The following is a 144,179-nucleotide window of genomic DNA, read 5'->3' as shown; positions in this document are numbered from 1 at the left end:
TACCGGCGCAGGGCTTCGCCTAAACTCCACGATGATATGATCGAGGTGGAATATGGTGGAGGGGGGCACCGCACACGGCTAAGGAACGATCACGTAGATCAACTTGTGTGTCCTAGGGTGCCCCCTGCCCCCATATATAAAGGAGGGAGGGGGAGGTGCGGCCGGCCCCCAAGGGGTGCGCCTGGAGGAGTCCTACTCCCACCGGGAGTAGGACTCCCCCCTCTTGCCTTGGTGGAGAAGGAAAGGAGGGAGGGGAAAGAGGAAAGGGGGGTGCCGCCCCCCCTCCTTGTCCTATTCAGACTAGGGGGGGAGGGGGCACGCGGCCTGCCCTGGCCGGCCCTCCTCTTCTCCCTCATGGCCCATGTAGGCCCAATAACCCCTCGGGGGGGGGGGGGGTTCCGGTAACCCCCCGGTACTCCGGAAAAATCCCGGTTTCTCCCGGAACAATTCCGATATCCAAATATAGGCTTCCAATATATCAATATTTATGTCTCGACCATTTCGAGACTCCTCGTCATGTCCTGGATCACATGCGGGACTCCGAACAACCTTAGGTACATCAAAATATATAAACTCAAAATAAAACTGTCATCGTAACGTTAAGCGTGCGGACCCTACTGGTTCGAGAACTATGTAGACATGACCTAGAACTATTCTCGGTCAATAACCAATAGCGGAACCTGGATGCTCATATTGGCTCCTACATATTCTACGAAGATCTTTATCGGTCAAACCGCATAACAACATACGTTGTTCCCTTTGTCATCGGTATGTTACTTGCCCGAGATTTGATCGTCAGTATATAATACCTAGTTCAATCTCGTTACCGGCAAGTCTCTTTACTCGTTACGTAATGCATCATTCCGTAACTAACTCATTAGCTACATTGCTTGCAAGGCTTATAGTGATGTGCATCACCGAGAGGGTCCAGAGATACCTCTCCGACAATCGGAGTGACAAAACCTAATCTCGAAATACGCCAACCCAACATGTACCTTTGGAGACACCTGTAGTACTCCTTTGTAATCACCTAGTTACGTTGTGACGTTTGGTAGTACCCAAAGTGTTGCTCCGGCAAACGGGAGTTGCATAATCTCATAGTAACAGGAACATGTATAAGTCATGAAGAAAGCAATAGCAATATACTAAGCGATCAAGTGCTAGGCTAACGGAATGGGTCATGTCAATCACATCATTCTCCTAATGATGTGATCCCGTTAATCAAATGACAACACATGTCTATGGTTAGGAAACATAACCATCTTTGATTAATGAGCTAGTCAAGTAGAGGCATACTAGTGACTATATGTTTGTCTATGTATTCACACATGTATCATGTTTCCGGTTAATACAATTCTAGCATGAATAATAAACATTTATCATGATATGAGGAAATAAATAATAACTTTATTATTGCCTCTAGGGCATATTTCCTTCAGATGGATTTTCGGAATCACTTGGTTATGAATCATTTGATGCTTGCGAACCGTGTCTTTTGGGCAAGATGACTAAAACTCCGTTCTCCGGAACAATGGAACGAGCTACTGACTTATTGGAAATAATACATACCGATGTATGCGATCCGGTGAGTGTTAAGGCTCGCGGCGTGTATCGTTATTTTCTGACCTTCACAGATGATTTGAGCAGATATGGGTATATCTAGCTGATGAAACATAAGTCTGAAACATTTGAAAAGTTCAAAGAATTTCAGAGTGAAGTGGAAAATCATCGTAACAAGAAAAAGAAAATTTCTACGATCTGATCGTGGAGATGAATATTTGAGTTACGAGTTTGGTCTTCATTTGAAACAATGTGAAATAGTTTCGCAACTCACGCCACCTGGAACACCACAATGTAATGGTGTGTCCGAACGTCGTAATCGTACTTTACTAGATATGGTGCGATCTATGATGTTTCTTATTGATTTACCACTATCGTTTTGGGGTTATGCATTAGAGACACCTGCATTCACGTTTAAATAGGGCACCATCTAAATCCGTTGAGACGACACCGTATGAACTATGGTTTAACAGTAAACCTAAGCTGTCGTTTCTTAAAGTTTGGAGTTGCGATGCTTATATGAAAAAGGTTTTCAACCTGATAAGCTCGAACCCAACTCGGAAAGTGCGTCTTCATAGAATACCCAAAGGAAACTGTTGGGCACACCTTCTATCAATGATCCGAAGGCAAAACATTCGTTGCTAAGAATGGATCCTTTCTAGAGAAGGATTTTCTCTCGAAAGAAGTGAGTGGGAGGAAAGTAGAACTTGATGAGGTAATTGTAACTTCTCCCAAATTGGAAAGTTGTTCATCACAGAAATTAGTTCCAGTGATTGCTACACTGATTAGCGAGGAAGCTAATGATGATGATCATGAAACTTCAAATCAAGTTGCTACAGAACCTCGTAGGTATTCCAGAGTACGATCCGCACCTGTGTGGTACGGTAATCCTATTCTAGAAGTCATGTTACTAGACCATGATAAACCTACGAACTATGAGGAAGCGATGATGAGCCCAGATTCCACGAAATGGCTTGAAGGCCATGAAATCTGAGATGGGATCCATATATGAGAACAAAGTGTGGACTTTGATTGACTTGCCCGATGATCGACAAGCCATAGAAAATAAATGGATCTTCAAGAGGAAGACGAACGTTGATAGTAGTGTTACTATCTACAAAGCTAGATTTGTTGAAAAAGGTTTTTGACAAAGTTCAAGATGTTGACTACGATGAGTTTTTTCTCACTCGTATCGATGCTTAAAGTCTGTCCGAATCATGTTAGCAATTGCCACATTTTATGAAAACTGGCAAATGGATATCGAAAACTGTATTCCTGAATGGATTTCTGGAAGAAGAGTTGTATGATGCAACCAGAAGGTTTTGTCGATCCGAAAGGTGCTAACAAAATGTGCAAGCTCCAGCGATCCATCAATGGACTGGTGCAAGTATCTCAGAGTTAGAATATATGCTTTTATGAGTTGATCAAAGCATATAGTTTTATACAGACTTGCGATGAAGCCTGTATTTACAATAAAGTGAGTGGGAGCACTACCGCCTTTCTAATAAATATATGTGAGTAACATATTGTTGATCAGAAATGATGTAGAATTTTTCTGGAAAGCATAAAGGAGTATTTGAAAGGAGTTCTTTAAAAAGAAAGACCTCAGTAAAGCTACTTACATATTGAGCATCAAGATCTATTGAGATAGATCAAGACGCTTGATAAGTTATTCAGTAAGTACATACCTTGTCAAGATTTTGAAATAGTTCAAAATGGAACAGTCAAAGAAAGAGTTCTTGCCTATGTTGCAAAGGTGTGAAATTGAGTAAGACTCAAATCCCGATCACGGTAGAAAATAGAAAAGAAGAATGAAAGTCATTCCCTATGCCTCAGTCATAGGTTCTATAAAGTATGCTATGCTGTATACCAGACCTATTGTATACCTTGCTCTGAGTTTGGCAAAGGAATACAATTTTGATCTAATAGTAGATCACTGGACAACGGTCAAGAATATCCTTAGTGAGGACTAAGGAGATGTTTCTTGATTATGGAGGTGATAAAAGAGTTCGTCGTAAAAGTTAGATCGATGCAAACTTTTACACTGATCCAGATGACTCTAAGTCTCAATCTGGATACATATTGAAAGTGGGAGCAATTAGCTAGAGTAGCTCCGTGCAGAGCATTGAAGACATAGAATATTTGCAAAATACATACGGCTCTGAATGTGACAGACCCGTTGACTAAACTTCTCTCATGAGCAAAACATGATCATACCTTAGTACTCTTTGGGTGCTAATCACATAGCGATGTGAACTAGATTATTGACTCTAGTAAACCGTTTGGGTGTTGGTCACATGATGATGTGAACTATGGGTGTTAATCACATACAGATGTGAATATTGGTGTTTAATCACATGATGATGTGAACTAGATTATTGACTCTAGTGCAAGTGGGAGACTGAAGGAAATATGCCCTAGAGGCAATAATAAAGTTATTATTTATTTCCTTATATCACGATGAATGTTTATTATTCATGCTAGAATTGTATTAACCGGAAACATGATACATGTGTGAATACATAGACAAACTGAGTGTCACTAGTATGCCTCTCCTTGACTAGCTCATTTATCAAAGATGGTTATGTTTCCTAGCCATGGACAAAGAATTTTCATTTGATTAACGGGATCACATCATTAGGAGAATGATGTGATTGACTTGACCCATTTCGTTAGCTTAGCACTTGAGCATTTAGTATGTTGCTATTGCTTTCTTCATGACTTATACATGTTCCTATGACTATGAGATTATGCAACTCCCGATTACCGGAGGAACACTTTGTGTGCTACCAAATGTCACAACGTAACTGGGTGATTATAAAGGAGCTCTATAGGTGTCTCCGAAGGTACATGTTGGGTTGGCGTATTTCGAGATTAGGATTTGTCACTCTGATTGTCGGAGAGGTATCTCTGGGCCCACTCGGTAATGCACATCACTATAAGCCTTGCAAGCATTGCAACTAATGAGTTAGTTGTGGGATGGTGTATTAAGTAACGAGTAAAAAGACTTGCCGATAACGAGATTGAACTAGGTATTAAGATACCGACGATCAAACCTCGGGCAAGTAACATACCGATGACAAAGGGAACAACGTATGTTGTTATGCGGTTTGACCGATAAAGATCTTCGTAGAATATGTAGGAGCCAATATGAGCACCAGGTTCCGCTATTGGTTATTGACCGGAAACGTGTCTCGGTCATGTCTACATAGTTCTCGAACCCGTAGGGTCCGCACGCTTAAGGTTTCGATGACAATTATATTATGAGTTTATGAGTTTTTATGTACCGAAGGAGTTTGGAGTCCCGGATGAGATCGGGGACATGACGAGGAGTCTCGAAATGGTCGAGACGTAAAGATCGATATATTGGACGACTATATTCGGAGTTCGGAAAGGTTCCGAGTTATTCGGGTATTTTTCGGAGTACCGGAGAGTTACGGGAATTCGCCGGGGAGTATATGGGCCTTATTGGGCCATACGGGAATAGAGGAGAGAGGCCGAAAGGAAGGAGGCGCGCAGCCCCCCTCTGGTCTGAATTGGACAAGGGGTGCAGCCCCCCTTTCCTTCCTCCTCTCCCCCCTCTTTCCTTCTCTCCTACTCCAACAAGGAAGAGGGGGAGTCCTACTCCCGGTGGGAGGAGGACTCCTCCTGGCGCGCCCCTCCTGGCCGGCCGACCCCCTCCCCCTGGCTCCTTTATATACGAGGGCAGGGGGCACATCTAGGCACAACAACAACAATTGATCCCTTGGGTCTCTTAGCCGTGTGTGGTGCCCCTCTCCACCATAGTCCACCTCGATAATATCGTAACGGTGCTTAGGTGAAGCCCTGCGACGGTAGAACATCAAGATCGTCACCACGCCGTCGTGCTGACAGAACTCTCCCTCGACACTCGGCTGGATCGGAGTTCGAGGGACGTCATCGAGCTGAACGTGTGCTAGAACTCGAAGGTGCCGTAGTTTCGTTGCTTGATCGGTCGGGCCGTGAAGACGTACGACTACATCAACCGCGTTGTTCTAACGCTTCCGCTTTCGGTCTACGAGGGTATGTGGACACACTCTCCCCTCTCGTTGCTATGCATCACCATGATCTTGCGTGTGCGTAGGATTTTTTTTGAAATTACTACGTTCCCCAACAAGTGTGTCTACGTACCCTCGTAGACCATAGGCGGAAGCGTTTCACAACGCGGTTGATGTAGTGGAACTTTCTTCGCGATCCACCGATCGAGTACCAAACGTACGATACCTTCGAGTTCTGCACACGTTCAGCTCGGTGACGTTCCTCGCCTTCTTGATCCAGCAAGACATTGAGGTAGTAGATGAGTTCCGTCAGCACAACTAGATGGTGACGGTGATGGTGAAGTGATCCGCGCAGGGCTTCGCCTAAGCACTACGAAGATATGACCGTGGGAGTAAACGGCGGAGGGGGGTGCCGCACACGACTAACAATTGATTCAGGGTGTGCTAAGGGTGCCCCCCCACATATATATAGGTCGAAGGGAGAGGGGAGGCAGCCAGGGGCGCCCCAAGTAGGCCAAATCCTACTTGGGTTCCTCCCCAATTCGGCCCCCTTTCTCTATTTACCGGAGAGGAAGGAAAGAGGAGGAAGGAGGGAAGGAAGGGGGAGGCCGAATCCCCCCTTTCCTTTTCCCTTACCCTCTTTCCTTCTCCTCCTGGTTCGGCCCATATGGGGGGCGCACCAGCCCCTGGTGGTTGGTGCGTTTCCCCTCTGGGCCCAAAAGGTCCATATCTTTTGTCGGGGGTACCTGGAATCCCTTCCGGTGACCCGATATGTACCCGGTACCCTCTGAAACACTTCCGGTGTCCGAATACTATCGTCCTATATATCAATCTTTACCTGTCGACCATTTCGAGACTCCTCATCATGTCCGTGATCTCATCTGGGACTCTGAACAGTATTCGGTCACCAAATCAGATAACTCATATAATACAATATCGTCATCGAACGTTAAGCGTGCGGGCCCTACGGGTTCGAGAACTATGTAGACATGATCGAGACACCTCTCTGGTCAATAACCAATATCGGAACCTGGATGCTCATATTGGCACCCACATATTCTACGAAGATCTTTATCGGTCAAACCATTATGACAACATACGTTATTACCTTTCTCATCGGTATGTTACTTGCTGATTCGATCGTTGGTATCTTCATACCTAGTTCAATCTCGTTATCGGCAAGTCTCTTTACTCGTTCCGTAATACATCATCTTGCAATTAACTCATTAGTCACTTTACTTGCAAGGCTTCTTATGATGTGTATTACCGAGAGGGCCCAGAGATACCTCTCCGGTACTCGGAGTGACAAATCCTAATCTTGATCTATGCCAACTCAACAATCACCTTCAGAGATACCTGTAGAGCATCTTTATAATCACCCAATTATGTTGTGAAGTTTGATAGCACACAAGGCATTCCTCCGGTATCTGGGAGTTGCATAATCTCATAGTCGAAGGAATATGTATTTGACATGAAGAAAGCAATAGCAATAAAACTAAACGATCATTATGCTAAGCTAACAGATGGGTGTTGTCCATCACATCATTCTCCTAATGATGTGATCCCGTTATCAAATGACAACTCATGTCCATGGTTAGGAAACCTTAACCATCTTTGATCAACGAGCTAGTCAAGTAGAGGCTCAGTAGGGACACAATGTTTGTCTATGTATTCACACATGTATTTAGGTTTCCGATCAATACAATTCTAGCATGAATAATATAAATTTATCATGAATAAGGAAATATAAAATAACAACTTTATTATTGCCTCTAGGGCATATTTCCTTCACTAACAGTTGAAAGAAGTGTTGAAATAGCGCGTCAACGGAGTCATCTCCACCTCGGTCTCCCTCAAATAGCTTGGTCACCGGATACCTTGTATAGGTTCGCTGGAGTAGCACAAGTGCACTACAACTAATGGTATCCGCACATACGAGAGGAACGCCAGGCGGCAGACTGCTAGGACTGATTGCGCACTTGAGCTAAGTGGAGGTGGCTAGATAGAACACATGCAAACCCTACCTGGTGCAATTATTTGAGATCACCCGTTACTGTAATTGGTAGCACTCCTTTCCACTTTTTCGATAAAGGGTGAATTTTATTGGATCTAAACGGAGCATCAAGAGGATACAAACACTATGAGCACACATTTGACCCCTGCATAGTTAGGATGCACACAACCAAAACCAACACACATAAAAGACATTGCAACTAGCAAAGTGATATAATACCAAAGCTATGAGTAGGTGAGGAAAACTATAAGTGTATGAAAGCTCAAAAAGAAAACTATAAGTGATATAATACATTGCAACGAATGCACTAGAGCTATAAGTGTATGAAAGCTCAAAAAGAAAACTAAGTGGGTGTGCATCCAACTCGCTTGCTTATGAAGACCTAGGGCAGTTTGAGGAAGCTCATCATTGGAATATACAAGACAAGTTCTATAATGAAAAATTCCCACTAATAATATATGAAAGTGACTAAATAGGAGAATCTCTATCATGAAGAACATGGTGCTACTTTGAAGCACAAGTGTGGAAAAGGATAGTAACATTGTCCCTTCTATCTTTTTCTCTCATTTTTTTATTTTCCTCTTTTTATTTTTTCTTTTGGGCTCTTTGGTCTCCTTTTTTTTACTTTTGGGCTCTTTGGCCTCTTTTTATTTTATTTTAAGTCCGGAGTCTCATCCAGACTTGTGGGGGAATCATACTCTCCATCATCCTTTCCTCACAGGGGACAATGCTCTAATAATGATGATCATCAAACTTTTATTTACTTACAACTCGATACTAGAACAAAAATATGACTCCATATGAATGCCTCATGCATGATCATGAAAAGAAATATGACAATGATGGTGTGTGTCATAATAAAACGGAACAGTGGAAGTTGCATGGCAATATATCTCGTAATGGCTATGGAAATGCCATAATAGGTGGGTATGGTGGCTGTTTTGAGGAAGATATAAGGTGGCTTATGCGTGAATGAGCGTATCATATCACAGGGTTTGGATGCACCGGAAAAGTTTGCACCAACTCTCAAGGTGAGAAAGGGCAATGCACGGTACCGAAGAGGCTAGCAATGATGGAAAGGTGAGAGTGTGTATAATCCATGTACGCAACATTAGTCAAAAAGAACTCACATACTTATTGCAAAAGTTTATTAGCCATCAAAACAAAGTACTAATACGCTTGCTCCTAGGGGGATATGTTGGTAGGAAAAGACCACCGCTCGTCACCGACTGCCACTCATAAGGAAGACAATAAAAAATAAATCATGCTCCAACTTCATCGCATAACGAGATACCATATGTGCATGCTTCAGGAATCACAAACCTTAACACAAATATTCTTAGTAATCCACAATTACTCACTAGCATGACTCTAATATCACCATCTTTATATCTCAAAACAAATGCAATGAATCAAACTTCTCATATATTCATTGATCTTCATGAAAGTTTTTATTATATCCCTCTTGAATACCCATCATATTAGGACTAAATTCATAACCTAAGAAAATTGCCATACTATTTTTAAGACTCTAAAAATAATATAAGTGAAGCATGATAGTTCATAAATTCTACAAAATAAAACCACCGCCGTGCTCTAAAAAGATATAAGTGAAGCACTAGAGCAACCGCCTAGCTCAAAAGATATAAGTGAAGCACATAGAGTATTCTAATAAATTCATGATTAATGTGTGTCCCTCTCAAAAGCTGTGTACAACAAGTATGATTGTGGAAAACTACAAAGCAAAGACTCATATACTACAAAAATGTCCAAGCAAAACACATATCATGTGGTGAATAAAAATATAGCCTCAAGTAATTTTACTGATGGATTGAAGACAAAAGAGGGGATGCCATCCGGGGCATCCCCAAGCTTAGATGCTTGGTTGTCCTTGAATATTACCTTGGGGTGCCTTGGGCATCCCCAAGCTTAGGCTCTTATCACTCCTTATTCCATAGTCCATCGAAACCTCACCCAAAACTTGAAAACTTCACAACACAGAACTCAACAGAAAACTCGTGAGCTCCGTTAGTATAATAAAAGCAAATCGCCACTTGGGTACTGTTGTGAACTCATTTAAATTTATATTGGTGTTATATCTACTGTATTCTAACTTTCCCATGGTTCATACCCCCCGATACTGCCCGTAGATTCATCAAAATAAGCAAACAACACAATGAAAACAAAATCTATCAAATAAGAACAGTCTGTAGTAATCCGGACATTAGCCAAACTTGTGTAACTCCAAAAATTCTGAAAAGTTAGGACAACGTAGGAAATTTGTATATCAATATTGTGTAAAAAAATTCAGATCAAAAGCATGTCTCTATGGATTTATAAAATTCCATAACTGAGCACAAAAGTTTCTGTTTTTCAGCAAAATCAAATCAACTATCACCCAAGTCATCCCAAAGGTCTTACTTGGCACAAGCACTAACTAAAACACTAAAACACAATCATAATAGAAGTATAATTGCGTATTTATTGCAAAACATGAGCAAAAACAAAAAACACATAATAAAATTGAGTTGCCTCCCAACAAGCGCTATTGTTTTATGCCCCTAGCTAGGCATAATGCATAGATCTAGGTATTGTCATCTCCCTTCTTATTTTCCATAGACGTGTTTTTGTTAGGAGATTTTTCAAATATAACTTGAAACAGATTATCAATAGAAATTCTAGCATTATCAAGTTGCCCATCTACATATCCTCTTTGATTCCCAGCTACAATCCAAGAATGTTGTTGATTAACATCATTGAAAACTTTTTGAATCACATCCAAAACAGGAATATCCTTTTAAGGTTCTCATGAAAGATTTGATTATTGCCAAGCAAATGTCTTAAGACATAATCACTATTGTAAATGATCTCATCTATCACTGGTTTTTCACGGTTCATACCATAAAAATCAAAGATTTCTCTAGCTTCCCGCACTATGTAATCAAACCCATTCATAAGGACAAGTGTAGCTATTTTCTTGCTCTAAGATCTTTTATAACGGGCAACTCATAAAACAATCTTTGCAAAGTAGGATGAGTACGAATAAATGTTTTCTCAAGTTTAAGAACAAGAGCTGAAATAGCTTCAACATAAGTTTTAGTTCTTTTAAGTATAGGAACATCATCACAAGTCAAAGTTCCAACACAATTAAAGAATTCTTGGATGGTTTCTTTTCCTATAACATTCCCTTGTCCCATAATGAAAGTTTTAGCATCCAAATTAGTAGAACGTCCACTTTTGGAGTTCTCCCATCATCTGTTTCTGCCATACCGAAATTACTCATGGTAATAGGTTTAAAGCAAGCAATCGAGCACACAAGCAAACAAAAGGCAAATGAAAAGATGAACGGAAAGAAGGCGAATAAAAAGGCAAATAATTTTGTGTTTTTCTGAAAACGTTTTAGAAGTGAGGGAGATGAAAATGAGAGGCCAATGGAGAATAATGTAAGTGCAAGAAATGAGAGTTTATGATGGGTACTTGGTAGGCTTGATGTAGATCCTCCCTGGCAACGGCGTCAGAAATTCTTCCTGCTACTTCTTGAGCTTGCGTTGGTTTTTCCCTTGAAGAGGAAAGGGTGGTGCAAAAAAGTAGAGATAAGTATTTCCCTCAGTTTGAGAACCAAGGTATCAATCCAGTAGGAGGAACACACAAGTCTCCAATACTTGTACCTACACAAACTAACAAATACTTGCACCCAACGCGAAAAAGGGGTTGTCAATCCCTTCACGGTTGATTGCAAGGATGAGATCTGATAGAGATAGGCATAAAAGATAAATAAAAGTGCAAAATAAAGTAAAGGTAAATAAATTGCAGCGAGGTATTTTTGTGTTTTTGGTTTTGTAGATCTGAAAATAATATGATGATAAATAAACCCAGGGGCCATAGTTTCCACTAGAGGCTTCTCTCCTTAAAGAAACATACGATGGGTAAACAAATTACTGTTGAGAAATTGATAGAAAAGCGCAAAGTTATGACGATATCTAAGGCAATGATCATGAATATAGGCATCATGTCCGTGACAAGTAGATCGACTCCTGCCTGCATCTACTACTATTACTCCACACATCGACCGCTATCCAGCATGCATCTAGTGTATTAAGTTAACAAGAACATTGTAACACCTTAAGAAAGATGACATGATGTAGAGGGATAGATCCAATCAATATGGTATAAACCCCATCTTGTTATCCTTAATGGCAACAATACAAATACGTGCCTCGCTACCCCTTCTGTCACTGGGTGAGGACACTGCAAGATTGAACCCATCACAAAGCACCTCTCCCATTGCAAGAAAAATCAATCTAGTTGGCCAAACCAAATCAATAGATCGGAGATAAATACAAAGCTATCTTAATCATGCATAAAAGAGTTCAGAGAAGACTCAAATATCATTCATAGATAATTTGATCATAAATCCACAATTCATCGGATCTCAACAAACGCACCGCAAAATAAGATTACATCAAATAGATCTCCAAGAACATCGAGGAGAACATTGTATTGAAGATCAAAGAGAGAGAAGAAGCCATCTAGTTATTAGCTATGGACCCGTAGGTCTGTGGTAAACTACTCACACATCATCGGAAGGGCAGCAAGGTTGATCTAGAAGCCCTCAATGATCGAATCCCCCTCCAGCGGAGTGCCAGAAAAGGCCCCAAGATGGGATCACACGAGGTCAGAAGCTTGCGGTGGTGGAAAAGTATTTTTAGTGTGCCCTCTGGTATACGGGGGATATTTGGGTATTTATGGAGCTGAGATTAAGGTTAGAGGAGCCACAAGGGGGCCACAAGCTCATAGGGTGTGTCTGGTTAGCTTGTGGCTCACCCGTGGGCCTTCTGGCCTCCTCCTGAAGCTTCCTAGGTGTCTTCTGGTCCAAGAAAAATTGTCAAAAAGTTTCATTCCATTTGGTATTGATTTTCTGTAAAAGAAAAAAAACAAGTCAAAAAATAACAATTGGCATCGGGCACTAGGTTAATAGGTTAGTCCCCCGAAAATGATATAAAATAGCATAATATTGCATATGAAACATCCGAGATGGCTAATATAATAGCATAGAACAATAAAAAGTTATAGATACTTTGGAGACGTATCAGCTAGCGCCGGCCTGGCTGAGGTTTTTGTAATTTGACAGAAAAGAAAACAAAGAAATAAATAAAAATAAAATAAATTTATATAGACAATATATATATATATATATCAAAAGGATCAGAAAACAAATCCTAATGCTGAACTATTTTGCAGACGCAAAATACAAATTTTATAATAATCATTTTTTTAGAAAATTTTAATAAACACATATTTGAATTCAAATACTTTTGGCATTATTTTCTTCTGACTTTTGAGGTGTCATGTTACCTCTTCTCATACTTTTGATTAAAGTATTGTGAGGGATTTTTGAAATGCCAGTTTGAAGTGAACTCAAATTCAAACTGATAAATTGAAATGCCTCTGAAATTTCCAATTTCCACCATAATTCAAACAAAATGAAATGGATGCTTAGCTATAATTGTAAAACATTCCAAATTGAAAATTTGGGATGTTACAGAGAGTAATAACACTTCAAAGTAAAGAACATAAATAAAACAAAAACTAAAGTGGTGTTTCCTGCAATGGAAAGGTTAGACGCGGAGAGAATTCAGTTGATGTTGTATATCAAGTGTTCCAGTTACCCTCTATCATGATTATATTATTTGATTTGTTTGTTCAATAGGCGAATCACCCTAAGGTCATGGAACTCCTCCTCGTGGCTAGGTGATACGTCTCCAAGGTATCTATAATTTTTTATTGTTCCATGTTGTTATATTATCATTCTTGGATGTTTTACAATCATTTTATAGCAACTTTATATCATTTCTGGGACTAACCTATTGACATAGTGCCCAGTGCCACTTGCTATTTTTTTGCTTGTTTTTTACTTCGCAGAATATCAGTACCAAACGGAGTCTAAACGTAGCAAAACTTTTTAGAGATTTTTTTGGACCAGAAGACACCACATGGGCCAAAGAAGTACTAGAGGGGAGCCCCGAGGGGGCACAACCCATCAGGGCGCTCCTGGAGGCCCAGGCGCGCCCAGATGGGTTGTGCCCACCTTGGTGGCCTTCCGCACCGCCTGTTCGTTCTATAGATACCCCAATATTCCAAAAACCCTTGGGGAGTTGACGAAACACAATTCCAGCCGCCGCAAGTTCCAGAATGACGAGATCCAATCTAGACACCATCACAGAGGGGTTCATCATCCTCATTGGTGCCTCTTCGATGATGCGTGAGTAGTCCATCAAAGACCTACAGGTCCGTAGTCAGTAGCTAGATGGCTTCTTCTCTCTTTTTGATTCTCAATATAATGGTCTCTTGGAGATCTATTTGATGTAACTCTTTTTGCGGTGTGTTTGTTGGGATCCGATGAGCTTTGAGTTTATGATCAGATCTATATATCCATGAATGTTATTTGAGTTTTCGATCTCTTATATGGATGATTACTTATAGCCTCTTATTTCTTCTTTGAATCTTTGGTTTAGTTAGACCGACTAGATGGTTTTTTCTTGCCATGGGAAGAGGTGCTTTGTGATGGGTTCGATCATGCAATGTTCTTTCCTAGTGACAGAAGGGACAACAAGACACACATGTATCGTTGCTATTAAGGATAACAAGATGGGGGCTATTCCTACATGAATAGATCTTGTCTACATCATGTCATCGTTCTTATTGCATTACTCTGTTTCTCCATGAACTTAATACACTAGGTGCATGCTAGATAGCGGTCAATGTGTGGAGTAATATATAGTAGTAGATGCAGGCAGGAGTCGGTCTACTAATCTTGGACGTGATGCCTATATAATGATCATTGCCTGGATATCGTCATAATTATTCGATGTTCTATCAATTGCCCAACAGTAATTTGTTTACCCACCATGTGCTATTTTTGAGAGAAGCCACTAGTGAAATCTATGGGCGCCGGGTTTATTTTCCCATCAAATATTTGCATATATATATTGGTATTTGGATTTTTATTTGCATCTTTTATTTTCAGATCTATATTATCAAAACCCCAAAAATACCTTGCTAAACTTCATTTGTCGTTATTTGCATCTATCAATCTAAAACAATTTTTATCCCGTCAACTTGACAATTTGTGGTACCGTCACCCGAGAGGGATTGACAACCCCTTTTTCACGTTGGGTTGCAAGTATTTGTTCTTTGTGTGCAGGTACCATTTACATAGTGTTGCTTGGTTATCGTACTGGTTCGATAACATTAGTTTCAGAACTGAGGGAAATACCTACCGTAGTTGTGCTGCATCATCCCTTCCTCTTTGGGGAAATACTGACATAGTTCAAGCGACATCAAAAGGAATTTTTGGCGCCTTTGTCAGGGAGGATCAAGTCAAGGTAGTCTCCCGTCAACGTGCCAATTTCTGGCGCCATTGCCAGGGAGACATCATCAGCATCTACCAGGTTCCTAATCACAAATCTCATCTCCTTGCAATTTACATTATTTGCCATTTGCCTCTCGTTTTCATCTCCCCCACTTCACAAAAATTTGCCATTTTATTTGCCCTCTTTGTCGTTCACGTTTTTCTTGTTAGATTTGTTTGCAATCTTGTTTGCGCTGCCATGATGACTCAAGAAAACACCAAGTTGTGTGGTTTTTCCAATACCAATAACAATGATTTTATTAGTACTCCGATTGCTCCTCCACTAGTGCGGAATCTTGTGATATTAATGCCGCTTTGTTGAATCTTGTCATTAAAGATCAAATTTCCAATACTCCTAATGAGGATGTCACGTCCCATCTAAACACATTCGTAGAATTGTGCAATATGCAAAATAAAAAATATGGACAATGATATTGTGAAGTTAAAATTACTTCCTTTCTCTTTGAGGGATCATGCAAAAATTTGGTTTTCTTCTTTGCCTTGCAATAGTATCGATTCATACGATAAGTGCAACTTTTATTAGTAAGTATTTCCCGCCCGCGAAAATTATTTCCCTTAGAACTCAGATCATGAATTTTAAGCAACTTGAGCATGAACATGTTGCACAATCTTGGGAAAGAATGAAGTTGATGCGAAGAAATTGTCCTACTCATGGTTTAAATCTTTGGATGATCATACAATTTTTTTATGTGGGATTGAATTTTGTTTCTAGAAATCTATTAGATTCCAATGCGGGTTGTACTTTTATGGAAATTACTTTGGGTGAAGCTACTAAATATCTAGATAATATAATGGCAAATTATTCACAATGGCATACCGAAAGAGCGCCTACTAGTAAAAAAATTAATTCGGTCGATGAAATTAATTCTTTGAGTGAAAAAGTTGATGCTCTTATGAAAATGGTTGCTAGTAAAAGTGCTCCTATTGATCTGAATGATGTGCCTTTGTCTACTTTGATTGAGCAAAATAGTGATCCCGTAGATGTGAATTTTATTTCGTGGAGTAGTTTCAATAACAATGCTTATAGAGGTAATTTTAATCCTAGACTTTTTCCCGAAATTTCCTCTAATAATTATGGTAATTCCTATGGTAATTCTTCTTACAATAATAATAGCAACCCCTCTGATCTTGAGAATAATATTAAAGAATTTATCAATACTCAAAAGGTTTTCAATACTATGATAGAGGAAAAGTTGAATAAGATTGATGATATGTCTAGAAGTATTGATAGAATTTCTCATGATGTAGAAAATCTCAAGTTGAATTTTTTAGTACCCAAGGTTGATGAATAAATTAAAGCTTTAGATGTTTCTATGGATGAAAGTAAGAAAATAACCACTATGCTAAGAGCTAAAAGAGAATTTTTAGAAAGAGTGTTTTCTAGTGATTGCTTTCATAAAAAGAATGAAGATCTTAAAGTAATTGGTGTTTCCTCTATTGATTCCTTGTTTAGTAAATTTAAATTGATGATAAAGGGACTGGAGAAGAGTCAACTTTAGCTAGAAGGCGTCCCGATAATTCGGAGGGTGAAAATCTTGATGAAAAAAATCGATAAAAGTGGGGTTGGAGAGGTCAAAACTTTAACTAGTGATGTGCCCACTCTTTTGGATTACAAAGATTTTAATTATGATAATTTCTCTTTGATTGAATTGTTGGGAATCGTTGCATGGAAAACAAAAAAAAATTCTACGCACACGCAATGATCTATCCATGGAGATGCATAGCAATGAGGGGGAGAGTATGTCTATGTACCCTTTTAGACCCTAAGCGGAAGCATTTCACAACGAGGTTGATGTAGTCGAACTTTCTTCGCGCTCCAACTAATCTAGTACCAAACGCACGACACCTCCGCATTCTGCACACGTTCAGCTCGGTGACGTCCTTCGCCTTCCTGATCCAGCGGCGGGAAGGTAGTAGATGAGTTCCAATAGCACGACGGCGTGGTGATAGTGATGGTGATGTGATCTCCACAGGGCATCACCTAAGCACTACGAAAATATGACTGGGGGTGTAAACCGTGGAGGAGGGCGCCACATATGGCTAAGCAATTGCCTGTTATGTGCTAGGCACCCCCTCCCACCCTCCCCACACACATATATATAGCCGGTCTATTCTGCTAATATTAACAGAATAACTATTCTGATAACACTTCCGCACTGCATGCTCAATGCAAGTGAACTTCATTGTTTGAACGAAGTGTGCTGCAGTACTCACACGAGTGAACTCCCCGTCGCAAAAAACTGCTCGCTGTATTTTTTTGATACTTTTTTTGCTCTAGTTTTTTAACCGTTTGTCGGAACGAGACATGTAATATATCGTTGAAAAGATATGGATTAGGCGCTCTTTCGCCATGTTGAACACTTTTCGAGATTCCTCACGGTTTAAGAGCAGTTTTGAAAATGGTGCGACCCATATCGAGTGGCAGCGAGAGTTTTTTTGCGATTTCTTCTAAACCACTCGTCGGAATGAAGTAAATGATACACCGTTGGAAAGATATCGTCAAGGCGCATCTTTTTCATATTTATTGTTTTCTCTAATTCGTTACGGTTTAAGAGCAGTTTTAAATTTACTAAATCACGGAATTCTGTTTTTCAATTTTTTTGAAATTTTTGGTATTGTTTTTGCTCTAGTTTTCTAACCGTTTGACGAAATGAGGCGTATGATACGCCGTTGGAAAGCTACGGATGAGGCACAACTTTCATATGTTGAAATGTTTTTGAGATTCCTTACGGTTTTTAGTTAATTTTGAAAACCATGCGGCTGACGACGAAAGGCAGCGGCCGTTTTTCATGAAATTTTTACAAACCGCTGATCGGGATGATTCAAATTATACGTCGTTGGAAAGATATCATTGAGACGCAACTTTTCATGTAGAATGCTCCCTCTAATTACTTACGGTTTAAGAGCAGCTTTAGAAATACCAAAACACGGACACTCTGTTTTTGCGACACTCAAATCGTCGCATGTACTGCATCAGACAGATGAACGCACTGCTTCAGACCAAAAAACCGCACTGCATCAAACAGTCAAGTGAACTTCATGGTTTCTTTTGTCGGATGTACATATTTCTCGGATGAGTTTTTGTGAGTTTTCATTATCTTCTTTTCAACTTTCCTTATGAAAGAGAGTGGCCCGCAGAGATGGGGACAAGTGTTTTTCGTGACACCCAAATCGACGTGTCCAATGCATCAGACAAAAAAACGCACTGCTTCAAACTGGAAACCGCGCTGCATCAGATAGTCAAGTGAACTTCCTGATTTTTGTTTTGTCGGATGTAAATTTTCTTAGCCGAGTTTTTGTTGTCTTTTTTTTTCAACATTTTTTATGAACGAGAGTGGACCGCAGAGATGAGGTCAAGTGAACCATGACATATATCAAAGTGAACCACATTACAATATTTGTTGTTTTCGCTAATTTTTTTTGCATTTTGATGTTGACCACAAGTGAACAACATCACTATAAAAACTGAACCACATTCGAGGACCAAACACACCGCACATGTTGATGTACTCGACTGAATTTTGGGACACACAAAAGAAATTGCACATCATTCAGAGGGGGAATGAGCTGCTACACAAATTGCAGTGAACTACTTCTTTTTTCTTCTTCATGTAATCAAAAACAAGATGAATGCCAACTTGGAAGAAAGAAGAAAATGAAGTTCTTCGTGTTCTTTTGTCCTGCTTTTTTGTTTTCGAGTAAATTGCAGATGTGTCTCTTGGGTACTGCACGTCACGTTAGTGATGAACACATGCATTTATGCCCAGCGGCAAGGCCCACATGGACCGCATCACAACCATTGTAGTGTATGCCTCCGGCATAGCCACCGTCTCCTGCAGCTCTGGCCTACGCCACATTTCCTTCCTGCCCAAATCAGCGCACTAATGTCTAAAAAAACAAATCAGTTCACTAAACCTTAGGAGAAAACAATAGTGGACTGCATCTGCATAAGAGGGGAGAAATTGGGCTCACCGAAGTGCACTGGTACGTGACGGGCAGGATGGAGAGGACCCAGAGGAGTCGTCGGAGTTGCACTGAACCGCTGCACACATGCGTCTGAGCTGCACGTCCATGGTTGTCGAGCTGCAAGTCCACGCCCAAGACTGAACAGTGGCAGCCAACCTGCATTGGGATAGCAAGTGAGCTGCACTCGGCCGACGCCCGAGTACTCAAGTGAGGTGGGAGGAACTGCTGCGCGTCACGGCTAGGGGGAGGTCGACGCCCATGGCGCTCGCGTGAATTATGGCATCGTGTTGGCCGGTGTTGATGGGGGCGGATCCGCTGCAGGTGGTGGCCAGATCCTGTACCTCGGGTGGCCTCCTCGGTCTAGACAAATGGGGAGGAAGAGTCTTGCTGGGAGGCGCTAGGACAGTTGGAGGAGCTCCGGCGGCAGAGATCCAGGGATCCCACCGGTCAGTGGAGGATTGTGCAGAGAGTAAAAGGGAGGGCAAGGAGCAGGGGGCAGAAGAAGGCGAAATTATCGGAGCTGGTCACCCGAGAGCCCCTGTCGATGCGGTGGTCGAAGGTGCAGGAGGTGGGGCTGCGCCATGGGCTCCTTGGATCCGGGAGGAAGAAGGTGGGAAGGAAGGAGCTCGGCTGGACGCGCGCGAGTCCATGTGGTGGGGGTCCACCCGCCGGCATGTAGTGATAGAGCTCGTCAGATCTGCCACGGGAGGGATGAGGAGGTTGGTGAGTTCATGGGATCCGCCGCGGGAGAGACAAGGAGGAAGCTTGCCTCGTCAGATCCGCCGCGAGCAGCAGGGGGCGAGGGCTGCTGGCGCATGCCTCCTGAACGTCCTCCCTGCCGGAGAGGGAGAGGCCCCGACGATGCTGCCATGGTGGAAGGCAGGGGGAGGGGGCGTTGGAGGTAGGTGGTGGGCCCGCCCGGTCTGCCAAATCCTTGCTGCCCGGCCGACGGCGGTTCAGGGGCGCGGTGGTGCAGTGGTGGGGGATCGGGAGGGGGGGAGGGGGTAGTTACTACAGGAGAAGGTGGGGGTGGCGTGGTGGTTTTTTTTCCAGGGCTGTGTGCGGTTCAATTCGGACGATGCAGTGGTACACTTGGTGTTAGCAGAATAAGGGTAAGTGTTATTAGAATAAGGTCTTAAGGGTGTTATTAGAATAGACTCACCCTATATATGCTTGGTCAAGGATTCCTTTCATCCTTCAATTGTTCTTCAAGATTTCTCTCGAAGTTATGATCCGCCAAGCTATACTCTAAAAATAAACATGGTGATAAACACATGTTTTGTTTTGATTCGTTCAAGCATTCTTCATCTTGCATTCCGAAGTGCAATCCTTTCTACCTTATCTTTTGAGATGGTGTTATGTCACTCTTGACAATTTCCCTTCATGATTCACAAGTTGTCAAGAATGAGATATTGTGAATCCATCATTTTCTCTTCGATCATGAATTGTTTCAACCCATATTAATCTCCTCGTTGGAGTTATCTTGTGTCATATTTCACCTAAAGCCTTCCCTAAGGGATGTTGCTATTGTGGTGCTTATCAATGATCCAAGCTTTCTCCATATCCTTCTCTGTGAAAGAGGTTTTTCATCTCTTCGTTGTTCTCAAGCAAGCAATTGTTTTCGTTAGTGGCAGAATGTCACCTCATAGTCTTGAGATGTTTTCCATAAGCCCACTACAAACTTGTCCTTCTCGTTGTTGATTTTCCAACAACCCTGTTGTAATCTTCTTTGCAAGGATGCTTTCCAAGCTCAATTGTGGCAGAAGTTGGCATTTTCTCCTCCATTCTGTTATTCCAATGATCTATCTTCTATTCTTTCTTCCGGAGGCATTGTGATGTTGCTCTTTTCACTCATCATCTTGTTTTGTCAAGATCATGTTCTTTTCCATGCTTATCCACTTAACCGGAGTGTTGTGTCTATCATTCCTCTTTTAACCGGAGTCTCATCCAAGTGCTTTCATTTTGCCAAGTTCAAATCATATTCCTTCCATGTTCAACCGGAGTGCTGCCCGAATTCTTCCTCTCTCATCTTGTTTTAACCGGAGTGGATTCGAATTCTATCTTGTCCATTAAACTCTTGATTCATGTCTTTGCAACCTTCAAGTTCTCGTAATGTTCCTTGTTCCTTTTTTCTAACAGATTGTTTGCAATCTTGTTCATCTTCGTTGTTTTCTTTCTTTCATAATTCTCAACCTCTCAAGGTTCGTGGTTTCACTCATTCGTCAAAGAAGCAACTTAGTTTTACCTCTTCTATTCCTCTTCCGTTTCCCTCCGGCGCCATCCTAGATCTCGGGACGAGATCCTCTCGTAGTGGTGGAGTGTTGTGACGCCCCGAGACCAATGCTCCAATTGCCTCACATTTATTTTAGTTGTTGCTATGTGTTTATTGAGTGTGGCACTGTCATAATTGTTTTGCATATTTCTTTTCCCTATGATTGTTGCCATGATCATGTTGAGTGCCTTGTCATTTTTGCTTCTTGCATCATGTTCATCTTATATTATATTGCATTGCACCATCCTTGCTTTGTTCTATGCTTCATGATGTGATTTTTCCTATGTCATTGTTGTTGCATTTGCATCATGAGCATCATGCCTTGGTTTGCATCTTGGAGTCTTGTTGTGTGATCCCGTGTGAAACCCCCTCTTCTTCTTATCTCCACCTCATTCATGCATCATACACATACCAGCAACCATTCATCAAGTTCACCCAAGTTTCTATTCCATCCAAACTTCTCCTTTCTTCTTTATCACATTTATTTTCATGTGACATTTCCCCTGTCCAAAAAATGTTCATTCTTTTCCTGATGCTAGCTCACCATGACTACACCCTCTCTGCCAATTATCAGCTCATTTGGAGTTGTTTTGGTAGGGTTCAAAAATGACTCAAGTTTGAATATAATTCAAACTTGAATTATTTTTATGTCCTTAAAAATTCCCAAAGCAATTTATCCAATTTCTGCACAAATTCTGGACTCCAGGGATATTACAATTTCTCTCACAGCACTCTCCAATTCCTCTGTGCTTTTGCTCTTTTATTTCTATTTGAAGAAATAGAAAAGAGAAAGAGCAGCACCAGCCTAGCGCAGCCCACCTGGGCTTCCCTCCCTAGCCGGCCCAGCCAGCCGCTAGCGGTCACCTGCTCCGTTCGCCTCATGCCGTCTCCCTCCTCTCTGGAGCGGTAGCCGCAACAGCAGCGCCGTGAGCACGCGCTCACGGACGCCGAGGTCGTGCCCTCCAGTCTCCCCCTTTATAAGAGAGCGCCTCCCTAGGGTTTCCCTTCTCCCCCTTTATAATAGAGTGCCTCCCTAGGGTTTCCCTTCTCCCCCTCGTTCCTCCCCGCATCGCCACCACCTGGAAGGTTCAAACCCAAGCCACCCATAGCTGTCGCCCGTGCCATGGCCGAGGAGAGCGCAAGCTCCTCCTCGGCTTGATCATCACTGTAGCCGTGTTCTTCGTCCATGGGAGCGTTGCAGACGTCTTCCACTTCTTCCATGGCTACACACACGACCACACGGACCCGAAGCTCCTTCCCCTTCGTCGTCTTCGCTCTCTGCTTCCCGGAACAACGGCGTGCCGGAGATCAGCAGCTCGCCGTCGTCCACGTCATCGTCTCCTTTGTTTTCACGCAAGTCCAGGAGCCAGGAGGTCCAAGGCCGACGCGGTCGTCCTCCTCTACGTCGCCTACCTCCCCTGTTTGTCTTCTTTGCGGAGCCGGAGCCGGAGCCGCACACCACCACGATCAGCGCCTCGCTTCGCCCTCGGCAGCGTGTCTCCACCCTTTGTGAGCAGCCGCGCCTCCCCATCTTCTTTCCCTGTTGTTACCATCGCTGTAATACCCGATCCATGCTGCCCAAGTTCGTTCGCCATGGACGGCCTCAAGTTTGTGCTGGTGTTCATGCCGTTGCTCTGCTCGTTGATCCACACATGCACACACGTACCGCGCCACCTGCAGCCCGCGCACGCGCACGCCCACGCCCGCAGCTCGCCTCGCTTCTCGCCCATTGACCGCCAAGCTGTCGCTGCTATCCGCCTTGCCGTGCCATGCCCAAGACGAGCATGAGCTTGTGCTCGAGCCTCTGTACGCGTGCGCCGTACAGTGCACTACCCTCCCTTTTCTGCACACCCGACACTGCTCAGCCGCCCTCGCCGTGGTCATGTTTGCTCGCCGACAGCCTCTCCAAGCTCCCTGTGCGCCAAGGGGAAGAAACCCCAGAGTTTCGCTAGTTCAAAATGAGCTGAACCCCTTTCAATGCAAAAGCACGGCTCTGGCTCAGCTGGTCAGCCCGCACGCACGTTTGCAGGGGGTCTTGGGATCAAATCCCAGGGTGCCCCCAATTCTTTTGCCCCTCTTTTGTTTATTTTTTCCTCAGCGTGCACATATGGCCTGTTGGGCCTGATCCACTCCTGGGCTGCTGCGGTGTGCTGCAATTCGGCCTGTGCATGTTTTTTTCCTGTTCCATGCGTTTTAGCATTTATTCTTTATCATGCATATTTACAAAAAATTGCCATCATTTTAAAATGCTCATGTTAAATTAATCGTGCATCATATGTAAATACTTTGTATATGTAAAATTCTTAGAATTTCATCTAGTTTGACAATTTTCAGCTGCCTTGCATGTTAAAATATTTTAAACTGGGTGTTTGCTTTATTTTGCGTAAATGTCTTGTTAAAATGGTTTATTTCATAACTAAATAACCATAGCTCGGTATTAAATAAACTCTATATGTAAATGGGGTGGAAAAATGCCTAGATTAACATGGTGCACTTTATGTTGCTATTTAACAACATTAAAATTGTGTTTAGGGCAGAACAGTACCGAATCTAAAATATGCACACGGGGATTTTCCGGAATTATTGTTTGTTGTTTCCGGCCTCATTTAAACTTGCCTAGATAGGTAGTTTCATTATGTTTCACCCCCTTGCCATGCTAATAACATTTAATATTGTTGGGTACATAACCGAGATCAAACTAAATAATTGCATGTGGTGTTTTGTCAATATGCAACTCATTGCATATTGAGCTCCACTTAATTTGTAGTATTGTGTGTTGCAGTTTGCCATGCCATGCCTCTTTAAACCGGACATGCATCAGACTTGATTGTGCATCATGCCATGTTTATGCTTGTGCATTTACCATGTTGTTTGTTTCTTTCTGGTGTTGTTTCTTAGTTCCGGTAATGTTGCGATTGTGAGGATTCGTTCGTCTATGCTTGGTTCGGTTTCATCCGTTCGTCTTCTTCATGGACTCGTTCTTCTTCCTTGCAGGATTTCAGGCAAGATGACCGCTACCCTGGATCTCACTACTATCATTGCTATGCTAGTTGCTTCGTTCTATCGCTATGCTGCGTTACCTATCTTTTGCTCATCAAGCCTCCCAAATTGCCATGAACCTCTAACCTTTGACACCTTTCCTATGCAAACCATTGCTTGGCTATGTTACCGCTTTGCTCAGCCCTCTTATAGCGTTGCTAGTTGCAGGTGAAGTTGAAGATTTCTCCATGGTGGACAGGATTTTGGTTGGGATATCACAATATCTCTTATATTATTAATGCATCTATATACTTGGTAAAGGGTGGAAGACTTGGCCTTTTGCCTAGTGTTTTGTTCCACTCTTGCCGCCCTAGTTTCTGTCATACCGGTGTTATGTTCCCGGATTTTGCGTTCCTTACGCGGTCGGGTGATTTATGGGACCCCCTTGACAGTTCGCTTTGAATAAAACTCCTCCAGCAAGGCCCAACATTGGTTTTACCATTTGCCTCACCTAGCCCTTTTTCCCTTGGGAGTCGCGCATCCCGAGGGTCATCTTTATTTTACCCCCCCAGGCCAGTGCTTGTCTATGTGTTGGTCCAAACCGAGCGATGTCCGGCGCCCCCTGGGCAACCAGGGTCTATGCCAACCCGACGTCTGGCTCATCCGGTGTGCCCTGAGAACGAGATATGTGCAGCTCCTATCGGGATTTGTCGGCACAGCGGGAGGCTTTGCTGGTCTTGTTTTACCATTATTGAAATGTCTTGTAAACTGGGATGCCGAGTCTGATCGGGTCTTCCTGGGAGAAGGTCTATTCCTTCGTTGATCACGAGAGCTTGTCATGGGCTAAGTTGGGACACCCCTGCAGGGTATAATCTTTCGAAAGCCGTGCCTGCGGTTATAGGCAGATGGGAATTTGTTAATGTCCGGTTGTAGATAACTTGACACCAGATCCGAATTAAAACGCATCAACCGTGTGTGTAGCCATGATGGTCTCTTCTCGGCGGAGTTCGGGAAGTGAACACGGTTTCTGGGTTATGTTTGACGTAAGTAGGAGTTTAGGATCACTTCTTGATCATTGCTAGCTTCACGACCGTTCCGCTTGCTCTCTTCTCGCTCTTGTTTGCGTATGTTAGCCACCATATATGCTCAGTCGCTGCTGCAGCCTCACCACTTTACCCCTTCCTTCCCCTTTAAGCTTTGCTAGTCTTGATACCCATGGTAATGGGATTTCTGAGTCCTCGTGGCTCACAGATTACTACAACAACAGTTGCAGGTACAGGTTATGCGATGATCATGACGCGAGAGCATTGTTTGCTTGTCTTGGAGTTCTTCTTCTGCTTCTTCTTTGATCAGGGGATAGGTTCCAGGTCGACAGCCTGGGCTAGCAGGGTGGATGTCGTTTGAGTTTCTGTTTGTGTTTCATCCGTAGTCGGATGATGATCTTATGTATGATGATGTTGTATTCATGTGGCATTGTATGCCTTATGTATGTATCCCCATCTATTATGTAATGATGATGTAATGATATCCACCTTGCAAAAGTGTCTCAATATGCAGGTCTATCCTTGGTGGGACCTTCGAGTTCCTTTTGGATAGGGTCGCATATTGGGCGTGACAAGTTGGTAATCAGAGCCTCAACCGACCATAGGATCCCCCTTGATTGTTGGCCGTTGTTGAGTCTAGAAAAAAAACTATTTTGAGTCTTAGGATTATATATATCGGAGAGTAGGATTCTTTTTACTCCTTAGTCCCCTTCGTCGCTCTGGTGAGGTCTCTTGACGTAGATGTTTTGTCTTTCCTCTCCTGAAATTTCACTAATTTTTTTTAGGATCACGCGGGTATCTTGGAATCGTTTCGATGGTTTTGTGACGAGAACATTGTTCTTGGTGCCTCCTGTCTATTATGTGGCACTGACCCGGGGAGTTGAGCTCCGAGGTGTTGTCGTCACAATTTTATCGTTGCAGTTCTGGAATACCTGTGTTTTGCCGACATTGAAAATCTCTTTTATGCAGTTGTTGGTGAGATAACCTCGACGTCACCCAGTACTAGGGAGTTCGGGAGTATTGCCATAACTCATATAACGGATGCTTTTTAAAGGTTGAGGTACATGATTTCCGGAGTTTTCTTGGTTATGTGTTGACGGATGGATATAGCTGGATGTTGGAATTGTTAGTTTGGGTGAGATATATTGCTTCCCCTGTAACCCCAACACCAGATTGCATAACCAGAAAGTTTCGGGAGTTTATAGGTGGGAATTCAAGTAGCTCGTAGGATATCTTTCCAAAAGACACATCATACGATATGGGATCTATCATATGTATTTGTTCCGGCTTATTCTACAAGCCAAATCCTTTGTTTTGTTTTATTTGTGGTATTCGAGTTGCTTCGAAGTCAAATGTTGAATCCATACATTTCCTAAACGGTGTTCTCATATTGCTATGTGAGTACTAATCCTTCTTGATCATCGAGGTCGTCATGTTAATTCTTCTCCAACCGGTGTTCTTCTCTTCAAGTGGAGCCAATCATTTTCAACATCCGCAAGATCAATTCTAAGTTTTCTGAACGGTGTTTGTTCCATTTCCCCAAGATGCCTTTGTTTTCCCACCCTCCCACCCTTTTTCTTCAAGGACTCAGATATGTTAATCAAGTATCCATTTATTCATGTGAACTCTCTTCATTCTTTTCAATCAATGTTCTTATCCGGTGATTCTCATGAAGATACTAACAGAGCTTCAAGTTCATTATTCTTCGTCTCTTTTCTTCTCCGGTGGATTAATTTCAAGTCTCGGTGTTATCATATCTCTTCCTGTTGTTTCACATATCTTCCCATGTGAATTTCTTATCCAAGGCTCTATTATTTATTCACCTCTCCCAGTTCTTATCCGGAGTGCTGAAGATATCTCGGAAGATTCGTGCTTCCATTCAAGTTATTTTGAGGTTGCTATCTCATTCAAGCTATTTAATTCTATTGGTGCAATCTCTCTTCAAAATTATTTCAATGGTGTTTCTTTTGAGTGGGCCCTAACCCACAGGTCTTTTCCCAGGATCTTACCTGACTCTTCTAATTTTCTCGGAGCCATTCTCAAATTCATTTCCAAGTTTGACGTAAGAATGAATTATCATCAGTCATATGTCTTTCTCCAAGATCTTTCAAATCATTTTTCATTGTTGGCTCAACCTCTTCGCTTGTCATTCTTCCGGAGTATCTCAACAATTTTTGTTGGTGTTTCTCGTCGTCAGTTGAAGATTGAAGAAGAGTTTTTCCTCTCAATCTTGCCCGTTCTCTCGAAGTTTCGTGGTTCTAGCTTCATGCTATCCTCTCGAATTATTCCAATCGTCAGATATTCTTTTTCTCATCCATCCGGAGTTTTTTTCCAGAAGTTGTTTTCCCGTTTCTTTTCACCGGAGGCCATCATTCTAGAAGAATTCTTTGTCCTCACATTTCAGCTACCGTTATCCAATTATTCCGGTGCTTCGTTCAAGTGTTCTTTAATCAGCTCATTATCTCTTCGTTCTTTTGCATCTGAATTCCCTCTTGCTCATTGGTTATTCTAATTCTTCCCGGTGATTCATCCTTTTTCGTCAGTCATTTTCAAATTCTTACGGTGGTTCATTCAGATTCTTTTTCCTTGATTATCATTTTAATCCATTCGTTCTTTCAATCCTACCGGTGGTTCATGAAGACCTTCTCAAGTTTTGTGCTATCCCTTCTCAATCCTTTTCAAGAAGAATAAGTAGTATGCAAAATCCATTGTTTCTCATCAATTTAATTGGTGGAGGATAAGCATACAATAAATCTTATTCTTATTGCATTCAAGTGTTTAATTCCTTCTTCCGGAGATTGTTCATGATGAAGTATTTCTCGGTTTCAAGTTATTCATCTTTCTTGTCCGGAGTTCCAAGTTCTCTCGGTTATATCATCGCAAAGCTCCATCTAAATCATTGCAAGGCTTCACCTTGTGTTTCCAACTTCTCTTTCTTTCTATCATCCTTTTATTACCGGAGTTCTCCATGGAGGCTCTACATGGTGGTTCGTCAAGGATTCCTTTCATCCTTCAATTGTTCTTCAAGATTTCTCTTGAAGTTATGATCCGCCAAGCTATACTCTAAAACTAAACATGGTGCTAAACACATGTTTTGTTTTGAGGCGTTCAAGCATTCTTCATCTTGCATTCCGAAGTGCAATCCTTTCTACCTTATCTTTTGAGATGGTGTTATGTCACTCTTGACAATTTCCCTTCGTGATTCACAAGTTGTCAAGAATGAGATATTGTGAATCCATCATTTTCTCTTTGATCATGAATTGTTTCAACCCATATTAATCTCTTCGTTGGAGTTATCTTGTGTCATATTTCACCTAAAGCCTTCCCTAAGGGATGTTGCTATTGTGGTGCTTATCAATGATCCAAGCTTTCTCCATATCCTTCTCTATGAAAGAGGTTTTTCATCTCTTCGTTGTTCTCAAGCAAGCAATTGTTTTCGTTAGTGGCAGAATGTCACCTCATAGTCTTGAGATGTTTTCCATAAGCCCACTACAAACTTGTCCTTCTCGTTGTTGATTTTCCGACAACCCCGTTGTAATCTTCTTTGCAAGGATGCTTTCCAAGCTCAATTGTGGCAGAAGTTGGCATTTTCTCCTCCATTCTGTTATTCCAATGATCTATCTTCTATTCTTTCTTCCGGAGGCATTGTGATGTTGCTCTTTTCACTCATCATCTTGTTTTGTCAAGATCATGTTCTTTTCCATGCTTATCCACTTAACCAGAGTGTTGTGTCTATAATTCCTATTTTAACCGGAGTCTCATCCAAGTGCTTTCATTTTGCCAAGTTCAAATCATATTCCTTCCATGTTCAACCGGAGTGCTGCCCGAATTCTTCCTCTCTCATCTTGTTTTAACCGGAGTGGATTCGAATTCTATCTTGTCCATTAAACTCTTGATTCATGTCTTTGCAACCTTCAAGTTCTCGTAATGTTCCTTGTTCCTTTTTTCTAATAGATTGTTTGCAATCTTGTTCATCTTTGTTGTTTTCTTTCTTTCATAATTCTCAACCTCTCAAGGTTCATGGTTTCACTCATTCGTCAAAGAAGCAACTTAGTTTTACCTCTTCTCTTCCTCTTCCGTTCCCCTCCGGCGCCATCCTAGATCTCGGGACGAGATCCTCTCGTAGTGGTGGAGTGTTGTGACGCCCCGAGACCAATGCTCCAATTGCCTCCCATTTATTTTAGTTGCTGCTGTGTGTTTATTGAGTGTGGCACTGTCATAATTGTTTTGCATATTTCTTTTCCCTATGATTGTTGCCATGATCATGTTGAGTGCCTTGTCATTTTTTCTTCTTGCATCATGTTCATCTTATATTATATTGCATTGCACCATCCTTGCTTTGTTCTATGCTTCATGATGTGATTTTTCCTATGTCATTGTTGTTGCATTTGCATCATGAGCATCATGCCTTGGTTTGCATCTTGGAGTCTTGTTGTGTGATCCCGTGTGAAACCCCCTCTTCTTCTTATCTCCACCTCATTCATGCATCATACACATACCAGCAACCATTCATCAAGTTCACCCAAGTTTCTATTCCATCCAAACTTCTCCTTTCTTCTTTATCACATTTATTTTCATGTGACATTTCCCCTGTCCAGAAAATGTTCATTCTTTTCCTGATGCTAGCTCACCATGACTACACCCTCTCTGCCAATTATCAGCTCATTTGGAGTTGTTTTGGTAGGGTTCAAAAATGACTCAAGTTTGAATATAATTAGAACTTGAATTATTTTTATGTCCTTAAAAATTCCCAAAGCAATTTATTCAATTTATGCACAAATTCTGGACTCCAGGGATATTATAATTTCTCTCACATCACTCTCCAATTCCTCTGTGCTTTTGCTCTTTTATTTCTATTTGAAGAAATAGAAAAGAGAAAGAGCAGCACCAGCCCAGCGCAGCCCACCCGGGCTTCCCTCCCTAGCCGGCCCAGCCAGCCGCTAGCGGCCACCTGCTCCGTTCGCCTCACGCCGTCTCCCTCCTCTCTGGAGCGGTAGCCGTAACAGCAGCGCCGTGAGCACGTGCTCACGGACGCCGAGGTCGTGCCCTCCAGTCTCCCCCTTTATAAGAGAGCACCTCCCTAGGGTTTCCCTTCTCCCCCTCATTCCTCCCCGCGCCGCCGCCACCTGGTAGGTTCAAACCCAAGCCACCCATAGCTGTCGCCCGTGCCATGGCCGAGGAGAGCGCAAGCTCCTCCCCGGCTTGATCATCACCGTAGCCGTGTTCTTCGTCCATGGGAGCGTTGCGGACGCCTTCCACTTCTTCCACGGCTACGCACACGACCGCACGGACCTGGAGCTCCTTCCCCTTCGTCGTCTTCGCTCTCTGCTTCCCGGAACAATGGCGCGCTGGAGATCGGCAGCTCGCCGTCGTCCACGTCATCGTATCCTTCGTTTTCACGCAAGTCCAGGAGCCAGGAGGTCCAAGGCCGACGCGGTCGTCCTCCTCTATGTCGCCTACCTCCCCTGTTTGTCTTCTTTGCGGAGCCGGAGCCGGAGCTGCACGCCACCACGATCAGCGCCTCGCCTCGCCCTCGGCAGCGTGTCTCCACCCTTTGTGAGCAGCCGCGCCTCCCCATCTTCTTTCCCTGTTGTTACCATCACTGTAATACCCGATCCATGCTGCCCAAGTTCGTTCGCCATGGACGGCCTCGAGTTTGTGCTGGTGTTCATGCCATTGCTCTGCTCGTTGATCCACACACGCACACACGTACCGCGCCACCTGCAGCCCGCGCACGCGCACGCCCACGCCGGCAGCTCGCCTCGCTTCTCGCCCCATGACCGCCAAACTATCGCTGCCATCCGCCTTGCCGTGACATGCCCGAGACGAGCATGAGCTTGTGCTCGAGCCTCTGTACGCGTGCGCCGTACAGTGCACCACCCTCCCTTTTCTGCACACCCGACACTGCTCAGCCGCCCTTGCCGCGGTCACGTTTGCTCGCCGGCAGCCTCTCCGAGCTCCCTGTGCGCCAAGGGTAAGAAACCCCGGAGTTTCGCTAGTTCAAAATGAGCCGAACCCCTTTCAATGCAAAAGCACGGCTCTGGCTCAGCTGGTCAGCCCGCACGCACGTTTGCAGGGGGTCTTGTGCACATATGGCCTGTTGGGCCTGATCCACTCCTGGGCTGCTGCGGTGTGCTGCAATTCGCCATGTGCATGTTTTTTTCCTGTTCCATGCGTTTTAGCATTTTTTCTTTATCATGCATATTTATAGAAAATTGCCATCATTTTAAAATGCTCATGTTAAATTAACCGTGCATCATATGTAAATACTTTGTATATGTAAAATTCTTAGAATTTTGTCTAGTTTGACAATTTTCAGCTGCCTTGCATGTTAAAATATTTTAAACTGGGTGTTTGCTTTATTTTGCGTAAATGTCTTGTTAAAATGGTTTATTTCATAACTAAATAACCGTAGCTCGGTTTTAAATAAACTCTATATGTAAATGGGGTGGAAAAATGCCTAGATTAACATGGTGCACTTTATGTTGCTGTTTAACAACATTAAAATTGTGTTTAGGGCAGAACAGTACCGAATCTAAAATATGCACATGGGGATTTTCCGGAATTATTGTTTGTTGTTTCCGGCCTCATTTAAACTTGCCTAGATAGGTAGTTTCATTATGTTTCACCCCCTTGCCATGCTAATAACATTTAATATTGTTGGGCACATAACCGAGATCAAACTAAATAATTGCATGTGGTGTTTTGTCAATATGCAACTCGTTGCATATTGAGCTCCATTTAATTTGTAGTATTGTGTGTTGCAGTTTGCCATGCAATGCCTCTTTAAACCGGACATGCATCATACTTGATTGTGCATCATGCCATGTTTATGCTTGTGCATTTACCATGTTGTTTGTTTCTTTCCGGTGTTGCTTCTTAGTTCCGGTAATGTTGCGATTGTGAGGATTCGTTCGTCTACGCTTGGTTCGGTTTCATCCGTTCGTTTTCTTCATGGACTCGTTCTTCTTCCTTGCGGGATTTCAGGCAAGATGACCGCTACCCTGGATCTCACTACTATCATTGCTATGCTAGTTGCTTCGTTCTATCGCTATGCTGCGTTACCTATCTTTTGCTCATCAAGCCTCCCAAATTGCCATGAACCTCTAACCTTTGACACCTTTCCTATGCAAACTGTTGCTTGGCTATGTTACCGCTTTGCTCAGCCCTCTTATAGCGTTGCTAGTTGCAGGTGAAGTTGAAGATTTTTCCATGGTGGACAGGATTTTGGTTGGGATATCACAATATCTCTTATATTATTAATGCATCTATATACTTGGTAAAGGGTGGAAGACTTGGCCTTTTGCCTAGTGTTTTGTTCCACTCTTGCCGCCCTAGTTTCCGTCATACCGGTGTTATGTTCCCGGATTTTGCGTTCCTTATGCGGTCGGGTGATTTATGGGACCCCCTTGACAGTTTGCTTTGAATAAAACTCCTCCAGCAAGGCCCAACATTGGTTTTACCATTTGCCTCACCTAGCCCTTTTTCTCTTGGGAGTCGCGCATCCCGAGGGTCATCTTTATTTTACACCCCGGGCCAGTGCTTGTCTAAGTGTTGGTCCAAACCGAGCGATGTCCGGCGCCCCCTGGGCAACCAGGGTCTATGCCAACTCGACGTCTGGCTCATCCGGTCTGCCCTGAGAACGAGATATGTGCAGCTCCTATCGGGATTTGTCGACACAGCGGGAGGCTTTGCTGGTCTTGTTTTACCATTGTCGAAATGTCTTGTAAATCGGGATTCCGAGTCTGATCGGGTCTTCCTGGGAGAAGGTCTATTCCTTCGTTGATCGCGAGAGCTTGTCATGGGCTAAGTTGGGACACCCCTGCAGGTTATAATCTTTCGAAAGCCGTGCCTGCGGTTATAGGCAGATGGGAATTTGTTAATGTCCAGTTGTAGATAACTTGACACCAGATCCGGATTAAAACGCATCAACCATGTGTGTAGCTGTGATGGTCTCTTCTCGGAGGAGTTCGGGAAGTGAACACGGTTTCTGGGTTATGTTTGACGTAAGTAGGAGTTCAGGATCACTTCTTGATCATTGCTAGCTTCACGACCGTTCCGCTTGCTCTCTTCTCGCTCTTGTTTGCGTATGTTAGCCACCATATATGCTTAGTCGCTGCTGCAGCCTCACCACTTTACCCCTTCCTTTCCCTTTAAGCTTTGCTAGTCTTGATACCCATGGTAATGGGATTGCTGAGTCCTCGTGGCTCACAGATTACTACAACAACAGTTGCAGGTACAGGTTATGCGATGATCATGACGCGAGAGCGTTGTTTGCTTGTCTTGGAGTTCTTCTTCTGCTTCTTCTTCGATCAGGGGATAGGTTCCAGGTCGGCAGCCTGGGCTAGCAGGGTGGATGTTGTTTGAGTTTCTGTTTGTGTTTCATCCGTAGTCGGATGATGATCTTATGTATGATGATGTTGTATTCATGTGGCATTGTATGCCTTATGTATGTATCCCCATCTATTATGTAATGTTGATGTAATGATATCCACCTTGCAAAAGCGTCTCAATATGCGGGTCTATCCTTGGTGGGACCTTCGAGTTCCTTTTGGATAGGGTCGCATATTGGGCGTGACATGTCTGGTGCACCGTGGCTTTCCATTACTGTCACGGATGTCTGACGTACCAGGGTTTCCAGGCGCGGTGTTGCTACGAGCCAGCCAACTGTCCTCACCCATGCAAAAGTGGGTCATTAGTGTCGTGAGGGCCGCCATGGTCTTCGGCTTTTCTTGGCCGAGGTGTCGGGCAAGCCACTCGTCGCGGATATTATGCTTAAAGGCCGCCAGGGCCTCAGCATCCGGACAGTCGACAATTTGGTTCTTTTTAGTGAGAAACCGAGTCCAGAATTTTCTGGCCGACTGTCCGGGCTGTTGGGTAATGTGACTTAAGTCATCAGCATCCGGTGGTTGCACATAGGTGCCCTGGAAGTTATCGAGTAATGTGTCCTCAAGATTTTCCCAACTGCCAATGGAGTTTGCGGGCAGGCTATTCAACCAGTGTCTAGCTGGCCCTTTAAGCTTTAGTGGGAGATACTTGATGTCATGTAGGTCATCACCGCGGGCCATGTGAATGTGGAGAAGAAAATCCTCGATCCACACCGCGGGGTCTGTTGTGCCATCGTATGACTCGATGTTGACGGGTTTAAACCCTTCTGGGAATTCATGTTCCATTATTTCATCAGTGAAGCAGAGGGGGTGTGCGGCGCCTCTGTGCCGGGCTATGTCGCGGCGTATTCCGATTGGGTCTGGTCGGTAGTGTCCGGCCTGGCCGGATTTATCAGCATTGTATCCGGCATGACAATCGGTGTCATGAGCTATGCCGCGCCCCCGTGATCCGTAGATCGATCTTGGTTGTCCTGCGTTGTTTTCTAATATGTCTCGCATGTCTTGCGTATTCCCCTGGGCCGTGGTGAACCGTCGTGGAGGTTCGAGCTGGTGTCCGGCCTGATAGCCTGTTTTATCCCGGCCACGAGGTGGCCGGTCAGCCTCATCTTGTGCTGGATGTTCAGGCTCCTCAGCCTCTTCCTCTAGCGGTTTATGCTTTGGGTATCCCCTGCTCGGGGGCTCGAGTCCGTATTCCTCGGCCGCCAGGACTTCGGTCCATCTGTTTGCGAGTAGGTCTTGGTCAGCTTGGAGCTGCTGCTGCTTCTTCTTTAGGCTTCGTGCGGTGACTATAAGCCTGCGCTTGAAGCGCTCATGCTCTATGGGATCCTCTGGTACGCCGAATTCGTCGTCACCGACGCTCACCTCGTCTTCGAAGGGAGGCATATAGTTATCGTCCTCCAAGTATCCATCCGTTGCCTGTTCATCTGGGCTAGCCAGCCCGTGTTCCTGTTCAGCTTGCTCGAAGGTGGGTTGATCTGGATCGTTTCCTCTTCGGCACCATCTGGATTTTCTTCTCTAGTGCCGGTAGTGTTGTGGCGAGGCTTGAAGCGGCGCCGATGACGCCCGTGTTTTGCTTTCTTCCCCGAGGGGTTATCTCCTGTTGCCTCATCACCATTGGTTTCTTTGGGAGTATCCACCATGTATATGCCATATGAAGAGGTGGTGGTCCAGTGCCCTGTGGGCGGTGGTTCCTGTTCTTCTCCTGCATCGTCGTCTATACCGTCGATGTCTTCGGAGTCGAAGTTAAGCACGTCGGTCAAGTCCTCGATTGTGGCTATTAAGTGGGTGGTGGGTGGGCAAGGAATTTCTTCGTTGCCAGCTCCCCACTCGAGCCGGACATAGTTCGGCCAAGAGTCTCCTGACAGAGAGAGAGACCTCAAAGAATCTAGCACGTCTCCGAAGGGTGAGTGCTGAAAGATATCCGCGGCGGTGAACTCCATGACTGGAGCCCAGTCAGATTCAACGGGCACGGGTGCGCGCGGCCCGGAACACACGGCCGGAGGTAAGTCCGGGGGTCCGGAGACACAGATCCCTTTAGGAGGGGAGTCTGTGTTCGGCTCCAACACCGAGGAGTATGCGGCCTCCGGGGCGGGGTCCATCCACCTGTCCTTGGAAGGCACAACCCGCTCTGGAGCAATGTCTAGAGCGATAGCAGGTGCAATGCTCCAAATACTATCCGACTGCCGATCTAGGTCGTGCACGTCGTGATTGTTCGGTGCTCCTGACACAGGCCTGAATCCGTCGAAGATCAAGTCTCCGCGGATGTCGGCGGTGTAGTTTAGGTTTCCAAACCTGACCTGATGGCCGGGGGCGTAGCTATCGATCTGCTCCAGATGGCCAAGCGAATTGGCCCGCGGTGCGAAGCCGCCGAACACGAAGATCTGTCCGGGGAGAAAAGTCTCACCTAGGACAACATTGTTGAAGGATGGAGAAGCCATCTAGCCTTGTAGCGACGACACAGAGGAACTCTCAATGAAAGCACCAATGTCGATGTCAAAACCGGCGGGCGGATCTCGGGTAGGGGGTCCCGAACTGTGCGTCTAAGGCTAATGGTAACAGGAGACTGGGGACACGATGTTTACCCAGGTTCGGGCCCTCTCGATGGAGGTAATACCCTATTTCCTGCTTGATTGATCTTGATGATATGAGTATTACAAGAGTTGCTCTACCACGAGATCAGAGAGGCTAAACCCTAGAAGCTAGCCTATGGTATGATTGTTGATCATGATTGTGAGTCCTACGGACTAAACCCTCCGGTTTATATAGACACCGGAGGGGGCTAGGGTTACACAAAGTCGATTTACAGAGAAGGAGATCTACATCCGAATCGCCAAGCTTGCCTTCCATGCCAAGGAGAGTCCCATCCGAACACGGGACGAAGTCTTTCATCTTGTATCTTCATAGTCCAACAGTCCGGCCAAAGTATATAGTCCGGCAGTCCGGATACCCCCTTATCCAGGACTCCCTTAGTCCCCATGCTTGAGCTGTTGCCTCTGCTCCTTCTCCTCATATCGAGACCTCCTCGATCTTTGATCACTTCATCCACACAAAACTCAACAGAAAGCTCGGTAAGATCCATTAGTATAATAAAGCAAATCACTACTATAAGTATTGTTGCAAACCAATTCATATTTTGCTTTTGCATTGTGGCTACTATAATATAATTTTTCCATGGCTTATACCACCGATAGAATCGATAGTTTCATCAAAACAAGCAAAACAATGCATCAAAAATAGAATCTGTCTTAAACATGACAGTCTGTAGTAATATGAACATTCACCATACTTCTGGTACTCCAAAAATTCTGAAAAGATTAGGAATAATAATCATTGTATAGAAAGACAGTGCAAAAAGTTTCAGAACCAGTTGACGTTCCAGTAAAAAATGTAAAATCGCGCACTACAGCCAAAGTTTCTGTTTTGCACCGCACAAACCAACAAGCAATGTAAACATCCTAAAGGCAAATCTTGGCACATTATTTTTTATAATACAATGGAATTGTACAAGGGGATAATTATTTTTGTTGAAAAGTTTCTGCATTGAGATTCACAAAGTTTCCATGGGCATGAACGAAGCTCAAGGCTAGCTCCCACTTTCACAATGCTCGTCCCTCTCACTTTCACTTTTCTTTTAGTGAAGTTTTAAGTTTTCCGTCTATTTTTTGTTTTTAAACTTTATAAAAGCACTCAACAGAAATAAATGACTCTCTAAAACTTCCGGGTTGTCTCCCTGACAACGCTTTCTTTAAAGCCATTAAGCTAGGCATAAAGTGCTCAAGTTATGAATCCACCCGGATCCCAAGGTATATCAAAGCCAATTTTAATTAACAATGATTTGGTATTAAGTAGTGAGCACAAAGCAACATATATCAAGCAATGACGAAGTCTAATTCTCTTCCTATGCATTGGCATGTCATAAAAGAACAATTCCCGAACATCAAGTAAAGGCCAATACATAGTATAAGTAGTTTCTTGCAATTTGATCGTGTTAGAAACATAAAGAGGCAGAGATGTAATTCCTATCTCATAATAATTGCAAGTAGGAGCAGCAAGCATAGGGATGTCAGTTTTGCCCATGGGTATGGGTACCCGTGGGTACCCTACCCGAAAACAATGGGCGTGGGTAAGACTTGGAGAGGTTTTGTACCCACGGGTAATGGGTACCCATACCCGCAAAATATATGGGTAGGTCATGGGTATGAAATTGCGCCTATGGGTCACCCAATGAATACCCACAAACAATGTTAAATAAAACTAACTCCTATTATATGTGGAGTTAACATCCAACTCTCATGGCCCACCCTAAATCTCTTATTCCCTAAACCGACCATAGCACATAGGGCCACAAGTACTTGCTCGCCACTGCTACATCATATGCGTCTCTTCGAAGTGATGAAATCTCAACTTATCTTCATCAAACACATGTCCATCTCTCGATCTAGCGATCCCCAATTCGCACTGCCGCCTCTCATAGCATCGGGGTACCACTAACCATTGCTCATACTCACTTGATTTCTCCAAGATGCCACTCACCAGAGGAGGCCAGATCGATGCTATACTGCTTGCCCATCGTCACTTGAATTTTAGACTCATTTCTCTACTTTTTAAAATTTTAAATGTCATAGATTGTACCCATTGGATACCCATTGGGTATAGGATACCCGATGGGTATGGGCATGGGTATCAATTTATGCCCATGGGTACTGAAACGGGTGGGTATAGAAGGTTTCTGTGGGTATGGGTTTGGGCAGAAGAAGGTCGTATCCGCCCATACCCTACTCATTCCCATCCCTAAGCAAGCACATGCATATTACATTCATCAAAATCATCATGTGCAACGGTAAAATGTAACCCATCAACATAATCCTTAATAAGAGCAAACTTCTCCAATATAGTGTAGTTTGGAGAATTCAAAAAGATAATAGGACTATCATGTGTGGGCGCAATAGCAACAATTTCATTCTTAACATAAGGAACTATAGCAAGTTCATCTCCATAAGCAAAATTTATATTGGCATCTTGGCCACAAGAATAACAAGCATCAAGTTCATCAAAAAGGGATATTTCAAATGAATCAACGAGATCATAGAAATTATCATAGCTTTCATCCTTCGGTAAGAACGAAGGGGCATTAAATAATGTATGAGTTGGAGGGTTACTCTCCTTATAAGGTAGGCACGGGTAGCTAATCCATTCTTCCTCCACTTGTTCTTCGCTCTCCTCATCATCTTTTTCATCCAATCAGCTCATAGTTTCATTAATTCCTTCTTCCATAGACTCCTGCAGAATATTAGTCTCTTCTTGGATAGTAGAGACTTTCTCAATAAATGCATCAATATCGGAATTGAATTTATAATTATCATAGCAATATTTAAGGATGGAAGAATTTTCAGGCCTATAAACATCATCATCAGAAGCTTCAAACTTTTCAAACAAAGATTCAATTTCATAAGCACCCTTAAAAGCAACAAATTCTTCTATTCATTCCACATCATAATAATCATATATACCATTAGCATAAGAAGACAAGGTTTCATTATCATTAAATTCGCATGAAAAAGGAAGGTGTGGAGCATTCATCCTAAAGCAACAAGTATAATCATATCTCAAGCATAAATCTCGAGCATACCAATGCAACATATAAATTTGATCCCATAAAAGTTTCCCTTTTTGTGTCAAGCTATAATCCCTAAAGTATTCACGTTGATCCAATGTTACTCCCGTTATTGAGTTGAATGGGGTTTTCTCAGGATTATCGAAGTAGTGCATAATATCTTTTACATAACGAGCATCGAGGGTTATAGGAGGTTCCCCATCTCCATGAGTAGCAAGTACCACTAATTTTTTTGGTGTTTCATATTCCATATCGATAACTAAAGATAGAGAACAACTTAGAACAGAGAATAAAAACTACTTAGTGATAGCAAACAATCACACATGAGAATATTCACCCCACGCTATTGCTCCCCGACAACGGCGCCAAAAAAGGTCTTGCTAACCCACAAGTATAGGGGATCAATTGTAGCCTCTTTCGATAAGTAAGAGTGTCAAACCCAACGAGGAGCTAAAGGTAGAACAAATATTCCCTCAAGTTCTATTGACCACCGATACAACTCTACGCACGCTTGATGTTTGCTTTACCTAAAACAAGTATGAACTATTTTGTAGGAGTAATGCCAAAACTATTTGCAAGAATAAAACTAGAAGTACTTTTCAAGATAATAAAAGTGGATAGCTTTTGTCAACAAGAAAGTCATTTGTCCCTAGGCAATCGATAACAAGTACCGGTAATCATTCTTGTAATTTTATATGGAAAGGCATGAGCTAACATACTTTCTCTACTTGGATCATATGCACTTATGATTGGAACTCTAGCAAGCATCCGCAACTACTAAAGATCATTAAGGTCGTGAAACCCAACCATAGCATTAAGTATCAAGTCCTCTTTACTCCCATACGTCATACCCCACCTACTCAGGTTTAAGTTTCTGTCACTCTCGCAACCCACCGTAAGCAAACCATGAACATATTGCAACACCCTATAGCGGGGGCCCCTCACGTTTGCGTGATACGGAGGGCACCGTAGGATAGCACCATAAATAAAATATACAATCATACCAACCAAGATCACGATTAACCCATAGGACAAAATAGATCTACTCAAACATCATAGTGTAACCATAGATCATTGAGAAATAATATATGGAGTTGAGCACCATGTTTAAGTAGAGATTATAGCGGGGGAAGAGGTGTTACACCGCTGCATAGAGGGGGAGAAAGTTGGTGTTGATGGTAGAAAGGTTGTTGATGTAGATCGCCATCCTAGCCCCGACGGTGTTTCGGTGCCACCGGGAGAGAGGGGGAGAGAGCCCCCTCCTTCTTCTTCTTCCTTGGACTCCCCCTAGATGGGAGGAGAGTTCACCCTCTGTTCCATGTCCTCCATGGCGGCGGAGGGGCAGGAGCCCCTCCGAGATTGGATCTCCCTCTCTGTTCTCTTCTGTTTCACGTTCCCAGATCTGGCCGAAAACCGTTTCTTATATTCCTGGAGATCCGTAACTCCGATTGCGCTGATCTTTTTACACGATTTTTTCCTGATATAAGCTTCCTTGTGTCTGAAGTAGAGATCCAACCAACGTACGAGGTGGGCACAACCCACCACCACGCGCCAGGCTCAAGGGTCGAATCCTGGTGGGTTGTGCCCACCATGGGACTCCATTTGCGGTGATTCCAACTCCCCAAAATCACAAATATTCCAAAATAATTCTTCGTGGAGTTGCATCACGTTTGGACTTTGCTTGATATGAATTTTCCGTGATACAAAAATAGGCAACAAACAGGAACTGGCACTAGGCACTGGATAAGTAAGTTAGTCCAAATACATCATATAAAAAGTTGCCAAAAGTATGTAAAAGTTGAATAATATTGGCATGAAACAATCAAAAATTATAGATATGACGGAGACGTATCATACATCACCTCGTGAATAACTCCTTAGTCATTTGCTTGCAAGCTTATGATGTGTATTACCGAGAAGGCCCAAAGATACCTCTCCGATACTCGGAGTGACAAATCCTAATATCAATATATGCCAACTCAACAAACACCTTTGGAGATACCTGTAGAGCATCTTTATGATCACCCAGTTATGTTGTGACATTTGATAGCAGACAAGGTATTCCTTCGGTATCCAGGAGTTGCACAATCTCATAGTTAAAGGAATAAGTATTTGACATGAAGAAAGCAATAGCAATAAACTGAACGATCATTATGCTAAGCTAACGGGTGGGTCTTATCCATCAAATCATTCTCCTAATGATGTGATCCCGTTATCAAATGAAAACACATGTCCATGGTTAGGAAACCTTAGCCATCTTTGATCAACGAGCTAGTCTAGTAGAGGCTTACTAGGGACACGATATTTGTTTATGTATTCAGACATGTATTTATGTTTCTGATGAATACAATTCTAGCATGAATTATAAACCTTTATCATGAATAAGGAAATGTAAAATAAAAACTCTATTATTGCCTATAGGGCATATTTCCTTCATGAATGTATTTCTTTGTTGCAATCTATGATAAATTCACCTTATGCCTATGAACAAAATAAAGCTTTTACAAAACATATTGTTGATGCCATGATGAAAGCTTTAGAAGAAAAGTTGGAATTGGAAGTTTCAATTACTAGAAAGTTACATGATGAATGGGAACCAACCATTAAAGTCAATATTAAAAATTATGAGTGTTTTGCTTTATGTGATTTGGGTGCTAGTGTTTCCACAATTCTGAAAACTTTATGTGATGTGCTTGGTCTTATTGATATTGAAAAATGTTCTCTTATTTTGCACTTGGAGAATTCTACTATTAAAAAGACTTTGGGAAGAATTAATGATGTTCTTATTCTTGCAAATAGGAACTATGTGCCCATAGATTTTATTGTTCATGATATTGATTGCAATCTGTCTTGTCCAATTATACTTGGTAGACCGTTTTTACGCACTATAGGTGCCGTGATTGATATGAAAGAAGACAATATTAAATTACAATTTCCATTGAGAAAGGGTATGGAAAACTTCCCTAGAACAATAATTAAGCCACCATGTGAATCAATCATGAGGGCATCCAATGGATAAAAAACCAAAGCTGACAATACTTGAATCTATGAATTACGCCTAGCTAGGGGCGTAAAATGAAAGCGCTTGTTGGGAGGCAACCCAATGAATACAATTTATTTTTGCCTTTTTCTATCTGTTTTCAAGTGTTTTCACAATTATGCCTCTGTTTTAATTTTGTTTTTATGTTTTAGTTAGTTTTTGTGCCAAGCTAAGCCTTTGGGATCATGTTGGGTGCTAGTTGATTTGATCTTGTTGAAAAATAGAAACTTTTGCGTTCAGTAGCTATTGGGGATATAACTATTGGGTATGACCCGCCCAGGAGGGGCCAGGTCATGCCACCAGTGACTTAAAAGGGCCTGATATGGTCCGAAAGAGTTGAAGATGGCGGTTCATAAAGCAAGCCTATTGGAGGCCCAAGACCCGGAGGTGACTAGAGGCCCAGAGGGATGAGTTGCCATATGCTTAACTTGTTATGTAAGGCAAGTGTTGTTAGAAACCGAGCCGGTCACGTTGTGTGAGCCGTCCGGGACTCTATAAGCCGCCAGGCCTCAACCTGTGTATATAAAGGTGAGACCCAGCGGTGGGTTAACTCAAGAAACAATTGATCGAGTACTAGGTCAAGCGTATTCGCTCCCTGGTAATCAAAACACAAGCAATACAATCGAAAGTAGGATTAGGCTTTTACCTCATTGAGAGGGGCCGAACCTAGGTAAAACTCGCTGTGTCCCTTATCCCATTTGACCCCTTCAAGGTAACCTAGCTGCGATGGCTCCACACCTAAGTCCTTTCGCTAGGGCATCTACCGTGTTAAATTCACGATAGTTGGCGCCCACCATGGAGCCAGTGCACGGTGGTTTCGAGTTCTTGAAGGGCGGCTTCTTAGGGATCAAGGGATACGCCGTGGGCCTGATGACCAAGAGTAGTCGCAGCAAAATCTACATCGACGACGCAGGATGGGGTCCCGAGGCCTATTCAATCGAATATGGGTACCGGGTCCCCTTCGGCAGAATCCACGTCTTCATCGACAAGATCGATGAGTGAGAACCTGAGACGGACACCTGCACCGACATCATCAAGATGGCTCAGCGCGCGCGACCCACCAAGCGTCAAGCCGCCCTGAAGTATGCTTTTGTGGGCTTTACCCAAGGAGTGGACCTTGAAGGAGGATCTATGTCTGGTGGAGAGACGACCATCTACTATTGCGACGAGTCCTCAACCGCCAAGACCAATTCCATGTATCAATTGCAAGATGATAGGCTTGAAGGCTGTTCTGATGGCGACAGTATTTCAGACCCCTGTGAGCCGCCGAACCGAGTTGCGATCTTCATGGCCGGCACACAACCGGTGCAGAATTCCTCAACCGTGGCAGCAATGATCTCCGGTTCAGCAGCCGGTATGGCAGCCCGGGCAGGAGGCCTTGTGCGCCTGCTGTCGGTGTCAAAACCGGCGGATCTCAGGTAGGGGGTCCCGAACTGTGCGTCTAAGGCTAATGGTAATAGGCGACTGGGGACACAATGTTTACCCAGGTTCGGGCCCTCTCGATGGAGGTAATAGCCTACTTCCTGCTTGATTGATCTTGATGATATGAGTATTACAAGAGTTGATCTACCACGAGATCAGAGAGGCTAAACCCTAGAAGCTATCCTATGGTATGATTGTTGATGATGATCGTGAGTCCTACGGACTAAACCCTCCAGTTTATATAGACACCGGAGGGGGCTAGGGTTATACAAAGTCGGTTTACAGAGAAGGAGATCTACATCCAAATCGCCAAGCTTGCCTTCCACGCCAAGGAGAGTCCCATTCGGACATGGGACGAAGTCTTCTGTCTTGTACCTTCATAGTCCAACAGTCCGGCCAAAATACATAGTCCGGCAGTCCGGATACCCCCTTATCTAGGACTCCCTCAGTAGCCCCTGAACCAGGCTTCAGTGACAATGAGTACGACCCGTAGATTGTCTTTGACATTGCGAGGCGGGTTCCATCTCCGAATACTCCAAGATAAATTCCGAACACAAGGATCGTGTCCGGCTCTGCAAGATAACATTCCATATATCACCGTAGAGAGAATAATAATAATCCACGAATCCAATCTGCTAACAATTCTTCGAAGAGTGACATCACGCCATGGTCCGGTTTCTATTCGAACCGTTCTTACAACTTGCTACCGCACACACCACGAGGCGGTTTTCTTGGCACGTCCTGTCAGAGCAGAGATCGTGTTCCCCTTATTGCGGGATTCTCATCAATACAGGTATGGGTAATCCGACCGTGCCTGTTGGCATGACCCCGTGTTTTTAGGCAAGTCCCGAACGACCATGTTCGGGGACGCTTGATATTCTTCCCCCTTTATAAAGGAGCCGAGGCCTATCCCTCTATCTCCACGCTCGCACATCTCGCACACTGAGTCCCAACACCCAAGGCCCGAGCTTAAGCACCCCGGATCTTAGATCATGTTCGGATCTAGCCATCAAGGCCGATGGATGGCTTCCTCTATCACAGAGGAGGATATTATGAAGCTTAAGGAGGCTGGGTATTTGACCGCCGATGTCAAGCATAGGCTTCCTGCTCCCGAGCAGGTTATCCCCACTCCTGAGACCAACGCGAGCGTCGTATTTGTCTCCCACTTCCTCCGGGGCTTAGGTCTCACTCTTGATCCCTTTGTGAGGGGGCTCATGCACTACTACGGGCTAGATTTCCATGATCTAGCTCCGGATTCCATCCTCCACATCTCGTCATTTATCGTTGTGTGTGAAGCCTTCCTTCACATTGCCCCCCACTTCGGCTTATGGCTCAAGACTTTCGATGTGAAGCCGAGATAATTGAGGAGCGACATGCAGAGTGCGGAGGTTCCATAATAAGCAAGAATGCTGATGCCCCGTGGCCCGAGGGCTCCTTCCCGGAAGTATCTGATTTATGGCAACGGAGGTGGTTCTATGTCACAGCTCCCTGAGGCTCAAAGTGGGCGGCCGTGCCTGCCTTCCGCTCGGGCCCTCCGCCTCAACTGGCATCGTGGGACAATGCGGGACTAAACTGGGGGCCTGCGAACGATGTACCAATGCTACAAAGCCGCATTCGGGAGCTCCTCGAGAGGGACATTAGTCTCATCAAAATAATCCAAGTAATGCTTGTCCGGCGGATCCTGCCGTGCAAACGCCGGATTCTCCGGATGTGGGAATTCAATCCAGAAGGTACGCGGACCATTTAGCACTTCCTCGGTGTGACGCCCGAAGGGATGTATAAGTTATTCTTCGAACCACGAATAAAGTGTCCGGACACCATTGAGGATGCGGGCCTGAGCTGCAATCGCCTCGATACCCAAGTAAGTAACCCTATAATCGAACACCTTGCTTATATTTGTCATAGCATTGATCTGAACACTGTTCGCAACCAGGATTGTCTTAGTAAGGCGGAGAGGATCAGGTGTCCGGCCCCTCTTCCCGAAGGTTCTCCTGGCCCGACAATGGCCAGGATTCTCGAATGGACACTAAGTCGGGTGCCATCGGAGAGTGCTGAAGGGGTGAGCGGGGAGGCCAAGAGTGGGCCTCAAACCTTGCGCATCCGAACCGGGGGAATCAGCGCCTCCACGGAGGAGGAGAATCGGGGAGGCGATTTGGAGGTTTCCTCCCCCCGCGGGAAGAAGAGGGCTGCCTCCAAAGATTTGGAGATGGGGGCACCTAAACAAGGGAAAAAAATTCACCAAAGGGCCCTGCCCCGAAGGGCGTCCTCATCGCGCAGTGCCCGCAAACGGGCCAGCCCTCTACCGAGCTATAAGTTTAATTAAGCAAGGATCTTACTGCTTTTTCCTCTGAGAGTAATCATCGGGACCTATGTATTGTAGCCCGGCCAGCAGTTCATCTCAACAGGGTTCGTCTTCGGGGGATCTTCTTCCGGAGATGATGGAGAGTGAAACCCCACCTGCCTCTCCGCCCCGTGAGGCGGACGACCCTGAGGTATCGTCACGGAGGAGTCCGGATCTAAAGGGGCCAGAAGCTAACACTTCGGCCGCCCCGAGTCCGGCTCGTCCGGATCCTGCGGCGGACAATGGAAAGGGTCCGGGAGAGTCCGGTGTCTGGCCGAACACGCTAACGGGCCTCCTAGAGTCAGCTGATCTCTTGGAGGATCATCGTACCCTAATGGGTACGGTGTCGGAGAAAATTTCCTCCGCCACAAGTGTTTTGAACGAAGCTTTTAGGAGCCTGCTCAAAGGCTTTGAGGTAAGCCGCAATTTTTAGTTGAGCCGCACGCGATACATGCGCTCTGTGTAGATAGTAGCCCCTGAGACTGCGGATGCCAGCCCATAGCAGCAGACGGAGGATCACACTCCCAGATAATGATCGCACTTGTATTAATGTGCAGGTTGCTAAGGGTTCGGCAATAGACCAGGCCGCTGAATGCGCCGAATTGGGGCGGCAGATTGACGTTGTGGAGGCCGATGTCACGCTTGTTAACAAGCGATTTGAGGAGTCGCAGAGTATGCTTTCCTATATCCACATCTATTTTTGCAATAAGGTTTGAAATACTAATGTGGTGTTATGTAGTTGCAGGCGGAGGTGCTGCCGTTGAGGCCCTGAGGGCGGAGCTTGCTCTAGCCAAGGAACAAGCCCGGATTAGCAATGCGGCTGCTCTAAAGGTAGCCAAAGAATTAAGAGCCGAACAGGCCGCTCGTCTCCGAAGCGAGGAGAAGATAGCCGAGATGGCTGTGGAGCTGAGGGACGCCGCCGACCGGTATGAGCTTCTCGAAAAGGAGAATCAAACAAAGGCGGCCGACCTGAAGAAGGCGATGGATTCGACTAAAGAGCTGCGCTCTCAGATTAGAGACGCACGGGAGGAACTTCGACAAGCCGGAGAAATCGCGGCCGGAAGTCCTTATGTGTTGCGGATGAAGTTTTTAGATCCAAAGCATGCTCCGTTGGATAAGTTATGGAGCACCGCAGATGAGTATGCGGACTTGGCGAAGAGTGCGGCTGATGCGACCAAGTTATTCGAGGATCATGAGGATATCAAAATAAAGAAACTGTTCTGGTCGCAATTTAATGCTCCAGCACACTCCTTGCCCTTGAGTGAGAAGATGGCCGCCATAGCCGAGCTCCATAGGCTGTCCGGCCTTGCAATGAGGTATGTAATAGACCATCTGTGGCCGAAGGAGCCGAAGCCGGACAGTTACTTTGGTCTGGTGCCACGATTATTTGGTGACAGGGCGCAGATTGATGCCATGAAGAGATCAGCGTGCATGGAGGGTGCACGGATGGCTCTTGCCTGCGTGAAAACATACTGGGCGGATATGGAGGCCACCTGCATTGCAACCCGGGGTCCGGCCGGAAGCCAAGACCCAGCTGAGCACTACTTTGAGCAGGTCATAGAAGGTGCCCGTAGAATAGAGTCTCAGTGTTCCAAGAATGTCATGTTTGAATGACGAACTTATTAGTTATGAACAATTATGTGTTTGATTATGGAGGCTGTGTTTTATACTTTTGCCTGAAAGTATTATAATGTCTCCTGTATGGCTATTTATGTAGTCATATAGCATGAAAGTTAGCAGTCGTTGGCTTTAGCCCCCACGCGTAATGCGGGGGTGTTCGAGAAGATAGGCAGAAACACACTTGATCCAATGTCTTGGTCCATTAAGGAGGTGATCGCACATCAAACCAGGCAACTGGACTATATAGCCGTAACACTTTCGCTTAGCCATAGGAGTTGAAAGGTGGGGCTACTATATAGCCCCTGGTACTTCCGCGTGCATCCGGATATGGTGCGCGTACTTGACCGGTAGACCGGTCCTTCGTTAATGCAGAGGAATCCTATAGATTCCACTGAGTCCTCGAGTGGTTGACCAGTCTCTCGCTATATCATGACAGTCAGTTTTTGGCTTTCTCTACTGAGGTGCTCATCCGGAATAACCAGGGCACAATCACAGTAGTTCTCCTTTGGCCGCCTTAGCCGATAGAACGGAACGTAAGGCAGCAAACCTAGGAGCCGGGCTAACCCAACATTTGACCAAAGACATGATTCAGAGCTGATGCATATAAGGCCAAACTCGTGACGCCGAACACTCCCGAAGGTATTCGGACTTTATAAAATATATTGGGCTAAACAATGCCCTTGGCCCTCTGATTCCAGGTACACGCATTGATCTGTCGTGGCAAAAAAAGAAGCCTAAAACGCCAGTGTCCCGTACAGGTGTATGAAATACCCATGGGACGTTGAGCAACAAGCGACAGTAAAGAAGGTTTACGCAGGGGCTTAATCTAAAGAGAAACCCGTGGGCGGGGCCCTACTGCACGTCTGCGCCTGTGTCTCCGTTGTGCCGTATCCTGGAAGGGTGTCACACTGGTAGTGTCTGTAAGAATGAAAAAGAAAATGTGTGAAAAGTTAGTTATGCTCGAGGAATGCTCGAGATCCGGCCTGTTAACGGGGCGAGCCGAATTGTGGGCTTGTGTTACATGTTTCCAACCCCTCGTATCATTTATGGGGGACACATGTATGACCCCTGGCTCAGGTTTATCTGAGCCATTGTAAAAATTGGTGTATTGGACTCGTCTAACCGTGTCCATGGTCTTGACGACCGGTCATGCATTCCGGTGGGAGAGGCCACCTAGAGTCTGGCAGCGGGAACTGCCGCATACTGTTCTGTGTTTCCGCTAACCGTGATGATGCCGCTTGGACCGAGCATTTTGAGTTTAAGGCAGGCATAGTTTGGTACTGTGTTAAAGCAAGCGAAGGCCGGTCTTCCAAGCAATGCATGATAGTCGCTGTTGAAGGGAGCGATGTTGAAGAGTAAGTTCTCGCGTCTGAAATTGTCGGGAGAACCGAATGTTACTTCCAACACGAGGGAGCCCCAGCAATGGGCCATGATGCCTGGAATTACTCCATTGAAGGTGGCGTTGTTTTGACTTATTCTGGATGGGTCTATCCCCATCCTGCGGATGGTGTCTTGATATATCAAATTAAGACTACTGCCGCCGTCCATTAGGACGCGAGTAAGATGGTATCCATCAATTATTGGGTCGAGCACCAAGGCAGCCGATTCTCCGTGCCGGATACTGGCCGGGTAGTCCCTGTGATCAAAAGTGATCGGGCATGTTGCCCAGGGATTAAATTGGGGGGCAGCGAACTCTGCATGAGTTGCGTGTATCATGTTTATTGTTTCTGGCCCCTAGTGTTCGGTTGGCGAGGTTCATCCTTGTCTTCGCTTGGTGTTTCCCTTCCCTTATGTTCGGCGTTTAACTTGCCGGCCTGCTTGAAAACCCAACATTCTCTGTGGGTATGATTTGCAGGTTTGTCGGACGTGCCATGGATTTGACACAATCTGTCCAGGACTTTGTTCAGACCGGATGGTTCCTCTTTATTGCCGTTAAATGGATTTTTCCTTGACCAGGTCGAGAGCCTCTGAATCCGGCGTTAACCGCTGTGTTGTCCGGATTGTCGTTATTCCGACATTTGTTCTTGGTGTGCCGTGGCTTCCCAGTGCCATCTCGGATTTTGGATGTGCCTGGGTCGCTGGTGCCTTTACGGGCCAACCAGCTGTTCTCGCTCGCACAAAATCGGGTCATGAGGCTTGTTAAGGCTGCCATCGTTCTCGGCTTTTCTTGGCCGAGGTGTCTGGCAAGCCACTCGCCCCAGATACTTTGTTTGAAGGCCGCTAAGGCTTCGGCATCCGGACAGTCGACAATTTGATTCTTCTTAGTGAGGAATCTGTTCCAAAGTTTGCGGGCTGACTCTCTAGGCTGCTGTATTATGTGACTTAAATCGTCCGCATCTGGAGGCCAGACATAGGTCCCTTGAAAGTTGGCCCTGAAAGCATCCTCAAGTTCCTCCCAACTTCCAATTGAGTTTTCGGGGAGGCTTTTCAGCCAATGACGAGCTGGTCCTTTTAACTTGAGGGGGAGGTATTTAATGGCGTGGAGGTCGTCCCCACGAGCCATGTGTATGTGAAGGATAAAATCTTCAATCTAGACCCTGGGGTCCGTTGTTCCGTCGTATGACTCTATATTCACGAGTTTGAATCCCTATGGAAATTCATGATCCAACACCTCATCCGTGAAGCACAGGGGGTGTGCAGCCCCTCTGTATCTGGCCATGTCGCGGCCTGCTGCCGGCTGTTGTTGCTCCCGGTGTTGATTCCGGACTGGTATTCGATCGACATGATCGTTGTGGTGACCATAATCCCGCGTCGGAGCCTGTCCTCTGGATCCATAGATGGACCTGGCCGCACTGGCCTTTTTGTCCAGGAGCTCTCATAAATCGCGTGCGGTATCAGTGGCTGCTCTATCGCGGCCATGAGGTGGTTGGTTCGGCTAAGTAGCCGTATTATTATTGGGCCGAACGGGTGCTGCGGCTTCATTTTCAAATTTGAGTAGCAGTTTGCGCTTTGGGTAGCTCTTTGTGTGGCGATTATCGCCATGTTTTCCTTTGGTGTCCAGCACCTTATTCCATCGTCAGTTGAGCGTATCCTGCATGGCCTTAAGTCTTTGCTTCTGCTTCTTCAGGCTCCGCGCTGTGGCCAGGAGTTCTCTGCGGAGTTTGTCTTGCTTTGAATGTTCTTCCGGGATGATGAACACATCGTCAACCGGACTGTTATCTTCTTTGGAGGTAGCATGATGGGTTCGGCCCTCTAAATTGTGATCGGGCGTCTGCTCCGGGCTATGTTCGGCCTGACCTGGTTTATCCTGTTCCATCGCTGGATCCCCATGGTCGTTGTTGCCTTCGTAATCAACCAGAGTGTCATCCTGTCTTGGGTTGTTATCACTATTTTTACTGTGACTGGACCTAAGGCGGTGCCTGCGCCGTCGTTTTTGCTTTTGCGCTGGGGGTTTATTCTCTGCTGTGTCCTTTTTGTCACTATTGTCCTCTTTGGGGGTGTCCACCATGTAGATGTTGTGTGATGAAGTGGCAGTCCAGCGCCGCGTGGGCGGTGGTTCTGGATCTTCCCCTGCATCGACGTCCATATTGTTGATGTTATTGGGGTCGATGTCAAGCATGTATGTTAGGTCATCGACAGTGGCTATGAAGTGGGCGGTTGGTGGGTCGCAATTTTCTTCGTCCTCCGTATCCCACACGGGCCGGGCACAATTCGGCCAGGAGTCTCCTGACAAAGAGAGAGACCTTAATGAATTCAACACGTCTCCGAAGGGTGAGTGCTGGAAGATATCCGCGGTGGCGAACTCCATGACTAGAGCCCAGTCATATTCGATGTGCACGAGTGCGTGCGGTCCGGAACACACCACCTGAGATGAGTCCGGGGGTCCGGAGACACAGATCCCTTTAGGAGAGGAGTCCATGTTCGGCTCTAACACCGAGGAGTGTGCGGCCTCCGGGGCGGGGTCCATCCACCCGTCCTTGGAAGGCACGACCCGCCCTGGAGCGAAGTCCAGAGCGGTAGCAGGTGCGATGTTCCGAATACTGTCTGACTGCCGATCTAGGTCATGCACGTCATGATTGTTCGCCGCTCCTGACACGGGCCCGAATCCGTCGAAGATCAAGTCTTCGCGGATGTCGGCGGTGTAGTTTAGGTTTCCAAACCCGACCTGATGGCCGGGGGCGTGGCTATCGATCTGCTCCCCATGGCCAAGCGAATTGCCCCGCAGTGCAAAGCCACCGAACATGAAGATCTGTCCGGGGAGTAAAGTCTCATCCATGACAGCGTGGTTGAGGGATGGAGGAGCCATCTAGCCTTGCAGCGACTACACATAGGAACTCTCAATGAAAGCACCAATGTCGGTGTCAAAGCTGGCGGATCTCGGGTAGGGGGTCCCGAACTGTGTGTCTAAGGCTAATGGTAACTGGAGACTGGGGACACGATGTTTACCCAGGTTCGGGCCCTCTCGATGGAGGTAATACCCTACTTCCTGCTTGATTGATCTTGATGATATGAGTATTACAAGAGTTGATCTACCATGAGATCATAGAGGCTAAACCCTAGAAGCTAGCCTATGGTATGATTGTTGATGTTGATCGTGAGTCCTACGGACTAAACCCTCCGGTTTATATAGACACCAGAGGGGGCTAGGGTTACACAAAGTCGGTTTATAGAGAAGGAGATCTACATCCGAATTGCTAAGCTTGCCTTCCACGCCAAGGAGAGTCCCATCCGGACACGGGACACAGTCTTCTGTCTTGTACCTTCATAGTCCAACTGTCCGGCCAAAATACATAGTCCGGCAATCCGGATACCCCCTTATCTAGGACTCCCTCACCCGCCGGCTCAAGTTTTATCTGAACTTTTGGAGGCTCTGGCAACTTTGCCGATGGTGGAGGTAACCCCGGCGAACCAAGCACAACATAACATGGACATTCCAAAGTTGCGTGACGAGATACCTCAAGCTAAGGAGGATCTTAATGCTGATAAAGCCAGGATGGCAACAAAGCGAGCCACCTTGGAGACAGAATCGCAGCGGATTCAAGCAGAAAACTTTTGCCTGAGCTTGGACCAGAATGCATCAAATGCTGCCTTTAATAGGAGATATCAGAGTCGTCTGCCTCATGAGTTTTATGCAAGAAATCTCTTTAATACGCCTGTGGTAGGGCCAAGTAACCCGCCCGGCATGACCCGGGGCCCTGAGGCACCTAGGACCGGAGCAACGGCTCAACCCCATGCAGAGGATCTGGCTCATGTCAATTTAACCCCACCTCAACGAATCTCAACACCTCCTGGTCACTTCTCTAACCCGTTGGATAACACGATCGCCGCGGCATCACGACCGGAAACTCTCCCGGTGACAGGTGAGACTCCTAAGGCGGTCAAAGCTCGGGAAGCCGTGGAACTTCTTCAAATAGTGGTGGCTCAGCAGGCGGCTTACTTCTATAACCACGATCGAATTCACTCAACTCCACGTCCAAGTCGAAGCTATAGCCGACACATGGAGTCACCAACGGTTTCAAGCAGTGAGCGGCATCGTAACCAGCCCCGTGGGCATGACCACCACGGGTTCATAACCATGCTCAGTTGTTGGTGGATCAAGCACGGGCTCATCGTGAGGCGGAGCTGGCAGCTCAGTTGGCGGCTCAGCAGCCTCAGTTACCCCCTTTGACGTCCAGAGAAGCTGGAGTGACTTCCCGGATGGTGGGTGTGCCATGTTTAGTACTGGCTCTACGGAATAAGCGGTTACCTAAGGACTTGAAGGGCCCTCGAAAGGTACCCAATTACACAGCAAATCAACCCCCGGAGGTTTGGATTGAGAGCTATGAGATGGACAAGGAGATGCTGGATGTTAATGACGCTACGTGCACTAAGTATTTCACTATGATGCTGGATGGGCCAGCTCGTACCTGGTTGAAGGGATTGCCCCCAACTCTGTCAAATCATGGAATGAATGAACAACGCGTGTCAATTCTTGATTTAGACACTTGTGTCCAGAGTGAGGGTGAGTCAACCGCCCATTGGGTACGCCGGATCTCGGCCATTATCCACTCATCAGACATCATCAATGCCGGCTCAGCTATCCCGATTTTGGAGAAAAAATGTCGTTTCCTTCCTCTCAAGCAGAAGCTGGGGTGGCTTAAGCGCCATTGCAATAATATGGGGGAGCTCAGGGCGGCTCTTGTCAAGTATGCTGACTCCGACAGCACTAAGGACCCTGAGTCTGATGAGGAAAAGGCTGGTAAGGGGAAGAAGAATGGCAATGCAAAGGGGAAGCATCACAACGCAGCGGGTCAAGGTAATAATGGTAAGTGCAAGCAAGCTAATGGCAGTTCAAATTTTGTGGCTAACACGCAGAGTAATAATGGTAAACATAAGGGAAAGTCATCAACACCCTGGTTTGGTGGGCCAAAATTCAACCTTGAAGCGATAATGAATCAGCCTTGCCCAAATCATGGTTCTCAAGATAAGCCGTCCACTCATCTATGGAAAGATTGCTTCATCATGAGGGAGTATAGAAATACTGATTTTTATCAGGGTAACCATGGCCCGCACTGCGGGTCAGGATCCGGCTCTGACGGATCCGGCTTTGGAGGTGGCGGCTCAAGCTCTAGATTCCAGGGTCAAGGTAATCAAGGCGGTTTTAACCAGGAACCTAATAAGGGTAATCAGCAGCAACAACAGTAGTCTGGTTATTAGAGTCATCTGTAGTAGCTGAATAGTGGTCAATATCATGTGTTTACCACGAGTTTGTGCAAGCGGGACCAGAAGATTCACAAGCGGGCGATGAACGCGGTTGAGCCGGCAGTCCCCTGATATTTACTATGGTTAGAGCGGCCCATTGTATGGAGCCGTGAAGATCACCCGCCCCGGGTTGATAATCCGGGTCAGCTGACTTTGGTAGTGGCACCACAGGTCGGAGAGTACAAATACACTAAAGTGCTCATGGATGGAGGCAGCAGCATCAATATCCTTTATTATGATGCCTTTCATTGTATGAATTTGACTGCACAAAGATCTTAAGCAATCCTCTACAGTTTTTCATGGGGTGGTGCCCGACAAGTCGGCATATTCAGTGGGCAAGATAACCTTGGAGGTGGTTTTTGGTAATGAGTATGATTACAGGGCTGAAAAATTGACTTTTGAAGTGGTCAAGATCAAGATCGCTTATCACGCCCTGTTTGGACGACCGGCTTATGCTAAATTTATGGCACAACCTTATTATGTTTATCTGCAGCTCAAGATGTCGGGTTATAAGGGAACCATCACAGTGTATGGAAACAGAAAGATAGCTTTGGAGTGCGAAGAGGGCGATGCTGCTTATGCTGAGTCAGCCTGTGCAACTGAGGAGCTAAAGTTCTACAAATATAATGTTGACCCGGCAGATATGACCCCCTTGAAGAAGCCAACTACAGAACAGGACCCGCTGTTGAAGTTTAAGTCGACCGATGATACTAAACTGGTCGACTACATTCCTGGCGATTCATCCAAGCAGTTCATCATCAGTGCCAACATGGATCCGAAATAGGAAAGCGTGCTCATCGAGTTCATCCGTGAGAACCAGGACATCTTTGCATGGAAGCCTTTTGACATGCAAGGTGTACCGAGGGAACTCGCAGAGCACACTCTTAATATTGATCCGAAGTTTAAGCCGGTCAAGCAATTCCTTTGTCGTTTTAATGAAGAAAGGCATAAGGCCGTCGGTGAAGAACTGGCCCGGCTCTTGGCGGCTGGGTTTATTGTTGAAGTTTTTCATCCTGAGTGGTTGCCTAACCAGGTGCTTGTGCTTAAGAAGAATGACACTTGGCGTATGTGTGTGGATTACACGGACCTTAACAAGGCTTGTTCGGCTGATCCTTTTGCTCTCCCGTGTATTGGTCAGATCATTGATGCTACGACGGGTTGTGAGCATTTGAGTCTTCTAGATGCTTATTCTTGTTATCATCAGATCAAGATGGTAGTTAAGGACCAGGAGAAAAGACCCTTCATCACTCCCTTTGGAGCCTTCTGCTATGTGTCTATGCCTTTTGGGCTCAAGAGTGCCCAAGCGACTTATCAACATTGTGTTCAGAATTGTCTCCACAGCCAGATTGGGCGTAATGTTCATGCTTATGTTGATGACATCATTGTGAAATCCAAGAAGAAGGAGACCTTGATAGATGATCTGAAGGAGACCTTTGACAATCTTCTGGTTTACAAGATGATGCTTAACCCGGATAAATGTGTTTTTGGTGTGCTAGCGGGCAAGCTCTTGGGTTTTCTGGTCTCTAGGAGAGGCATTGAAGCTAACCCGAGGAAGATCAAGGCTATCACTTCCCTGGCTAAGCCGACGTGTATTAATGATGTTTAGTGTTTGGCGGGTCGTATTACGGCCTTAAGCCGGTTTATAAGCCGTCTGGGTGAGAAGGCTATTCCTCTTTACTAGATGATGAATAAGACATATCACTTTGTCTGGAGTGATGCTGCCAATGAGGCATTTGAGGCGCTTAAGAAACAGCTGGCTGAGCCGCTGGTTCTTGCAGCTCCTATTGATAAGGAGCCCTTGCTTTTATATGTGGCTGCTAACAGCAGGGCCGTCAGTGTGGCAATTGTGCTGGAAAGGAAGGAGTCATGAAAGGAATATCCAGTTCAAAGGCCGATTTATTATGTCAGTGAGGTGTTAATTGAATGTAAACAGAGATACCCACTGTGGCAGAAGCTAGTCTATGGAGTATTCATGGCTAGTCGCAAGTTGAAGCATTATTTCTTTGGTCATCCCATCACTATAGTCAGTTCTACTACTCTGGGGGATATTATTCATAAAAAAGAAGCTACATGTTGGGTGGCTAAGTGGGCAATTGAAGTTGGACCCCATGGTTTGAAATATGTTCCTCGAGTGGCCATTAGGTCTCAGGACCTTTTTGATTTCATAAATGATTGGACAGAGTTGCAGATGTCTGAGGATAAGCCGGATAATACATATTGGACCATTCATTTTGATGGATCCAAGCAATTGGAAGGATCGGGGGCTAGAGTTATTTTGATTTCCCTGCAAGGTGATAAGTTCTGTTATGTGTTGAGGCTGATGTTTCCTTGTACTAACAATGCGGCTGAATATGAGGCTTTGCTCCATGGTCTTCGGATGGCTAAGGAGATGAACCCAAGACGGGTCAGGTGTTTTGGTGATTCAGCTCTGGTGGCTCAGCAGGTCTCGGGAACTTGGGATTCCAAAGACCCGCTCATGGCGGCTTACCGCCGGGTGGTTGATGATATTGCTAGTCATTTGAAAGGCTATTAGGTGGAACATATTGATCGCAGGAAAAATGAGGCAGCTGATGCTTTAAGACGGCTGGGGTCCCAGTGTAAGCCGGTACCACCTAATGTTTTTCTTGATGTTCTGAATAATCCTTCAGTTAAATTTCCTATAGAAGAGGATCTTGCTTTCCCTGACCCAGAGGCACAGTTGGTGGCGGCTCTCCATGTTATTCCTGATTGGACTGTTCCATATTTGGCTTGTATGACCCAGGGTGAGTTACCTGATGAAGAAACTTTGGCCAGGCAAATAACCCAAAGGTCTAAGTCAATGACCATTGTTAATGGCGAGTTACAACCGATGCAGTGTTACATGGGTGTTTCAATGATGCATCTCTCTTGAGGAGGGCCATGAAATTCTAAGGGAGATTCATGAAGGAGATTGCAGCCATCATGCAGGCTGTAAATCTCTCGTTGCTAAGGCTTTTCGTCATGGGTTTTATTGGCTGACGGCTCATGCTGATGTAGAAGATCTGGTTAGCAAGTGTGATGGCTGTCAGAAATTTTTAGAACAGGCTCATGTGCTGGCTCAAGAATTGAGGATGATTCCAATTACTTGGCCATTTGCAGTCTAGGGGCTAGATATGGTTAGAACTTTCAAAGATACAAGGACAAGAAGACCCACCTTTTGGTGGTGGTTGACAAGTTCACAAAGTGGGTTGAGGCTGAGCCGGTCAACAAATATGATGTGGCAACGGCGGTTCAATTCATTAAAAAGGTGATTTTTTTTGCTTTGGTTATCCTCATAGCATCATCACTGATAATGGCACTAACCTGTCTAAGGGTGTTATGAAAGAATTCTATCAACAAGAGCAGATTCGTCTTGATGTTTCATCATGGCTCACCCCCAGTCTAATGGTCAAGCTGAAAGGGCCAATCAAGAAATCTTGAGAGGTATAAAACCCTGGCTTAGGTCCCTTTGCAGAGGACGCCGGGTTGTTGGGTTGAGAGTTACCCTTGGTGCTTTGGAGTATCAATACTACCCCCAATAGATCCACAGGTTATACGCCTTTCTTCATGGTTAACGGAGCAGAGACGGTTCTCGCTAGTGACAACCGTCATGACTCACCCCGTGTGGCGGCTTATGTTGAAGCTGATAATGAAAAGGCACGTCAAGATGCTCTTGACTTGTTAGATGAAGAGCATGACCTTGCAGCGGCTCATTTGACAATATACCAGCAAGATCTGCTCTGTTATCATAGCCGCCGGGTTAAGACCCGGACCTTTCAAGAAGTTGACTTGGTGCTCCGGCTTATCCAGGATCAGACAAATACGCACAAGCTATCCCCACCTTGGGAAGGACCCTTTGTGGTCAGCAAAAATTTGAACAACGAATCATACTACCTCATTGATGTTCGAGACCACAAGGACTCACGCACATCAGAGGAGGAGACCCGTCGACCTCGGAACATTGCTCATCTTCGGCCTTATTACACCTAAGCCATTGGCTCTTGTGTTGTACATATTTTCATCCATGTATATATTATGATAAAGTATAATAAAGACGACATCCCTGATAATTCAGGACCTCTGTCATTTCATTTCTGAGTATCTGAGTCTTTATTGTCAATTCATAAAATCACTTGGGGGGGTTCCTGCTCATTGAGCATAGCTGTGACTACCCTCTTTATCTGGCTTGTACGCCTTGAATAAAAATTACTATGGGGCTTCCTGCTCATTGAGCATAGCTATGACTACCCTATTAATCTGGCTTATATGCCTTGTTGAAAATTCTTGGGGGCTTATTTCCCAACTTAAAGGTTACCAAAGAGAACTTGTGGCATTGCACAGTTCAAACATAGGTATCCTGCCTTGGAAGGCTTAATATATGTCACTTGGGGGACTCCCTATTCAATGAACATAGCTTTTGATTAAACCCTTTTGATTGGCTGGTATGCGAGGTGTAAATCACCAAAATTCTAGTTTATCCTGCCTTGTTTGTCTGCCACTCCACCCAGGTAATCCTGGAATGACCCGCCGTACTCATGACAGTCAATCTTATAAAGACCCTGAACTTGTCTAAAGTTACAACGATGGCTGGTCATGTGAGGCCCGACTTACATGTTTGAATGAAGGATTAACCTAGTGGCTGTGCGGCCCATGAACAACACTTGATATTGAGGCTTGGCAGCCTATGAAAGCCTTGTTTTTTCTGATATGTTATTTTTCCTAAGCATTGCTTTAAGCTGATATATTTGTACCATATTGACATATGGTTAACATGGTTTTGGCCATGTAGCCTTAATCATTATGGCTCATATTTGAGCACATCTGAGGTTTCGATAACCCATTCTGGTTTGGAAGATAAGTCGCCAACATATTTGGATTACACACTTGGAGTTATATGCTCTAAGCTATGAAACTGTCATCCTCATTGGATATTGCGATGTAAGCCGACAATATAAGCTAATTTTACAGGTATGTTTTACTTGTTATATATGAGTTTGCGAGGTTTTGATAACCCGCCCTGATTTTAAAACTGTTAAATTCATCAGAACATATTGTTTTGAGCAATATAACCCAACCTGGTTTTGGATGTTAAGTCGCCAGTATATTTGAACATATTTAAAGGTTTTGATAACCAAGCCTGGCTTTGGACTTTAAGTCGCCAATATGCTTTGATTGTGTAACTGAAATTATCCTCAGCTTATGGTGGTGTAAGCCGGTAGTTTGAACTACAGTCACATGTATGGTTTTACCTATTATATGAAAATGCGAGGCTTGATCACTCGCCCTGGTTATAGACTTTAAGTCGCCAGAATATGCTATTTTGAATATTGTGACCCACCCTGGTGTAAGCCGCCAGGTCACATGTTGTTCACTTCTGTGCAGGTCACACAACAATACTTGTTATAACCCTCTGATGGATAAATGTGATGAAGTACAACCTATGGATCTTCAAGCATCAGAACGGTAGTTTAAACATATTCAAACAAAAAAACATGCACGATGTCATGGGAGATCATTGTTTTTAACTAGCCTATTACAAGGCTATCATCAGGCCCAAGTGGTTCAAAAAATTTCAACAAAATATGGCGCCATGGTGAGAGAGCCGCCCTTCAGATCAATTGTGCTCATGCTGAGTGGAAGATTCCAGGTTAGCATGCGCTGGTTCTTTGCATCCATCTGTTGTCTGGAAATCAGATGTTTTCCAACTGATGCCCATTAAAGCTTGGAATTCAGCTTCATCATCTATGAGTTCAGACGAGTTAACTTCAGGGGCAAAGATATGCTTACGTGCTGGCAGGATAAGGTCGACAACTTCATAAACCGGAGCCTTTTCTCTTGAGTTATCTGCTGTGTAAGCCGCCTGATATCAAGAAAGGTTGGTTTCTTCAACCAGTTTGCTGGCTAATGGATGCACCTCCCTCACGCATGCAGCAAAGTCCTCTATGTTAAAGGGAGACCCGTCCTCCTTATAGCTCGGGCAGCCACTGGCTAGCTCTGCCGGGTCTAGCTCTGCTTACCATGCCTTCGCTCGGCTCAAGGCAGTAATGGCGCCAGCTCTGGCGGATGACCGCTTGATTTCTACAATCCTTTGTGGCAAGACAGACAACTGATTCAGTACATCCTTGAGAAGTGAAGGTGGCTCTTTGCTGTGAATAATCGCAGCTATTGTGTGCTGAGTGCCTGAATATAGCTACTCCACTAAGGTGTAAGCCGCCTTTAGCTTCACAAGCACGTCTTACCCAAGATTGGCGCTTCTGGTACCTGTAACGTAAAAGCATATGCAGTTAAGTCGCCAGGCAAGTTCAGAATTGTGCACTCGAAGTGATTGCAATATTTCGAACTGCTTACCAAAGATGGCAGTGGTCATCTGTGAAATATGACGTTTAAGCTGGAAAGTTCTGCGGTAACCTCTTTTAAAGAAGCTTCAGCAGACTCCGCCCTTTGCACTAAGGCAACTTTTTCTTCGTCCCAGGCCTTTCTATATGTAGCAAACCCGGATTTCAGTTTTTCTGATTCATCAAGGCTGAATTTGAATTTGGCTTCAGCCTTCCGGGTCTCTGATTCTTGATGTTTAAGCCTTTTCTTCAAATCAGCCAGCTAAGATTCAACTTCAGTGGAGGTTTCCTGCACATACAAGGTTCAAACAATCGTAAGCGAACATGTTAATATGCACAAGTCCCAAGCCCTTTGCAAGCAATAGCACTTGGCACTTGGGGGCTAAGGTGTGCGGAAGTTCTTCTTGGTTTATGCATTTTATGAACCGGTTCAGCTTTGTCAAGCTAAGCTGGCCCCTGAGGGCTAGGCTCTGGAATTCTTTCACATACTAAGACTGAACCGCCTCAGCTTTATCAAGCTAAGCCGGTCCATGATGGCTAGGACCTAGAAGTATTCTGTTCTATTCATGAGAATGAACCGGCTTAACTTTGTCAAGATAAGCCGGTTCATGGGGGCTATAGCTTGAAGCTTTTTTATGCAAATTAAAGTCTTCACCATACTCTGCTAAATCTTTCCAATGGCTAAGACTTGGGGGCTGAAGGAATATGGTAACAAGAGAAGTAGGAAGTTTGTACCTCATACTTTTGGTGCATCTGTTTGACAATGCCCATCTCAAGTTCGCGGCCAACATGAACTTGGCTAATATAGCCAGAGAGGAGTTCACTGACGCCCAACTGAGAGTAATTAGACAGATCAAACTTGACTTTCCACCTTTTGACAAGTTCTTCCTTGATAGTGTGCTTGGCCAAGACTGTGAGTTTCCCCAGCTCTATGTAGCTGGTGCCAGTGACAAGAATGTCTTTAGCCTCTTCAGCGGGCTTGGCGGGGCTCGGCGGTTTAGCTCCTGAGGAGTCAATAGTCATAGGGTCCACAGGAGTCTCTGGTATTTCTGGTGGCATCTCGTCAGCTATGTTTTCAACATTTTGGATTGAAGCTTCAGATTCTGGTGTTTGTTTCTCTGGCTCATGAGCCTTTGGGTCTTCAGTCAGCTTGATGGTATTGTGTTTCTTGCTTGGTTTAGCCTTACCACTAAATAAATAAAAAGGTCAGTATGAGTGCTTACAAAGTTGAAAAAATGAAGGTTAAGCTTATTACCCAGGGGCAGTCTTGAAAGTTGACAGCTGAGTTCCAGTTGAGTTGCCAGAAGAGGAATTTGAGGTTCCCTGGTAGTTTGAGTCAGAAGGATTAAGTGGACGACGAATAAGACCTGCCTTGGGATAAAAAGAGTTTCAATTTTGAGGCACCTCTTTCCGGTGCTTGCGAACTGGGGTGTTGGGTAAGCCGGATGATAGCTCTCCGCCCCCACTGTTTTAGGTCTGGCGCCGAGTCTCATGCTGATGTTGCTTCAAAAGAAAGTTTGAGTCCAAGTAAGCTAAAGGGTGTGAAAATCTTACTTTCCGGGTCACACATCGAATTTTCTGTTATGGCAAAGGCTCTAAGTCGAGGAAATGATAGTTACCTCGTCATCATCCACCCGGCTGGCCTTCGTATCATCCTGAGAGATGTCAGCGTCAATAAGATGCATAAAAAATGAGCCTAGGGAGTCAAGTTCTACCTCTGACTCATCATCATCAAGATCAAAAAGTTCTGAGACATTAGTTTTCTCCTTATGCTTTTTAGAGGCCTTGCTTTTGGTCCTGGGCTTTTCAGCCACCTTCTCCTTTTCCTGGTATTTCATCTTCCAGAAGGCAGCATCGGCCTGTGCAAATCAATGTGAAAATAAGGGATACACAGTTAGTATAAACAGAAAAGCAAAGTGTGCATTGATCATTTACAGGTGGAGGCAGGTTAAGAACACAGGAAGGGTTCAACCCTGTTTTGCTGCAGCTCTTTAAGGATTCCCCAAGAAGACTTTTTGTCATATCATTGATGCCTTTGTTATCCAAATGCAGTTAGCTATGGCGTAATGGATCCTTGGTGTCACCGGTGTATGTGCACATTAAACCGGGCCTGCGGCTCAGGGGTATAATCCTCCATGCGACGCAACAACGGACTAGGTCAATGCTGGTTAGTCCATTGGCAAGCAAAGCCCTTATTTTTGGAAAAGGTGGCTCTGTATTTGGCCCGTTCAGCGGTTGTGAGCCGACCTGAAAGGGGATGCATTGGGCTAAGCCGGTCATCACGGAAACTTGACAGAGGGTTCTCATCAAATGGAGAAGTGTCTTGGCAATAGAACCAAGTTTGGTTGCAGTCTTTGGGATGACTGGGAAGTGTGGCTGTAGGAAAGACTGCCTCTCTTTGATGTTGGATGGAGATTCCGCCAAGTTCTAGGCTGGGTCCATCTGTGAACTCGTTTTGGCGGTTTAAATAGAAATACTCTCTGAAGAGTTCAACGCTGGGTTCTTCTTGAAGGTATACTTCGCAAAAAACTTGGAAGTTGCAGATATTAGACACGGAATTGGGTCTGATGTCCTGAGGATGGAGCTGAAAGAAATGTAGCACATCACAAAAGAACTTTGACCTGGGCGGGAGAAGCCCCGGTTTATATGATCAGCGAATACTGTGACATCATTTTCCTTGGGTAGAGGTCTCACTTCACCCGACTCTGGGACCCACCAGTGGATGATCTCTTTGGCAGCCATGATGCCAGTCTCAACATATTCTGTAAGCATGTGCTCCATTACAATGGAGGGAACCCAGTTGCAGGAGGTGACAATCTTAGTCATATTTGGCCTAAAAAGAAAATAACAACGAATGATAAACCGCCCAATGGTGATGAATTGTTATGGAGAGTTAAAAGCATTGTAAGCCGGCGAGGTGTGGCCGGATCTTGATAATGTTGATGAGTGTTGGCGGTTTAAAAGGATTCAGATTTAAGCTGGCGCGCATCTGGAGGGTTATGGACCAATATTTAAACCGCCATGGAGGGCTAATGGCATCCGATAGGTTATGGTCTATCTCATAAGTTGCTCGTGCAGCTGCAGTTCACAAATATATATGGGCCTATGAGTAAAATTTTGCGAATTGTTGAACAAACAGGTTTTACAAATCAGTTCGATTATTTTGGATCTACAATGGTTCAGGAAAGGAAATAAATTATAAACCTAAAGTTGCACCAGTGGAAGAACTCATGTGCTCGGATGGAATCTTATATAGAGAAGGTGTTTTTTGCTATTGGAAAGGGATGCTAAACTGCTATGACGCGACTTCAATATCATATTCAGATCAAACTACAACGATCTAGAAGAGGAAGGTGAAGAATAATGAAGAACACCGATGAACGGAGAAACCCCTAATGATGATCTATCATACAGAAAGATGAGTACTCACTGATGCTGTTGGAGAGCGGAGGCGCGCCGCAGTACTCTGGTCCAGTCATGTTGATGTAGCGGCCGGAGTTGATGCGATTGGTGAAGGTCGACCACGGCGGAGCTCGAGCTTGCAGAGGTGCTATGAGGAAGAAGACTAGGAGGAAGGGGCAAGGGTAAAAAGTGAAAGGAAAGGCCCCTTGCCCCTATTTATAAGGAAGTGGATATATGGCATGCACGGGAATCAAGGAGGCCAAAAAATGATTATGTGGCTATGTGGACGCCTCAATTTTCGAGAGGTCCATTAAGATAAAAAGATCCGTTAAGATCTCCCAAGCTTTATGCGAAGTTAATGTGCAATGACGTCATGGTGGGTCAACACAATTCTGAAATGTGACGTCATGGCGGGTTGCAATGAAATGGCACGGAAAGATTCTTTAAGTCAAGTGATGAAGATTGATGTGAACAAGTTCAAATCAACCTGGGGCCTAATGTTGGGGATATAACTATTGGGTATGTCCCGCCAGGAGGGGCTGGGTCATGCCACCAATGACTTAAAAGTGCAGAGGCCTGATAAGGTCCGGAAGAGTTGAAGATGGCGGTTCATAAAGCAAGCCTATTGGACGCCCAAGACCCAGAGGTGACTAGAGGCCCAGAGGGATGAGCCGCCATATGTTTAAATTGTTCTATAAGGAAAGTGTTGTTAGAAACCAAGCTAGTCACGTTGTGTGAGCCGTCCGGGACTCTGTAAGCAGTCAGGCCTCAACCTGTGTATATAAAGGTGAGACCCGGCGGCGGGTTAACTCAAGAAACAATTGATCGAGTACTAGGTCAAGCGTATTCGCTCCCTGTTAATCAAAACACAAGAAATACAATCGAAAGCAGGAGTAGGCATTTTACCTCATTAAGAGGGGCCCAACCTGGGTAAAACTCTCCGTGTCCCTTGTCCCGTTTAACCCCTTCAAGCAAACCTAGCTGCGATGGTTTCACACCTAAGTCCTTTCGCTAGGGCATCTGCCGTGTTAAATCCACGACAGTAGCAGAACTTAAAAAAATCACAGAAATGTGCCTTTGCTCTGATTTGTTTACACAAGATTGATATACAAATTGCCCATGTTGTCCTAATGTTTCAAAAAATTGGAGATACAGAAGTATATGAAGTTCCCTGATTACTACAGATTGTTCTGTTTTTGACAGAATTTGTTTTCGTTGCATTGTGTGCTTATTTTGATGAATCTATGGATTGTATCGGGGGGTATAAGCCATGGTAAAGTTAGAATACAGTAGGTATAATGCAATAATAAAATATGAATGGGTTTGCAATAGTACTTAGAGTAGTGATTTTCTTTCTTATACTAACGGATCTCACAAAGGTTTTGTTAAGTTTTGTGTGATTGAAGTTTTCAAGTTTTGGGTGAGATCACGATGGATGAAGGAATAAAAAGTAGCAAGAGCCTAAGCTTGGGTATGCCCGTGTCGCCCCAAGATAATATTCAAGGAGAAACAAGCAACTAAGCTTGGGGATGCCCTGAGTGGCGTCCCCTCTTTCTTCTAACGACCATCGGTATTTTACTTGGAGCTATATTCTTATTCGTCACATACCATTACTTTTTCTTGGAGCGTCTTGTATTATATGAGTCTTTGCTTGTTTTGCTTTTTAGTTTGTCACAAGTATCCTTGCTGGACACACCTATTTGAGAGAGCCAAAATTATGCTATGATTTATTAGAATTGCTCTTTATGCTCCACTTAATTTTTTTTGAGCTATGGAATTGCTCTAGTGCTTCACTTATATCTTTTTGAGCATGGTGTGCTTTAGTATTTTTGAAGAAATGCCCTCATGATTCACTTAGATTTATTTAACAGTTCGTAAAATTTGTAAGAAATTCTCTCATGCTCCAGTTATATTATTTTGAGAGACGAAAAATTTTATGCTCATGTTCTTCACTTAAATTTGTTTGAGCTTGTCAAAAGCAATTGCAATATATTAAATTAGTCCCAAAGTGATATATATACAAAGGGATATAATAAAAACTTTCATAAAGACCATTGGACAAAATAAACTTGATTCTTTGTAATAGTTTTGAGATATGAGGATAGTGATATGTGAGTCATGTTGGTGAGTAATTTTGCTTTAGTAAGAATATTGGTGTTAAGGTTTGTGATTCCCTATGCAAGCACAAAAGTCAATAGTTCTGCAATGAAATTACATCCTACTTGTCGTGCATTATTCGGTGCTAGTTATGCTTAATGCTAGCTTATGTGATTTTTTTGTTTCTTATTTGGTTGCTTCTCAATCTTTTTGCTAGCCTCCACTTGTACTAAGTAGAGATACTATTTGTGCATCCAAAGTCCTTAAACCTAGTTTTGCCATATGAGTCCACCATATCTACCTATATGTGGTATTTCCGTGCCGTTCTAAGCAAATTTGTATGTGCCATCTCTAATTATCAAAATAAATTTCCTCGTTGTGTGCTCGTACCGCTCATGAAGCGGCAGGGGGTGGCTAATATTTTTCATGTTAGATGTATTATTCTCAAGATGAGTGTTTATTCACTTGTCATTGCACGAGAATACGGCGGTAATAGGGATGCCCAATCCCAAAATTAAAAAGAAATTTACTTTACGTTCTCAAATAATAAATTCGTTGGAAAGTGTTGTTATGGAAGGCAGTCGTGGATACGACTAGCCATGGATTGTGAAAGAATGGTGTAGAAGGAATGAACTTTATTTTCTGTTGGGGAACCGCCTATGATATATCTAGCATGGAAAGTCTTGGGAATTACTTGGTCGTTTTCGTTGATGGGAAAATAATGCCTCTCAAAAAAATTAATCTCTCAATTTAAGCTTTGAGCTCTGGCACCTCTACAAATCCCTACTTCCTCTGCGAAGGGTCTATCTATTTACTTTATGCAATTTTTATTTGAGTCTCCATCTTCTCTTATAAGCACCAACTAAGGGGCGCTATGATCATACTTGAGCATTGGATGTAGCTAATATGCGAGTGTGTGTCACATCCCCAGTTCAGGCCTTGCTTGTTTTTGCTTTAGCATCCATGCATCATGTTTAAATTTTATGAAACTTGAAATGGGGGCTGATAAACCCTAGCAGCTAATGAATTCAACTAGGGTCAAAATAAAATCTTTTTCAATAAACCCAAAATGCCCTCTAGAAATGTTCATGATTTCTGGTAAAGGTGAAAACCTCTGCCAAAAATGATGCACATATTTTTAGGCCATTCTGGATTTTTGAATTAAATCATTACTTATTTGCATTTGGGCATTTAAATACTATAAAATATTTTAAATGCTCAAATAATCCCAAACAGAAAAGGTTACTATAGGATATATTTCTAACAGTGGTCATGAGAAGTTGCATGATTTTTGGGATTGATTTAGTATTTTTAATAAAGCCACAAAGCTGCAGAAAAATAGGAAAACAGAAAGAGATAAAATAGAGAGAAAGGAACCTACCTAACTTACCTGTGAAGCCCACCTGGCGGCCCTGTAGCCGACCCAGCCCACTAGCGCCCCTTGTCATCTTCCTCCTCTGCCAGGAGGACAAACAGGTGCGTGGCGAGCGCCGACGCTGCCCCGGCCACCTCCTGCTTCCCCGGCCACCTCCTGCTTCCCCGGCCCCTCCTAGCAACGCCACGACGACGCCCTGTGTCCCCTCGCTCTTTTCCCTCACCCGCTGCATCCTCTCCCCTCCCCTGGCTCTCTCCCTTGAGCTCATCCGAGCGCAGCCGTCGCCGCCGACCAGCGCTCGCGCGGCTGCAGCCATCCCCAAGCCTCTCCGACACGCCCTCGAGCTCCGCCGCATCTTCCTCGTCCTCTCCACCGAGCCACACGGCGCCGGACGGCCCCGAGCGTCTCCACGCCGTCGTCTTCAACCTCCCAACGCCGGAGATCTCCATCGCCACCCTGCTTGCTCCGGCCTCTCCCCGAGCCCACCGACCAACCCTGCGGAACCGCTGTGAGCTCCTACGCCCCTCGCCCCTCTCCCCGTCGATGCGTTCGTCCTCTAACCTCGATCCCCAACCGTGACCGAAGCATCTCGCCGCCGGCCATGGCGTAGCCGTGGCCACAGCCGCGCAAGCTCGCTTCCGAGTACACCACCGTGCTCCACACCTCACCAGGAGCACGTAGCACACACCAACGCCTCCCCTAGCGCCCTGCATCGCCTAACCCGCCGTTGGCCGAACTTCGGCCGCCGCCGCGAGCTTGATTCTGGCGAGCCCGGTCGACCTCAGCCCCTCCCGCTTGCTTAGATGGATGCGGCTGAGCGCCAGCTACGCGTAGATGATCTCTGCCGCTGTTTTGGTCGCTGGAGGGCGTTTCCCGAGCCCCTCCGCCGCGTTTGGACTCGCGGGCGGCTAAACGCCGGCGACCGCTGACCGTTGACCGGCGTGGGTTGACCCCACTGCCCGGTTTGACTTGCCCCTCTCTCTCACTGACTTGCGGGCCCCGCTCGACTAATTACCCTAGTTAGCACTAATTAACTAATTAGGTTAGTTACTACAGTCACTGACTACTGGGCCCTGCCCAGTTAGTTAGGGCTAACTAACTTAGTTAGTTGACTGGGTCACTGACCAGTGGGTCCCACTGGTCAGGTTTGACCTGGTCGACGCCCGTTGACCTGCTGACGTCACATCTACGTCATGCTGACGCAATTATTCTTTTCTAGAATAAAGATAATTTAGGAAATTCCAGAAAATGCCCTAAACTTCTAAAAATCATATAAAATCAACCGTAACTCCAAATTAAATAATTTATATATGAAAAATGATCACAAAAATCCAATCTATCCATCTATACAATTTTCATGCATGTTAGAACAACTTATGACTACTGTTTAGGACAATTCAATTAAATGGCATGTAATAAATCACATATGGAGTTTGAATTTGAATCTTTGATTCAAACCAACTTCATTTAACTTGTTGCTAGTTGCATTAGCTCAAACCACAGCATATTGCCATGTCACATTCATGCATCATATTGTTGCATTGCATTGATTGTGTTCTCCCTTGTTTTCTGGTATTTGTCCCCTCTCGATAGACGTGTTCCGACGATGAGATCGATGACACCGATGAAGAACTATATTATCTTCAGAAGTGCCAGGCAAGCAAAACCCCCTTGTTCATTCCGATACAATCCTACTCTCTCACTCCTGCTCTCTTTTACTTCATTAGGACAACAACGATTCAACTGTTACTTGCTGCGGTTGCTGAACCCCTTTATCCTCTGCATGACCTGTCATTGCCACAGTAAATAGATGAAACCCTGTAGCATGAGTAGGAGTTGTTTGATCCCTGTTGTGCCTACTCATTCATGCTTGTTTGTCATGCCTGCTACTCCTTAGAGTTGAGTCAGGTCTGATTCATCGGGGATGAATCAGAAGTGTATGAACATGTCCTACTGTGTGTGAGCTAAGTGTGTGAATACGATTTGGTAAAGGTAGCGGTGAGAGGCCATGTAGGAGTACATAGTGGGTTGTCTCACTGCAGCCGTCCTCAGGAACTGAGTTCTGTGTTTGTGATCCACGAAACAGATACTACCACGCATTGGGCCCGAAACCAATGGACCCTCTCGGCTTCTTAATCACCCTTGTCCTCTGTCCAGGAGTTGCAAGTAGTTTCTGGTGTTTGTAGTTTGCTGGAGGCCGTGGGCAGCGCTGACCGTAGGGGTGGGCTGTGATGTGGTAGGCACGTGGCCGGGTACACCGGGCGCCCGTTTGGTGTCACGGAACCCTGTACACATCGTTTGGGGCTATGAGCGAAACCCCGGCCGGATCTCCTCTTGGATGGAACCCGAATAGGCGATAAACCTGGACTAGAGACTTGAGTGTTTAGGTAGGCCATGGCCGACACCCACGCTGGGCTTCCGCTTGAAGGTTGCCGAGTACATGTCGTGTAAACGGCGGTAAGTGGTGAGAGCGTGTGTGAAGAAGTACACCCCTGCAGGGTTAAGATCATCTATTCGAATAACCGTGTCCGCGGTAAAGGACTTCTGGGTTGCCTGTACAGTTCATAGGCAAGTGAAAGTGGATACTCTAAAATACGCAAGATAAGCATGCGTGCTATGGATGGCGCTCTCGTAGGGAGACGGGAGTGGATCCATAGTGGTGTATTGATATGGTGAATATGTGGACTCGTGTGCGCCACCTCAAAAGAGTTACTTGCAGTCGTAGTTCAGGATAGCCACTGAGTCAAAGCTGGCTTGCTGCAGTTAAACGCCACCATCCCCTTTGTTGATAATGATGCATATGTAGTTTGTTCTGATGTAAGTCTTGCTGGGTACATTTGTACTCACGTTGCTTAATTTATGTTTTTGCAAAGAGACTTCAGTCTCGCTAGTAGTTCCACCTGGACTTCGACGTTTAGCTTGTTACCTCAGCTACGATCTTGTGCCCTCGGCAGGATCTGGTAGATAGTCAGGCTTCTCAGCCTTTTTCATTTGTAGATGTCTGTACTCAGACATGTTAAGCTTCCGCTTGTGCTTGATTTGTTTGCTCTGAATGTTGGGTCATGAGACCCATGATTGTAATATCTTGCTCCTCGGAGCCTATTGAATAAAATACTTGAGTTGTAGAGTCATGTTGTGATGCCATGTTGTATTTGCACATATCGAGCATATTGTGTGTATGTTATTGAAATGCTTGGTATGTGTGGGATCTGACTATCTAGTTGTTTATCCTTGGTAGCCTCTCTTACCGGGAAATGTCTCCTAGTGTTTCCACTGAGCCTTGGTAGCTTGCTACTGCTCCGGAACACTTAGGCCGGCCGGCATGTGTCCTTCTTCGTTCCTGTGTCTGTCCCTTCGGGGAAATGTCACGCGATGTCTACCGGAGTCCTGTTAACCTGCTACAGCCCGGTTTACCGGAGTCCTGCTAGCCCAGTTGCTACAGCCCGGATTCACTCGCTGATGACCGACGCGTTCATTGCTGGGTCATGTATGCCTGTCCCTGTAAGTTAGTGCCACTCTGGGTTCACGACTAGCCATGTCAGCCCGGGTTCTTTGTCATATGGATGCTAGCGGCACTATCATATACGTGAGCCAAAAGGCGCAAACGGTCCCGGGCCAGGTAAGGTGGCACCCGTGGGAATAACGTGCGTGAGGCCGCAAAGTGATATGATGTGTTACATGCTAGATCGGTGTGACTTAGGATCGAGGTCCTGACAGTTTTGGTATCAGAGCCTGACTGCCTGTAGGATTACCAAGCCAAACTGGTGGGAGTTGAGTCTAGAAATTCTTTAGTTATATAAGGGAATTGATTGTGGGATGGAACGTAAGGCTCTTTTTACTCCTTATAACTTATGCCCTTCTGATCTGAGTCATCTTATCTTTCCTACGGGGTTAAGGAATTAGGATTTCTCTTCTTTCTATCAGGATCACGTGTTACTAATCCGTAGACTTGTAAAATTGTTGGACTTAAGCCTCTGTTCAGTTTCTACTACTTCCGTACGTTAACTGTTGATCTCGAAACCTTGATATGGTGCTTCCGAGTGGTTATGCCACCCTTTTTGTAGAACGTCTCAAATCTTTTTGGGCAATTACAGCCGTTATGCTGTCTGAGTCATCCCCGGTTTCTAAATAGTCTGATGCGTTTGCAAAATTCTTCCTTCCCGTTTCGATGTCCCTTTGGGCCAAGTTAATCACACTAATCGGTGAGTTGAGGTACTCTGTTGCCTTGACATATATGTTGGAGTTATTATTATGACCCTAGGTGTCCTAGAGTGTCACTAGTAATCTTAGCCATGCTTTGTCTCCCCAGTGTGATGATTCTGGCCACCATTCTCGAAAGCATTCCGTGATGCAATTTAGTTAGTAGGTATTCTACTCCTGGGTTTTGAACCCAATATTCACCCTACTTACCTCGTGTTGATAGTGTTGCTAGTTCCTTTAGGATATTAGTAACCTTTGCATTAGTCCTCGATGTTCGTGGTATTTCCTTCTTCCAAATACTATGAACCGCTTATGGCAGAAGTTCTTTGAACCGAAAGATCACAACCAGAGTGCTCTTGACGAGTTCTCCATTCTATATTGTGACTCTGCCAGTCCTAACCTTCTGCATGGGTTATCCGGAAGAAATATGCTGAACTCGTTCGACATGCTAATCCATGCATCCACAACTCAGAAAGTCATATGTTCCTTTGAGTTGTCCCTCTTTGGTTGTCTTCTGACCTCGTCTATCAATTGATAGTCAGGAGTAGTCGCGCATCCGTGTTCAACGATGCCTTTTACTTCTATGGTCCGTCAAGCCATTCTATTCGGAATGACTAGGAGAAACAAACTCCAGTACCTCATCCATATCCAGGATTGGGTCAAAGCAGTTGTACTCCACAGATCAAAATACAATCAAGCTTTTGATTCTGTTCTACCCTGAAGTATTACCGTCTTTATGTCAAGAGTGTCATGAGAATTGCACCACCTCTTATGAATTCTTGACGCAGTAATACTTCTCTCCATCGTTCTTCATTCCTCGGTTCCTGTGTTGTTGTAACCAGAATGCCGACAAGTGAACCATGATGTGTGAATTCAATACTCCTAGCAACCTTGTTGCTTGGTAGTTACCGGACAATAACCTCATTCTTAGCGTGTTGATTATTGAATCGTCACCCTAAGATTGATTGTGCTACCTAGTCCCTATTTCTGGTGCACTCCTCGGTCTTGAGTTAGGATTTTGTCAATCCCTCGCTCATTTGATCATATCGTCTTCCCCTGAAAAGCAAGATTGCTCGCGAGCTTAGTAACATACCGGTGGTTCGTGATTTTCTGATTATCTTCTTGGAGGTATCACCAGGTCATCACCTGACCGCTATGTTGAGTTCATGATCAAGATGGTTTATTCCTATAAACCACCCTTTCTCCAAGAATTCGTGTTGGATACCCCTGAGGTAGTTGGTTAAGCTAAACAACAACTTGGAGGGTTGGAAGATAAAAGTTTGTCCGACTTAGCTCATCCCAAAGGGATGTTTTTATGTGTGTGTTGAAGAAAGATGGTATCTTCATCGATTGATCCTCGTGACCAGTTGTTGGAGCTATTGTCTTGCTAAAAATTTGATTTGAGTATGGGCTATCCTCAAATCAAATCAGAACCAACGATGTTCGTAATGTTGTCTTACTCGTGGATTTTCCTCGAGCATACACCATTATATCTTCTGGGTCTGACCAATACTATCACCTTGTTCACATAGTTATGGAATTCCATCTGCACGGAAGTCTGGATGAATTGCTGTTGAACCCATCGACAACATCCTTGTTTTCTCCATAATTTTGTTAAACATTAAGCTAGTGTTGGAAACTTTTGAAAGCATTTGTTCATGCTAGTTCATGAAGCATATGTTCGGATGTAAGAAGTGACTTCCTCTAGTTCATGTGCATTTGATGCAAGTTGCCGCCGTGGATTCGAGAAAGTCAATGTTGCCTCCTCTGGAATCATCCCAAGTCAGTCATGCATGTGCGAAGTATGCTATGGTTTGACAGGCTCGCTACCTCCATTCCACATGTATCCCCTAGTACACCAAGCCACTGATTGATTTGTTCAAGGAGAAGAAGTTCCTTCTTAAGAGCAAGACTTATGCAAGGACTTCGATATCCTCGATGATGGTTCCCCACCGGAACTCGGTAGTGTTTTATTGTAAGGCTACAATGGGATCATGTTTGTCTGGGACAACGTGTTCACATGTTTGTAGCAGAACCAACTCATATTTTGGAGCTTGCTATCGTTTTCATTCCCCGAGAATCACGCAACGTCATCTCGTTGAATTGTGTTGCAAACTTTCATTTTTCTTTCTAGACTTGATGAGTCTAGAACATTCTGACACCAACCAGATCTGAATCTCAGGCAGATGTGATGGTTGGAACATTTCCCAAGAACTATAATATTGGTCCCTCGATAACCGGTAAGGTGGATGTCGTGGCCAACACACCCAGCCGGAAGACCTACTATTGTAGTTTCTTGATTGAGAAAGTTGGCCACCTCCCCATAAGGTTTTTGTAGGATTTACTCCCTAGTCGTTCCTTATGGATTTTTGTGTTCCTGAAGTCCGACCTTACTTGATGTTCTAGATATCAAACCATTTCAATGAATGGGATACGCTAGCACATCAAGGAGAACATTAGAAGCGGAGTGCTAAATGTCTCTCGGCCGATCATCCGGATTTTGTTTCCTTGGCCTCGCTAAGGTGAAATCTGAGAAGGTGTTGTCTTCCTATGCATCTGCATCGTCCATCACTGTCCATCATGGTAGTATGTTGTGTTGCCAGGATCCTTGACACGGATGTTGGTAAAACCTTGATGAATATGGAAATGCTCAAGTTCTTGAGAGCACGCGCAAGCGCTAGGTGTTATCATCAGCACTAACTGGGATTGCTCCTAGTTTCTTCGGTTATGCTATAACTTTTCAAATAGTGGACTCACTCTCTACTGTTGGGCTTCTCCCCAGTTACTAAAATCACCCCTTGTGTTGTTTTCAACAAGGTAATCCACATCATCCATTCCAATCCGAGTATGCCATTCTACCGAACCCTCCAACGACCGCTCGATAATTGCCTTAGGCTGGTATAAAGAGTTTCAATGATCTCTGAATCAAAGATAATTCTTTTTGCCACCTAAGGGGATATATCTACGAGTCACCATCCCTAAGGTGTCTCGTTGTGGTATCATGGCAACTCAACTCCTCGCTACGTTGACAACCGTTCACCACCTTCTTAAGCGCGAAATTGTCGCCTACCTAGTGAACCCTCGTCATCTGTTCCACTCCATCCTTATAGATGTATGCCTCGTGTCTCAGCTCGAGGGATGCTGCTATGTCTCATCCCATGAGTTGATCCTGAGTTGTTCGGTCTTCGAGAAGATCAATTCTTCTAGAGTTTTTCCTTTCCTCTTCTTGTCTTGATAGTTGGAGTTCTCAGAGGAAGACATCGAGACAATGATGGTGATCGAATCAATGTTCTTATGAAGGGCAACCTGGATCGTGAAGATTGTGCTAGGTTGCGTTCACCTTTGTCTTACCCTACGCTTGAATCTCGGGTCGAGATTCTTGTTTAGTGGGGGTGAGTTGTCACATCCCCAGTTCAGGCCTTGCTTGTTTTTGCTTTAGCATCCATGCATCATGTTTAAATTTTATGAAACTTGAAATGGGGGCTGATAAACCCTAGCAGCTAATGAATCCAACTAGGGTCAAAATAAAATCTTTTTCAATAAACCCAAAATGCCCTCTGGAAATGTTCATGATTTCTGGTAAAGGTCAAAACCTCTGCCAAAAATGATGCACATATTTTTAGGCCATTCTGGTTTTTGAATTAAATCATTACTTATTTGCATTTGGGCATTTAAATACTATAAAATATTTTAAATGCTCAAATAATCCCAAACTGAAATGTTACTGTAGGATATATTTCTAATAGTGGTCATGAGCAGTTGCATGATTTTTGGGATTGATTTAGTATTTTTAATAAAGCCACAAAGTTGTAGAAAAATAGGAAAACAGAAAGAGATAAAAGAGAGAGAAAGGAACCTTCTTAACTTACCTGTGAAGCCCACCTGGCGGCCCTGTAGCCGGCCCAGCCCACCAGTGCCCCTTGTCATCTTCCTCCTCTGCCAGGAGGACAAACAGGTGCGTGGCGTGCGCCGATGCTGCCCCGGCCACCTCCTGCTTCCCCGGTCACCTCCTGCTTCCCCGGCCCCTCCTAGCAACGCCACGACGACGCCTCGTGTCCCCTCGCTCTTTTCCCTCACCCGCTGCATCCTCTCCCCTCCCCTGGCTCTCTCCCTTGAGCTCATCCAAGCGCAGCCGTCGCCGCCGACCAGCGCTCGCGCGGCCGCAGCCATCCCCAAGCCTCTCCGACACGCCCTCGAGCTCCGCCGCATCTTCCTCATCCTCTCCACCGAGCTACACGGCGCCGGACGGCCCCGAGCGTCTCCACGCCGTCGTCTTCAACCTCCCGACGCCGGAGATCTCCATCGCCGCCCCGCTTGCTCCGGCCTCTCCTCGAGCCGACCGACCAACCCTGCGGAACCGCTGTGAGCTCCTACGCCCCTCGCCCCTCTCCCCGTCGACGCGTTCGTCCTCTAGCCTCGATCCCCAACCGTGATCGAAGCATCTCGCCGCCGGCCATGGCGTAGCCGTGGCCACAGCTGCGCAAGCTCGCTTCCGAGCACACCACCGTGCTCCACACATCACCAGGAGCACGTAGCACACACCAACGCCTCCCCTAGCGCCCTGCATCGCCTAACCCGCCATTGGCCGAACTTCGGCCGCCGCCGCGAGCTTGATTCCGGCGAGCCTGGTCGACCTCAGCCCCTCTCGCTTGCTTAGATGGATGCGGCTGAGCACCAGCTACGCGTAGATGATCTCTGCCGTTGTTTTGGTCGCCGGAGGGCGTTTCCCGAGCCCCTCCGCCGCGTCTGGACTCGCGGGCGGCTAAACGCCGGTGACCGCTGACCGTTGACCGGCGTGGGTTGACCCCACTGCCCGGTTTGACTTGCCCCTCTCTCTCACTGACTTGCGGGCCCCTCCTGACTAATTACCCTAGTTAGCACTAATTAACTAATTAGGTTAGTTACTACAGTCACTGACTAGTAGGCCCTGCCCAGTTAGTTAGGGCTAACTAACTTAGTTAGTTGACTGGGTCACTGACTAGTGGGTCCCACTGGTCAGGTTTGACCTGGTCGATGCTCGTTGACCTGCTGACGTCACATCTACATCATGTTGACGCAATTAATCTTTTCTGGAATAAAGATAATTCAGGAAATTCCAGAAAATGCCCTAACTTCTAAAAATCATATAAAATCAACCGTAACTCCAAATTAAATAATTTATATATGAAAAATGATTAGAAAAATCCAATCTATCCATCTGTACCATTTTCATGCATGTTAGAACAACTTATGAATACTGTTTAGGACAATTCAATTAAATGACATGTAATAAATCACATATGGAGTTAGAATTTGAATCTTTGATTCAAACCAACTTCATTTAACTTGTTGCTAGTTGCATTAGCTCAAACCACAGCATATTGCCATGTCACATTCATGCAACATATTGTTGCATTGCATTTATTGTGTTCTCCCTTGTTTGCTGGTATTTGTCCCCTCTCGATAGACATGTTCCGACGATGAGATCGATGACACCGATGAAGAACTATATTATCTTCAGAAGTGCCAGGCAAGCAAAACCCCCTTGTTCATTCCGATACAATCCTACTCTCTCGCTCTTGCTCTCTTTTACTGCATTAGGACAACAACGATTCAACTGTTACTTGCTGCGGTAGCTGAACCCCTTTATCCTCTGCATGACCTGTCATTGCCACAGTAAATAGATGAAACCCTCTAGCATGAGTAGGAGTTGTTTGAGCCCTGTTGTGCCTACTCATTCATGCTTGTTTGTCATGCCTGCTACTGCTTAGAGTTGAGTCAGGTCTGATTCATCGGGGGTGAATCAGAAGTTGTGTGAACATGTCCTACTGTTGAGAGCTAAGTGTGTGAACACGATTTGGTAAAGGTAGCGGTGATACGGGCCATGTAGGAGTACATGGGTGGGTTGTCTCATTGCGGCCGTCCTCAGGAACTGAGTTCTGTGTTTGTGATCCATGACCAGTTACTACCACGCATTGGGGATCCGGTAAGTCGCCCCTCATCGACTATTAATCAACTCGATCTCTGTCCAGGAGTTGCAACTAGTTTCTGTGTTTTGTAGCGTTGTGTTAGTAGGTCTACCAGTGGGTACCCGTAAGGTGGGCTTGGACAGACTAGGCACCGCTGGCACGGTTTGTTACCAAGCATAGATCCAGCCCGTCGAGTGGCTTGAACCCTGCACACATCGTTTGGGCCGTGAGCGACACCCCGCCGGATTCTCCTTGCGAGATGGAACCCGAATAGGCGATAAACCCTGGACGAGAGGACTTGTGTGGTTAGTCAGTCATGCCGGACACCACTCGCGGGCTTCCGCTTGAAGGTTGCCGAGTACATGTCGTGTAAACGGCGGTAAGTGGTGAGAGCGTGTGTGAAGAAGTACACCCCTGCAGGGTTAACATCATCTATTCGAATAGCCGTGTCCGCGGTAAAGGACTTCTGGGTTGCCTGTACAGTTCATAGGCAAGTGAAAGTGGATACTCTAAAATATGCAAGATAAGCGTGAGTGCTATGGATGGCGCTCTCGTAGGGAGACGGGAGTGGATCCATAGTGGTGTATTGATATGGTGAATATGTGGACTCGTGTGCGCCACCTCAAAAGAGTTACTTGCAGTCGTAGTTCAGGTTAGCCACTGAGTCAAAGCTGGCTTGCTGCAGTTAAACCCCACCATCCCCTTTGTTGATAATGATGCATATGTAGTTAGTTCTGATGTAAGTCTTGCTGGGTAAATTTGTACTCACGTTGCTTAATTTATGTTTTTGCAGAGAGACTTCAGTCTCGCTAGTAGTTCCACGTGGACTTCGACGTTTAGCTTGTTACCTCAGCTACGATCTTGTGCCCTCGGCAGGATCTGGTAGATAGTCAGGCTTCTCAGCCTTTTCATTTGTAGATGTTTGTACTTAGACATGTTAAGCTTCCGCTTGTGCTTGATTTGTTTGCTCTGAATGTTGGGTCATGAGACCCATGATTGTAATATCTTGCTCCTCGGAGCCTATTAAATAAAATACTTGAGTTGTAGAGTCATGTTGTGATGCCATGTTGTATTTGCACATATCGAGCATATTGTGTGTATGTTATTGAAATGCTTGGTATGTGTGGGGTCTGACTATCTAGTTGTTTATCCTTGGTAGCCTCTCTTACTGGGAAATGTCTCCTAGTGTTTCCACTGAGCCTTGGTAGCTTGCTACTGCTCCGGAACACTTAGGCTGGCCGGCATGTGTCCTTCTTCGTTCCTGTGTCTGTCCCTTCGGGGAAATGTCACGCGATGTCTACCGGAGTCCTGTTAGCCTCCTACAGCCCGGTTTACCGGAGTCCTGCTAGCCCAGTTGCTACAGCCCGGATTCACTCGCTGATGACCGACACGTTCGTTGCTGGGTCATGTATGCTTGTCCCTGTAAGTTAGTGCCACTTTGGGTTCACGACTAGCCATGTCATCCCGGGTTCTTTGTCATATGGATGCTAGCGGCACTATCATATACGTGAGCCAAAAGGTGCAAACGGTCCCGGGCCAGGTAAGGTGGCACCCGTGGGAATACCGTGCGTGAGGCCGCAAAGTGATATGATGTGTTACATGCTAGATCGGTGTGACTTAGGATCGGGGTCCTGACAGTGTGTTTCATGAATGGATCAATGATTGAGCATGATGGGCTAGGGATAACTTGCTTTAGTGTTGATATTTTGAAAGACATGGTTGCTTGTTGATATGCCGAGTATTTAAATCTTCATGTCAAAACTAGACTATTACATTGAACCATATAAAAGTCCAAATGTCCATGCTACAAAAGAAAAGAATTTGCGATGAAGATGTTAGGCAACATTCCACATCATTTTTTTTGTTTTTATCATTTACCTACTCGAGGACGAGCAAGAATTAAGATTGGTGATGCTGATACGTCTCCAACGTATCTATAATTTTTGATTGTTCCATGCTATTATATTATCATTCTTGAATGTTTTACAATCATTTTATAGGATCTTTATATTTTATATCATTTTTTGGGACAAACCTATTGACATAGTTCCCAGTGTCAGTTGCTGTTTTTGGATTGTTTTTTAGTTCGCAAAATATCAGTACCAAATGGAGTCCAAATGAAGCAAAACCTTTTGGAGATTTTTTTGGACTAGAAGACACCACATTGGCCAAAGAAGTACCAGAGGGAGCCCCGAGGGGGGCACAGCCCACCAGGGCGCGCCTGGAGGCCCAGGCGCGCCCAGATGGGTTGTGCCCACCTCGGTGACCTCCCGCATCGCCTCTTCGCTCTATAAAGAACCCAATATTCCAAAAACCCTAGGGGGTTGATGAAACATGGCGTTGCAATTTCCAGAACCACGAGATTCAATCTAGAAACCATCAAGGAGGGGTTCATCATCCTCATCGGTGTCTCTCCGATGATGCGTGAGTAGTTCATCAAAGACCTATGGGTCCATAGTCAGTAGCTAGATGGCGTCTTCTCTCCTTTTGATTCTCAATACAATGGTATCCTGGAGATCTTTTTGATGTAACTCTTTTTGTGGTGTGTTTATTGGGATCCGATGAACTTTGAGTTTATGATCAGAACTATATATCCATGAAAGTTATTTGAGTTTCTGATCTCTTATATGCATGATTACTTATAGCCTCATATTTCTTCTTCGAATCTTTGGTTTAGTTAGGCCGACTAGATCAATTTTTCTTGCCATGGGAAGAGGTGCTTTGTGATGGGTGCGATCGTGCGGTGTTCTTTCCCAGTGACAGAAGGGGCAGCAAGACACGCATGTATAATTGCTAAGGATAACAAGATGGGGGCTATTCCTACATGAATTGATCTCATCAACATCATGTCACCGTTCTTATTGCATTACTCCGTTTCTCCATGGACTTAATACACTAGATGCATGCTGGATAGCGATCGATGTGTGGAGTAATAGTAGTAGATGCAGGCAGGAGTCGGTCTACTAATCTTGGACGTGACGCTTATATAATAATCATTGCATGGATATCATCATAATTATTCTTTGTTCTATCAATTTCCCAACATAATTTGTTTACCCACCGTGTGCTATTTCTTGAGAGAAGCCACTAGTGAAATCTACGGCCCAGGGTCTATTTTTCCATCATATATTTGCAAATCTACATTGCTATTTGCCCTTTTCGTTATTTGAATATTTTATTTTCAGATCTATATTATCAAAAACCCAAAAATACCTCGTTGAATTTTATTTGTTGTTATTTTCATCTATCAATCTATCACAATTTTTATCCCGTCAACTTGATAATTTCTGGCACCATTACCCGAGAGGGATTGACAACCCCTTTTTCACATCAGGTTGCAAGTATTTGTTCTTTGTGTGCAGGTATCATTTTGTAAGTGCATCTAGTGCCAGCCCTAGTTGGTTTTGGAGTATTGACGACAAAATTGGTTGAGGGACTAATGTGTTTATAAGAATTGCAGGATAACGCAGGTAGAAGTCCCTCATTGATTTGGTTTACCTACCAGAGATGACCCCTAAAAATGTATGAAGACATTGAAGACGATGGTGGTTTGTGAAGACATTCACATTGAAGATAATGACATGCTAAGACATTCGTGTGAAGACAATGGAGTGCGAAGACATAGTTTCTTTTGTAGTTTCATTTTCTTCTTTCTTGAGTCATAGGAACCACCGTACTATTAGGTGGGGTCAAAGTGAACAAAGTCAGAAGACTGCCGTGATGCTCAACTCAAATCCCATATCTTCAAGTGAAGACAATGAGAGAAAATATTATCTAGAGTTAGATGAGTCAGCTTGGCTTGTAGCCGAAGTCAAGCTGCAGCATGAGTCTAGAATCCGACCGTTGGACACGTGTCAGTTTGTTAAGTACCCAGGGTCATTTCAGACATATCATGTCGGGTTGCCTCCTGGCTATAAATAGAACACCCCCTACACCATAAATTGGTGGCTGCTCAGAGTTAGTGCACGACTTCTGTCATTTGAGAGCAACCCACCTGCGAAGCCTTTGAGAGAGAGAATCCTTGCAAGGACAAAGCCCAAAACACCCAGAGCCAAAGAGTGTTAGGCATCACTGAAATATTTCTATCCGCGTGATCTGAAGACTTGTTACACTTGAGGACTGTGTATCCTCCAGTCGATTAGGCGTCACGTTCCGAGGATCCAAGAGTCATTGTGGATCGCCGGTGAACAGAGTTTGTGAAGGTTTGGAAGTCTACCTTGAAGACTTACCAGAGTGATTGGGAGAGGAGTAAGTGTCCTTAATTAGCTCAAGTGGAATAAGGTGAAGACGCGGTCTTCTAAGTTGAATCTCAGCCTCCCTAACCAGTCGTACAGTTGTCACAGCAACTGGAACTAGTCTACCAAATCCTTGTCTCCGTCAAGCTACTGGTTCTATCACTTCCCTTTACTTAACTTTTAGCTTCGTGAAGTCATTGCTTGGTTGCCTTGTTTGGCTTCACTGTGTGAAGACAATCTCTCTGATTGCATAATTGGCTTCATACTGTCTTCCTATTCCGATCTATTCTACCAAGCTGCTATTTGTCTTCGTGCTTTCACTGTATTGCTTATTTGACTATGGCCTGTCTAGTGTAGACTGTCTTCCGATGCAAATCATATAGGTTCATTTTGGTTGTGTGTCTGCGAAGACATTGTGTCTTTGAAGACTTTCATAAAAATCGCCTATTCACCCCCTCTAGTTGATAACTAGCACTTTCAATTGGTATCAGAGCAAGGTGCTCCCTTGTTCTATGTGATTCGGTTTAACCACCTGGAGTTTTAGCTATGTCGACTGCAAGGATAATCAAGGTCTCTGCTGCGTGCCCCATATTCTATGGCACTGGTTACCCCTACTGGAAGAATAAGATGCACATGCATCTTGAAGCCATTGACAACAACCTCTGGTATGCCGTCAAGACTGGAGTCCCCAAGGTCAGCGAAGGTGTCACCGTGGCTGATGTGAAGAGATTCGCGCAATTGGACTCATCCGCCAAGAATGTCATTTGTGGTCATCTAACCAAAGGGCAGTATCACTGTGTGAGTGCTAGTCAGTGAAGCTAGTCTGGGACTGGCTGTCCAAGGTTAATGAAGGTGTCTCAACTCCGAGAGACTCAAGGATTGATGTACTTCGCAATCTCTTTAGCCGCTTCAAAAGGCTTAACAATGAGAATGTCCGGCACACCTTTGACCGTCTTACTGATATCACCAATGAGCTGTGTGCTCTTGGCGTCACTGAGATCACCAAGCATGAAGTTGTGAAGAAGCTACTGAGATTGCTTGACAGCTCATTTGACACTCTAGACTTGATGATCCAAGAACGTCCTCACTTCAAAGATCTTGAACCATCTGACATACTTGAGAGGCTCAACACACATGAGTTCCTGCTATCCGAGAAGAGAGATATCTATGGCCCCAATTATGGCTGATCCCGTGCTTTGAAGGCGAAAGCTGTTTCCTCATCTGAAGAAGAATCCGACTGGAGTTTTGATGATCCTGAAGACATTGGCAAAGAACTAGCAATCCTTGTGAGGAAGTTCCAGAAGTTCTCCAAGAAGAATCGCTTCGGAAAGTCTTCAAGATCCAGCTCCAAGAATGACAAGGCTTCCTCTCGTGACTACAAGAATAGAACATGCGACAAATGCAAGAAGCGAGGTCACTATCACTACAAAAAAAATACACTTCCGTGATGATACGTGTTTGTCACAGTAGGTCGCGTTTTTTGTCATGCATGTACATCCATGACAAATTTATGACAAAATCAAGATAGTCATACCTGTGCTGTCATAGAAGTGTTCCATGACATTACCAAAATTATCATCACGGAAGTGTCCACTTCCATGATGATAAATCGTGCGTCACAGAAGTGCTTTCGTGAAGGGTGACCCACACGTGGCATCCACCGTAACGAAATGCCATTAAGCCATTGGGTCTAGTTTTGGATCCGATAACCCATTAATAGCCCCGACCAATGGGGATTTTCCACGTGTAAAATCATCATTGGCTGGAGGAAACACGTGTCGGCTCACCGTTGGGACAGATGTCATCCGCTCATTGGACCGAAGGCGCCTATGATATGGCGACACGTGGCACGGCCCAATAGAGGCCCATTCCTATGAAAAGCCGGCCCATTTGACTTGGTCAAAAGGTGGCGGGCCGGCCCAACGAAAGCCTGTTAACGGCCTGTTTGCATATAGCCCATTTACAGCCCGTTAACCCAGGGCCTGTAACGCCCTATCCCAATTAGGCCCAGTAGCGTCATCTGGGCCATCCAATATGATTCAGCCCGTTTTAACTTCCGGCCCATGTGTGGCCCATGACTTCTTTCGGCCCATATGAGGACCTTTGTAACTCTTGGCCCATTAATGGCCCATGGTGAAAGTGGCCTGTAATGAACAATGTATCACTTTATACCCATTAACGGCACGTTATTCCATTGGGCCGTTTCCAGCCCAAGTTATCTTTCGGCCTTCTCAGGGCCCATTGATTCTTGGGCTCATTTGCAGCATTCGGTTACATACGGCCCATTACTGTCATTTTCTGCTTGTGGGCCAAATTTGGCCCGTCGTTACAGTCAGCCCGTTTGCGGACCGTTAGTACGTTGGGCCGTTTTCATGTAAAAAAAACCCGTTGGGCTGTTTTCATAGAGTTATCAAATACGGCCTATTAACGGGCCGTTATGGTCCACAGATAGTATGGCCCATGATTGGCGAAATGATGATACGCCCCGTAGAAGGCCCATGGATCCTACGGTCTGTATGAGGCCCATGGATAGTACGACCCGTAGAAGGCCCATGGATCGTACAACTCGTAGGAGGCCCATGGACCCTACGGCCCGTAAAAGGCCCATGGACCCTAAGGCCCGTATAGAAGGCCGATGGATCCTACGGCCCGTATAGAAGGCTAATGGATCCTACGGCCGGACGAAGGCCCATGGATCATACGGCCTGCAGGAGGCCCATGGTTACAACAGTCCGTGTGTTGCCATGATTATTTTGGCCTAGTTACCAAAAATAGGCTATTGTGGCCACTAGAAAAAAACTGAAAAAGAACTGCAGTGACTACAAGAAAACAACTAAACAAGACAATAAGGAAATAAATAAGCAAGCAATTAACGCTAGCCTATTACCTCTATTACACATATTACATCCACCGGGCATCAAAGTTCGCCACCAGTGCAAATATAGGGAACAAAGCAGCACATTACATACACTGGCCGTCAAAATTGGCCACCAGTGCAAATAAACACGGCAGGAAAACAAGAGCATAACTGAAACAACTTCAGAAGAGCTCAAGAAATGTTATCCTGGGTATCCACCATGCCGGCAATAAGCTTAGCAAGCTAATTAGCTTTGTCTTGTTTGGCACTAAAATCCTCCAACGCTTTCTGTTGCACCAGAAATTATGCATCTGAATGCTCTAGGGACTTCTGCAGTCCTTCCGCTTCTTGTCACAACACAGCTGATCGATGTCTTTCAGCTTGTGGTTGAGACTCAAGAAACCGAACTGATTCAGATAGTGAGTTTGAATAGCTTGTGCAAGCGGTAGTGGCCAGTAACTCGAACACTAAACCAAGACAAGACTTTGGGGTTGTCTCGCTGTCTTCAAGATAGTCTTCCTTAGCTGTTTTATCAGCTTTGTTGGAGACCAACAAGGATGTGTCACTATCCTGAACCTTATCTGCATTACTTCCTTTACCATTGCTTAATAAGGCACTCTTCCCCAATATTCTGTCAGCATTCTAAAAGAATAAACAAGCAGCCACATAACAAGTTTAGCATGTACTAGTATATGAAACTCATTTTGGTGAACCAGTTCAGTAGTAAGGTGGACAGGACTAAACTACCAAGTCTTCTATTGCCAAGTACTAGTACATAATAAAAGCATCAAACAAACATATATCTATCTCCTATGGTCACTGCACTTTCTTGCCAAATCGAAATAGAGACACGGTGCAAATCATATCAGTTCAACACAAAGCAGCAGTGAAAGAATACAAAGCGTGGGAAACTACACGGCACAACAAGATTTCAGATGGGTACCACGGGTCTACATGTACAACAACACTATTGGCTCTGTTGTGATGCTAGTAATGTGCATGATATGAAAGTCAACTGTATACACAATTGAAATTGAAATCAACAGAGCTATTGATAAGAGCAAACCTGTTAAAGAAACATGCGTGAACATACCTGCTGTGCCATTGGAGTTTCGGTTGGATCCTTCAATTTAAAAATAAGTTTGTATGAGTAAATACAGTGATACAAGAGCAAAACAATCATAGTTAAAAAAGGCGCGCCTAAGCGAGCGCTTAAGCATGTCGAGGCTCTAGGCGTTGGCAAAACGCATTGCGCATAACTACGCATAATTTGTGCATAACTGCGCATAAGCATGCGCTTTGGTCAGTAAAGCGCAAGGCGGTGGCAAAACGCACAATTCACGCCTAGCGCTTTTTTGAACTATGATAACAATGGAATCTTAAATTAGAACAGTTGTTCTTCAGGTTTAGGCACTTGTTCTACATGAACATAGTACAGTAAGACGCAAGAATATAATACTTCAAAATAGAAAATGAGCTCATAGACCTTACCACATTCTTGGTTCGGGACCAGTACAGAACAAGGCATTCCCAGTGTGTCTCAGGAGAACGTAAGGGAATTTGATGAGTTTCTGTGCCGGTGAAGTACGTTTTCTTCAGGTAATTCCGATACTGCCACCAAGAATTCTTGAAGATAGCAGAGGTATTAGCACATGTTACCTCATCCCGAGTTTCCAAATCGGTCCTTCTCTATAGAGAAAAATGGGAAATTTTTCTGTATTATAACCATCATGGAGGTAGGATGTATGGGATGAAGCAAAGTAATTGCCATGAATAACATTACTTACACATAACTCCTGGACAAACACCTGCAACTGGCATTTTCCTTCATCTTCAGTATAATATTTCCAAGATGGGAAGATAGGCACATACGATTTAACAACATCAAATGCGATAGATGCTAAACTACAACTAGCTGGTTGTGCTTCCTCCACAGGAATAGGCGTACTAACTGGTGGAGTTGGGGTTCGCCGTGATAGTACTGGCCCTTTGGGCACTAGAGCTGCCTTACTAACTGCTCTTGTTTGGGAGCTCTGTGGTGGAGATGGTGCTGTGTCAATAGGAACTGGGTTACTATCGGCTAGGGTTGGGGTTAGATTGGGTGAAGCTGGTTCTCTGTCCATCCCAGTAGGGGTACAATCTGCGAGAGTTTGGGTTATGTTTGGTAGGGCTGGTTCTTGTGCATGTACAACTGGGGTGCTATCTCCACCAAGAGGTAGCACTGTTTTATTTGAAGACCGTGTTTTTAGTCCGCTAGATACTGGCATCACCCACTCCAATTCAAATGGCTGATAAACATTAAACATAGTTGAATGTACAGACATTGTATGAGAGACAGATGCAATAGATAGTGTGGAAAAAAGAGGGCATGATATAATTGACATGTATGTTATTTAACTAAAACGGATAGCATGACATAATTTCACATATATGATGTCTATCCAAACTGGATAGCATAGCATAACATAATTCAAAGATATGATGAATAACTAAACATGACCGCATGACATAATTCACCTACATGTTATCTAAGTAATCAGGATCACATCATTTAATTCACATATGTGATTTATATGCTAAACAGAGGGCATTCGGTATGATGTCTGAACTAAGAACATGGTGTTGAATATTGTGTATATGATGTCTAAACTATGCAATGCAAGACACCGTATGCATGATATGAGTAGTATAACCGTGCCAAGTTAGAGCATACACCTCAGTGGGGGAATATGACTGGTCATCTGTCTCTGAATCCATCCCTGAGGAGCTATCGGGACCCAACAAGAGATCTGCTTCGATAGGTAGCACTGTCTGCTCTGAAGGCCTTGTTTTCACTCCAGATTTTTCCATCTCCCACCCAAATGGCTGATTCATAGGAAGAGTAGTTTAATGTACAAACATTGTCGACAAATGGAAATTTAATGAAGAAAAGGATGGGCAAGATATCATTCAAATATATGATGCCTGGTTAAACAGGATGGCATTGCATATTTCACATATATTATGGCTGGCTAAAAGACACGAGACTGCATAATTCCCATATATGATATAGAAACTAAACAGGTGGCATTACAGAACATGTCTAAACTAAGCAGATGACATATATGATGTCAAAAGTAGGCACTGCAAGGCAACATATGCATGATATGACTAACATAATCATGCCAAGGTAGAGCAAACACCTTGGGGGTAAATATGAGTGGTCAGCGGCATCTGAAACCACCTCAGAACAGATATCTTCCTCTGGATTACAATCTGGAGAGGGGTGGGGAGGGTTTGCCATTGAACCCACCATGGAGTGATGTCTGCATGACATTGTATTGCCGCGCAAAACTCTTCTGTTTTTCTCTACATGTTCAGCATGACTGTGTACATTATCTGACATGCGTACGAAAAAAATATGGTGAGATTATGTAAGGAGAGCATGCAGAAATTTAGAGTGATGGTAACAACCAGTGGATCGACGTTTTCCCATTAAACCAAAATAGCCTTAATGGATCGACGTGAATGTATAGTAATAAGTGATGCAACAAGTGTACAACCTCTTTGCCGTAGCCGTGTCGACCTCAGCATCATTGGGTTGGTCGCTGAAGCAGTTGAGGCAGAGGTGGCTGTCGGAGGTGTGGAGGAAGATATGAGGAATCTGTAGATGGCGTCCAGGGCACTGCTCTATTGTGATGGATCATTCTGTCGTTGGAGCAGCTCCGGTGAGCCGTAAGACGTCAAGGCTGAAGCAGCACAAGACAGACATCGTCAATCTCAAGTGGGATTCTAATAGCATCTCCAGTAGATGATGTAAAATGGATGTAAAATTAACATCACCAAAAACCACCTGACTACAACATATGAGGTAAAAACTGTTGACTCTGAACTTAACTGTCGAAACTGAAATTTACTGTGGAATCTGAATGCTACTGTCGAAACTGAACGCAATGGGAGCAGAGAGGCACTTGACATGTAGTTTAGGGAGGGCCTGCAGAACATCTTCAACCTGCACCCCCCTGAGCCGCCAGCCACCACCGGCCGAACCTCCGGCCCCAGCGCCGCCTCGCCGCCTCGAAACAACTCGCCACCGCCGCCTCGGCCAACCCTCTAGCCCCCCCCCCCCCCCCCGCCCCCTGCCCTCAACCCTAAGATAGATAGTGGGGTACCTCTCCGGCGAGCCCCCGTCCCCGCTGCGGGTGGTTCTTCCTTAACTCCGGCGAGCGCCCGTCCCCGCTGCGGGTGGTTCTTCCTTAACTCCGGCGAGCCCCCCCAACCCCTGAAAATCGACTGGCCCAAAATCGACTCAGTCAACTGAAGTGTGGCTTAATCGGAGCAGAGCAGCAGCACGAGCGAGGGGGAGAGCAGCAGCAGCAGCTGGGCGAGCGAGCGATGGGGCGAGAGCCGGAGCAGCCATAGTAGCGCGAGCGAGCGATGGAGCGAGAGCCCGAGCAGCAGCAGCGCGAGCGAGCGAGCAAGAGCCGGAGCAGCAGCAGCAGATCCGCCTAGTATGGCCGCCGCCGCCGAAGGGGCCTCGCACCGAGGGAGAGCCACCGTGGAGATGTCGCCCGCGGCGCCGGCTTCAAGGTAGCCGCTCCATGGGGGTGCGGGATGGAGCACCGTCGGTGTCGGGAGGTCGAGTTAAGGAGAAGGTGCGATGCGATGAGTGCACAACCTCTTTGGTGGCGCCGAGTAGGCCTCGGTTTCATCCGAGGAGTCGGTGAGGATGCTGCAGTTCCGGTGGAGCAGGTTAAGGCGGCGCTGTGGGGATGGAGCAGCTGCGATAGACGAGCCGATCGTCGGAGCAGCTCGTTGGGGTGGAGGACGGGGCAGCTGAACCGGCGGGACGGCGAGATGGACGACGGATCCTCATCCAGGGAGGTGGACGAGGCACGTCGAGCTATTGTGGTGGATGACGTCGTCATGGAAGAGGCTCCGGCTGGGCAGCGGTGACGTGGCGGACGGAGGAGGGTGGGGTTTCACGGCTGGAGCGGAGAGGTTATGGCGGCCTGGGATTTTGAATGGCGAAAAGGGGGCGATGGGAGGGGGTGAAGCATGACTTAGGGACGCGCTTGTCCAAAATGTAGGGTGTGTTACAAAAGTACCCCCCACCAATTTGAACTAGCGGCCCTTTCGGCTCAGGGTTAGAAGGGGGATTTCGCGTGTCGGGTTTTGGCAGCTGGAGGGAGTTTTCGCGCGCGTTGCAATTTCAGGATAGCAAGGCGCGGGTTGTGAAGGCGCCAGTTTTGAGAGCACGATATCTGAATTTTCGGGATATAACAAGACGCGTGTTGAATTTTAGGGACAAGCCTAACGTGTATTAATATTGTACTTGTACGTACCAAATCAATTCACACTTCCCTCAACCAAAAAGAAAATGAAAAAAATAAAACTATTCACACCACCCAAAGAGAGAGTCTTGCCCTGTTTTACTATACAAATGCTATTCAAAGCTACTCCTTCCTTCCATCTATATAGGGCCTAATGCATTTTTGGATGCTAACTTTGACCAAATATTAGAGCAATGATATAATACATGCAACCTACACAAAGCACACCGTTAAATTCGTCTATGAAAGGTTCTTTCAATGATTTAATTTTCGCATTGTGCATGTCATGTACTATTAATCTTGTCAATAGTCAAAGGCGGTCTTAAAAATCTCATTACGCCCTATATAGATGGAAGGAGGGAGTATGAATCCATGTTATGTCCGATTAAATTTTTTTTGCTTGCTGTATAATGCATGTAACCTACTCATACCAACATTTTAGTGCATTCCAAATGTCTATACTACTGCTGCAATTCGAACTAAATTTGAATTTGTTTCTCTATTTCAATAAGAATCTACAATCATGATTGTTGCCAACTTCAACCATCATAGTTTCCTTGCTATCCGCCAGATATAAATCGGATGGCCTATAATGCAGGATGGCGGACACACCATCATCAAAAACTCCGTTTTTATAAGAATAGAGATGAAATATATTAAATATAGTATAATATGTTCATAACCACACCATGTGTATCACCGTTATATATATTCACACATGCGTCGGTTTAAAACACTATGATAAATTCTTCAAATATACGAATTCACTTTTTATAATGAAGTATATATGATCTCTATTCGTCTTTTACACCCACACAACCCTCTTATCTTTGTAGCTAGCGCCAACTTCTCTTGTGCATGCACATGCCCGCATCCCTGTCACCCTCCCTCAGCATTCTCTAGCTCCATCGCGCAAATTCGTCTTTTCACTTTAGGTCGTTCACCCACGGTGTGTGTAGGCCCCCCAGCTCCTTCTTTACGGCACACGTCGATCGATATGCCTCTCTAGCCAGGTGTGCCTAGCACAAAAACAAGCTTCCCCTCTTCTCTTGTCACCGTCCATGCCTCACTCCCACCACTCTTTTCATCGTTCTCATACTCGCACACTCCTCCCCCCTCGATATAGTATGCCTCTTGTACCACCTCCTACATGCATCCCTCTCTCTCTATCCTTCTCCTCGTGCCTCATTTGCTTCTAACACACACATGCATGTATACCGATCGATCTCCCAACATATACCTAGATCGACTTTAACTACCCCCCCATCGATCGACGTACCTCACAAGTTATGTCTCTCCTTTCTCTAACAAAGGGTGATTGATCTTCCTATGTAGTTACGTCTGCTTACCACAGCCACATCGACCCCCCCTCATCATTCGTGCATGCCTCCTGACTCGTCTCTCACACGCACATGCACAGACAACAAGCAGCCATCTCCTCTCTTATTAATATTGCGGGCATGCCCCCCCGTCTGTCTAGCAAGCCTACCCCACCATTTGTTAGAAGCAACTCCACTACCACCCCCTCCAACACTCTAGCTCTGTCTCTCTCCCAACCTTATTCCTCTCCTGCACATATGCATGGATGCCGATTGATCTCCCTTAATACATGAGGTAGATCGATCTCCTTAATACATGAGGTAGGCCTCTCTCCTCCTCCACACATATACCAGCCATTGTACCTCTATAGTTAATTGGGCCTCCCTCTTCCCCCACCACACACCGATAGTCGAGCGCTACAGGTAAGTATTCATGCCATAGAGACAAACTGCACATGTCCCCTCTCACGTTCCAGTAGGCCAGCCACTCTATATCTTTGACGTGGGCACACACAAATTCGATGGCACTCTTTATCGATCGCGTGTGCACACACACACACACACATCATCCCTCTCTTCGATTCTATGGACACCTCAAGCCGATGATACCTCCACTCTCTTCTCGTGGATCGCCCCCTCTATATATATGTTATATCCAGGACTCTATTTCACACACATTGCATATGTTACATTTTTTGATTGACCCCCCCCCCCAAAAAAACTCTCAAGAACCCACACACTATATCTCTCTAGGTTTGTATCTCTCTCACACAACCCCACGTAGGTGGTGTACGTATACAAGAAGAGAATAGGTTCACCGTGCACGTACTCACGCTTCGTGCCCAGCCACACCCGCGTGGGTACACGGTGGAGCTCATTTCTTTACGAAATGGCAGCCCACGTGCTAATTTGAACGCCTGTAGCGGTTGTTTATCTAGGGAGGTCGTGTACCACGCGTGCACGAAACAAAGTTCGACTTGACGCGTTGCCGCGTTATTTTTAAATAAAGTTATAGCGCTCAATGGCACGTACACAGAATATAAAACGATTTTTATGGAGAAAAAGTTAGTCCGCTCACTATATACAATGGAGCCTGCCTGCCTGGTTTGTTGCTCTTTAGAGTATCTCACATAAGGCTGCGGTGGCCTCTCTTTCTCTCACCCTTGGTCACTGATCCGGCCGCATCCCGTCCGCCGGGGGAAAGGGAGTGCGGTGGCCTCTCTCTCTCTCACAGTTGGTCACTGATCTGGCCGCATCCCATCCGCCGGGGGAAAGGGAGGAAGTGTATCGTTCTCCGTTCGACGGCGCCGAGGCAGCACGTCCCAATCTGTGGTACACGCCGTTCTCTCTGACCAAGCTCCGGCGCAGCAGGGCCTACACCACCTGCTTGCAGATTCCGCCCGCCGCCGCTCACCTAGTTACATCCCGACGATCTCCAGGTATCCCCTCCGGCCTTGCTCCACTGCCCGTCTTCCCACGTCGCTGCATGTGGATCTTCCATAGTTCTTTACCCAAAACATAGCTCGTCCAGGGTACTTTCCATATTGCATTCTCGTCCTCACACCGTTTTAAACAAACACAACCGTGTTGTTATCTTCCCTTAGGACAAGGAATATGCTTCTTTTTTGTCGTCGCATGTGTCATCAGCTATTATTGGCTAGTAATTGTTTCCTTTCTACCTCTTTTTTGCAAACAGGGCTATCCATTTCACCTCGTTGCTATTGCGACCTTTTTGTGAACTACACAAATCACTTTTTTCTTAAGAGTGTTTTGTGCAGTTATACTAAAATGTCACACGGGCAACGTCTCTACATTTCAGTGTGACTGCAAAAAGGGAGATTGGTTTTGCTCTATCCTCCCCATCCAACTCCGAGCCTAATCTTCTCCAACTAGTTAGTCTTAAGAGAGACTGCAAAGGTGACCGGCTTCTATTTGTGTCTTTATTGTTTCATTAGCAGTCCTCTATTATCGTAATCACACTTAATATCTCTGGAACAGGGATGCTCAGCTCTATTTTAGTGGAACTGCACAAAATGATCGGAATGTTGCATGCTCCAGACATCTACTTTTTCCCCAACATGCCTTGTTGATTTAGACAGAGCTGGGGGGACGTTGCTGCCAACGAGAGCATGGATCAATTTTAATTTAACACCTTCTCACAACTCTGTTTTCAGTTGTGAAGTAATTATTAGCACTGATCTGCTAATAATTGACATGCATTAGCAAGGGATTTAGTTTTTTATTGTTTCCGAAAGAACATCGATGGCAAGACACGTGAAACAAAAGCTGAAAGCTCACACCATTGTACAATTTCATGTCACTGGAAAATTATTTGTATAGTACGTCAATTATGTAAACAAATGATGGAAGCTTGATAGCATTGCCAGAAGCCTCTTCATCATCCGGGTCCATGTACCATGCACAAAATTATACTCCTTTGTTCCTAAATATTTGTCTTTTTACAAATTTCAAACGTGCATATTTTAGAGTGTAGATTCACTCATTTTTCTTCATATGTGTACTCCCTCCGTTCCTAAATATTCCATTCGTCTTTCTAGATATTTCAACAAGTGACTACATGCGGAGCAAAATGAGTGAATCTACACTCTAAAATATGTCTATATACATCCATATGTGCCAGTCCATTGAAATCTCTAAAAAGAGAAATATTTGAGTAGTCACTCGTTGAAATCTCTAGAAAGACAAATACTTCGGAGTATATTTAAGAACCGAGGGGGTAGTGCACAACAGCATGGGAGACTCAGCCCGGTCGTTGCGCCGCATTAATAGTGAGTAATGAGCAGTCAACTCATAAGCCCCACCTTTCCCACAGTAAGTTGCTCTGAAGAAGGAACCATCAGTACGCTCTTCTTTGAATCCGCTCATACTACTCCATCCGTCACTATTTATACAGCGCGCTTCAGAAAAAAGAAAACAAATCTGTGGGACCAAGGCGACTAGCGATCGGCCTGAAAAATAGCATTGGTAGTTATAGCACGGCGTCTATTACTAGAGGAATAATGCGTACACACATGCATGCAGTGCTTCCACCCCGGGTACACACATGCATGCACGTACTCCACTCCGTAGTAGTACACAGTACGTGGAGGGAAAATTGTGGACTTGATTGCAGTTAGGATGCCCTAATTAATTGAGCATTAAACCAAACGCATCTAAAGTCTCTCTGGTGCTGGAAATGCATTGAGAGAAATGCATCATAATGAAGCGCGCCCGGTAAACTGTGACGGAGGGAGGAGTAGTATGAAGGTGCAAAACCAAGTACGCATATGGCCAGTCAGTCAACGCACCTCCTCTTGGCATATCACTGACATGTGGGACAGGAATGTGAGCAAACTGATCTCAATTGACGGCAAAGAGCCACCCCGCCGTTCCTTGAGAGAGACGAGGAGCTAGAACACATAGACGGGCTCGCACAGAGGCCAAGATATATTCGAACATGGTTGGTTGATCGATATCATTTATTACATGTTGGGCTGCCGTTTTCCACCCTTCTCCGGAATAAACGTGTACTTTATCAGAGATAAAAAAATAAGAGTACACATGCTCCACCATGTGGTTCTAGTAGTAGTACTACTCGTACTACTGCGCTTGGCTCTTCGCCTCTTCGTGAAGTCGAACAATGATGGTACTCCGCATGTTGGGTACTATAGTGTATGCCTCTGACAATCTGACACCGAATGGACTGATACATGTCCACCAAGGGTAGGTTGCATTAGTCAAAAGGCGTAAGCGAGCTTCACCTTGTCCTGCAAGCTTCTCCTTGTTCTGCGAGTTGACGGGACACAACAAAAAGTAGTGCTAGTCCATACTCCCTCCTTTCCGGTTAATATGGCTTAATCTTTTTTGCGGGTAAATGAGAGAGCTTTATTCATATATAAGCATTCTTAGGACGATCAGCCAAGACACTGGTCGTTGGACTTCATAATACGCTCATTGCGCTTAGTATATATATTTTCCGGTGTTTATACGGTCACTAGCTCACCCTGACTGAGTATGTGTGTGCATGCACGTGTAGGTTGAGCACTTCAGCGTGACCGTGTGTGTTCCGTCGTGCGCTCGGACATGCATGCATTAGGGCGTCGTGCGCGTTTTTGCGTCCATGTGTACGTGTGACTGTTGCATACACGTAGGGGAGTACGTGTAGGGGCCACTAACGAGCAGTCAAATCACATAGTAAGTTAGTCGGAAGAAGCAACCATCATTTCACTCTTGAATGACATGTACGTAATATAAAATGGTTGATATGGAGAGAAAAAGAAAACCACTATATATACACTAGCAGGAGCCTAAGCCACAAGCCTGCTTGCTTAGGTTGCTCTCTTCACAAGCATAGAACGACGGGCCTGATCCCGCAGCTGGGGGAAGGGAACAATGTTCTGCGTAGACGCGGTCGACATTAGCGAAGGAGAAAACCCACAGTCGGTGCATCCCAATCAGGGGTCACCGCGGTATGGGCCGATGCCGCATCCCAACCGCCCTTCTAGCTATAGCCCGACGTCCCAGGTATAGTCCATCTTCCTTTTGGAGCCGGATTTCTCCACTACCGTAGCTCCATCTCCATGTCGATCTTTCTCTACTTCTACCGGCTTCTACTTGTGATGAGTTTATGCCTCATGAACTAGTGCCAGTACTATTATTCTAATCACACTTCTTCAACATCTTTGCCATCAAGGATGCTCAAGTCGATTTTAGTGGAACTGCACAAAAGCATCGTATGATCCGAGGGTGCTTGGAACAGGACCACATGTCAACGAAACATGGTGTGTCATTTCTCATGCAAAATGCGTTCTGGCCGCGTTGGCCCGAGGTGCCGCATTATTTCTCGACTTTATTTTTTAGTGGCGCGTCGTTCAGTCTTGAGGCACGACTAACTGGTACTGTATGCAGAGAAAATATAAACTACTCTACCACTATTCCACCTCTAGTACTAGTATTAAAAAGATATATAGGCTGGAGCTTCAGCGCTTGCTTGCTAAGGGCTGACCACTTGCTTCTCACACTATCACCCTCTCTCCAGATCTAAAAAATATGGTGGAGCCCCTCTCTCTCCCTCCTCACCGGTGGTCATAGATCCGCCGGGGAAGAAAAGACATGCAACATTGACACGCTCGTTGTTGGTGTCAAAACTGGCGGATCTCGGGTAGGGGGTCCCGAGTTGTGCATCTAAGGCCGATGGTAACAGGAGGCGGGGGACATGATGTTTACCCAGGTTCGGGCCCTCTCTATCGAGGTAATACCCTACTTCCTTCTATATTGATCTTGATGATATGAGTATTACAAGAGTTGATCTACCACAAGATCGTAATGGCCAAACTCTAAAAGTCTAGCCTATGAGGATTATGATTGTGTATGGCTATGCCTCTACGGACTAAGCCCTACAGTTTATATAGGCACCGGAGGGGACTAGGGTTGTACAAAGTCGGTTACAGAGAAAGGAATCTACATATTCGGTCGCCAAGCTTGCCTTCCACGCCAAGGAGAGTCCCATACACACACGTGAGAGAGTCTTAAGTCTTGTATCTTTATAGCCCAACAGTCCGGCCCATATCAATAGTCCGGCTGTCTGAGGACCCCTTAATCTGGGACTCCCTTAGTAGACCCCGAACCAGGCTTCAATGACGAGGTGTCTGGCGTGCAGATTGTCTTCGGCATTGCAAGGCGGGTTCATCCTCTGATTTCTTAAAAGTACCAGATTAAAAGAGCAGCATTCGTCTTTCCATTTAACGCCGCGCTCATCGGCTTCCACGCCATCGTATCTTCAGCTTCCACGTGTCGAGTGAATATGAGAGGTCGGGACACTTTTGCACATACCACCCTGTCCATGTGAGAAAGGCATCTATAAAAGAGTTTGGGATTTCCAGATCCATTCCACACTAAGCGAAAGATCCTTGGAGCTCACTGGGAGAAACCATTCCACCATGGCTAGTGTTCCCAGTTCTTCCTCCCGTCCCCAAGGCCCCGAAAAAGACAATTGGGAGAGGTGCTCCGTATCCCATAGTTAGCTAGAAAAGCTGCAGACACAAAGATTTCTCCCCCCCGCAGATCTGGCTCCCGTTCAAGTAGGATTGATTCCTTTCAACGACGGGGCTTAGGCGGAGAACTTCCCCAATCCATCCAGGGGGAGCGAGTGTGCTTTGTTTCCTATTTATTGAGAGGCATGGGATTTCCAATCCATCCATTCCTCCGAGGCCTTCTGGAGTATTACGGCCTCCAACTGCATAGTTTCACTCCTGCCTCCATCTTGCATATTGCGGGTTATGTCGCCCTCTGCGAGCTATTCCTGGGCTGTGAAGCCCACTTTGATTTATGGAGGAAACTATTCTGCCTCGTCCCTCGTAACCAGGAGGGATCAATATTTGAAGTAGGCGGAGCCGAAGTGTGGTGTGTTGCTGGGGCCGGATACATGTCCGGCACGCCGAATAAGGCATCCGAAGAGTGGCCTTCCGAATGGTTTTATATCGAGGACATCGCTCTTACCGATCCAGTCAGAATGGGTCTTCCAGAATTTTCAAGATCTCCATTGAAGAAGCATCACAACTTGCATCCTCAGAGCCTCAAGGAGGAAGATAGTGCGGCAGTCCGTCAATTGATGAGCAAGATAAAGATGCTCGCTCAGTCCAGTCTATCTATAGTCGAGGTAATGGCGACTTCCATAGCACGAGGGGTTCAACCACTTCAATATAGAAGGTTCCCATGTGGAATGATACGGCTCCAACGTATCTATAATTTTTGATTGTTCCATGCTATTATATTACCTGTTTTGGATGTTTATGGGCTTTATTTTACACACTTATATCATTTTTGGGACTAACCTACTAACCAGAGGCCTAGCCCATATTGCTGTTTTTTTGCCTATTTCAGTATTTCGAAGAAAAGGAATATCAAACGGAGTCCAAACGGAATGAAACCTTCGGGAGCGTGATTTTTGGAACGAACGTGATCCGAAGAACTTGGAGTGCAAGTCAAGAAGCAAACGAGGTGGCCAGGAGATAGGAGGGCGCGCCCACCCCTCCTGGGCGCGCCCCTGTCTCCTGGGCCCCTCGAGCGGCCACCGACATACTTCTTCCTCCTATATAATCCTACGTACCCCGAAAACATCCAGGGAGCCACCGAAGAAATATTTCCGCCACCACAACCTTCTGTATCCGCGAGATCCCCTCTTGGAGCCGTCGCCGGTGTTCTGCCGGAGGGGGAATCGGTCATGGAGGGCTTCTACATCAACACCATAGCCCTTCCTATGAGTTGTGAGTAGTTTACCACAGACCTTCGGGTCCATAGTTATTAGCTCGATGGCTTCTTCTCTCTTTTTGGATCTCAATACAATGTTCTCCCCCTCTCTTGTGGAGATCTATTCGATGTAAACTCTTTTTGCAGCGTGTTTGTCAAGATCCGATGAATTGTGGGTTTATGATCAAGTTTACCTATGAGTAATATTTGAATCTTCTCTGAATTCTTTTATGTATGATTGAGTTATCTTTGCAAGTCTCTTCGAATTATCGGTTTGGTTTGGCCTACTAGATTGATCTTTCTTGCCATGGGAGAAGTGCTTAGCTTTGGGTTCAATCTTGTGGTGTCCTTACCCAGTGACAGAAAGGGTTGCAAGGGCCGTATTGTATTGTTGCCATCGAGGATAAAAAGATGGGGCTTATATCTTATTGCTTGAGTTTATCCCTCTACATCATGTCATCTTTCTTAATGCGTTACTCTGTTCTTATGAACTTAATACTCTAGATGCATGCTGGATAGCGGTCGATGTGTGGAGTAATAGTAGTAGATGCAGGCAGGAGTCGGTCTACTTGTCACGGATGTGATGCCTATATACATGATCATGCCTAGATAATCTCATAATTATTCGCTTTTCTATCAATTGCTCAACAGTAATTTGTTCACCCACCGTATTACTTATGCTATCTCGAGAGAAGCCTGTAGTGAAACCTATGGCTACCGGGTCTATGTTTTATCATATAAGCTTTCAATCTACTTTTATTTGCATCTTTACTTTTTGCATCTATATTATAAAATACCAAAAATATATTTATCTTATCATATTATCTCTATCAGATCTCACTTTCACAAGTAGCCGTGAAGGGATTGACAACCCCTTTATCGCATTGGTTGCGAGTTCTTTGTTTGTTTGTGTAGGTTCATGGGACTTGTGAGGAGCCTCCTACTGGATTGATACCTTGGTTCTCAAAAACTGAGGGAAATACTTACGCTACTGTGCTGCATCACCCTTTCCTCTTCAAGGAAAACCAACGCAAGCTCGAGATGTAGCAAGAAGGATTTCTAGCGCCGTTGCCGGGGAGGTCTTCTCTCAAGTCAATACATACCAAGTACCCATCACAAACTCATCTCCCTCATATTTACATTATTTGCCATTTGCCTCTCATTTTCCTCTCCCCCACTTCACCCTTGCCGTTTTATTCGCCCTTTCTTTCCCAATCTCCTCTCTTTTCCGCTTGCCTTCTTCTTCCTCCCTCTTTCGCTTGCCTTTTTCTGTTTGCTCGCGTGTTACATCGTTTACCTTGTCATTATGGCTAGTCCTCCTACCCTTGTTATCACTCCCGAACATGAAATTCTCAATTTTCAGCAAAGGGAGGGACAAAATTTAAAAGATGCTTGGCATAGAATTAGCAATGCTCAAAATAAATCCACTAGGAAGTTTTCTACTTCCGTTCTTCTTCGCAATTCTTATATAGGCATTACTCCTTGGAATAGATGCGTTCTTGATACCGTTACCGGAGGGCATTTCTTGAGTAGACATACGTTTGATGCTTATAATGCTATGTTAGATTTGTTTGGCCCACCACCTCTTTTGGTTAATGGAACTGTTTTAACTTCAGAACATGTGATGCAAAGGCTTGAGATTATTGAAAATAAAATTGCCACAGTTGAGTTGATTGAAAATTGGGATAAAAAGATTCACAATCAGATTACCCAATACGGATCTAGGGTTGGAGTTACTTTGAAAAATCTTAAAGAGAAAGAACCTATAGTTAATGAAAAAATAGATCTAGATTCTGCAAGAATCGGTAAACTTGAGGATATCATTACTAACTTAGGTTCCGCGTTTTCTTCCATGAAAAACACTCCAAAACCCCCTACCAATACTGCCAAGTTTATTTATGTTCCTAAAAATAAGGGTGAATATTCTAGTAAGGGAGACGCGGATCTCAAATCCATAAGTGTTCATCCCAATCGTCTCTCTATCGTTAAGGAACCTTTTGCTACAAACAAATTTCTTGAATTTTTGCCTAAATGTTTAATCATTGCTAAAAAGGGAGAAACCCCTAAAGATTATAAGTGCTCTATTGAGGAATCAAGTGCCAAAGATGGCACTACGTAGCTCTATCTTCGCTTTTATGCCTAGCTAGGGGCGTTAAACGATAGCGCTAGTTGGGAGGAAACCCAATTTTCTTTGTGTTTTTTGTCCTTGTTTCTGTTTAGTAATAAATTTTTCATCTACTTTCTGTTTAGATGTGTTTTCATGTTTTATTTAGTGTTTGTGCCAAGTAGAACCTATAGGATAACCTATGATATGAGTTGATTTGATTCTGCTGAAAAACAGAAACTTTGCACTCACGAGAAAGAATTCAATAAATCACAGAAACTAGATTTTGCATTGATTCTTTTTGATGCTGTTCAATAAACAAATATTTTAGGACTTCCTATTTTGGTAGGATTTTTAAAGTTCCAGAAGGCTGCGTTAGTTATAGATTTCTATAGACTGTTCTGTTTTTGACAGATTCTGCCTTTCGTGTGTTGTTTGCTTATGTTGATGCATCTATGGCTAATATTAAGTGGTATGAACCATAGAGAACTTGGAATACAGTAGGTTTAACATCAATATAAATAAATAATGAGTTCATTACAGTACCTTATGTGGTGGTTTTGTTTTCTTTCACTAATGGAGCTTATGAGATTTCCTGTTGAGTTTTGTGTTGTGAAGTTTTCAAGTTTTGGGTAAAGATTTGATGGACTATGGAATAAGGAGTGGCAAGAGCCTAAGCTTGGGGATGCCCAAGGCACCCCAAGATATTCAAGAATAGCCAAAATCCTAAGCTTGGGTATGCCCCGGGAAGGCATCCCCTCTTTCGTCTTCGTTCACTGGTAACTTTACTTGGAGCTATATTTTTATTCGCCACATGATATGTGTTCTGCTTGGAGCGTCGTGTATGATATTAGTCTTTGCTTTTTAGTCTACCACAATCATCCTTGCTGTAACACACCTTTTGGGAGAAGCCTACTTGATTGAAATTTATTAGAATACTCTATGTGCTTCACTTATATCTTTTGAGCTAGATAGTTTTTGCTCTAGTGCTTCACTTATATCTTTTAGAGCACGGCGGTGGATTAATTTTGAAGAAATTATTGATCTCTCATGCTTCACTTATATTATTTTGATAGTCTTTTAGAACAGCTTGGTATTTGTTATGGTTATAAATTGGTCCTAGAATGATGAGCATCCAAGTTGGGTAGAATAAAAACTATCATATAAAGTGAATTGGATCCTATGATCAATTTGATACTTGATAATTGTTTTGAGATATCGAGTTAGTAATATTAAAGTCGTGCTAGTTGGGTGATTATGAGTTTAAATAATGCTTGTGTTGAATTTAGCAAGTCCCGTAGCATGCACGTACGGTTAAAGTTGTGTAACAAATTTGAAACATGAAGTGTACCTGGCTTGTGCATCCTTATGAGTGGCGGGCGGGGACGAGCGATGGTCTTTTCCTACCAATCTATTTGAGGGAGTCCCGGATTAGGGGGTGTCCGGATAGCCGGACTACACCCTTTGGTCGGACTGTTGGACTATGAAGATACAAGATTGAAGACTCCGTCCCGTGTCCGGATGGGACTTTCCTTGGCGTGGAAGGAAAGCTTGGCGATATGGATATGTAGATCTCCTCCCATTGTAACCAACTCTGTGTAACCCTAGCCCTCTCCGGTGTCTATATAAACCGAAGGGTTTAGGTCCGTAGAAAGGACAACAATCATACCATAGGCTAGCTTCTAGGGTTTAGCCTCTCAGATCTCGTGGTAGATCTACTCTTGTACCACCCATATCATCAATATTAATCAAGCAGGAGTAGGGTTTTACCTCCATCGAGAGGGCCCGAACCTGGGTAAAAACATAGTGTCCCTTGTCTCCTATTACCATCCGCCTAGACGCACAGTTCGGGACCCCCTACCCGAGATCCGCCGGTTTTGACACCGACATTGGTGCTTTCATTGAGAGTTCCGCTGTGCCGTCGCCGTCAGGAAGGATGCCTCATCCCGTCTTTAAAGACGGCGCTGTTGCTAAAGGAGCTTTGGCTATCGGCCAAACTCTCCGGCTAGGCGGTTTTCTTATGACCGCCTGTTCGGCCGCCGCGCCGACGATGACTTCTCGGGTCATTGAAAGCAATCTCCACGTCAACTCGGAACTCGCCAAGAAGTTAGATCCGATGGAGCTCTCTTCCTTAAACGAGCTCTTGGATCGCATCGCCGCCCTGGGAGTCGCTACAGACTACGATAAGATTGGGCTTAAACCTGATCCGAGAGAGATTAACTCTCCCCAGGTCACCCACCACGTCGCAGTGGTGGAGGAACAATGCGGCAAGACTTCATCTATCTTAAGGACTAGTTATGTCCGGATTCCCGATCCCTCCAAGCCGAATACCCGCGGAGGGGAGGACCTCACTCAAGCCCTGAACCTGAAGTCAGGCAGTGGGCTAGATTCATTGGACAACATCCAAGAACCCAAGATTCCGAGTTCGGAAACTCCTTGGCCCCTGAGTCTCAGATTGGGCGAGGTTCCGGATTTAATTCCACCCACCCAAATATAAGAGATCTATCCTAAATTCGGCAAGAGCCCGCAGAAACAGTACACCATTACTGGGCCAGATTCCTCCTGGTTATGAACAGGATAGAGGACTGCCGCGAGGAGGATGCAATTTCATTCTTCTGCAATAATTGCGCAGACAACGGAATCCTCAACGCCATAAGTCGCCGTGAAATTACACGCTTCGCCGACTTGGCATCCATAGTATGAAAGTACTATGCGATGGAAAGTGCCTGGAAAACTGAAATAAAATTTTGGGATAGTCCGGCCCTGAATACAACCCCAGTCCAAAATAAAAGGGTGCATTATCGCCAGGCACCTGCGTTAAACACCAAAAAGCAAAAACCCTCTATAGGGTATGGAACCGTACTGGAGGGATGGCTCAATGGACCCTATAAAATTCATAGTACAGAGGGCACCACACTAACTCATATCCTTAGAGCATGTTGGATACTCCGGTAGGTGGCGAGAAGTGGCGAGGAGCTTCTAACTCCAGAATTCACAGAGCACCAGCCCAGGGATACCAATACGGTATTAACAATCTTCGAGACTTTCGCATCAAACAACATGCGGAAACGAACACTCCGCAGCCTTGCCAAAGTTTACCAAGTAGCAAAAATAAACCCATGGAGTGACACGGCTATTACCTTTAATGCCAGTGATGAACCTAAATTCCGAACAACCCGAGCACCAGCCGCATTGGTCCTCAGTCCAATAGTGGACGGCTTTCGCCTTACGAAGGTACTCATGGACGGTGGCAGCGGATTGAACCTCATTTATGAGGAAACCCTTTGAAAAATGGAAATAGACTGGAGCCGCATTGAGCGAAGCAACACAACCTTTAGAGGAATAATCCCCAGTTGGGAAGCGTGCTGTACAGGAAAATCACACTGGATGTGGTGTTCAGCACGCCGGATAATTACAGGTCCGAGGAAGTCACGTTTCAAGTGGCGTCGTTCAGCAGCGGATACCACGCTCTATTAGGGCGAGAGGCATTCACAATTTTTCAAGCTATATCCCATTACGGGTACATGAAGCTCAAAATGCCTGGACCCAACGGAATCATCACTCTTGCTAGTGACCCGGACATAGCACTCCGCGCCGAAAATATGACAGCCACACTGGCCCTTGAGGCACTATCCGAAGCCCTAGAGGCCGAGGAACTGACTGCGCTGCGCTCCACGGTGAACAGGGACGACGTGATACTCGATAAAAGATCCAAGTCCACCTCCTTTAAACCGGCGGATGAAATAGTCAAATTCCAAGTCCATCCAACAGACCCTACAAAAACGGCCTCCATCGGGGCGCACTTATACCCTGATGTAGATGCCGCACTACGAGAATTCCTACGCGAAAATTGGGACATTTTTGCCCGGCACCCTTCAGACATGCCAGGAATCCCACACAGGCTGGCCGAGCACAGCCTAAACATCCTAAAAGGATTCAAGCCTGTCAAGCAGGCTCTTCGGCGTTTCTCCGAACCTAAGAGACAAGCCATGGGAGAGGAGCTAGCCAAACTACTGGAGGCCGGATTCATCAGAGATATAAAACATCCGGACTGGCTAGCAAACTTGGTGATGGTACCAAAGAAGGACAAATCCTGGCGCCTATGCATCGATTTCAAGGACCTCAACAAGGCTTGCCCAAAGGATCCCTTCCCCCTCCCCCGCATCGATCAAATTATCGACGCTACCGCAGGACACGATTCATTGTGTTTCCTCGACGCATACTCCGGCTACCATAAAATTAAGATGGCAGAGCCAGACCAAGCCGCAATGGCATTCATCACCCCATACGGCCCATTCTGCTTCAACACAATGCCCTTCGGGCTCAAAAACGCCGGCGCAACATATCAGCGCATGATTCAGACATGTCTGGCAAACCAGATCGGCAAAACAGTGGAAGCATACGTAGATGACGTGGTCGTGAAAACCAAGCATGTCAAAACTCTAGTAGACGACTTGAGGCTCACATTCGATAACCTCCGAACATATGACATCAAACTTAACCCGGGAAAATGCATTTTCGGCGTACTGGCCGGAAAGCTCTTGGGCTTCATTGTATCTGGTAGAGGAATTGAAGCAAACCCAGCCAAGATCCGAGCTCTGTCACAATTGGATATTCCAAAGGACCTCAAACAAATACAAAAATTGACTGGATGCATGGCGGCTCTAAGCCGCTTTATCTCCCGCTTGGGAGAAAAGGCATTACCCCTTTATCGCCTCCTCCGGCGCACCGAACACTTTGAGTGGACGGATGCCGCTACGGCCGCATTCGAAGAAATAAAAGCCATATTGGCAACAAACCCGGTCCTGGCCGCGCCTAACATCGGCGAACCAATGCTATTATACATTGCGGCAACTTATTAAGTTGTAAGCGCAGTGCTCGTCGTCGAACGAGAAACAGACGGACACAAATTCCCCCTTCAAAAACCAGTTTACTACGTGTCCACTGTCCTCACTCCATGCAAGTCACGGTACCCGCATTATCAAAAGATAGTGTACGCGGTGTTTATGGCATCCCGGAAGCTGCGACACTACTTTCAAGAGTGTTCAATTACAGTAGCCTCTGAAGTACCTCTTAACGATATTATAAATAACCGCGACGCGATGGGCCGGATTGCCAAATGGGCCATTGAGCTCCTCCCGTTCGACATAACCTATAAGCCACGGCGAGCTATTAAGTCGCAAGTTTTGGCCGACTTCATCGCCGAATGGACTGAATCTGAACTCCCTAAAGAGTACGGCACATATTCCAACTGGATCATGCACTTCGACGGCTCCAAAATGTTAGCTGGTCTGGGGGCTGTCGTCGTCCTGACGTCCCCAACAGGAAATACAGTTCAATACATACTCCAGATATTGTATACGGACTCCAACAATGCAGCCGAATACGAGGCCCTTCTACATGGTCTCCGGATGGCAGTCTCCATGGGCATCCAACACCTAGAGGTGCGTGGGGATTTGAACCTTGCGATATCCCAAATAAATGGAGACTTTGATGCCAAGGATCCAAAAATGGCATCTTATCGCAACGTCGTCCTAAAAATGTCAGCTCGGTTCGAGGGGCTCGAATTTCACCATATAGCCCGGAAAACAATCAGGCAGCGGACGTCTTGGCACGCATCGGCGCAAAGCGCGATGCAGTCCCCCCAACATTTTCTTGGAGAGGCTATTCAAGCCATCCGTATTATGGGAAGGGGAATCCGGAAATAACAGCCCGGACCCAACCGCACCGCCCGACAACGAACATTCTGACACAACGGGAGGCACTGCCAACGAAGTAACATCATCAGCCCACGTAATAATGGCAGCCATTGCCCCGTGGACAGAACCATCCCTAGCCTACCTAACCAGGCAGGAACTTCTCGAGGACCAAAACGAGGCACGCTGCATAGTGCGGCGATCTAAAGCCTATAAAGTCCATAAAGGAGAGCTTTATAAGAAAAGCACCACCGGAGTCCTTCAAAGGTGTATTTCCAAAGAGGAAGGGTAGAATCTTCTGGCTAAAATTCATGCCAGACTCGGCGGGCACCACGCTGCAGCCCGGGCCCTTGTAAGCAAGGCCTTCCGTACAGGATTTTATTGGCCGACGGCCCGGGCAGATGCTCAGGACTTAGTCCAACGATGCGTCGGTTGCCAATTCTTTGCTAACCAAAGCCATATGCCACCCACCTCCCTCCAAACTATACCCATCACCTGGCCCTTCGCGCTCTGGGGGCTTGACATGGTTGGACCCCTTAAAGGAGGAACCCACAATCAAAAATACCTACTGGTCTTGGTGGACAAATTCACCAAATCGATAGAGGCCAAGCCTGTTAAGACGGCCGAATCCGGACCGGTGATAGACTTCATATCAGGGGTCGTACACTGCTACGGCGTCCCCATAGCATCATCACTCATAACGGCACGAATTTTACGGCCGACAAGGTCAAACTCTAGTGCAAAAACATGGGCATCAAGCTCGACCACGCTTCAGTCTATCACCCACAAACTAACGGTCAAGTCGAGCGAGCAAATGGTCTAATCATGAGAGGCATCAAACCCAGATTAGTGCGGTCCCTCAAGGAATCTAACACGCACTGGGTAGAGGAGCTCGACTCCGTACTCTGGGGGCTGCGGACCACGCCGAATCGCACCACCGTATTCACACCATTCTTTATGGTATACGGTGCAGAGGCAGTTCTGCCCTACGACATAATTCATGACTCACCTCGCGTGCGCATGTACGAAGAAAAAGAAGCCAAACTCGATCGGCAGGACAGTTTGGACGCCTTGGAGAAGGAGCGTGATGTGGCAAAAGCCCATTCCGCATTCTATCAACAGCAGGCTCGAAGATATCAAAGCAGAGAAGTACGGGCCAAAACTTCCAATGTTGGCGAGTTAGTTCTACGCCTGCCGGACAAGAAAAATGACAAACTCAAGCCCAAATGGGAAGGCCCCTTCATTATTGACCAACTCCTGACTGATGGAGTGTACCGTCTGCGAGATGCACCGGATAACCAACTCGAGCCGAACCCATGGAACACAACCCGTCTACGAAGATTCTACGCCTAGTGCCGGACTCTGTGTTCGTCTCCTTCCTCTGTCTATTTTTTTAAATTAGCTGTCTTATATTTCTCTCCTTCTCCCTCCTTTTCTCTTACAGCCTTTAAGGGCTCGTTCGCGCTTTATTCACACACAATTGACGCGCTATCTGCGCTCATTATACCTGGGGGCTTCTTTAACAGAAGCTTGTTTATACGGGCCTCATGCCCAACACATGTGTCACACTTCCGCATGTACCTTTTATTCACCATTATATGCATCGATATGACTTAAGTTTTGGCCAAGCTGGGTTGCCTGGCTCCTGTGCTTACCCCTACGTTCCCGATTGTTCGGCTAAGCGGTAAAGGAAGCACCTCTGCGATTGTTATTACCGGGTCAGCCGGATGTGTACCTCAGACTGGGTGAAGCCGAAAGCTAGCGTTCTTAAGGGAATATTCGGTCTGTGAACTAAAGATGATTTCTCACTCGTTTATTTATCCACCCCCAGATGCTTTTCTGCTTTTTTCGCAGTCCGGACATGCACTTTAGGGCATGCCTCCCAGGGAAAGGAACCCCCAAACGGAACTATTCTCCCTGGAAGATGTTTCTTACTAACCATGGAATATAACATAACTAGTTGGCACTTGTCTGTTCAAGCACTAATGACCCCTACGCCTGGTCTCCATGCATGCCACGGTTCTTACATAACCAAGAGGGTATTCGGACACACTTCGGACTATCGGGTCCCGAGGTTGAAGCGAAAAGGTCCGCCATGACAAACGATCTACAATCCGGCTAGAAGGCATTTTACATGTCATCTTAAATTACATAGTCAATTTGACTGGGTATATTACTCTTCAATACCATCCAACAGGCTGTCTAGTTTACAGTCCTGTTGGGAATATTTTGTGGCCAACTCTACCTGGCCGTACACTAAACTCACAGGGATCTCCTTCCCATCGGGCCCCACAGGTCCGACCTCGGCCATGTGGTTTGGGTCAGCCTTCGTGTACCGTGTCTTCACCATGGCCCAGGCCTCCCTGGCTCCTTGACGGCAGGCCGATATCTTCCATGATCGGAAGCGCCGCCGCGCTCCCTTCAGCTTCTCTGCAAGCTCTCCAAGGCCTTCGGGCACGGAGACGGATGGACACAAGGCCTGGACGACGCCTTGCATTACCTGCCGAACTCGTTCGCGCAGTTGTAAGAGCTCGGGAAGAAGGTCACCCGTAGAACCGGGGATTTCCTCTGCAGGCCGACCTGTCAGCATACCTACAGACATAAATCTATCAATCGACTTCCTCGCCGAACTCTTTTTCAAAGTTCGTTAAAGCACTTACTAAAAATGCCACGTCGAAGCCGCCGATTCTCCTTCACGGAGTCCGACAGCTGAGCACGAACATCCTTTAGTTTCTCGCCCAGCTGGGTCTTGGCATCTTGGTGATTATTCTTCTCTTGCCTCACCCTCGTAAGCACTGTCTCGCCGGCCTTTAACCAGCGCAAGAGTTGTTGCTTGTCCGGATCCACTCCGGCGCCATCTGCAATGTTATTGTCAGATTTGCACACATGCCGCACTTCAAATCATACTAATCTTTCGAAGCATATATTACCAGAGGGGGTCTCCTTGGCCTCCCCTGCCGTGGCTAGTGCAGCCTCAAGTTGGGCTTTGCACTCTTCTAGTTCCTGGGACAGTTGGGTATTCTTTTCTGTAAGATCCTGCATAACAAATGATCCTTAAGTCAGTTATTCTAACTGTTTCAAGTCTCGGGGGCTACTGACATATATAACCATCAAATTTTCTCACCCGTATGTCTTTTACATACTGCTCTGTGGCTCTGGCTAGACCATTTTGAGCGGCACGGAGGTACGCATCTCCCGTATTGAAGGCATCCAATGCCTCTTGGGAGAAACAAGCATCACGAAGAACTGTCCGGCGATGCCTGTGGTTCATGGCACTCTCCACCTCGGAATTGGTGGCAGACAGCCCGTCCGCATCCTCTGTCGGAGGAGCGTCCGGTGCACGCCTTGTGCTCGCCTCCGCTTTTAGAACCGACCTTGGAGCCTAGCTGGTGGAGGCGCGATTGGCAAGCTCTCTGGATATAGTCCGGCGAGCGCTCTTTTTCCTGAAGAGAGCACGAACCTTAGTATGCCTTGAGGGAATAAAACCAGGGAATAAAATGGCACACCATACCATTGCACCGGCGTCTCAATCCGGACCGCACTTCTTTTCAGCCTGCTGGGCCTTGATGCCCCTCGTTGGCTAGCCACCGCGGGCTCGGCCCTCCGCCTCAAGAACTTCCTGAGGGAGTTTCGGACTAGGGGGTGTCCGGATAGCCGAACTATCATCATCGGCCGGACTCCAAGACTATGAAGATACAAGATTGAAGACTTCATCTCGTGTCCGGATGGGACTTTCCTTGGCATGGAAGGCAAGCTTGGCGATACGGATATGTAGATCTCCTACCTTTGTAACCGACTCTGTGTAACCCTAGCCCTCTCCGGTGTCTATATAAACTGGATGGCCTTAGTCCATAGGACGAACAACAATCATACCATAGGCTAGCTTCTAGGGTTTAGCCTCCTTGATCACGTGGTAGATCTACTCTTGTAACCCACATCATCAATATTAATCGAGCAGGACATAGGGTTTTACCTCCATCAAGAGGGCCCGAACCTGGGTAAAAACATCGTGTCCCTCGTCTCCTGTTACCATCCGCCTAGACGCATAGTTCGGGACCCCCTACCCGAGATCCGCCGGTTTTGACACCGACATTGGTGCTTTCATTGAGAGTTCCTCTGTATCGTCACCGATAGGCTCGATGGCTTCTCCGACCATCATCAAACGACGCAGTCCAGGGTGAGACCTTTCTCCCCGGACAGATCTTCGTATTCAGCGGCTTCGCACTGCAGATCGAAAGCTACGCCCTTGGCCGTCAGGTCAGATTTGGAAGTTTGAGCTTCACGGGTGACATCCGCGGGGACTTGATCCTCAATGGAGTCGAGCCTCAGCCGAGCGTGCCGCACTGTCACGGCGAGCATGATTTAGCTCTGCAGCCGGACAATACCCTGGAGGCCGCATTCGAACCCGCTCCGATCTTCAATTCGGAGCCGGCTGCGCAGATCGAGGATGGATGGCTAGACACCGCCTCGGGGGCTGCAACCTCTATGGCGATAGAGCCGAACACTGACTTTGTCCCTCATAAAGCTCGTGACTCCGAGGTGCCGGACTCCTCGCCGGACTCCGAACCCCTCGCGCCCTCCCCGATCGAATCCGATTGGGCACCGATCATGGAATTCACCGCAGCGGACATCTTTCAACACACACCTTTCATCGACATCTTGAGTTCGCTAAAGTATCTCTTGTTATCAGGAGAGCCCTGGCCGGACTACGGTCAGGAAGGTTGGGATGCGGACGATGAAGAAATTCAAGGCCCACCCACCACCCACTTGGTAGCCGCTGTCGATGATCTAACCGACATGCTAGACTACGACTCCGAAGACATCGACGGTATGGACGACGATGCCGGAGACAACCAAGAACCAGCGCCTAACGGGCACGGGAAAGCCACCCCAGCTCACAACGTATACATGGTGGACACACCAAAAGGAAGCGACAATGAGGAAAAATGGGACATGGCGAAGGACAACTCCCCCAACAAACAAACAAAGCAGCGATGCAAGCGCCGCCCGAAGACCGGCATCGACAAAAACGGCACCCATATGGACCCGGCCCTAGAGCAGGGAGAAGCAGTGGACGACGCACACATCAACAAGCAGCCAGCCGGACATGAACTGGACAAGCAACCCATCCCCAGCGATGATCATCTCACATCACCAGAGCATATGAATCTTCATAAAAGGCTCGTCGCCACTGCAATAAGTTTGAAGAAGCAAAAGCGAAAGCTCAAAACAGCGGAGGACGCACTCAGAATGAGATGGAGCAAAGTACTCAACACCGCAGATAAATATGGCACTAGTCACCAGACAAAGAGCTACCCGAAGCGCAAGCTGTTGCCCGAATTTGACGAGGAGGCCTTAGAGCCCCCGTAGTCAAAAAAGAAAGAAGCCGCCTGGCCGGATAGATGACCAGATGACAGGCCAAGAGCAACAAGGGGCGCCGCACTCAAGCCGGCACACGATCAGCATAAAGATCCTCGGAAAAAGGATAACCCGGCCAGGTCTATTTATGGGCCAAAAATGAAGACCCCAGGAAGTAACACATCCAGCCGAGCATTTGAAGACAACGGCACACCCAAATACAGGGGCGCCGCACACCCACTATGTTTTACCGACGAGGTACTGGATCATGGATTTCCAGTGGGATTCAAATCCGTAAACATAGAGGCATACGACGGAACAACAGACCTCGGAGTCTGGATTGAGGATTATATCCTACACATACATATGGCAAGAGGAGACGATCTCCATGCCATAAAACACCTACCCCTCAAGCTCAAAGGGCCGGCTCGACATTGGCTTAAAGCCTCCCAGAAAATATGATTGGAAGTTGGGAAGAGCTTGAGGATGCGTTTCGAGCAAATTTTCAGGGGACTTATGTGCGGCCTCCGGATGCAGACGATTTAAGTCACATAACTCAACAACCCGGAGAATTACCACACAAATTCTGGAACAAGTTCCTCACTAAAAAGAATCAAATAGTCGACTGTCCGGACGTTGAAGCCTTAGCAGCCTTTAAACACAACGTCCGAGACGAATGGCTCACCGGACACCTCGGCCAGGAAAAACCAAGAACAATGGTCGCACTAACAAACCTCATGACACGCTTTTGCGCAGGGGAAGACAGCTGGCTGGCTAGATGCAGCACCAGCGACCCGAGTACATCCGAAATCAAGGATGGAAATGGGAAATCACGACGCAGAAAAGATTAGCGCCGGAATAAGGAACATGGCCCAAATAGTACGGCGGTCAACGCCGGATTCAAAAGCTGTCGGCCGAACAACAAAACACTGCCCCTCAAGGACAACAGTGACGAGCTATCCAACCTAAACAAGATTCTGGACAGACTGTGCCAAATACATGGTACCTCCGGGAAGCCTGCAAACCATACCCACAGAGATTGTTGGGTCTTCAAGCAGTCCGGCCGACTTAACGCCGAACACAAGGGGCTCGACACACCAGGTGAAAGTGATGAAACCCAAAAGCAGTGCTCCGGAAACCAAAAGACTTTCCCATTAGAAGTCAAAACAGTGAACTCACTTCACGTGATAACACGCAGCGCGGCCCCTGCTATACCAGGACATCGTCCGTAGACTGGGGATATAACCCACCAAAATTCGCTATAGCAGCACTTCCTTCAAAGGAGTGACGCCAGGCCTTTTTAGCCAATTTTACAGGCTCTGTACCACTAGGGGTCGTGTTCGGTTCATCCGACAACCTCCGTCGCGAAAAGCTAACCCTCCATCGCCCCATTTAGTAGTAGCCCTTAAGCACTACTGGGGCGTGCAACTTTCGTGCGCTTTAATGCAATACCACATTACGCGTCTCTTACGCTTAAAAATGCCCGGTCCACGTGGCATATTCTTGAAACTCCAAGTGTCTCTCGACCACGGAGAATGTGCGGCTGCCTAGACAGCCACACATTATTCCGACCTTGCAGGTCAAAGCCCCTAAAAAAGGTCATTTAGACCTCAGACATGGTTAGACGAGTCCGGCAAGGGGCTTCCCAGCCGCATACCCCTTTTATTTAGGGGGCCGCGAGCATAAATGATGAAAGCCAATAAAGCTCAACTTTCTTCATCTTCCAAATTATATTTTATTTTGATACACTTTTTGCATGATATTTCTTAGAAACTAAGTCCTTCTCTTTTATAAATGAAGCACATGCTACACCCGTCCAGGATACAGCACAAGGGAGACACAGGCGCAGACGTGCAGTAGGGACCCGTTGCAAGGATTCTTTTCAGATTAAGACCCTGCGTAAACCTTTCTCACTGTCTCTTGTTGATACACATCCCTCGGTTTCCTACCAGAGCCGAGGAGGAGGTTGGCTTTTTGGCATCGTCCGCGTCAGAAGTTCCCGCCTGTACCTGGACACTAGGGGCTTAGGGCTTTATTCTGCCCGATATCATAAAGACCGAACACCTCAGAGAGCGTTCGGCGTCTCGAGTTAGGCCTTATATGCATCAGCTCCGAATCATGTCTTTGGTCAAATGTTGGGTTTGCCTGGCTCCTGTGTTTTGCTGCCTTACGTTCTGTATCATCGGCTAATGCGGCACTAGGAGAACTACTGCGATTGTGCCCCGGTTCGGCCGGGAGAGCACCTCAGTAGAGAAAGCCGAAAACTGACTGTCATGATATAGCGAGAGACTGGTCAACCACTCGATCGACCATTGGAATGTTTAGAATTCCTCCGCTTTGACGAAGGACCGCTTCCCGGTCAGGCACATACGCGCCCCGAGTTCGGAGAAGCGCGGTGCCATCAGGGGCTATATAGTAGCCCCACATTTGAGCTCCTATGGCTAAGTGAAAGTGATAAAGCATTATAGTCCGGTTGCCTAGTTTGCTACGCTATCACCTCCTTAAAAGGACCAAGACGTTGGATTAAGTGTGAAGAAGCGATTTTCTTTTTGCAAACACCCCTGCACCATGTGCGTGGGGGCTGAAGCCAAAGACTGCCATCTTTCAGATTATACATACATATATATATATATATATATATATATATATATATATATATATATATATATATATATATACGGCCGCACAGGAGATAGTTCAATACTTGAACACACAAGTATAAAAAGTCATTGCATTATAAACATGATCTTAGAAATCATACATGTCATTCAAACATAACATCTTTCAAGCACTGCGACTCTATTATACGAGCGCCCTACAGGACTTCCTCAAAGTAATGCTCGGTGGGGAATCGGCTTTTGTCCGAACCCCGGGATGCAACAACGGTGGCATCCATCTCCGCCCAGTATGTTTTACCACGGGCGAGAGCCATCCGTGCACCTTCTATGCATGCCGACCGCTTCATCGCCTTAATATGCGGCACTGCCCCAAGGAATTGCTGCAACAAGCCAAAATAACTCTTCGGCTTGGGCCTTTTCGGCCACAAATGAGTGACCACATCCATCATGGCCAGTCCGGACAATCTATTCAGCTCAGCCCACTCAGCCAGCCGATCACTCAACGGAAGTGGACGCTCCGGACTATGGAATTGAGACCAGAAAAGCTCTTCCATTTCATGATCCTCTTGGCTTCGAAAGTGCACGACTGCGTCAGCCGCACTCGCTGCCAAGTCCAGATAAGGATCCTCCGCACCGTACAATCGGCCCAGCTGAGCATACTTCGGATCCGTGAACTTCCTACGCAACATAAAGGGCTTTCCAGCCACAATGTCTCCGACCTGACACAGTTCCTCCTTCATAGCCCGCATCGCACTACGGGCATCCTTGGCTTCGGCATCGGCCTTCTTCAGGTCCTCTTGCTCCGCTCGGCGTGCTCCTTCAAGAACCTCCAGGCGGTCGGTAGCAACTTTTAATTTCATGGCCATTCTGGTCATCTCCTACCTACTTCGGCAGTGAGCAGCCTTCTCGGCTTCTAGCTCTTCCGCTGCCTTCAAGGCAGCCGCCTCGCTTTTTCTGGCTTGCTCCTTGGCCCGAGCAAGTTCTGCTCGAAGGTCTTCCACAGCAGCAGCACCATCTGCATCAAGCATGCAACTTGTAAGGAATGGGCATCAGCTCCCTTACTAAGCGATCGCGGCGCAATCACATACCTTGTGACTCATCAAGTCGTTTATTGACCAGCGAGATGTCCGCATCTGTAGCGTCGAGTTGCTTCTTCAGCTCGGCGAATCCATCCGTCCGGCTGGCCACCGAACGTTCCGCCAACTGCATAGGGAAGGCGACAGTTAATAACTGAGATTAGGATCCTAGGCACGCCGCCGTTTCCGACGGCATACCAAGTCTCAGGGGCTACTATACAGGGCGCACTTCATGTGCAAAACTGTCAACAGGTATGTCATTTTTTGCGTACCTCAAATCCCGTCAATAAACTTCCGACGCCTCATACAACCCGCTTTCGGCGGACGAGATCCTCTCAATCACATTACCCATTAATGTGCGGTGATCTTCTGAGATGGACGCCCTCTTAAGCACATCCTGCAGCTCCACCGGCCGTACTCCAATGGGTGCCGAACTCTCCGGACCCGCCGGACTCGGGGAGACCCTCCGCGACGACACCTCAGGGTCGTCCGCCCCCGTGCGATGGGGCGGCAGATGGAGGCGTTTCGCTCTCCATCATCTCCGGACGAAGGTCTCCCGAAGATAAGCTGTGCTGAGATGGGCTGAGATCCAAACTACAAGGTAAAAACTTCGGTTACCTTTAAACATTAAGCAGGGGTGTCTAATAATTATAAAACCCCCTTTTTTTACTTACGGCCCTCTAGCCACATAACGTGGGACATCCTGCCCACCATGGCGCCTCCGCACTCCGCTTGGCTGCCCTTCACAACCTTCGGCTTGACACTGAAGGTCTTGAGCCACAAGCCGAAGTGGGGCTAGATGCAGAGGAAGGCCTCGCACACGATGATAAACGCCGAGATGTTGAGAATAACATTTGGGTCCAGATCATGGAAATCTAGGCCGTAGTAGAACATGAGCCCCCAGACAAAGGGATGAAGTGGGAAGCCTAGTCCGCAGAGGAAATGGGGAAGGAATACTACCCTCTCATGGGGCCTGGGGCTGGGGATGAGCTCTCCCTCGTCGGGGAGCCGATGCGCTATGTCGCTGGACAAGTATCCGGCGTGCGCAGCTTCTGGATATGCCCCTCCGTGACGGAGGAGGCCATCCACTTGCCTCCTGCTCCAGACATATTTGGAGAAGGTTGAGGTGAGATGTGTGGGCTTGGGCGCTAGAGCTCGAGTTCGCAGAGATGGATAAACCAAGGAGGAAGAAGGCGCAGGTAAAAAAGGTTGGATCTTTATCCCCTTATATGGGCGGACAGAAACACGCGTCCCCCACCGGCCTGGTAAAACTCGCTTATCCCCCAAGCGTCGCGATTGATGGCGCGATTAGGTTACCCACGTCCGTATTGATGGGAATCCCGGAATAAGGGGAACACGATCTCTGCTTCGACAAGACGTGCCAAGGAAACCGCCTCGCTAAACGCGCTGAGATGGAACAATAAAAACAATTTGAAGGCTTGGTAGTGGTGTGACGTTACACCACAAAATACGTCAGCAGATTGAACTTGTGTAATATTATTCTCTCTACGGTTGTATGTGGAATTTATTTTGCAGAGCCAGACACTATCCTGGTGTTCACAATCTTCTATAAATTATTCGGAGGAGGAACCCGCCTTGCAATGCCGAAGACAACATGCGCGCCGGACTCGTCGTCATTGAAGTCTGGTTCAGGGGCTACTGAGGGAGTTCCGGACTAGGTGGTGTCCGGATAGCCGAACTATCATCATCGGCCGGACTCCAAGACTATGAAGATACAAGATTGAAGACTTCGTCCCGTGTCCGGATGGGACTTTCCTTGGCGTGGAAGGCAAGCTTGGCGATACGGATATGTAGATCTCCTACCTTTGTAACCGACTCTGTGTAACCCTAGCCCTCTCTGGTGTCTATATAAACCGGATGGCCTTAGTCCATAGGATGAACAACAATCATACCATAGGCTAGCTTCTAGGGTTTAGCCTCCTTGATCTCGTGGTAGATCTACTCTTGTAACCCACATCATCAATATTAATCAAGCAGGACGTAGGGTTTTACCTCCATCAAGAGGGCCCGAACCTGGGTAAAAACATCGTGTCCCTCGTCTCCTGTTACCATCCACCTAGACGCACAGTTCGGGACCCCCTACCCGAGATCTGCCGGTTTTGACACCGACACTTCCCCTGCAAAAACGCCATTGGTATACGGTGATAAAAAATAAGCACAGATGGATCATCTTAAAAGTACTAGGACTTCGGTCTCGGTTACTTGTGAGGCTGGAAGTAGTCCGGGATAATCGGCCGTAATGGCCACCAAGGTGTTGTCCTTGCTCAATTGATGAAACACCCCATCGATCAGCTCCACAGATAAGTCCGGGTCCTCTTGGGAGTCCGGGTCAAAGGACCGTTCTGGGTCCTCGGGTTGTGGAGGAGGGTTGTTTATCTCCTTTACAGCCTGGAGTAGCTCCTGCGTTGAAATTGCTAGACTGAATACTTAACTATGGGAATATGAAACGGATAGGCGAGTGAAAGTGTCCGCTTACCCAGCTTGGAGGATTGTACATAGAAGATCCGCCCCATGGGTTGACGCGGAGGAATTCCTCCTCTTCTCCCTTGTACAAAACGGACAAGATCTTTATTAGAGCGGCAATCGATTCCGGCCCCTTACGGCCGCACCGGGTGGCGTCGTCCTCCCCGTTGAAATCCCACATGGGGTGGCCTCTATACTGAAGCGGCTGCACCCCTCGCATAATGCATGTGGCCATGACCTCGATCATGGTCAGTCCGAAATGAGCTAACAACCTTATCTGGCTCATCAGGTAAAGGATGTCCTTGTCATTTTCCTTCTGAGGGCTTCGTGGACGCCAGCTTAGGCGCTTCTTCAAAGGAGCATTATTGAACTCAGGGAGACCGATCCGAACATGGTCCGGCAGGAGGACATCTTCTATATAAAACCATTCTGAAGGCAAGTCTTCGGACGCCTTCTTTGGGGTTCTGGATAGATACCCGGTCCTGGAGATGCGCCATAGTTCGGCTCCGCCCACTTGATATATCGACCCCTCCTGAGAACGGGGCACAAGGCAGAACAGCTTCTTCCACAGCGCGAAATGAGCCTCGATGCCCAAAAATAGCTCGCAAAGGGCTACGAAGCCCGCAATATGCAATATGGAGGCAGGCGTAAGGTTGTGCAACTGGAGGCCGTAGAACTCCAGGAGCCCCCGGAGAAACGGATGAATTGGAAATTTGAGCCCTCTTATCAAATAAGGAACAAGGCATACCCGCTCTCCTTTGGAGGGATTGGGGACGCTCTCCGCTTGCTCTCCGCCATTATAGGTGGCAAGCCCGGCTTGAACTGGGACCATGTAGGCTGGGGGGAGAAGCCCCCTGGCTTGGAGCGCCACTAGCTCACCGTGCGGGACGGAGCATGTCTCACAATCTCCAGGCTGAGGGCTGGGGGGGCGAGAGGAGGAGCTGCGTTGACTGGCCATGATGGAATGGATCTCTGTCGAATGCGCTCCGATGAATGCTCGCGGAGGGAAGGTGGTGTGATTCGGATCTAAATCCCTGTCTCTTTTATAGGCGGCTCCTTTGCGTAGCTAGGGGGTAAATGAAAAAACACCCGGGCTTTTCGCATTCGTTTGACATGTGGAAGATGGCCATTATTGGTCGCAGAAGCCGAGGAGCGCAACATTCACCAGAAGCCGGACATTATTCAACAGGCATATGGAATTTGGAGAAGAACCCGCCTTGCAATGCCGAAGACAAATCTGCGTGCCAGACTCACCGTCATTGAAGCCTGGTTCGGGGGCTACTGAGGGAGTCCCGAATTAGGGGGTGTCCGGATAGCCGGACTATACCCTTTGACCGGACTGTTGGACTATGAAGATACAAGATTGAAGACTCCGTCCCGTGTCCGGATGGGACTTTCCTTGGCGTGGAAGGCAAGCTTGGCGATACGAATATGTAGATCTCCTCCCATTGTAACCGACTCTGTGTAACCCTAGCCCTCTCCGGTATCTATATAAAGCGAAGGGTTTAGGTCCATAGAAAGGACAACAATCATACCATAGGCGAGCTTCTAGGGTTTAGCCTCTCTGATCTCATGGTAGATCTACTCTTCTACTACCCATATCATCAATATTAATCAAGCAGGAGTAGGGTTTTACCTCCATCGAGAGGGCCCGAACCTGGGTAAAAACATCGTGTCCCTTGTCTCCTGTTACCATCCGCCTAGACGCACAGTTCGGGACCCCCTACCCGAGATCCGCCGGTTTTGACACCGACACTATCCCTCTAGGAGCAAGCGCGTAGTGCTTGGTTTTTGATGACTTCTAAATTTTTGCAATAAGTATATGAGTTCTTTTGACTAATGTTGAGTCCATGGATTATACGCACTTTTACCTTTCCATCATTGCTAGCCTCTTCGGTACCGTGCATTACCTTTGTCACCTTGAGAGTTGGTGCAAACTTCACCGGTGCATCCAAACCCCATGATATGATACGCTCTATCACACATAAACCTCCTCATATCTTTCTCAAAACAGACACCATACCTACCTATTTATGGCATTTCCATATCCATTCCGAGATATATTGCCATGCAACTTTCCACCGTTCCGTTCATCATCATGACATACTTTACTTTTGTCATATTGCCATTACATGATCATGTAGTTGACATCGTATTTGTGGCAAAGCCACCATGCATAATTTTTCATACATGTCACTCTTGATTCATTGCACCATCCCGGTACACCGCCGGAGGCATTCACATAGAGTAATATCTTGTTCTAGTTTTGAGTTGTAATTCATGTGTTGTAATCAATAAAAGTGTGATGATCATCAGTATTAGAGCATTGTCCCAAATAAAAAAAATAAAGGCCAAAAAAGGCCAAAAAAAGAAAAAAAAGAAAGAAACAAAGAAAAAGAAAATAAATAAAAAGGGGCAATGTTACTATCTCTTTTTCCACACTTGTGCTTCAAAGTAGCACCATGTTTTTCATATAATCTCATATATTGTGCTTCAAAGTAGCACCATGTTTTTCATATAGAGAGTCTCATATGTTGTCACTTTCATATACTAGTGGGACTTTTTCATTATAGAACTTGGCTTGTATATTCCTACAATGGGCTTCCTCAAATGCCCTAGGTCTTCGTGAGCAAGAAAGTTGGATGCACGCCCACTAGTTTCTTTTGTTGAGCTTTCATTCATTTATAGCTCTAGTGCATCCGTTGCATGGCAATTCCTACTCCTCATGTTGACATCAATTGATGGGCATCTACATAGCCCGTTGATTATCCTCGTCAATGTGAGACTTTATCCTTTTTTGTCTTCTCCACACAATCCCCAATCATTATTCTATTCCACCCATAGTGTTATATCCATGGCTCACGCTCATGTATTGCGTGAAGGTTGAAAAAGTTTGAGATTATTTAAGTACGAAACAATTGCTTGGCTTGTCATCGGGGGTGTAGAAGTTGGGAACATATTTGTGTGACGAAAATGAAGCATAGCCTAACTATATGATTTTGTAGGGATGAACTTTCTTTAGCCATGTTATTTTGAGAAGACATGATTGCTTTTATTAGTATGGTTGAAGTATTACTATTTCTTTTGTCAATATGAACTTTTATTTTGAATCATTTGGATCTGAACATTCATGCCATAATAAAAAGAAATTACATTGAGAATTATGCTAGGTATCATTCCACATCAAAAGTTTTGTTTTTATCATTTACCCACTCGAGGACGAGCATGAATTAAGCTTGGGGATGCTTGATACGTATCCAACGTATCTATAATTTTTGATTGTTCCATTCTATTATATTACCTCTTTTGGATGTTTATGGGCTTTATTTTACACACTTATATCATTTTTGGGACTAACCTACTAACGGAGGCCCAGCCCGTATTGCTGTTTTTTTTGCCTATTTCAGTATTTCGAAGAAAAAGAATATCCAACGGAGTCCAAACGGAATGAAACCTTCGGGAGCGTGATTTTTGGAACGAACATGATCCGGAGAACTTGGAGTGCAAGTCAAGAAGCAAACGAGGCAGCCAGGGGATAGGAGGGTGCGCCCACCCCTCCTAGTCGCGCCCCCTGTCTCCTGGGCCCCTCGAGCGGCCACCGACGTACTTCTTCCTCATATATAAGCCTACGTACCCTGAAAACATCCAGGGAGCCACCGAAGAAATATTTCCACCACCGTAACCTTCTGTATCCGCGAGATCCCATCTTGGAGCCATCGCAGGTGTTCGGCCGGAGGGGGAATCGACCATGGAGGGCTTCTACATCAACACCATAGCCCTTCCGATGAGTTGTGAGTAGTTTACCACAGACCTTCGGGTCCATAGTTATTAGCTAGATGGCTTCTTCTCTCTTTTTGGATCTCAATACAATAATGTTCTCCCCCTCTCTTGTGGAGATCTATTCGATGTAAACTCTTTTTGCAGTGTGTTTGTCGAGATCCGATGAATTTTGGGTTTATGATAAAGTTTATCTATGAGTAATATTTGAATCTTCTCTGAATTCTTTTATGTATGATTGAGTTATCTTTGCAAGTCTCTTTGAATTATCGGTTTGGTTTGGCCTACTAGATTGATCTTTCTTGCCATGGGAGAAGTGCTTAGCTTTGGGTTTAATCTTGCGGTGTCCTTACCCAGTGACAGAAAGGGTTGCAAGGCACGTATTGTATTGTTGCCATCGAGGATAAAAAGATGGGGGTTATATCATATTGCTTGAGTTTATCCCTCTACATCATGTCATCTTTCTTAATGCGTTACTCTGTTCTTATGAACTTTATACTCTAGATGCATGATGTATAGCGGTCGATGTGTGGAGTAATAGTAGTAGATGCAGGCAGGAGTCGGTCTACTTGTCACGGACGTGATGCCTATATACATGATCATGCCCAGATAATCTCATAATTATTCGCTTTTCTATCAATTGCTCGACAGTAATTTGTTCACCCACCGTATTACTTATGCTAACTCGAGAGAAGCCTCTAGTGAAATCTATGGCTCCCGGGTCTATCTTTTATCATATAAGCTTTCAATCTACTTTGATTTGCTTTACTTTTTGCATCTATATTATAAAATACCAAAAATATATTTATCTTATCATATTATCTCTATCAGATCTCACTTTCGCAAGTGGACATGAAGGGATTGACAACCCCTTTATCGCGTTGGTTGCGAGTTCTTTGTTTGTTTGTGTAGGTTCGTGGGACTTGTGAGGAGCCTCCTACTGGATTGATACCTTGGTTCTCAAAAATTGAGGGAAATACTTATGCTACAGTGTTGCATCACCCTTTCCTCTTCAAGGAAAACCAACGCAAGCTCGAGACGTAGAATGACACTACAATGGGGAAGATGACGCCTCCCGCTGCGGTCGGAAGGGCCCGGACACTTCCGCCGCTCTGACCAAAATATTGGACGAATTATACAAGGGGGAGAAAGAGGAATTTGCTTGTATGAAGCGTCGGGATGGATTCTCCATGTACAACCCTCCTAGCTGGGTAAGTTCTAATCCCACTTCCCTTCTCATTCTGCTCCCAAAGTTTCTTCCCACGGACATTCCGTCCATTTGTAACAGGAATGGCGAAAAATCAGCATGGAGCTCAAGAGCCCTACTCCACAGCCAGAGGACCATAACCGGGACCTCGACCCCGGATTCAAAGAGGATCCGGATATATTCGTGGAGCTCAAGGACTGAGTGTTTTACCAGCCGAGCCATGATGGCACGGAAGTGGCTATTATTGCCAACTATCCCAGTCTTCTTCCCGCCTCACACGTAAGTAACCAGGAGTCATTTCTTCAAGAAGAAATCTTTGGTTATGCATCACCCACTGCACTGTCTCATGCTCTGAAGGGGAGGCGCTCGGCTGTAACACCCCAAAAATTTAACCATGATTTGTTTATTAAAATTTTTCCAGGAAATTAATTTTTTTATTTTCTGGATTTATCTTTTGATTTCAGAACCTTTCTTTTCTTTGATATTGTGGAGTTTTTGCACCAAGTAAAAACATTTCAAAAATGTTGTTGGGCTTGTATACCCTCTCTTGAAACATTTCTTTTATCAGTGGAATTATTTATACAAGTATTTTCCCTGATCTTTATTTCTTTCAAAAATGATTTTTATAAGCTTTAGAGCCTCTTTTTGCACTACAACCCTTTGATAAATTTATTTAAAAATCCCACCAAAATTAGGGGAGGTCAGTAGGAGTATATAATTGAACTTTGTGAAAAAATCCACTGGTGTTCTTTGAAAAATTTGAGCAAATCTTCCTCTTTTGCTCTCTGGTCCAGATTGGCTTTTTTCTACTGCAACCCTAATTTATTTTGCTCTAGTGCCCATGAGCTTTTTCCTGCTTATAGTCCTCCCTACCAAACCCTTAAGTCCAGGAGAATGGACCCATTGGAGTATTTTTGGTCCATGAAACTATGCCCTTTTCTTTCTGTCCAGAAATGGTTTTCTCAAAGACTTACAATAACAAGTTTTTGTTTTTGACAAACTAACCTTGCCACCCTCCTTTTCATCTAAAGAGACTAGGATTTGGAGATTTTGGCCACCCCAAGAGTTTCCTAGATGCCCTGGGCATTCTGTCAAGCACCTTTTATGCATGGTCAGTTTTGGCATAGTTTCTGGTTTGCACATTGGACCTGCTTGCTTTGCCTAACCAGCATGTCTAATGGCTCTACCATAGTCTATAGCCCCAGCCTGCTAAAGCTAATGTGATTTGGAACCCTCTGGCATGCCGTGGCATTTTGTCGAACACACAGCGTGCATGCTCTGGGCGCGGCCAGAGCGCGCATTTTACACGTGCGTGCGCCCGAGTCGCCGCGTCCAGCTGCCGCCCCTCCGCGCCCGTTCTGATCCTCTTCCACTCGCAGCCAACGCGCGCCGACTCCTCCCTCGCCGCAGAGCTGCCCTGGCCCCCTCCTGGCGCCCTACAGCACCGCCGCCACAAGCCGCCACCGCCACTCCGACAGCTCTTGCCGTAGACGGCGCCGCCCGGGCCACCCTCGCTCGCCAGCTGCCCCCTGGAGCAGCTCAAGCTCATCCCCAAGCTCGTCCACTAGCGCATGTCGCTGCCACGTCGCTCTGCAACTACAGAACGACGGTTCGCCGTCCATCCTATCCACGGCCACCGCGGAACCGACCCTGGGCGCTTATAAAAAGGACCCCCGAGCTCAACCAGGCCCTCAGGCAACCTCTAGCCACTCCTTCAGAGCCCTCACGGACAGCCATCGATGGCGGTAAGCCTTCTTCCTCGCCTCCGGCCAGTTCGGCCGCCGCCACCCTCCGGCTCCATTCGTCGCGAGTAGGCCCTCCCCCGTCCATCTAGCACCACCACCCGACTCCCCTTGACCGTGCGGAGCAGCCCAGCCTCTCAAACACGACCAGGAACCACCGTAGCGCGAAGCCCCAATTCACCCCAAGCTGCCGCCCGCCGCGGAGCTCGCCGCCGGTAACTCCCTTCGTCCTCGCCACCCTTTCGACCCCCGGGAGGACCGCCCTGGACTGGCGGATCCATCCTTGCCCCCGAGAACCCGCGAGGAGCCGCCGTTCGCCGGCGTCGATCGCCGGAGCCCCGCCTCTGTTCGGCCAGAGGAGGAAGGAGGAGGGGGCGACTGGTCAAACCTGACCAGTGGGCCCCATGGACCCACAGTCAGTGACCCCCCACCGGTCCACGTGGTTTAAGTGGAGGCTTAAACCCAGAGTACGTCTTCAACGTGTTTTTATTTCGAAACGTTTTTCTTTTTCTATTTTATTTAAAAAACAGAAATTTGACTAAACTTTGACTGGCTATAACTTTTTAAATATAACTCCAAATGAGTTGATTCTTTTTCCTACCTCTCTCAAATTTCACCTAGTTTATTTTAAGATCTATTTCAAAAATAATTAGGAAACCTTTTTGTACTATTTTTTTAAGTTGTGTTAATTTGAATATTTTCAAAAAATAGGATTTTCAAGAAGAAGTCAACCTTCAAAATAGTGCGCCCCACTTGCATACTTTTGAAGGCAAGCATCCTGAACCCTGTCATAATATTTTGTGCATTGTTTGATACGGTTTCAACACCACCTTGACATGGAGCATTCGTTATTTTATGTGATGATACGATCATACGCATGAATGCATAATGAAAATTTCTTTGCTGTTGGAAATGGATATGCTTGTGATGGTAATCATCATCGTATGCCTTTCATGTCTGGCGGAAGGAAACCGGGAAGGTCTCTGTCCTGGGTAGACATGAGCTTGTCTCTAGTGCCTCGTCGAGACGATTGTGTCTGGTATGACATGAGGGGGTATGATGAGTGGTGATTCTGTCTGTTGGTTGAAATATATTTGTTATGCTTATCATGCAGGGAATGCTTAAACCTCTTGAGTCGGCCGTAGATCGAGTCTTGTTCCAGTAACCCCCATACTTGTTTCGTACTACCACTGGTCCCTGCCATAGGGAGGGTACGGTTCAGTAAGTTGTCAACCCCTTGCTAGCACACACCATACAGAGAGGCCATGGTGGAAGATACTAATTGCAGCCGCTAGGCATGCCACCTGGTCCGGGGGCATGGGTGTTTCTGGTTGGACCGAGAGGGGGGCACCCCTTAGTAAGCACGCGGTATAAATTTGATCCCATGCTAATCAAGGTTGTAGCCTCCCCACTTAGAGTTTTGCTTGACAGGTGTCGTGGGTTATTCCAGACACCGGTAAGTTAAGCTGGTGTGTGCGAGTCAAGTGTGTTTTCAATTAAAAGACCGTAAATGGAATTAGTCCCGATGGGCTAAAGGAATCCGTTACTCATGGGTAAAGAGTACACCCTCTGCATAGATTATATCTATTCGAATAGCCATGTCCATGGTTAAGGACGGCAGTCTGGGTTGGGTCAAGTGTCGGTCTTAGTGTCAGTCTTCGGAGGAAAAACTGCTAAACCAGAATACTGATATGACCTGTGACATATGATGATTATGATTATTATTATTATGGACTAACCATTTACTTTATTGAGTTATTGAGTATCCCTGGGACGGTTCTACCTCCTAGATATTCACAGTGATTATTCTTTTAAGATCCCTTTATGTGGTGTCGCTCAGACGCCCGACCGTGACATGCTGGTTATTTATATTACTTATAAGCCCTTTTTGTGGTATCTCTTAGACGCCCGACTGTGGCATGCTTGTCTTTTAAATTATTTATAAGCCCTTTATGTGGTCTCGCTCAAACGCCCGACTGTGGCATGCTTGTTATTTAATTATTTAAAAGCCCTTTATGTGGTGTCGCTCAGACGCCCGACTGAGGCATGCTTTAAATTATTATCCTTTCGAGGCGTGGCTTCAGACACCCGATCAGCGCATTCTATTTCTACTCCATTATTGCATACTCATGTTAATTATGAATAACCTGCTTGCGTGCACCATGGAATTTATTTTGTGACTGATGTTGTGATCATGAAATATTTCAGAGCCTGATTATCAGTCGTTATATTATTCCTGTGTTCATAATGTTTGCGATGACATTCAAAGTACTCACTGGCTTGTCCCTGGCTATTATCTTTGCCAGATTTCTTGCATGGAGAGGAGCGTTGCAATGACAACCCCAGAGCTTATGCAATGATGATAGCAGCCTTGCGAAGATAGGATTATCCTGGTCAGCTGTTCTTGTGGGAAATGGAGTCCCATAGACGTTGATGAACCACAAACCGCTTCCGCCGTCAACCACTAGCAACCTTGTGTTGTACTCATAGGCCAGAAAGGTCTTGTACTACATATTATGTATTTTGCTTGGAGTTTCTGTATCAAGTGGGTGCCTCATCAGCTAACAGTAATCCTGGGGCTGGTGAGCACAAGGGCCATTTTCTGGGAAATTAATACCACGGAAATCCGGTCGTGACAAACTTGGTATCAGAGCCAGGCTGACCATTGGCTAATCCTATCTTAGCCAGGTCGAAAAACCTAGACTAACCATCCCACCAGACCTTAACCTAACCCCGGCCAAGCTTCTTGTGTAAGATAGCCACGCAGTGACCCGACACTTTGGCAGTCGGTGCCCAACCTATCAGCCTAGCCTGTCGATCACGTGCTAGTGACCGACACCTAAATTGTCTCATTCGCAAGCGTGCGAAGGAAGACTCCGTCCCCTTTTTCTATAAAAAGGGCACGCTAGCCTCAACACAGCACAGCACAACCTCTTCCCCAAACCGAGCTATAATGCATGGACCCATTGTTCACAATGAGACCACAGCAACCAACCATGGAGGTTTTGTGATCGTGCTAGCAAACCTCACCCACCGTGCCTTTGCATTAGAAGAGCCCCCATAATATGTTGTGTACCAAGGACCCATGAGCGGTGAGAGCTGTCAATTCTGGGCCACCGTGCACGTCTATGGTAGGGGTCTATCGCCAGAGCGCCCCTACAGGTTCACCGGAAGGATAACTTCCTTTGAACCAGAAGCCATCCAACTAGCCGCTCGAGAAGCTATAGTTCAACTTCGGCACTTGTCACCCAGAGTTAACTGTCACTCGTTCTACTACTACCCCAGCCGTGACGGGTATGGTAGGCCACCCCAGGTTGCCAACGGAGATCACGAGACGGATCCTACATTGTTGCAACTGGTGCACTATGTAAGTGCACTAGAGGAACTATTCGATCAAATCACCCTTGATCTGATCGCGGCTCGTGGAGAACTGATCCATCGAGCCTTGGCAAGAGGAGAAGATCAGCCGACAACCCAGTCGTACTGTTCGGACAACCGATCGAGTCCTTGAGGTCTGCCCCAGTCATCGACCAAAATACTTTGATGTCCCCAGAAGTGCTTCGTCGCCTTTTGGGAACACGCTCCAACGGGATTGTGGCCAACAACCCTCGCGAGGGTCATCATCGCTACCCCGACCCTACAGCCCCTCAACCCCCTCCAGCTAATCCCGACGGTGAAACCCATGGAGAAGCCTCGACGTCCACAAGGCACGCCCGCTTAGATATGAATGAGGTAGACTAAGTCACTCGAGTAGTATCGAGCCTTAGTATGCACATGCCCTGTAATTGTGTGATCCTGTCTAGCCATAATTAAATGATGTTTGCTTGTGCGCCCCTATTTTAAATAGTAGCCATGCATAAGTATGTTGGTGTACGATTGCATTTTTAATTCCGTATGTAGCTACCAAAAACCAACCCCAACGACGCAAAGTTTGTGCTATGAGTAAACTATTTGGTTCCAGCTAATAGGAGTAATATTTTCAAAACAACACTTAGCAAATCTCGAGGACGAGATTTTTCTTAAGGGGGGTAGTGTTGTAACACCCCAAAAATTTAACCATGATTTGTTTATTAAAATTTTGCCAGGAAATTAAATTTTTTATTTTCTGGATTTATCTTTTGATTTCAGAACCTTTTTTTCTTTGATATTGTGGAGTTTTTGCCCCAAGTAAAAACTTTTCAAAAATGTTGTTGGGCTTGTATAACCTCTCTTGAAACATTTCTTTTATTAGTGGAATTATTTATACAAGTATTTTCCCTGAGCTTTATTTCTTTCAAAAATGATTTTTATGAGCTTTAGAGCCTCTTTTTGCACTACAACCCTTTGATAAATTTATTTAAAAATCCAACAAAAATTACGGGAGGTCAGTAGTAGTATATAATTTAACTTTGTGCAAAAATCCACTGGTGTACTTTGAAAAATTTGAGCAAATCTTCCTCTTTTGCTCTCTGGTCCAGATTGGCTTTTTTCTACTGCAACCCTAATTTATTTTGCTCTAGTGCCCATGAGCTTTTTCCTGCTTATAGTCCTCCCTACCAAACCCTTAAGTCCAGAGAATGGACCCATTGGAGTATTTTTGGTCAATGAAACTATGCCCTTTTCTTTCTGTCCAGAAATGGTTTTCTCAAAGACTTACACTAACAAGTTTTTGTTTTTGACAAACTAACCTTGCCACCCTCCTTTTCATCTAAAGAGACTAGGATCTGGAGATTTTGGCCACCCCAAGAGTTGCCTAGATGCCCTGGGCATTCTGTCAAGCACCTTGTATGCATGGTCAGTTTTGGCATAGTTTCTGGTTTGCACATTGGACCTGCTTGCTTTGCCTAACTAGCATGTCTAATGGCTCTACCATAGTCTATAGCCCCAGCCTGCTAAAGCTAATGTGATTTGGAACCCTCTGGCATGCCATGGCATTTTTCCGAACACACAGCATGCATGCTCTGGGCGCGGCCAGAGCGCATGTTTTCCAGGTGCGTGCATCCGAGTCGCCGCCCCTCCGCGTCCCGCTGCCGCCCCTCCATGCCCGTTCTGATCCTCTTCCACTCGCAGCCAACGCGCCCCAACTCCTCCCTCGCCGCAGAGCCGCCCTGGCCCCCTCCTGGCACCCTACAGCACCACCTCCGCAAGCCGCCACCGCTGCTCCGACAGCTCCTGCCGTGGACGGTGCCGCCCGGGCCACCCTCGCTCGCCAGCTGCCCCCTGGAGCAGCTCAAGCTCATCCGCAAGCTCTTCCACTAGCGCACGTCGCCGCCGCGTCACTCTGCAACTACAGAACGGCGGTTCGCCGTCGATCCTATCCAGGGCAGCCGCGGAACTGACCCTGGCCGCCTATAAAAAGGACCCCCGATCTCAACCAGGCCCTCAGGCAACCTCTAGCCAGTCCTCCAGAGCCCCCACGGCCAGCCATCGACGGTGGGAAGCCTTCTTCCTCACCTCTGGCCAGTTCGGCCGCCGCCACCCTCCGGCTCCATTCGTCGCGAGCAGGCCCTCCCCCGTCCATCTAGCACCACCACCCGATTCCCCTTGACCGTGGGGAGCTGCCCAGCCTCTCAAACACGACCGGGAACCACCATAGCGCGAAGCCCCAATTCACCCAAAGGTGCCACCCGCCACGGAGCTCGCCGCTGGAAACTCCCTTCGTCCCCGCCACCCTTTCGACCCCCAGGAGGACCGCCCTGGACTGGCGGATCCATCCCTGCCCCCAAGAACCCATGAGGAGCCGCCGTTCGCCAGCCTCGGCTGCCGAAGCCCCGCCTCTGTTCAGCCAGAGGGGGAAGGAGGCGGGGGCGACTTGTCAAACCTGACCAGTGGGCCCCATGGACCCACTGTCAGTGACCCCCCGCCGGTCCACGTGGTTTAAGTGGAGGCATAAACCCAGAGTACGTCTTCAACGTGTTTTTATTTCGAAACGTTTTTCTTTTTCTATTTTATTAAAAAAACAGAAATTTGACTAAACTTTGACTGGCTATAACTTTTTAAATATAACTCCAAATGAGTTGATTCTTTTTCCTACCTCTCTCAAATTTCACCTAGTTTATTTTAAGATTTATTTCAATAATAATTAGGCAAAGTTTTTGTACTGTTTTTTTAAGTTGTGTTAATTTGAATATTTTCAAAAAATAGGATTTTGAAGAAGAAGTCAACCTTCAAAATAGTGCACCCCACTTGCATACTCTTGAAGGCAAGCATCCTGAACCCTGGCATAATATTTTGTGTATTGTTTTATACTGTTTCAACACCACCTTGACACAGAGCATTCGTTATTTTATGTGATGATACGATCATATGCATGAATGCATAATGAAGATTTCTTTGCTGTTGGAAATGGATATGCTTGTGATGGTAGTCATCCTCGTATGCCTTTCATGCCTGGCAGAAGGAAACCGGGAAGGTCTCTGTCTTGGGTAGACATGAGCTTGTCTCTAGTGCCTCGTCGAGACGATTGTGTCTAGTATGGCATGAGGGGGTATGATGAGTGGTGATTCTGTCTGTTGGTTGAAATATATTTGTTATGCTTATCATGCAGGGAATGCTTAAACCTCCCGAGTTGGCCGTAGATCGAGTCTTGTTCCAGTAACCCCCATACTTGTTTCGTACTACCACTGGTCCTTGCCATAGGTATGGTACGGTTCAGTAAGTTGTCAACCCCTTGCTAGCACACACCGTATAGAGAGGCCATGGTGGAAGATACCGATTGCAGCCGCTAGGCATGCCACCTGGTCCGGGGGCATGGGTGTTTCCGGTTGGACCGAGAGGGGGGCACCCCTTAGTAAGCATGCAGTATAAATTTGATCCCATGCTAATCGAGGTTGTAGCCTCCCCACTTAGAGTTTTGCTTGACAGGTGTCGTGGGTGATTCCAGACACCGGTAAGTTAAGCTGGTGTGTGCGAGTCAGGTGTGTTTTCAATTAAAAGACCGTAAATGGAATTAGTCCCGATGGACTAAAGGATTCCGTTACTCGTGGGTAAAGAGTACACCCTCTTCAGAGATTATATCTATTCGAATAGCCATGTCCATGGTTAAGGACGACAGTCTAGGATGGGTCAAGTGTCGGTCTTAGTGTCGGTCTTTGGAGGAAAAACTGCTAAACCAGAATACTGATATGACCTGTGACATATGATGATTATGATTATGATTATTATTATTGTGGACTAACCATTTAATTTATTGAATTATTGAGTATCCCTAGGACGGTTCTACCTCCTGGATATTCACTATGATTATTCTTTTAAAATCCCTTTATGTGGTGTCGCTCAGATGCCCGACTGTGGCATGCTGGTTATTTATATTACTTATAAGCCCTTTTTGTGGTGTCGCTCAAACGCCCGACTGTGGCATGCTTGTCTTTTAAATTATTTATAAGCCCTTTATGTGGTGTCGCTCAGACGCCCGACTGTGGCATGCTTGTTATTTAATTATTTACAAGCCCTTTATGTGGTGTCTCTCAGACGCCCGACTGAGGCATGTTTTAAATTATTATCCTTTCGAGGCGTCGCTTTAGACACCCGATCGGCGCATTCTATTTCTACTCCATTATTGCATACTCATGTTAGTTATGAATAACCTGCTTGCGTGCACCATGGACTTTATTTTGTGACTGATGTTGTGATCATGAAATATTTCAGAGCATGATTATCAGTCGTTATATTATTCCTGTGTTCATAATGTTTGCAAGTACATTCAAAGTACTCACTGGCTTGTCCCTGGCTATTGTCTTGGCCAGATTTCTTGCAGGAGAGGAGTGTTGCGATGACAGCCCCGGAGCTTACGCAATGATGATAGCAGCCTTGCAAAGATAGGATTATCCTGGTCAGCTGTTCCTGTGGGAAATGGAGTCCCATAGACGCTGATGAACCACAAACCGCTTCCGCCATCAACCACTAGCAACCTTGTGTTGTACTCATAGGCCAGAAAGGTCTTGTACTACATATTATGTATTTTGCTTGAGTTTCTGTATCAAGTTGGTGCCTCATCAGCTAACAGTAATCCTGGGGCTGGTGAGCACAAGGGCCATTTCCTGGGAAATTTATACCCCGAAAATCCAGTCGTGACATCGGCGCGCCATGCTGCACCTAAGGCGACTTACAAGAGAGCGGCTCCCACGCCGGCCAGGCCTTGAAAGAGGAAGGTGAATACGACCGAGCCTTTTTCAAAGAGCTACGATTTTTTAAAACATGCTCCTAGGCTGTCATATTGAAGTGTGACACTGTTCGTGGTGTCTCATCAGGAAAAACATCCGCCGGACTAAGTTCGGGGATCCTGCAAGTCATGCCTCCACTAGCCAGATTCCAAATCCTGTCTTTAGGACAGAGGATGACGCGGGAGTGATGCCGGATTGTCTTTCAGCAGAGAATTCGGTTGACGTATCCGTTACAAACTCTAAAGTGGAAAGTGCCATGAATCATCGGCGCCCGCGGGCAACTTTTCGAGACCACGACTTCTCAAATGAGGCGTTAAACGCCTTCAACTCGGCTGATGCATACATCCGAGCTGCTCGAGATGGGCTTACAAGCACCACTCATCAGTATTTGAAAGATGTCCGGTTAAGTACACATTTGTTCAAGTCTGGTAATTATATATACCAGTAGCCCCCGAGACTTGAAGCAGTTGGTACAACTGATTTAAGGATCATTGTGTAACCAGGTGCTCACAGAGAAGAACAATATGTTGTCTCAAGAGCTAGAACAATGTCGGACCCAGCTTGCTGCCGCAACTGCCGAACTGGAGGAATCCAAGAAGGCCTCAACTGGTAGTGTGTCCCTCTATCGAGAAAAACATAATTATATATACCAGTAATGCTAACACAGTTGCATATCTGATAATAGTATCGCCAGATAATCCGGGAGAGGTACCGGAATTCGTGCAAGCGGGCACACAAAAGATCGAAAGGCAGCTTGCCGCTGGCGAGCGTATACTTACAGGGCCAGGGAGGAGAAAAACAAACTCCAGGATTCCAATACTCAGCTGGGCGAAGAATTGAAAGATGTTCGGGCCCAGCTGGCTGACTCCGTGAAGGAAAATAGGAGGCTGCAAGGCTGTCGGATTTAGGGTTCCGGCAGACCCTTGAGGTTCGAACACTGGGGTGCGCGCGGAAGTTTGGCCTTCTACCTACATGTTCCTCGCCGAATCGCTAGGATCTAAACTACGAGAAGAACAACACAAGAGACACAGGGTTTATACTGGTTCAGGCCACCATTGTGGTGTAATACCCTACTCCAGTGTGTGGCGTGGTGGATTGCCTCTTGGGCTGATGATGAACAATACAAGGAAGACCAGCCTCGCGAGGGTCTGTTCTTGTGGTGGTGGTGTCCCTTTGAAGGGGTTGATTCTAGATGCCTATCTTATCTCCAGATTCCTATCCAGAAGCCTCTACCCTGTGGGTGGCTAGTCCTATTTATAGGCAAAGCCCCTGGGCCTCTTCCCAAATATTGAGCAGGAAGGGCGCCAACAATTGGCCATTTTGAAGGGGAACATCTAGTACACTTATCCTGACTAAAGTTGGTCCTCGCCTGTCAAAGGCTCTGGTGGTGACGCCGACTTGGGCTCCACGGTGACCTCCATCCTGGCGTTGGACTGGTCTTGGTCTTGTTGCACCGAAATGGATGCCTTTGCTTGATGCTCTCGCCTGCGCTTGCTCCCCTTGCACCAAAGAGGAAAGAAGGACACTGCGCGGGCTGGCGCCCGCTGGCGCCTTGGTCGTCATGGCTTGCGTCATGGGCACCTCGCGAGGTACCCCGCCTTGAACTCTCCACCTCCTCATGAGCCAGCCTGACGAGGCCGTGCTTGAGGAAGCTCCTTGTCGTCCGCCCCGCGAGGCTTGGCCCCTCGCGAGGGTCTTGAGCTTGTGTTGATGAAGATGGGCCGTGCTGGCCCCCCTTTGAGCCACGCCACAGGCCGCAGGCAGGCAAGTCTAGGGACCCCCGTTCCCAGAACGCCGACAGTAGCCCCCGGGCCCAAGGCGCGCCCGGACTTGGCCGAGCAGGGAGGCGAAAGGGCAATTGCAAAGCATCGCGGGCCCTAACAGCCTGCGACCTTGGGCGCCGCACGGCGGTTGATTGGACGTGGGCGTCTCCGCAACCGCGCGAGTTGATAAGGAGCGGCATCTGCCCTCTGCCTCCTTTGCTCTCTCCAGTTGCTGCTCAGATCCCCTTTCTTGCGCCTCTCCTTCCTTCCTTCGAAATCTCCAGATCTACTCCACCCGCGCGCCCTAGCCAGACATGGCGCCTCGCCAGGCCCCGGCTGGAGCTTGGTATTCGTCCGCCTTGGACTCGCCGAACGTGTCGGAGGCGAACCTTGCCCGGGTGCGCCAGATGGTGGCGGCGCAGGGCGTCGACGGGGCGAAGGTGTTCAAGGCCGGCTCTGCCCTCCCTGAGGGCCAAGGGAGCGCCTTCTATCCGCTCTTCGTGAGCGCCATTGTCGCCGGTCTGGTGCCTCCCTTCTCTGAGTTCTTCTTTTCTGTCCTCTGCCATTACAACCTTCAAGCTCTGCACCTCCATCCCAACTCTGTCCTCCTTCTGGCAATCTTCGCCTACTATTGCAAGGCTCACGTGGGGGTGAAGCCCTCAGTGGCCTTGCTGTGCCACTACTTCTCCCTCCGGACCTCTCGTGGTTCCGTCTCTGCGTGTGCGAGCTTCGTCGCGTACGGCAGCTCCATCGCCATTTCGAATCCCGGGAAAAGGATTGAGGGCTTCAGGAGCAAGTGGGTCTTGGTTGATGTTGGGCGCGTCCACCCCCGGCTGGTCTTGCCCACGGGGCACCCCTCGAGCTCCGACGACTGGTCTCGAGTGGAGCTTGTGGATCCCCGCGCAAGGCTGGTGTTGGTGAAGATGGATGCAGATCTGAGGCCGGCCAGCATGGCGGCGGCGAAGCTGACTGGCACCTCGCTGCCGAGGGAGTTCCTGGAGCATCAGCTGGCTCCGCTTCGTCAGTACTCGCTTCCGATGTGGAGGCCCCATCCGAGCCCCGCGGTCCTGGCCGATGAGGATCTGGCCGCGGTCCTCCAGTCTTCGGTCGGGGGCGACGTGTCAAGGTTGGAGGGCGCTCCGACGCCCCTGTTCCTTCGTGAGGACTGGGAGCAGGTTGTGGGGTCCATGCCCGTCTTCAACGAGGACGGGCCTGTGCCCGCGGAGGCCCCCGAGGACCTGGTGGACGTATCCTCTGGCGACTCCAGCGAAGAGAGGGAGGAAGGGGAGCGGGTAAAGGGGGCTGACTCCGAGGCAGAGTCAAGGGCTCCACCTCTTCGGTGCAAGTCCCGCGCTCTCCGCCTCTCTCTGAGTGACAACGATGAGGGTGATGACGAATAGGGTGTCGGGAGCCTGCCCCTGGTCCCGAAGAAGGACTGGACTGGGCTGATCCCCCGCGGGTCCGCCCCAGCCCCGAGGCGATCCGCAGGCGCCCGAACTGCACCCGTGCTCCTTGAGGCTAATCCTTGCTACCGGCTCTCGGGCTTCAAGTATGGCCGGAGGCTGCTCGAGCCCGTGGGCGACGACCTATAAGTGCTTGATCCCTGTCTTGTTTCTTGTTCCGTCGCTGAGGCTTGACGTCCGTATCTCCCGGCTAGGCTGGCACCCATGGCAAAGAAGCCGAAGGGGGCTCCTGAGACTCCGTCTGCGGCAGCGCCTCTGCTCGCGAAAGAAGATGAATGTGACGCGTTGGCCTCTCCTGCCCGGGCGTCCCTGCGAGGCTCTGCCGAGCCGGCTGGGGCGATCTCGGCTCCTAGGGCCCAGGCGACTCCTGAGGCGCCCCCGCTTGACGCCGCCACCACAGCCGTTGGGGCGCAGTAGGCTCCGCCTCAGGACACCGTGGTCACGCTGCCGTCTTCTCCTCCTACCCCACCGACTGCTGCTTCCCCGTCTCCTCCTATTGTCCTGGATCATGCTGCTGCCGAACTGGACCGTCTGCGGCGGGATCTTCTAAGCGCCGACCCTTGTTTGGTGGCCGGGCACTTGGAGCTAGCCTCTGGCTGGATTCGCTCCGATGCTTCGATTCGGGCGGCGCTGGTCCAGGCCTCGACGACCTGCGACAAGGAGAAGCAGGCCGTCCTTGGGGTGAAGGCTGCCCGCGACGCTGCCTTGGGGGAGGCAGCTAATGCCCGAGGTCGTTGCGAGGTGCTGGAGGGCGAGCTGAAGGGCCTGCAGGACCGGCTTGCCAAGGAGACTCGCCTTTGCCAAGAGTAGGAGGACGGCATGAAGGCTCGCGAGGCAGCCGTCAAGGACTGGGACGCCAAGCTCAAGAGGCGCCGTGACCGCCTAGGTGCGCTGGAGGGAGAGCTGGAGGCAAGGAAAGTTGAGTTTGACGGCAAGGCACGGGTTCTTGCCGAGGATCGTGTGGCCTTTGCGGAGATGGAGGAGAAGGCTCGCACTTCACAGAAGACGCTTTATGAGAGCGGCCTCGAGAGCCCGCTGGCCAGCAAGGAGGACGGCCCCACCAAGCTGCTTCCTTTCCTGGTTCGTGCTCTTGAAGATGTGGCGCTTGGCCTTGGCCCTACGGCTGAGGCCGAGGCACGCGTCTTGTCTTCTGCAGCGCTGACGCGGGTCTTCACCCACATCTATCTTCGCGACCCCAACGTCGACCTCGACAGCCTGCTGGAGCCAGCGAGTGGCGAGCATGCCGCTGCCGCTGCTGAGGCCGTGAAGGGTCGTGCGGAGGCTCTGCTGGGGAAGTTCGGGCCTTCAGCACCAGGCCGAAGCGGAGCGCTGCCAGCCCGGCAGCTCCACAAGGCGAACCCGCTCCGCGCAACTCCACGGCCGGCAAGTGACTCCGTTGTGGCTCCCGCCTGCTTTTAGTTTCTGCACATGTATCAGGCCTCGGGGAGGCGTTAAAACTTGCATTTGGTGCTGTGATAACAGTATGGACTGTAATATTTGCTTTTGAATTCCTTGAAATTTGCGCTATTTCCTTCCTACTTGCTTGTGTCCTACGCCGGCAGAGCCCGGCCCCGCGCATACCTCAGCCGCCGTTAGCCCCGACCGGAAACCAGGACGGGACCAAGGAGTGAGGGGCTACGTGACAAGTTAGGCTCCTGAGTCGCGATGCTCAGGAGTCCCCCTTGGCGCTCGAACAGCAAGTAGGGAGGTGAGATGTGGGGGTGGATCTACCGTTCTACGTCTGCAGAGCCCGGCCCCGCGCATACCTCAACCGCCGTTAGCCCCGACCGGAAACCAGGACGGGACCAAGGAGTGAGGGGCTACGTGACCAGTTAGGCTCCTGAGTCGCGATGCTCAGGAGTCCCCCTTGACGCTCAAACGGCCTTCATACCTTGGCTCCGCTCGGGGAGGGACGTGCGACGAACCAGGCCCGGGGGGCCTGGCTGGGTGGCGTGCGTCTGGGCGTGACCCAGGCGTAGCCCCCGTGCCCAGCCCCCTCGCGCGGCACTCCCGAGGGGAGGCGTTGCGATGAGGCTAGACACTGAGCTCTGGGCTCCCTGAGGTTGATGCGGCCCGGGGGCCACCCTCAGTTGTTTATCACCAGCGCGGAGCATAGCGCTTCCGTATGTGTACGGGCATAGCCGCTCCTCGGCAGTGTCGTCAGCCAGCGCGGAGCATGGTGCTTCCACTGGTGCGTGGGAGGGGGCTCCCCTCCGGGAGGAGCCCCCGGGGCGTGTACAGCCCCGCCCTGACACGTGGCTGGCACGGTAGGGCTTGACGAGGTGTATCTGGGCACCCGTGAGCCAGCGCGGGACTCACGGGGCCCTACCTCAAGGCGGGTTGCGCCTGGCTCTGGGCCTTATCTTGGAGTGTGTTCCTGCAAATTTGGCTAGATGCCGATGCTCTACGTCCTCGGGTCCCGGCTCTCGGGCTGGTCTCAGCCGTCGCTGGTATGCCGGGGCGCGATGCCGTGGGCAGACCAGAGGGTGAGGGCCGGAGAGCCGGTAGGAGCCCTGAGTCGCGATGCTCAGGCACCCCCCCTTTAACGCGCAAGCTGGGTTAGATGTCGAAACTCTACGTCCTCGGGTCCCGGCTCTCGGGCTGGTCTCAGCCGTCGCTGGTATGCCGGGGCGCGATGCCGTGGGCAGACCAGAGGGTGAGGGCCGGAGAGCCGGTAGGAGCCCTGAGTCGCGATGCTCAGGCACCCCCCCTTTAACGCGCAAGCTGGGTTAGATGTCGAAACTCTACGTCCTCGGGTCCCGGCTCTCGGGCTGGTCTCAGCCGTCGCTGGTATGCCGGGGCGCGATGCCGTGGGCAGACCAGAGGGTGAGGGCCGGAGAGCCGGTAGGAGCCCTGAGTCGCGATGCTCAGGCACCCCCCCTTTAACGCGCAAGCTTGCGACATCCAGGAAGAAAAAGGTACCATGAACAGGCACCAAACAACAAGCATGACGGGTCGAAAACATGGCCCTAAGATAAATGCAAGAGGGGTACATGCCACTGGGTCTGACCCGAGCGGCTTGGGGATAATGCAGCCCGAGGGGCGCCCCCAGCAGAGTGAGCTAAGAACATGAAATAAAAGAGATACACGCCACAGGGACGGACCCACGCGGCCTGGGAATAATGCAGCCCTGAGGGCGCTCCCAGCTGGAAATGAAACTAGAAAGATGTCACCTGATGACGCTGAAGACGAAGGGGTGTTGGTGCAGCAGACTCGGTGGGCTGCGGGAGCAGATCCTCACGAGCCCCCAGGCCCTGGGGCCTCGGGAGGCTCCGGAGGCGCTGGTGGCTCCTCGCGGACCGTCTCCATCTCCACCAGGGCTGCGGAACGCCTGACCTCTTGAGCCTCCAGGATGGCCCTCATGATGCGCTGGTACGTAGCAGCCGCGTTCGGCGAGCCGTAAGGCATGCGAACGTAGTTGTGGGGCGGGCCCTCGCAGCGTCCCACTCGCGAAGGCCAGAGGCGCTCCTGAGACATGGCTTGGTTGAGCCCTGGTATGTCGATGGAGACGCGCAGCCCACCATCCTCGCCTGGATGGGGGGCCACAGCGGGTAAGAGGCGGTTGCCTCTCATGACCCTTGACTCCTGTAGCTCCTGAATGGCCTTGCTAACGAACCCCTGAGGGTTTGGCCCTCCTTGTCTTGCTCCTTCTTGATGGAAACATGCTTTGAAACACGCCTCCACGTGGTGCCCAAGCGCCTCCTTCGTGACCTTGGCGAGGTCGACGGCCCTCCAGGGGAGAGCCCCCGAGCCCTGCCTGAGGAGGGCGCCGGGCGCGCTTCCCTATGCGATGGAAGGAGGTTCCCCCTGAGCAGGCGCGGGCCCTGAGGGACCTGCCTCCTGAGGGGCCAGGCCGGTTGATGTCTTCTTTTTCTTGGGGGCGGCCTCGGGAAGCCTCCTGCTTCTGCAATCCGGGTCTTCCAGTGATGCGGCCTGGCCCCTCACCCTCAGTTCAGAAGCAAGCTTGCGTCTCTCTCTTCGCAGGGCACCATGATGATTTCGCCACTTCCTGGCATCTTGAGGACGTTGTAGCCATCGTGGGTTACGACCATGAACTTGGCCAGCGCAAGGTACCCGAGGATGGCGTTGTACGGCAGGCGAATGTGGGCGACGTCGAGTCGATGAGCTCGGTGCGGTAGTTGTCGCGTGCCCCGAAGGTGACAGGGAGGCGGACCTGCCCAATCGGGACCGTGGAGCCGTCGGTGACTCCGGAGAAAGGCTTGGTTGGCTGAAGCTGACTGTAGGGTACTTGGAGATTGTTGAATGTTTCCACGGACAGGACGTTGAGCCCTGCCCTGCCATCGATGAGGGTCCTGGTGAGTAGCACGTTGCTGATGATTGGGGAACAAAGCATCGGGAGGACTCCGGCTGTGGCTGCGCACTTGAGCTGATCCGCTGATCTGAACGTGATGGCACACGCCGACCACCTGAGAGGGCGCGTGGCCTCGAGCTTGGGGAGGACTGCATTCACTTCGCGGGCGAACTGCTTGAAGATGCGCTGAGAGGCTGGGGCTTGAGCTCCGCCTAGGATGCAGGCGATCGCACGTGGTTCCTGGAAGCCCCCAGCCCCTTCGTCCTGATGACGGTCCTCATTTCTCCTTGGCTGCGGCGATAGTGGAGGGAGGCCTGCGTTACCTTGCGGGCGATCCTCGCGAGGCTGATCCCTCCAGCCTCCCTCGCGAGGCGGGTCCTGCCAGCGATCCTCGCGAGGTTGGTCGCGCCACCCTCGACGTGGGCCGCGGTCTTCCCAGCGTCATGCGTTCCTTCCTCCTCCTCGGCCGTAGCCCCGGTCGCTGTGGTCGGGACGCCGGCCGGTCCTTCCTTCACGCACGGCCCTGAGCTCTTGTCATTCATTGGTGTTATGGGTGTGGAGGTCATGGTACACGTAGTACCGACTGCCCTTGGAGGATTCGGGCTGATCTCTGCCCTGCTTGGTGTCTGGTTCTGTCGCAAGCATGGCAGCCCCCTTGCACTTTACATCCTTGGCCTTGGGCTTCTTCTCTTCAGGGTCTGCGGCAGGCAACTCGAGGAGGGAGAGACGCCCTTGCTCAGCCCTGGCGCACTTGGTCGCCAGGTTGAACAACTCCAAGGAAGTGCACAGATCTTCATGCATTGCGAGCTCCTCCTTCATTTTGACGTCACGCACGTCGTCAGAGAAGGCTAAGATGATGGCCTCCTCGGTCACCTTGGGAATCTTGAGGCGCGCGTTGTTGAAGCGCTGGATGTACTTCTGCAGGGTTTCCCCTGGTTGCTGCTTGATGCGGCGCATGTCGCTCACGCTGGGTGGCCGGTCGCGGGTACCCTGAAAGTTGGCGATGAAGCGGGTGCGCATCTCGTCCCAGGAGGAGATCGTGCCTGGGGCCAGGTTCAGAAGCCAGGTGCGGGCCCCATCCTTGAGAGCCATGGGAAACCAGTTCGCCATGACCTGCTCGTCTCCGTTGGCAGCCTCGATGCCCAGCTCGTAGAGCTGGAGGAACTCTGCAGGGTCAGCCGTGCCGTCGTAGCGACGAGGCAGGTCTGGCTTGAACTTGCGGTGCGTAGCTCGGTGGTGAAGGCGCGGCAGCCCACTGTGGCCACAGGAGGCCTTGGAGGATGAAGGGCTCGGTCCTGCGGGTCACCGTGCGCCGTAGCTGGGTGCAGCGCGGGGTCTTGACGTGCTGGAGCAGGAGCATGGTCGGGATGAGCCGGAGCAGGGAGCGCTCGGGCAGCTTCTCGAGGGCATGGGACCTCTTGGCAGCTCTGCTCCTGCTGCGCTGGTTCCTGACGGGGCGGGTTCCGCCCAGGGGCCACGCGCCTTGGAGCCAGGGCGCCTTCTTGAGGGGGAGGCGGCTGAGGCGCCCCAGGAGTTTCATTGCCTGCGCATGGCGGGGCGCCGTGCAGCAAGAAAAATGGCGCGGGGGAGCCGCCAGCGGCGCGGACGAGTTCGGCGACTCGGTCGAGCCATTCTTCGTAGACGTCGTCGACTGGGCGGTAGCGCAGGAGCTTGTTTGCCGTGATCAGCGCAGCTCGAGCCTCCATGGCCGCGCGGGGCGCGCGGGATGAAGAACCAGCGGGGGTGAGCGAGGGCGTAGCGGTGCTGCCGTCTCGCCTCATGGATGGGTGCTGGGACGATGCTTGCTGCTCGCTCCCCGCCGGGCCGGTGGCAGCATTGACGGCAGGCGACGGGGAACGACGAGGGAGCCCACCGATGGGAGCCGTCTGGGCGATGCGAGAAGCGAGGGCGGCTCGGCGCTCGGCGCGAACCCGGCGTGCGTCAGACATGGTCGCAACGGTCGGAGAAGAACAGGGCGACGGAAGACGAATTCCGGAGCACCCCTACCTGGTGCGCCAAATGTCAGATTTAGGGTTCCGGCAGACCCTTGAGGTTCGAACACTGGGGTGCGCGCGAAGGTTTCGCCTTCTACCTACCTGTTCCTCACCGAATCGCTAGGATCTAAACTACGAGAAGAACAACACAAGAGACACAGGGTTTATACTGGTTTAGGCCACCATTGTGGTGTAATACCCTATCTAGTGTGTGGCGTGGTGGATTGCCTCTTGAGCTGATGATGAACAATACAAGGAAGAACAGGCTCGCGAGGGTCTGTTCTTGTGGTGGTGTTGTCCCTTTGGAGGGGTTGATTCTAGATGCCTATCTTATCTCCAGATTCCTATCCAGATGCCTCTACCCTGTGGGTGGCTAGTCCTATTTATAGGCAAAGCCCCTGGGCCTCTTACAAAATATTGAGCAGGAAGGGCGCCAACAATTGGCCATTTTGAAGGGGAACATCTAGTACACTTATCCTGACTAAAGTTGGTCCTCGCCTGTCAAAGGCTCTGGTGGTGACGCCGACTTGGGCTCCACGGTGACCTCCATCCTGGCGGTGGACTGGTCTTGGTCTTGTTGCACCGAAATGGATGCCTTTGCTTGATGCTCTCGCCTGCGCTTGCTCCCCTTGCACCAAAGAGGAAAGAAGGACACTGCGCGGGCTGGCGCCCGGCTGGTGCCCTTGGTCGTCATGGCTTGCGTCATGGGCACCTCGCGAGGTACCCCGCCTTGAACTCTCCGCCTCCTCATGAGCCAGCCTGACGAGGCCGTGCCTGAGGAAGCTCCTTGTCGTCCACCCCGCGAGGCTTGTCCCCTCGTGAGGGTCTTGAGCTTGTGTTGATGAAGATGGGCCGTGCTGGGCCCCCTTTGAGCCACGCCACAGGCCGCAGGCAGGCAAGTCTGGGGACCCCCGTTCGCAGAACGCCGACAAAGGCGGCATATTTAGTATGTGTTCAAACTTACCTCTGCATAATTCGGCGAGGGAAGGAACTGACATAGTTACGTCTGTAGGTATGCTGACTGGCCGTCCCGAAGAGGAAATGTCCGGATCCTCATGCGATCTGCTACAAGAGCCGTGACAACTACACAAGCAAGCTCGGCAGGCAATGCAGAGTGTTTCCAAGGCCATATGGACATCCGCCTCCCCACCAGGAAGTATGGAGGAGCTTGTACAACTATTTAAGGGAGCACAGCGGCGTTTCCGATTATGGAAGATATTGGCCTGCCGAGAAGGTGCACGAGAAGCCTGGGCCATGGTGAAAACATGGTATACCAGGCTTGATCCGAATCATATGGCCCGGGTCGGACCTTTAGGGTCATATGGGAAAGAAATTCCAGTTAGTCTGGTATATGACCAGGTAAAATTAGCCGCAGAATATTCTCAGCAGGATTGTAAGCTAGACAACCTATTGGACGACATAGAAGAGGAAGTTTTTGAGTCCAAGTGACTATGTACTTCAATGGACAAGTTTGTCCCTAGCCGGATTGTAAAGCATTTGTCATGGCGGACCTTTTCGCTTCGTCCTCTGGACCCGATGGTCCGGAGTGTTTCCGAATACCCGCTTGGTAATATAAACCGGGTACGCGTGGAAACCAGGCATAGGGGTCATAGTTGCTTGAAGAGAATAGTTTTGTTAAGGGTTCCTTTCCCTGGGTACGCATGCATTAACGTGCATGTCCGAACTGTGATTGAAAAGGCGCAGTATATGTAACATCTGGGGTTCATAGTGT

This window comes from Triticum aestivum, chromosome 4B (genome assembly GCF_018294505.1).
Source record: "Triticum aestivum cultivar Chinese Spring chromosome 4B, IWGSC CS RefSeq v2.1, whole genome shotgun sequence".
NCBI lineage: Eukaryota > Viridiplantae > Streptophyta > Magnoliopsida > Poales > Poaceae > Triticum > Triticum aestivum.
Note: the sequence above shows the minus strand (reverse complement) of the source record.